Genomic DNA, 127,181 nt, shown 5'->3' on the forward strand with positions numbered 1-127,181 from the left:
ACTGTACACAGTACTCAAGCTGTGGCCTAACCAGTGTTTTATACAGTTCCAGCATAACCTCCCTGCTCTTATATTCTATGATATTATATTATATTCTATGCCTCAGCTAATAAAGGAAAGTATCCCGTATATATTAATGCTATGAAAATTAGTGTCAATATTCTGAAACATTGCTTCCAATAATCCTTCTCCTTTAAATGCCCACTCACATGCCCACAATACTAGCCAACGTGTGGGTGACGTATGGAGCCCAGCTCCAATGCGTTCTGAATGCGGCATGGTGTTCGCATTCCCTTGTGGGAGTTATAGTCATATCTTCGGTACATTGTGCGTGACGCAACGGCATCCATCCAACTCATACACTACAATTCCCAACATGCCCTTGTGCGGGCCAGACCGGAAACGACGCAGCGCCCTGTCGCTCTGCGATTAGCCTTCTCCCCATGCGCCATATTTGTTTGAGAAAAAAAATGACAGGACGAGCGGCTGGACTGGGATCGTCCTGAAGAGAAACAGAATGAGAATTTAGGAAGCTGTCTTTCCAGAATATGAAAGGGACAACGTAGAGTTTCTGATTCTAACAGTATTTAAAGTAGTGGTTGTGCGCTGTTTGTTTTCAAGGATATTTCTTCTCAATCTTCTCACCCCCTCCTTAACTTACGGTGGAAGCAAGTTTGTGCTCAGCCGTCGGGTCCGCCTGCAAATGAGACAATTAGCACATTTTTGAACTTAACGTCGATTATCCGCTTCTCCTAGCGGGCATCGCTCGCCTTTTCCTCACCCGGCTTTTCAGAGACTGTCGACGGGCAAAAAAAAAATTGACATTATCTTGCCTTATGCTGTGAGCTAAACCGAATCGAACTGCCAAAATTCAGGAGGGTTTGTGTTTGTTTGAAGACGGAACTCGTGTGGTTGGTTCTGAATTTCTATTTGTTTATTTTTCCTTCTTTTCTGGATTCAATTCCGCCCCGTTGTTTTGAAGGAGTTGGGAGACTGAGCTGAGCAATCTGCGGATAACATTGGGAGTAGTTTAATTGATAGACGGATACAATTAAAGATGTCAAGCTGTATACCGGCGGACATGGTAAGAAAACATTACACAGGTTATATATTCCTCTACAGTCAGCCTCACTGGTAGTGCATTAACCGAACTTTTAGATCCCACCCCCTCAATAGTGGAGGTAATACTAAACATAGACGCAGTTACTAAATGGTGGTCTTAAAGATGTCCAGTAAATGTCTTCGTTACAAAGTGGGAACATGGGAAAGGTTTAACTGAACTTTATAAAAAAGAAACTCTATTTGCAGCTTCAGGTACAATCATCGTTATTTTTCAACTGGTAATAGAGCTAATTTAATCAAAGTTCACTGTATATATTTATTTTAAAGAATTATGTTTATCTAGGGGCGTTCTTGTTTCAAAAGCTCCTGCGACCGATCGTACTTGAACTGGAGACTAAACTAACAGTAACCAGGGGGGTACGAGGTTACAGTTATTTGTTTGATGCAAAATGTTATTTGGTGTGTTTTTGACGGTGTCGAATAATAGTCAGTGGGGTTTTGATGAGATGTGTTGTCCCGAAATTTATTGAGCATTATGAATACATTAATAATAGATTTTAAGTATGTGTGGAATCGGGGTGGTTCCAGCTATGTATGTTTGGTTAAGCCAGTATTTAAGTAAAATGTAACAGAATCGGTTTATCCAAGCTTCTCACCTTTTGATCCATAAGTTCACAGTCTAATTTTTTCAACCATAAATAAATATGAACAGCATGTTTATATCTACTTGTAACATGTTAAAATTCCAGTTGTCCATACAATAATGATAACCCACTGGTTAAAAGATGAACATTATAAAATGTGGAGTTCCTTTTATGCTGAAGCAATATTTTGGTCACTGAGTGGTTGATCCCCTTCAATGTTTGGCACTGCTAGAGAGGAACAGATCATTGCTGAGAGTGTAATTTCTGAATAATATGATTATCTGTAACTGCAGACATGTTCTGAAGCAGTCTCAATTGGCTTCTTTTGATATTTGGTTTCAGGGAGTGAAATAAGAATATAGAACTATAAACCTCCAATATATTTTTTAAAACAGTAACCACAAGTACTATAGGTGATTGCAATAAATAACTGCAACATTTTTCATTCATTGTTATATTTATTCCATTCATTTTGTTAACTGGTGACTCCTTCCCCATGCCTCTTCCTTTGCTGTATAGTGTTCTTTATGGCTATCTAATCTAAACAAATCTATCAATGTGCTATTAATCCATAGCACTGCACTAACAGGAATGAATACCAAGTACAAAATCTCACTGACTCGTGTGACAGTGTTCATATTTACTGGAACACTTAGTTGCATTCACAATAGAAATAGCAACAGAATAGTAACCTTTCAAACTGACAAGTTACTTGAGTGATGCAGATAGAGAAAGATCTAGTGAGCAATGCACATATCTGAAAGAAGAAACTCAAGCAAAGTAATAGTTTGGCAAAGGGTTACTGTCTTCGTGAATAAATGCTTGGTACGACTTTGTCTGGAAAGAAGAATGAGAAACGTAGGCTAGCGCTTTTGTAACAATATTGCATGTAATTTGTGCTGAGCCGTGTTGTACTTGGGTGTGATTAACTCTGCACTGTAAGCTTACAATTTTTCACAAAGATTGCGCCTTTAAGTTACTGCAAACTCCGAACACAAAAGTGTGCTCTGTAGAACAACCGGGTACTTTCATTGACATATAAGTGAATAAGTTGCACATTACCTTAGTATGGAGGCATTTCATGGTTTAGTCATTCTCATTACAAATGATTTGACCTTTTCCTGCTGTCAGAAAATTAACAGTTTGTGGCATTCATAAGCAAAAGTGGCTGAAGATGGTAATGAATTAAAAGTGTTAAATTTTTGAAGGGATTGTGTACAATTTGTAAATAGATATAAGAAACAATCACGAATGCTGCATTTATATTTCCTGTAGAAAATAAAGAACTTGCATTTAAATAGCACCTTTCACTACCTCAGGATGTCCCAAAGTACTTTATAGCCAATGAAGTACTTTTTGAAGTGTAGTCATTGTTGTAATGTAGGAAATGCTGTAGCCAATTTGCATACAGCAAGGTCCCACAAACAACAATGAGATAATGACACGATAATTTGTTTTAGTGATGTTAGTTGAGGGATAAATATTGGTCAGGACAACGGGGAGAACCCCCTCTCCGCTCTTCGAAATAATACTATGGGATCTTTCAAGTCCACTTGAGAGGGCAGACAGGACCTCGGTTTAACATCTCATCCAAAAGTCGGCACCTCCCAGTGGTGGAGCACTCCCTCAGTATTGAACTGGAGTATGCGCCTGGATTATGCGCTAAAGTCTCTGGAGTGAGACTTGAACTCATGGCCTTCTGAATCAGGTTAGAGTGCTACACTGTCCCAAGACTGACACCTACTATTTCTACAATACTGTCTGTTGCTCTCATGGATGTAGAAACTGGCCTCTTTACATTGTAGGGTGGTTTCTATAGCAGCAAGGTGCACATTAAAGTCACTGCAGATTTTTCAAGCTCCTGTTTGTAACTATTTCCCAAGAGACCTGCCACAAAAGAACAATCAATCTGTTACAGTGGTAAAGAACTTTTAAACTAGGAATTGAACTGTAAAGGTAGTACAATCTAATATTTATGAAAATACAATTTGTGCTTGAGTTTTGGGACTTAAATATGGGGTTGGAACAAGCAATTATTTTCAATATGCAAATTTATCACTCAGTATTTCAAAACTTTTTGATTTACTCAGATATAATCTTTTATTATTTTTTGGGACGGTTGCGGGGGGGGGAAAAAGAAAAATTTGTCAACACCAAAACATATTTCAACAAGGCAGCAACAGAGAACTTGGTGTGAATTAGAACATTGTTCTTTTAACTTTAGGAACTGAGGTTGAATGCAGCGTGTACAAAAGGGATTAAAGTCTCTTTCTGTTGGCTGTAAAGATCCTATCTTAATTAAGACTAGAGAATCAGAGTCAAGTTTTGCTGTGTACTTAGCTAATACTAATATTTTGTCTCCAGGTCAGTCCTAATTATTGATCTTTGGGGCCCCCTTATAGCGCTGGTCATTGGAGGACTTGCTGTCTCTCGTATAAGGATAAGGCTAAGCTGACATTGCTTCAGTAGTAAATGGAAGAATTCAGTAGTAAATGGAAAATATTTATTTCAGTTTTTGTTATAAAGATGGGGGAGAGGAGAAAGAAGAAAGTGTTAAACTGAAAGATCTCTTTGTTTGATAGAACTCTTTGATCCAAAAAATAGTCTCTCTTCCTTAATGTTTTCCAGATACTCATTTTTGGATGCTGCCTCGTATCCCATTTGTCGAGTTTGAAAATCAGTAACAGGATTAATTTGAATAGGTGGGCTGCAGTTAGATTAGTAGTTTAATTCGTTATGGTTATGTACATGACTAGAAATCTACATTGTATCCTATGGAGCTGCTTATTGTCAGCTGAGTGGCTGCCTGCTGAGTTTGAGATCTGAAATGGCAGCCTTTTAAAAAGGGTTGGCAGTAAAGGTAAAATTTAAATTCATTTTATAAGGTATCCGGTCTTTTAAACAATTATTCACTTAATTAGGTGGGGAAGGGGGAAAAGTGTAAATATTTTCTCCCTCCCTACTTACCTTTGCAAATCAAGTGTTCTGAGTTGACTGTTATTCGGTATGAAACTGCTTTGGTGAACACAGTTCATCATCAATGATCATTTGAATAAATTAGTTTTTAGCATTTTTTAAGCAAATATATATCACTTGCCCAGCCAATTAGTAAAAATACATTCCAATGTTTGGTTCTCTATAGCAACTGTGACAACATTCTCATAGAACAGAGTTTAAATGAGGGAAGGGGAAGGGGAGGTGGAGGGGAGGGAGAGTTATGGGGATTGAATTTGTAACAACTGTACTAAGTGTGTGACTGCATAAGATGATTAGCTGATTGCTTTTAATCGTAAAGCAGTGTTAACCAGTTGTTAAAGATTGGAAATATTGTTACATAGGAACATAAGAAATAGGAACAGGACTAGGCCATTCGGCCTCTCAAGCCTGTTCCGCCATTCAATAAGATTATGGCTGATCTTCAGCCTCAACTCTACTTTTCCGCCCGATCCCCATATCCCTTGATTCCCTTGATGTCCAAAAAAATCTGTTGATCTCAGTCTTGAATATACTCAATGACTGAGCATCCACAGCCCTCTGGGGTAGAGAATTCCAAAGATTCACAGCCCTCTGAATGAAGAAAGTTTTCCTCATCTCGGTCTTAAATGGCCGACCCCTTATTTTGAGACTATGTTGTGCATCTCATCCTATTTGTGTTTCCTTTATTTTGTTACCAGTACTAACAGTGGATAAGAGATGTCTTCTATATAATTGATATTTAACAAATGGACTGGGAGTGTATTATAAATCCAGAACCTACCTGGGTGGCATAGTAGAACAACATATTAATGTCCCTAATCTTGCTCCTACCATTGGGGATTATGTGCCACTTTGTGCCCCGTACTAAGAGACTGAATTTATAATCTAAGCAATGTTCAAGTGCAGCACTGAGGGAGGGGGATATTGGTGGAATTGCCGACCTATAGGTGAGAGATTAAACCAAACCTCTCGCCCAGTTCAGGTGAATATTAAAGAAGTCATGGTGTTATTGCACAAGGAGTTTTCCTATTGTGCTGACCAACATTTCTCCCTCAGTCAAAACAACTAAAAGCAGATTATGGGATTGTCCTGTGCATAAAATTGCTGTGTTTCCCGACAGAAGTCACTGTACTTCAGAATGAATGCATTGTGAAGCCCTTTCAAATGTTTTAGGGAGATACAAACAAAGTTTTTTATGTTACAGCCTTGATTATATTTTGAAGTGTTTTTATGATGCAAACAGTTTTCTTCCCTTTCTTTCACTGTTTCTGGTTACTTGGCAAATTTTCCTTACTACTAACATTCAATCAAGATGTTTTTGTAATTTTTAAACTAGATTCTTCCACTGGGTTAGCAGGTTTCACTAGGAAATTAAATGGTTGGTTTTGTTACTTAACAGGAAAAGGTGTTTGAGGAAAACAGTGCACTATTTTTTACTGGGTTATGATGTGCCTGTGTACACATAATGTAGATGTTCAACTATTTGAACAAAGCAACACTGCATTTAATTTTTTAAGTGATTGGGGTTCATCACAGCTGACATGTGTAAGCGTTTGTTCTGTTGCAGCACCATGTTTTTAGTTTTAACTTTAATATCAGTACTGGACTAAATATATAACCTTGTGGTAGCCTTTCAATGTAGTTTTGGGTACTAAACATATGTTTACGGACATCCATACATCCATGCACTTCTTTCATATAATTGATTGAGACTCCAGTCAACTCCTACCTTGTCGCCCCAAAAAACACACAATATTGACAGTGTCTTGAAATATTTTACACTAGTGTGTATTTTTCCTTTCTCACTGCTTCCTCTTTCAGACAGGCAGTCTGCTTTGAGCCTTTTGCCAATTTCCTTGTTTGATTCATCCATAACAGCAATTTGCACTTGCATAGTTCACTTTAATGTAGCAAAACATCCCAAAGTACTTCGAATAAGGGGAGGTCAGGGCACTGAGTTAGGAGGTTTGCTCAGAGAGATGTTTTGAATGGGCCTTTAGGAAGAGAAGTTTAAAGTGCAGGGGTGTGATAGTTGAAGGCTGTGCCATCGATGGTAGAGCAGAAGGAGGTGGGATGCACAGTAGGCTAGAGTTGGAAGAGTATGAAATGGAACTTGGGGCTGGAGGAGGTTGCAAGGATGGGGTGGAACTTGGCAATGGAGGAATTTGTTTTGATGGCATAGCTTTGTGAGATTTAGAGCTGGTGGAGGCCAGTGTAGACAGGCGAATGAAATTTAGTCTTTAGCAAGAGAGGCCTAGGATGAATAACCCTGCAATTTTTCCTTATTACAAGAAGCATTTTGTCCCCACTCTGCTCCAGTTTCCAATATTTTGATTTAAGATCAGGAAGCCAATGTGGTTGCTCCATTATGTAGCATTTATAAGCCTTGTAATACATTCTCAGGCATCTGTCAGTATTTAAAGTAATTACTGAAACTGAAGCCAACTCCATTCCACTGTTAGTAGTTATGGCAAAATAACGCACAGCCAAAAGGAGTGATGTACATGATATTTTCTGTTGTTAAAGCTGCTTAATTGAATGTTTTGCTGAGTTTTAAAAAAGACTGTAGATTGTGAACTTCTGTCCATGTTACTTTGTGGTCCAATCAGTTTTTGCTTCTACTGGACTGCTGTGCCCACCTAGGGGTGTGATTAAGAACTGACTAAGCTAATCTAGCAAAAGTGTTTCTCTCCAAAAGCTGAATCAAATTTGCAGCCCTAGTGAGCTCAGGTGGATGTATAAGAAAAAGTAGTAGAGTATATCCAACTTTATTTTTACTCCTAGTTATCCCTGGAGAGGCGGAAGCTGAACTGCTTGCAGGCCTCTAATTATGCTAGCTTATAACAGGTCACTGGGACAATACACACAACTCTTCCTTCCATCTCCAGGGATCCAGCTGAAATTGGGATACTATGGGCCAGTTTGTATCCTGTCCCTTTGTGCCAAGACGTATTAGACTGTCAATAGGAGTGAAAAGCTTTGAGCTTTTGTTCCTAATTAATATGATTTGTGTTTTCAGAACAATTCAGTTAATTCAGTTTGGTAAATGAGTAAGAGAATAGAAATTGAACACAAACTATTTATTTTGTATATTACACAAATTAAACTCGAACAATTTTAGCTGCAACTTCTTGTTGTGGGCTTACATCTGTGCCTGGATTGCACACAATACCATATTTATAGATGAGTTGCTCACCATCACCATCTATATGATGTGCTGTATGAGCTTATTCTACCAAAACACAGTAATCTATCAGCAAAGAGTGTTATTATGAAATCATTTGTTTGAAAAAAAATCTCATTAGAATTGAGTATGGAAGATTTAGTGCAAAATATTTGTGAATTCTGTTGGTGAATAAAATATAGTAGATAGGTTATTTATTTAATGGGAACTGACTGTACTTTGCTGTTATGGTATAAAAGCAGTGAAATGATCTTGCAGCATGAAATGCCTTATAGGGTTGCTTTATCCAGTGAAGTTAGTGCAGATGTTAGTATTAAAATGTTTTAGTTTTGGAATCTTCACCTTACTGCAGGTCACTTCTGACTTAAAAATTGAAATGCACATTGTTTGGAGATCATTTAAAATGTGACTGGAGGACTTTTGTTTCTGAATCCTGTCGATCATTAGTATTTGTACAAAAACTAAGCAATGGCTTCGGTTAAAGGTGGCCTTGTTACAACTTCTTCGAGGATCATGTGAGCCTCCTGTGTCCCAACTAAGTGTTGGCGGGTTTACTGGAATTCTAGTGGCACAAACATCAGTTGGTAGGTCAGGAAGATGGGGAGCTCTGCAGAATCTTGCTTATTATTGTTTCATTTGTTAAGCTGTTCGGTAAGCTTGCCCAAGTTATGATTATTTTCTTGTTCATCTCATTTCTTTGTGGATGGGGGTAGAATTACAAAAACTTTCTAATTTCTAACAGTGGTAGTCGTCTTGAGCCACACAGCTGCAACTGTTGGAAGGTGGAAAACCTGCTCCCAGACTCCCAACTGCTGCTGCACAATTTTAGCAGTGATGTCACCTCCCTTTCACCTATGGCACAGATGCCAGCACAGAGAGATGGATAGTCGACCTTGAATTTGAGTTGCATAATGTTGATGTATGGCATGTTCAGCAGTGAGGTTCTTTGCTTAATAATGTACAAGTTAAAAATGTCATAGTGCAGCTGTTCTGATTGATAGCTGAAACTTTCCTGCCATTATTTTGAAAGTTTTCAATTTAGCCTTTGGTAGTTTCTGATTTGTTACTAGTTAGTTGTGGCTTGCTGAACTCGGTTTCTTTTAATTTATATTAGTGATGTATTTGTGATGTTGAACAAGAAATTGCCAAATCATTCTTTTATTGATAGAACATGGATTTAAAATATGTTTTACTACAACCACCTGCTGCATATTTTGAATAGTTTAATGTACAGGCACAACTTTATTGAAGCCTTCATTACTGTCATCTTCTCATTATCTGTAACCATGATGAATTTTTTTCTGACTGCAGTAGATATATGACACTTATTTTCAACTAAATCTGAGGTTTTTTTTAATTCTGAAGGTGGCTTATGCTTAGGTACAGTTCCATTGGTGCCAACACCTGCAGATAGTTATCCAAGTAACCGTTCTTCATACATGAGCTTAGGTAGTGTATGTTATCATAGGACCATAGAATGATTACAGTACGGAAGGAGGCCATTCGGCCCATTGAGCCCATGCTGGCTCTTTGTAAGAGCAATCCAGTTCGTCTCATTCCCCTGCTCTTCCCCATAGCCCTGTAGATTTTTTTTCTCTTCAAGTATTTATCCAATTCCTTTATGAAAGCCATGATTGAATCTGCTTCCACCACCCTTTCAGGCAATGGTTTCCAAATCATAACTACTGGCTTCATAAAGAAGTTTTTCCTCATGTTGCCTTTGGTTCTTTTGCCAATCACCTTAAATTTGTGTCCTCTGGTTCTCGACCCTTCTGCCAACGGGAACAATTTCTCTTTATTTACTTTATCTAAATCCTTCATGATTTAGAACACTTCTATCAAATCTCTTCTTAACCTGCTCTGCTCTAAGGAGAACAATCCCAGCTTCTCCAGTCCATCCACACTGAAGTCCCTTATCCCTGGAACCATTCTAGTAAATCTTTTCTGCAACCTTTCTAAGGCCATAACATCCTTCCTAAAGTGTGGTGCCTAGAATTGGACATAATATTCCAGCTGTGGCCAAACTAGTTTTTTTATATATAAAGGTTCAACGTAACTTCCTTGCTTTTGTACTCTATACCTCTATTTATAAAGCCCAGGATCCTGTATGCTTTTTTTAACCGCTTTCTCAACCTGTCCTGCCGCCTTCAAAGATTTGTGCACATATACTCCCAGATGTCTCTGTACCTGCACCCCCTTTAGAACTGTACCATTTAGTTTATATTGCCTCTCCTCATTCTTCCTGCCAAAATGTAGCACTTCACACTTCTCTGCATTAAATTTCATTGGCCATGTGTCTGCCCATTCCAGCAGCCTGTCTATGTCCTCTTGAAGTCTATTACTATCCTCCTCACTATTTGCGACACTTCCAAGTTTTGTGTCATCTTCAAATTCTGAAATTGTGCCCTGTACACCCAAGTCCAAGTCATTAATATATATCAAAAAAAGCAGTGGTCCTAGTATCGACCCCTGGTCTTCACTGTATACCTTCTTCCAGTCGGAAATCATCTTTCACCACTACTCTGTTTTCTGTCACTTAGCCAATTTCGTATCCATGCTGTTACTGCCCCTTTTATTCTGTGGGCTTCAATTTTGCTGACAAGCCTGTTATGTGGCACTTTATCAAACGCCTTTTGAAAGTCCATATACTCATCAACCCTCTCTGTTACCTCGTCAAAAAATTCAATCAAGTTAGTTAAACACGATTTGTCTTTAACAAATCCGTGCTGGCTTTCCTTTATTAATCCACACTTGTCCAAGTGACTATTAATTTTGTCCCTGATTATCGTTTCTAAAAGCTTGCCCACCACCGAGGTTAAACTGACTGGCCTGTAGTTGCTGGGTTTATCCTTGCACCCTTTTTTGAACAAGGGTGTAACATTTGCAATTCTCCAGACCTCTGGCACCACCCCCATATCTAAGGAGGATTGGAAGGTTATGGCCAGCACCTCTGCAATTTCCACCCATACTTCCCTCAGTAACCTATTAGTAGGCTACTTAACCAAGGGAGTCATCACAGCTGAACTGATCCTAGCCTCTCCCAATATCCAATTTTTAAGCTCTCACTCCTACCCAGATTTAAACCTTGACTTCCTCATCTGTACAGCTCAGTACTGTACCATGCAGTGTATTTACTACTGTATGGTAACTCCAGTTATATTTTTTGAAAATTTGTTTTGCAACCATTGCATTCTTGTTACCTGATTGGTCCATGGCCATCATGTGTGAAGCAATCTTCTGATCTGGTCTGAGAAGTATGTGACCAGCTAGCTGCTTTTCCAAAGCCATGTTGTGTTATTGAAACCTGATTGATCTGTGGGAGTTCCACAGGGATGAGAACATACTGAACTTTGTTGCACAATAATGATGGCTGCTCTTCTGGCTCACCTAAGTGCATTATAGTAGAGTTGTTATATTACTGGACTAGTAATCCAGAGGCCTGGACCAATAATCAAGAGTTCAAACCCCACCATGGCAGTTTGAGAATTTGAATTCAGTTTAAAAGATAACCTGGATATAAAAGCTTGTATTGGTTAAAAATGACCATGTAGCTGTCGGATTGTTGTAAAAACCCAACCAGTTCACTAATGTCCTTTAGGGAAGAAAACCTGCTGTCCTTACTCAATCTGGCCTATGTGACTCCAGTCCCACACCAACATGGTTGGCTCTCTGAGTGACTTGCTAGGCCATTTCAATCAGCAAAACTAGGGATGGGCAATAAATGCCAACCTTGCCAGCGATACCCACGTTGTGAAAATGAATTTTAAAAAAATACGCTCCCATCTAAACCTAACCAGCCAAAGGCCACAGGTATCGTCTCTCTTTTATTCATTCATGGGATGTGGGTGTCGCTGGCAAGGCCAGCATTTATTACCAATCCCTAATTGCCCTTGAGAAGGTGGTGGTGAGCTGCCTTCTTGAACCGCTGCAGTCCGTGTGATGAAGGTTCTCCCACAGTGCTGTTAGGTAGGGAGTTCCAGGATTTTGACCCAGCGACGATGAAGAAACAGCGATATATTTCCAAGTCGGGATGGTGTGTGACTTGGAGGGGAGCATGCAGGTGGCTCCATTTAAACTGACTATCACAACAACACTGCCTGGTGTCCAAAATGCTATGGCTCCTCTCCCTGCCCGTGTAACTCACCTGGCCCAAGTGCTGCATCTGAGTAGCACCCGTAGCATGGGATCACCTGCTCTCTAGCCTCAGTCCTACTAACACTTCCACAGAGCTCATCCAACTGCTCTCACCATCTCTTCGCTGTGCTACCCAGCACCGTACTATGTTCCTTGCCTAATGGCCCCAAACCTTTATCTACCTATCTTCCTGGCCTCTACCCCTCCCCACTCTGGTGACCATTTCAACAATACTGTGCTCCCCGATAAGTTGTGCTCTCTGCCCCTGCCTCTCTCCCTGGTCCCATGCTGCTTCAAACCTGGCTGCTCTGACAGTGCAAACTCTCAGCTGCTATTTGTGCAGCCCTTTGCTGACAGGTTTCATTCTATCCCAATCCCCTCCAAACGCCCTGCAGTGTCCCTAATCCTCTGCTTAATCTACATGTTAAATTTTATATTTTCAAAGATTGGTAAATCTAAACAGGTGCATGTTGTTTCACAAACTCTGTGTAAAGCAGAAGTAAGAAACTTATTTAATACAATAAACTGAAGTCATTGGCTGATGATGCTAATTCTACAGTAGTAGTGAAAACTAATTTTTCTAATGTGATATAATGTAATCTTCAGTGGACCAAAATGCTATGAACTCTTAACTGTATTTTAGTTCAAGGGTTTAAGTTTGGGAAAGGGAACCAGTAAGTCTCCAAATCTTTATATGTGGTGGTTTCTGGCCAAAAATTCAGATTCTGAATTTTGTGCATTTTCCTGAATCTGACCTTCACCCATCAACAGCGCCCCCACTCTGCAAATCCCTCCAAGTCACAAGCCCCCTTGCTGCTGCCACCTCCTTCCCAAACCCTGTTCTTTCCTGGCATAAGCCTACCCTATAATCTCCAAGGAGATCCTTTTTCTTCTATCCATAATATTCATCCCCTCATTTCCTCGCACACTCTTTCTAGCTCAAGCCCCACTTATTTTTTTCTCACTCATATACGTTGCAGCAGCTCCTGGACAGCTTCTTTTCTCCTGACCTCTCCCAGAAGCCACAGCCAACGTACCCATTATTTTGGTATATACTCTGGGGTTAGGGTTCAAAAAACGTATCAGTTACAAATTGAGTAAATCAGTTCCGGTGTGCAGAGAGAATGGAACATGTATGGAAATGAGGAGACAGAGCAAGACATGGTGATAAGAATTGGAGACACCTGAGGGAAAAAAGACAATTAAAGATTGAGAGCCATAGATAGAAGAAAAATAAAGCAAAAGAGTAGAAGAAAAATAGCTTCTTTTATGTTTAATGGCTGAACGCAAATGTGCAACAAGCAAGCATGTTAAAATAAACCGATTGGATTTTTTTAGCTTGGCATCCAGGAAAACACATTTTTTACTGCTTCTCTGCTGGCAGCAATGTTTATTGGTGGTGTTGTCATAGTGCAATGTAATGTGGGAGAGTGGCGAGTTAGGTCACTTGCTCTCCCAACATCCAGATTGCATTATAACAGCTAGAAAGATAGATGCTAAAACTTGACAGTGTGGACAGAAACAGTGACCTGAGTGATAGTTCACAAGAGAATTGCAAGAAATTCATCCTTTAATAATAAAACGGTTACTTTTTATCCACAAGCAATGCTGCAGGAGATTGTTTTTCACATCACACAGGTATGGCACTATTCTATCTCTAGTGACATCATGGTGTCACTACTCTGTACCTGCTCACTGGCCAAAATGTCATGGATGGCCTCTGCATGCATGAAATGGCTGTTCCATAGGATGCAGCTGGTTTATAGGAAGACTAGTTGAATGTTAGAAAGATGAATATGGGACAACTGTGCAGTTGGCTCACTTTCCCAAGAACTGGCTGCAATATAAAAGCGGATAGGGATCAATTTGTAGCCCAGCTACCTGCTAAACAATGAGCAGGGGCTTGAAGCAAGCCTGTAACCTAGAGAACCAGGTGCATCCTTGTCACTAGTGCTGGGGGACAGGGCCCAGCACTCTTTATTTAGTGGCACACTTTGGAGTGTGGCAATGCGTAGAAAGTTGATGGGCCAAAACACTGCATCTGTCAGACTTATGTTTTAAACTTCCTACCAAGGTCAAGCAAGTGAGACACACTGGAACTTGAGAGCATAGCCTTAAAAACAGTATTTTATTATATGTAAGGAGGACCCTTGATTATTTTAATAATCTGTTTCTCATGTACTTCATTTTGGAAGTTTGAAATGTTCTTACTATACAAATAAAACTCCCATCAAATTTTTGTATTCCAGTTTTCTTGCAGTGCAAGTGTAGTAGCCTGTAATCAGAAGTGAGTTAAATGAAACTGTGATCTCACCAGCTTCCTGCTGTACAAATATAGAAGAGGTTTTAAAACTAACTGTACTCAAACAAGTGGGTAAAATAGAAATCTAATTTGATGTTTTAAAACACATATTCCCTAATATCCAATTGTATTTCCAAATAGAGCTAGTTTACATTCATATTCTGTCTGTTAAGCATGGATACTAGAGAATCTTTTACATTTTTGCAAGAGTGTTGGACTCCTGAATTGGAGATTTGAGTTAAGTTGAAATGCCATTCTTGACATTCACACTAGATCTTTTCCAGGCAACTGTGCTTTGCCAGTCTTGGCCAGGAAATCCAATAAAGAGCTGGGCTACAAGTTTTGATCCCTATCTGCTTTTATGTTGCAGCCGGATCTTGGGAAAGTGAGCTAACAGCCCCGCAGTCCCACATTCACCGTTCTAACCTAGCTAATCTTGCTGTAAACCAGCTGCATCTTGTGGCACAGCCATTCCATGCATTCACAGACCGTCCATGAAATTTTGACTAATGAGCCGCTGCTGAGTAGTGACTCCATGATGTCACTACAGAGAGAATAGTACCATACCTGTGTGATGTGAAAAACAGATTATAAAAATAACTCTGGGAGATCTCCTGCAGCATTGCTTGTGGATAAAAAGTAAAAGTTTTATTATTAAGGGATGAATTTCCTGCAATTCTCTTGTGAACTATCCAGTGAAGGAGTCATTCCCATACTGCTCAAGGATAACTCCTGGTAAATCAACTAAGGAATAGCATTCGGAGCCCCACATCGATATCTTTAGGATGGTCTGTCATAACTTTTCAGCAGAGAATGTTACTTTATTGCCTTATTTCGTCTGTCTAGGCTCTCATTGTTAAAAGGTACTGCAATGCTCAACTTTTTTAAAGTGCCTTGGGTTATCTGCTGCAATTTTGAAGTGACTAGTAGTCCAGGTTTTATGAGTAACACAGAATTGAAAACTATATATATCTGTAAAAATATATATATAGATAGATACCTATAGAGATGGAGAGACCCATAGAGGGCAGGCGAGAGACCGAGAGAGGGACTTGCGTTTTATATAGCACCTTTTAGACAGGACGTCCCAAAGCGCTTTACAGTTAATGAAATGCTTATGAGGTGTAGTCACCGTTGTAATGTAGGTACCGCGGCAGCCAATTTGTTCTTTTGGATTTACCAAGATGTGCAGCATGTTGTAATTTTTTCCCATTTAATAACTCCTTTTGTAACAAAGTATATAATAATAACAATTAAACCATGTGAATTGCCCCTGTAATGTCACACTAGTACAGCTTAGTTAAATGACGCACATCTAGTGTTTTTTTTCTTCCAAACTCCAGACAGAATAGAATTTTTTTTAAAGTAGTTATATTTGGATATTTGATTTAAATTGGAAACCTTCTTAAGATTTCAATTCCAATGACTCCATATGGATGAAATCCTACAGAGAATGTGCTGTAGGGACTCATAATTACATTTCTAAGGATTTGTCAAGGAGAGGGGGGGTAGGAAGGGAAATAGAGAAGGAATAAATATCTGACTCATTAATTAGGAGTATATTCCAATCCCACGGGTTCTGACCTTCACTCCCTCACTATCTGGCGTGACGTTCTCCACTTGATTTATTTTCAAGACATTGGTGCTGTAATACGACTTTCTTCTTCTTTGACTTTTATGACATTTAATTAATTTGAGCAAATTTATTAAGTGATAATGTAATGAAATAAAGTGGTTGCTAAGCAGACTTGATGGAAAATTTAATTTACATTTGTAAGTAGATTTTAAACTGAAGTTATTCTGTTTTGTTAACTTGAAGTAAGAATTCCATGGTAATCAAGTTTCTAATATTATCACATTTGTAAATAAGTGATGCTTCAGCATGATTAACAATGAAATTATTATAACTAATTTCTCATAGCATGAGTTGTGTAACCAATGTGAGATAACTGATGCTCCAGGAAGCTGATTAGAACGTATATAAGATAAGCAGCCTGTAAACCACAATCAATTTGACATTTCTATTTTTAGTGATCTTCAGTTTTTATTTCTGAAAATAGGTTTTGAATTGAGCTTGTAGACAAATCTGCTTGAAGTGATTGGAACTAAACCAAGCATAAGAAAATAAAGACTTGCATTTATATAGCGCCTTTCACTACTTCAGGATGCCTTCAAGGGCTTTCCAGCTGTTGAATTACTTTTGAAATATAGTCCCTGTTGTAATGTAGGAAAAGCTGCAACCAATTTGTGCACAGCAATCTCCCACAAACAGCAATGAAATTAGGGACCAGATCATCTGCTTTAGGTGTTGGTTGAGGGATAGTATTGGCCAGGAGACAGGGAGAACTGCCCAACGTTTCTTCAAATAGTGCCCTGGGATCTTTTACGTCCACCTGAGCGGGCGGGAAGGCAGACCCTCTGTTTAACATCTCATCCGAAAGATGGCACCTCCGACAGTGCAATATTGAGGGAGTGTTGCACTGAAGTGTCAGCCCAGATTATGTGCTCAAGTCTCTGGAGTGAGACTTGAACCCACAACCTTCTGACTGAGGAGAGGTATAGAATTAGTGGCATAGGAATAGAATTTGTGGTGGGAGTCAAAGACAATGACTTTGGTCTTCCCAGTGTTATGCTGGAGGAAGCTGAGACACAGTCAAGATTGGATGTTGGACAAGCAGTCAAACTTAGAGACAGTCGGAACCAAGAGAAGTAGAAAGGTAGAACTGGGTGTTATCGGCTAACCCTGTGTCTGCAGATGATGTCTCTAAGAGGCAGCATGTAGATGAGAAATAAGAGGGAGTCAAGGACCCCTTGGACTCTGGGGGTGATGGTTTGGGCTTTGAAAGAGAAGAACGAGTATAAATAGCTGAGGAAACCTCAAAGTTCTACTTCTGTAATTTATAGTCTACCTTCCCTTCCCCCCCCCCCCCACCCCCACAAATAAAAAGTTCAGCCTTTACTGGGTCTAATGATGCTTTTATGCTGAAAGGGAAAGTTTCAAGATAGCAATACTCAGGCGATATATTGTGATGACTGGCTTGTTTTTTTTTTGTAGATGGAGTTTGTCCTCAGTCTGTGGTACTAGAACGTCTTCTTTGTGATAACTGTCACACTAGCTTCACAGCATTGGTTCTGGAAGGAACATAGACCCAAGGTGTCTGGCACATAAATTGGTGAAATCTCAAGCAATTTAATAAGCTCAGTCGAAAATCAAAGACCAAGCCTGCTGATCTTATTAACTTGCAGGAATAGGGAATGTTCTATTGATTGCACACAATTCAACTCTGTCAAAAATTAGCTCAGGTCATATTTTCCCTCTTAGCCAAGATCTGGACAGAGGAGACCACAATTATCTTAATTATCCCTTTCTAGCCAGGAAAATCTTGACTGTCACACTTTCCAAATCTGAGCATTAGTCAATCTATCTGGATGCTTCATAGACTGGAATTACTGACACAGATGGAGGGTTCCTGTTGTAGAAAAAACTCCCAGGCAGAGACGAGGTTGGATGGTACAAAAGCTTCTTTATTCAAGCATGCAGGGGAGAACCCTTGGCGTACCGATGGTCTCTCTCTGATTAGACAATTACATCAGACTTTATACGCAACTGGTCCGTTGGCCTTACGCATGTGACCGATTTGGTCCTGCCTACACCTTGTCCATAGCCATTGTAGTCTCTCGCGTGCTCAGGAGCAGATGTTTTCCTGTTATCTTAATTGATTTAGGTTCTTACTTCTGCTTTCCTATAGAATACATCCCCTCCCACCTCCCCCCGCCCTGCCCAACTTGTCTGGCCTCAGGTCTCCATTTATCCAATTATCATTACCTTAGTTCATTGTTTAATCAGAATGAAACTAGAACAATTACTATGGTTAGACTGCTGACACTATGCTTTAGTCTGTTTTTAGTCAAGCTTCCCATTATGCCTTGCGGTTCTAAAAGGATTATATAGCCTTACTCATTGAGCTACTCTACCCTATCCATGCACCATAAACCTCCCAGTTAGATCTGAAGCACCAGCCTAACCTGTAGTATCCGATGGTTTGGTGCTAGAAAAGAATTATTCAATTGTTTTTTTTCTCCTTCATTGATGGATTTCCTCAAATCCATAACATATTACTTCAGAATACTTCTAATACTAAATGGAAGAGAGCCATCTAGAGCAACAGTTCTAGTTAAATTGGTATTTCAGCCTTCACGTTCTCCTTACTGATGCTATGTCCTTGAATTACTTGGAGTTTGTTGTGCAGCCATTTCAACCTATTATTTGCCCCTCAAGGCAATAAATCTGAGCAAACCCAACACCAAATAGCAAACCAGTTCTAAATTATATCTTATCATGCTATGCCTGGCCTGGCCAGGAATTAGCAGGAGGAGCGAGAGTCCATTCTACCTAATGTATGGCAGTGTCTCATGCCAGTAGGTGGGAGTGTTATGCTCAACATTGTCTTGACGGCAACCACTTGGCACAGCTTTCACAGAGTGTTAGCCTTGGCTCAGTCGTAGCACTCTCGCCCCTGAGTCGGAAGGTTTTGGGTACAAGCCCCACTCCACTTCAGTACATAAACTAGGCTGGCATTTCAGTGTAGTACTGAAGGAGTGCTTCATTGTCAGAGGTGCCATCTTTTGGATAAGACATTAAATTGAGACCCCCATCTGCATTCTCAGACAGACGTAAAAGATTCCATGGCACTATTCGAAGAGCAGAGGAATTTTCCTGGTATCCTGGCCAATATTAATTCCTCAACCAACGCCACCAAAAAAAACTAGATTATCTGGTCATTGCTGTTTGTGGGACCTTGTGCAAATTGGCTGCCTTATTTCCCTACATTGCAACAGTCACTACACTTCAAAAGTACTTATTTGGCTGTGAAGCGCTTTGGAAAGTCCTGAGGTCGTGAAAGGCGCTATATAAATGCAAGTTCTTTCTTTTCTTTAAGTATTATTGCCTTGATCAGTCACCTCAGGAAGCTCAACTTCAAGTGGTGTGCTCCAAATTGCACTGCATGTTTTAGTTCCCAGGAGCCTGCTTCAAGACTGCAGTATATTTTTGCAATGTGAATATATCTGAGCCAGTGGAAATTACAACTGGGGTGTGGAATACAATCTGGGCCAAAGCACTGTATGTAATGTAGCACCAGTAACAAAACTACCATATTAAATTAAATGAACAGAGCGCCAAAGATTTCTTTCAAGGCCCAGGCCTAGATCATATTGTGAGATGCAACTATAATGACACAAGTTGATTTGTTAATTATAAAACCACTTAGTTAATATCCATGTATTAAAAGACAAGCATATTTACTAGTTATAAATCAAAATGTGCAAAACGGGAAACTTTACAGATTCAGAAAATTCACATCACAATACATGCTCTAATTATTGCTATGTCCCAATGAATAAAGGGGAAAATAATTTCTACAATTTTTTCACATCTAAAAAGTCGGGCATAGATATAATAAAACACTTGATGTGTCAAGATTCCAACGACTATCTTTGTACTTATTTAGGATGGTCAGCTTTTATTGCCTGTATGTTCAACCATAATACTTTTTTGTTGCCTAATTAAAAATGGTGTGTGTCTAATTCCCATGGCACCCAGACTGTTTTATTGCAGCTTTTTTACTGGAGCATTGTTTTCAAGCAGCTGTTTTTACTTCATTTGACAAAAGATTTCTGCTTAATCTCGTGCTGAGCTATAGTATGTTCATTAGGTGCAGAGTAGGAAACTTTTCAATCTTCGGTTGTACTAGCACTACATTGAGCATGGGTAGGGTGGGCGGTTAAAAATTAATCAGTTGGCTTCAAATGCTTCAGTAATTAAGTGATTTATAAATGCGATAGGTTCGAGGATTTCATTTCCACATTCACCTGAGGAAGGAGGAAGCCCCCGAAAGCTTGTGGATTTTAAAATAAAATTGTTGGACTATAACTTGGTGTTGTAAAATTGTTTACAATTGTCAACCCCAGTCCATCACCGGCATCTCCACATCAGTAATTAAGCACAGAGCATGACATTTCTGAGGTATTTGTGAGATTAAAGAGTTTAGAATCAAATCCAGGTACAATATTTTTTTTTATTCGTTCATGGGATGTGGGCGTCGCTGGCGAGGCCAGCATTTATTGCCCATCCCTAATTGCCCTTGAGAAGGTGGTGGTGAGCCGCCTTCTTGAACCGCTGCAGTCCGTGTGGTGAAGGTTCTCCCACAGTGCTGTTAGGAAGGGAGTTCCAGGATTTTGACCCAGCGACGATGAAGGAACAGTGATATATTTCCAAGTCGGGATGGTGTGTGACTTGGAGGGGAACGTGCAGGTGGTGTTGTTCCCATGTGCCTGCTGCTCTTGTCTTTCTAGGTGGTAGAAGTCGCGGGTTTGGGAGGTGCTGTCGAAGAAGCCTTGGCGAGTTGCTGCAGTGCATCCTGTGGATGGTACACACTGCAGCCACAGTGCGCCGGTGGTGAAGGGAGTGAATGTTAAGGGTGGTGGATGGGGTGCCAATCAAGCGGGCAGCTTTATCTTGGATGGTGTCGAGCTTCTTGAGTGTTGTTGGAGCTGCACTCATCCAAGCAAGTGGAGAGTATTCCATCACACTCCTAACTTGTGCCTTGTAGATGGTGGAAAGGCTTTGGGGAGTCAGGAGGTGAGTCACTCGCTGCAGAATACCCAGCCTCTGACCTGCTCTCGTAGCCACAGTATTTATATGGCTGGTCCAGTTAAGTTTCTGGTCAATGGTGACCCCCAGGATGTTGATGGTGGGGGATTCGGCGATGGTAATGCCGTTGAATGTCAAGGGGAGGTGGTTAGACTCTCTCTTGTTGGAGATGGTCATTGCCTGGCACTTATCTGGCGCGAATGTTACTTGCCACTTATCAGCCCAAGCCTGGATGTTGACCCGGTCTTGCTGCATGCAGGCTTGGACTGCTTCGTTATTTGAGGGGTTGCGAATGGAACTGAACACTGTGCAATTATCAGCGAACATCCCCATTTCTGACCTTATGATGGAGGGAAGGTCATTGATGAAGCAGCTGAAGATGGTTGGGCCTAGGACACTGCCTTGAGGAACTCCTGCAGCAATGTCCTGGAGCTGAGACGATTGGCCTCCAACAATCACTACCATCTTCCTTTGTGCTAGGTATGACTCCAGCCACTGGAGAGTTTTCCCCCTGATTCCCATTGACTTCAATTTTACTAGGGCTCCTTGGTGCCACACTCGGTCAAATGCTGCCTTGATGTCAAGGGCAGTCACTCTCACCTCACCTCTGGAATTCAGCTCTTTTGTCCATGTTTGGACCAAGGCTGTAATGAGGTCTGGAGCCGAGTGGTCCTGGCGGAACCCAAACTGAGCATCGGTGAGCAGGTTATTGGTGAGTAAGTGCTGCTTGATAGCACTGTCGACGACACCTTCCATCACTCTACTGATGATTGAGAGTAGACTGATGGGGCGGTAATTGGCCGGATTGGATTTGTCCTGCTTTTTGTGGACAGGACATACCTGGGCAATTTTCCACACTGTCTGGTAGATGCCAGTGTTGTAGCTGTACTGGAACAGCTTGGCTAGAGGCGCAGCTAGTTCTGGAGCACAAGTCTTCACCACTACAGCTGGGATGTTGTCGGGGCCCATAGCCTTTGCTGTATCCAGTGCACTCAGCCGTTTCTTGATATCACGTGGAGTGAATCGAATTGGCTGAAGACTGGCTTCTGTGATGGTGGGGATATCGGGAGGAGGCCGAGATGGATCATTCACTCGGCACTTCTGGCTGAAGATGGATAGAATCGAACAGATAACAGAAGTGCACTTTTAGTTCGGCAAATTCTAATGCTGCATTTCCTGCTCTCTTTAGTAGTTTCACAATGAACTCTATTCTGATGCATTTTTGTCATTATAGATCTGTTTAGACACTATAGAAGTGTTTGGTTCAGGATTCAAAATTCCCATTGTTTACAAGGACAAAGGCATGCAAATAATTTGAAAGGAACGCATACTTCCCAAGGGATGTGGTGATTTTCCCTCTTCTCTCCTCCCACCAAGCCACATGTTAACTTTTTAACTGGCTTCAGGTACTAAGTTGGAAATGGTTTGTGGGGGGGGGGGGGGGGGGCGGCGTGGCGAGTGGGGAATAAATAATTGAAATAGCTACTGTTACAGAATAACTTGCTTTTTGAGGCAGGCAGTGAGTCTGTGTGCAGGCACAAAAGCCATTGAAATGTGCAAGTTTAGGTTACCAACTAAACAACTTCCATTTGTTAATGTAGAAAAACATTCTCAGGCACTTCAGAGAAGCATAATCAGACAAAAGCCATATTTTTTACAACCCTGGTTTACACAAGACCCAAAGTGATCATCAATAAAGCATAAGCCTAATTTTGTAGCTTTGTTGCTGAGCTTATATTTTAAAAATCTGCAGGTTAGCAAAATATATGTAATTTGTATGCTGATGTGGTTTTTCCTAAAACGTTTAGATATTTAATCCATGGATTCCTTCTCTGTTCTGTTACTGGTTTGGTTTCTTTTATATGATTCTTAATGTTCTCCATTATTGCTGTGGTGAAATTACATTGACAGGAAGATAAAGATTAATTTGGTATGTCTTTAAAAACATCATTGCACTGTAATTGGATTGTTCATTTGCAGATGTAATGATCTGTGCACTGATTGGACTAGATTATGGAAAAGCAAGAGAGGTTCAAAGCTATGATCTGCTGAATATATCTTTGTTCTGATTTCAACTTGAACTGTACACATACATAAAATCAGTGCTGATTTTGGGTTAACGCTTGAGCTTGGGCGACTTAATTTATGATGTAAGTTCAAACATAGATTGTATTCCTGTTGCCATTGCTGGTAATGTCATTTGCATTTCGTCTTTTGAAATCCAAACTGGCAAATTAAGATTACATCCATATTTCAGTGGTTTTGTTTTGTTAACTTTTTGATGTATTTTTGGTTAAATAATGAGTGCTGATGACTCACTAATTGAGGAACATAAGAAATAGGTGCAGGAGCAGGCCGACGGCCCCTCGAGCCTGCTCCGCCATTCAGTCAGATCATGGCTGATCTTCAACCTCAACTCCACTTTCCTGCCTGATCCCCGTATCCCTTGATTCCCCTAGAGTCCAAAAATCTATCTATCTCAACCTTGAATATATTCAATGACTCAGCATCCACAGCCCTCTGGGGTAGAGCATTCCAAAGATTCACAACCCTCTGAGTGAAGAAATTCCTCCTCATCTCAGTCTTAAATGGCGGACCCCTTATCCTGCGACTATGCCCTCTAATTCTAGACTCTCCAGCCAACCTCTCAGCATCTACCCTGTCAAGCCCTGTCAGAATCTTATATGTTTCAATGCAATCACCTCTTATTCTTCTAAATTCCAGAGAATATAGGCCCATTCTACTCTATCTTTCCTCATAGGACAACCCTCTCATCCCAGGAATTAATCTAATGAACCCTCGTTGCGCCGCCTCTAAGACAAGTATATTCTTCCTTATTATCTAAGGAGACCAAAACTGTACCCAGTACTCCAGGTATGGTCTCACCAAAGCCCTGTACAATTGTAGCAAGACTTCCTTACTGTTGTACTCCAACCTCCTTGCAATAAAGACCAACATACCATTTGCCTTCCTGATTGCTTACTGTACCTGCATGTTAACTTTCTGTGTTTTGTGTACAAGGACACCCAAATCCCTCTGAACACCAACATTTAGTAGTTTCTCACCATTTAAAAAATATTCTGTTCTTCTATTCTTCCTACCAAAGTGAATAACCTCACATTTGGTGGGAGATGCTGAGTTCAGTGGCGCAAGGGTTTTGAATGAATATATAGTCATCACTCCAAGATGCTTTGGTAAACATGTCAGTTCAGTGGTGACACTCCATCATGCTGTCTGTTAAGAACTCTAAGCCAGTTCCTGAAATGACATTAACAACAGTATTTCTCACACATTTCCAGGTGAGATCTCACCAAAGCCCTGTACAATTGTAGTAAGACTTCCTTATTATACTCCAACACTCTTGCCATGTTGGGCCAATTGGCAGCCTCCTGTGATGCAAACGTCAGTGATTCATTACTGTTGCTACGATGTTACACAGAATGACTGTTGTGTTTGCCTACATAAGTCACTGCACCCCAAAAGCAATTCACATGTAGAGCACTGTGAGCTGTATAGCTGTGATGAGATGCTATCTATATAAGTGCTTATATGTTTCCACTTCACTTGGTTCCCATTCTGAGTCACCTTCCTATGGGGAAACACCAGGCAGTGTTTTAGAACCATAGAAAAGATACAGCACAGAAGAGGACCATTTGGCCCGTCGTGTCCGCGCCGGCTCAAAGTACAACCAGGTGCCCATTCTAAACCCACCTTCCAGCACCCGGTCCATAGCCCTGCAGCTTACAGTACTTTAGGTGCAGGCCCAGGTATTTTTTAAAAGAGTTGAGGGTCCCTGCCTCTACCACAAATTCAGGCAGTGAATTCCACACCCCCACCACCCTCTGGGTAAAAAAGTTTTTCCTCATGTCCCCTCTAATCCTTCTGCCAATCCGCTTAAATCTACGTCCTCTAGTTCTTGAACTCTTCACTAGGGGAAACAGGTACTTCCTGTCTACTCTATCTGGGCTCCTCATAATTTTGTACACCTCAATCAAGTGTCCCCTCAGCCTCCTCGTTCCAAGGCAAACAACCCCAGCCTATCCAATCTCTCCTCGTAGCTGCAATTTTCAAGCCCTGGCAACATTCTTGTAAATCTTCTCTGCGTTCTCTCCCAGAGCAATCATGTCCTTCCTGTAATGTGGTGACCAGAACTGCGCACAATACTCCAGCTGTGGCCTTACCAGCGTTTTATACAGTTCCATCATTACATTCCTGCTTTTGTATTCTATACCTCGGCATACGGAATGCTCTCCATATTTGCCTTCTTCACAACCTTATCTACCTGTACTACCACCTTCAGGGACCTGTGCACATGCACTCCAAGGTCTCTCATTTCCTCTACCCCTCTCAATATATTCCCGTTTACTGCGTATTCCCTTTTACTGTTTGCCCTCCCTAAGTGTGTTACCTCACACTTCTCTGGGTTGAACTCGATTTGCCACTTTTCCGCCCACTCCACCAACCCATTGATATCTTCTTGGAGTCTACAGCTATCCTCTTCACGATCAACTACACGGCCAATTTTTGTGTTGTCTGCAAATTTGCCAATCATGCCCCCTACATTAAAGTCCAAATCATTAATATATACCACAAACAGCAAGAGACCCAACACTGAGCCCTGTGGCACACCACTGGAAACGGATTTCCATTCGCAAAGACATCCATCGACTTTTACCCTCCGTTTCCTGTTACTGAACCAATTTTGGATCCAATTTGCCACATTTCCCTGTATCCCATGGGCTTTTACCTTTCTGACCAGTCTGCCATGTGGGACCTTATCAAATGCCTTACTAAAATCCATGTAGACAACATCCACTGCACTACCCTCATCAATTGTCCTTGTCACTTCCTCAACGAATTTAATCAAATTTGTAAGGTATGACCTTCCCTGAGCAAATCCATCCTGACTATCCCTGATTAAACCATGCCTTTCCAAGTGACAGTTTATCCTATCTCTCAGTATTGATTCTAATAGTTTGCCCACCACACAGGTAAGACTGACCAGCCTATAATTGTTCAGCCTTTCCCTCATACCCTTTTTAAACAATGGTACTACCATTTGTAGTCTTCCAGTCCTCCAGTACCTCCCCTGTATCTGGTGAGGATTGGAAAATGATCCTCGGAGCATCCGCTATTTCCTCCCTGGCTTCCTTCAATAGCCTAGGAAACAATCCATCCGGCCCCAGTATATTATCAACTTTCAAGGATTCCAGTCTCTCTGGTACTTCCCGTCTTGTAATATTTACCGTATCCAATATTTCACATCTCTCCTTTTATCCACTACGTCCTGATCATCCCTTTCCTTTGTGAATACGGAGACAAAATATTCATTTAAAACCCTACCCACATCCTCTGCTTCTACACACAAGTTACCCTTATCATCCCTGATAGGTCCCACCTTTTCCTTAGCTATCTTCTTGTTCTTAATGTACTGATAAAACATCTTTGGTTTTCTTTAATCTTACTAGCTAATATTTTTTCATGCCCTCTCTTTGCGTTCCTTATTTCCTTTTTTTACGTCATCCCTGTACTTTCTATACTTCTCTAAGCTTTCTGCAGTATTTAGTTTTCTGTGACAGTCATAAGCTTTCTTTTTTGGCTTTATCTTGCCCCGTATACTTCTAGACAATCAGGGGGCTCTAAATTTGACAGTGCCACCCTTTTTCTTTGAGGGGACGTGTCTGAATTGTACCCATAGAATTTCACTTTTTAGTACCTCCCACTGGCTTGCCACTGATTTCTCCTCAAGTAGTTGTGTCCAGTCCACTTCTGCCAAATCACCTCTTAGTTCTGTAAAATTTGCCTTCCCCCCCCCAATTTAAAACGTTTACTCCTGATTTAACTCTGTCCTTTTCCATAATAATGCTAAAACTAACTGAATTGTGGTCACTATCCCCAATATGATCACCCACTGTCACTTCACCCACTTGCCCATCTTCATTTCCCAGGACTAAATCTAGAATTGCATCCCCTCTCGTTGGGCTTGTCACGTACTGGCCAAAAAAGTTCTCCTGGATACTGATCAAGAATTTTGCGCCCTCTGTGCCCCTCACACTGTTTGAATCCCAGTTGAAGTCCCCTACCATGTGACTTTTGGTGGCTTCATGCCAGGCAGTGGTTTTAAGAGGGAGAGTTGGAGAGAAAAACTATGGACACTTCATGGTGGTTGGTCCTAGGTGGCACTGCGTTGCTCTTGGAGCAAACTGCCTGGCTCAGTCTCAAGTTGCAGGTAGTGAGTGCATTGTTTGCTGGGAGGACAAGAGAAGCAACACAGCCACTCTACGAAAAGCAAGGTACCAGTGTATTCTCCTGCAAATGCTACATAAACTGTATTGTGATTTTACAAAATACATGTGTAATGTTCCAAAAATTAAAACAAAATGATAAACTTTAAACTTTAACATTGCATTTTTCTAACTTTGGTCTATTTTGGTCACCTTGAAAACAGTGAATGCTGACACAGAATTGGAAGTAACATAGTTTTTAAGCTGTGCTGATGCATTCTCTGTTTGAAGGAGAAGTGTATTTTGCTGAATTGCATATTACTAGATATCATGAAAGTCTGTGCACTTATTGGTTGGTGGCCCTTGTTGTTTCTCACTTTACAGCTTCTGGTCAGCCTGAAGCAGACATTTTGTGTGCAGATATTTAATGTGACTTGAAGTTCCCTCCCAGTGGCACCATAGGCGGAGAGCACAGCCACCAGCATAATGGTCATTTGTGATGTCACATCAGGTGAGCTCTGCACAAAATATATTGCCAGCCTAATGAGCACTGCTAGCTGCATAAATGTCTTCTCTTTTAACATTTTTGCTTAATTAAGGAAAATAAAGATGTTAATTATAAAGTTACTACTTATATCAATTCCTTTTGGATCCTGTTAGTAACATTAGGAGCTTGCTAAGGATGGCCCAGGATTTTTAACCCTTTTCACAACCTTTTTATATGGAATTTGTGATAGTCAATGCTGACAGGTGTGGATTTTAGCGTCTTTCAGTTGACCCCTGCATCATAATCTTCTGAGATTGAATGTTACTCAGGTTTGTTGCCTACTACAGGCCCACAGATAGTGCTGTGTTGCAAATGTGGGTTCTGTTCCTCTTCCTCAGCTAATATTGATGGATTAGTCATTGATTTGTGCAGGTATTTCTGCCAGAGTCCCAGTAGCCTTTCTTCCATTGTTTGGAGTCTATTGATCTTGTGTATTTAGGTGGAACATACAGTGAGTGGGAGGCGATCTGCTGCCTAGTTGCTTAGTTCTGGATTGTTTCTAGCTTCTTAATCTGTGGCTGACATGCTGTGCACCAGAATGAATGGCCATATTCAAGGATTGGGTGGCCGTAGGCTTTATGCAGTCTGAGAAGATTTCTGGGGCTGACGAAATGCTACTTTCCACAGAGGATTTGCGCTTGGCCAAGCTTGGCTAATTCCCTGGCGGTGGTGGTGTTGATGTGTCGTGTCCAAATCGTATTCTTCTGGACTTGATCAGTTTTGACAGCAGCTCAATTCTCATGTCCTGTTTCTTGTGCTTGCTTCTTTTGGGGAACAGCATACGGACATTTCTGGAGTTCACCAGAATTCCATGTTTCATGCCCATTCCTCCAGATCATCCAGGCATCTCTAAACCTTTACTGATGCTAATTCTGAGTTCATAAGAGCACACACAAGTGGTGAAATCATCAGCAAACTGTGTGCAAGTTTGAATCCTTGGTTCTGGTGTTGGAATGCCATTGACATAGATGAGCAATGGGAATGGGTTGAGAATTGAGCTTTGGGGAACTCCTGCCATTGGGCAAATAAATCCTGGTGGAAATTGATACCAAGTGTGCACTCTTCAGGAAATTCGATATTCATAAAATCAGCTAACTGCAGATGTCGAGCTGGGAGATGGCTTATCATAGCCTATTTTGCCAAACCTTGCCAAAAGCCTTTTCTATGAATAAATCATACTCTCCAATGTGCACTCTTGTTAAAAGCACAGAGGATGTGCTGTGGTAGTTGTAGCAAGTTGTTGCTGGTGTTCTTCCTCTCCTGAACCTGGCTTGGCCTAAGTTGATGAAGTCATTGCTCTGTGATATTTTTAGTATCACTTTTAGTAAGGGTATGTTACCATCTAATTCGCTTTCTTTTCTCACTGGACCATGTGTTTTTTTATTCGTTCATGGGATGTGGGTGTCGCTGGCAAGGCCAGCATTTATTGCCCCATCCCTAATTGCCCTTGAGAAGGTGGTGGTGAGCCGCCGCCTTGAACCGCTGCAGTCCGTGTGGTGAAGGTTCTCCCACAGTGCTGTTAGGAAGAGAGTTCCAGGATTTTGACCAGCGTACTTGGGTACTTCCTATACCATAAAACATAGGGAGGAAGAGCAACTTGGATGCCAGCAATAGTTTTGATAACTCTCTTTATTACATTTAGTGCATCATTCTTCCATTTTGACCAGTGATGAACAGCCAACTGTGTGCTTGGGTGAGGTTAAGCCCTGGTGTACTAAAGCCTTCATTTGAGTTTATTTAAATGCGAGGGAATACATACTTGAAACTGTTTTGATTTCCTGTTTGTGACTGTGGTGATCTGCAACTTGTGGTTGGATCAGTGCCATGAATGGACGTACATCATATCTTGCAGCTCTTGTGTGTTCTATTTATGCCATGTGTTCAATAAGAGAAAATAATTTATATATAAAGTTACAAACTGTAATGATGAGAGGAGTGAAAAGTGATTCCTGCATCAATGAATCCTTTTCCTCTTGTATTTCTTTTGTTATAATCTCACCTTTTTTTTAAAAATGTGAAAAATGTTTAATTAGTGGTATCAGATAGTTTATATTCTAAACTGACCTGATGGGATGTGTATTCTTTTGTTTTCCTTAAATATTGATAGGCTGTTGCTATTGTTGAAATGTTATGGGGGCAGTGGCAAATGGCTGAGTAGTGGTGTACATTTTAGGAATCTTTGACATAAATAGAACTGTTTGGTTTGCAGTTCATGGTAAAATGATTACCTTTCACAATCATCAACACTTCAATTAACTAGTGCTGTGGAGAAGGGTTGAAACTAATTTGGCAGGGGGGTAGGCACCAGGATGAAACATTAGAGAGGAGAAACGAGGTGCACAGAGAACTGGGAGGGACAAGTAGTACTAGAGTAAAGAATAGTTCAGAAACAGGAGGGATCAGACGAGCCAAATGTGAGGCAATCTAAGATGGGTTTAGAGTGCATGTACGTAAATGCATGTAGCGTGGTAAATGAGGTTGGTGAGCTGTAGGCTCAAGTCACCACATGGGACTATGATATAGTGGCAATGACAGATTGCTGGCTCAAAGAAGGGGTGGATTGGGCACTTAATATTCCTGCCTGCAAGGTATTCAGGATACAAGGTATTCAGGAAAGATAGGAAAGAAAGTAGAGAGATTGGTATTATTGATCAAAGAAACTATTATAGCACTGGAAAGGATGATCTAGTTGAGGGGTCAAAGACAGAATCTATTTGGTTAGTACTAAGGAACATTACAGAAGCTATTACGCTACTGGGTGTATACTATGGGCCACCAAATAGTGGGCAGGAGATGGAACAAATTTGCAGGAAAATTACAGAAAGATGCAAGAACTATAGAGTAGAGATAATGGGGGACTTCAATTATCCCAATATAGACTGGGACAGTAACAGTGTTAAGGGCAAAGAAGGGGAGGAATTCCTGAAGTGTGTTCGAGAACTTTCTGGAACATTGTTTTTCCAGCCCAATCAGGAAAGAAACAGTGCTGGACCTAGTTCTGGGGAATGAAGTGGGGCAGGTGGAGCATGTTTCAGTGGGGGAGCATTTGGGGAATATATCATTAGCTTTAGAATAGTTATAGAAAAGGACAAGGAACAATCAAATGTGAAAATACTTAACTGGAGAAGGGCTATTTTAGTGAGTTTAAAAAGGGATCTTGCCCAGGTGGATTGGAATCAAAAATTGGTAGGCAAAACAGTAATTGAACAATGGGAGGCTTTCAAGGAGGAGTTGGTTCCGTTTTAGCGTTGACACATTCCTACTAGGGGGAAAGGAATGCATCCAAAGTTATAGCTTCCTGGATGATTAAAGATAGAGATTAAAATGGAACAGAAAAAGGAGGCTTCTGACAAATGTAAGGTTCATAATACAGAAGAGGACTAGGCTGAATACAGAAAGTACAGAGGAGATCTAAAAAAGGGAATACGAGGGGCAGAGAGTATGAGAATAGATTAGTGGCTAACATTAAAGGTAACCCAAAAGTCTTTTATAAACATATAAATAGTAAAAGGGTAGTCAAAGGTGAGGTGGGACCAATTAGGGACAAAAAAGATCATCATGTGGAGGCAGAGGGCATGGCTGAGGCACTAAATGAATAATTCGCATCGGTTTTCACTATAGAAGAGGATGCTAAGAACTTAAGAAATAGGTGTAGGCCATACGGCCCCTCAAGCCTGCTCCGCATTCAACAAAATCATGGCTGATCTTCAACCTCAAGCCCACTTTCCCACCCGATCCCCATATCCCTAGATTTCCCTAGAGTCCAAAAATCTAACTATCTCAGCCTTGAATATACTCAACGTATAAGCATCCACAGCCCTCTGGGGTAGAAAATTCCAAAGATTCACAATCCTCTGAGTGAAGAAATTCCTCCTCGTCTCAGTCTTAAATGGCTGACCTCTTACCCTACAAATATGCCCCCTAGTTCTAGCCAGGGGAAACAACCTCTCAGCATCTACCCTGTTAAGCCCCCTCAGAACCTTACATGTTTCAATGAGATCACCTCTCATTTTTCTAAACTTCAGAGAGTATAGGCCCATTCTACTCACTCTCTCCTCATAGGACAACCCTCTCATCCCAGGAATTAATCAAGTGATCCTTTGTTGCACTGCCTCTAAGGCAAGTATGTCCTTCCTTAGATAAGGAAACCAAAACTGCACACAGTACTCCAGGTGAGGTCTCACCAAAGCCCTGTACAATTGTAGTAAGACTTCCTTACTTTTGTACTCCAACCCTCCTTGCACTAAAGGCCAACATGCCACTCGCCTTCCTAATTGCTTGCAGTACCTGCATACTAAGCTTTTGTGTTTCTTGTACGAGGACACCCAAATCTCTCTGAGCACAAACATTTAATAGTTTCTCACCATTTAAAAAATATCCTGTTTTTCTATTCTTCCTACCAAAGTGAATAACCTCATTTTCCCACATTATACTCCATCTTCTTGCCCACTCACTTAAGTATATCCCTTTGTAGACTTTTTGTGACCTAGTTTTGTATGGTCAGCAAACTTGGATACTGGGTCACTCGATCCCTTCATCTAAGTCATTAATAAAGATTGTTAATAGCTGAGGCCCAAGGACCGACCCTGTGGCTCCCCACTAGTTACACTCTGCCAACCCGAAAATGACCCGTTTATCCCTACACTCTGTTTGCATGAATCTTCTATCCATGCTAATATATTACCCCTAACCCCATGAGCCCTCATCTTGTGTAACAACCTTTTATGTGGCACCTTATCGAATGCCTTTTGGAAATCCAAATACACTACATCCACTGGTTCCCCTCTATCTACCCTGCTAGTTACATCCTCAAAAACTCTAATTGATTTGTCAAACACAATTTCCCATTCATAAAACCATGCTGACTCTGCCTAATCATATTATGATTTTCTAAGTGCCATGTTTCCACTTCCTTATTAATGGATTCCAGCATTTTCCCGACGACTGATATCAGGCTAACTGGCCTGGAATTCCTTGTTTTCTCTCTCCCTTCTTTCTTTAATAGCAGGGTTACATTTGCTACCTTCCAATCCGCTGGGACCATTTTAGAATCTAGGGAATTTTGGAAGATCGCAACCAATGCATCCACTATCTCTGCAGCCACCTCTTTTAAAACCCTAGGATGTAGGCCATCAGATTCAGGGGATTTATTGACTTTTGTCCCATTAGTTTCTCCAGTACTTTTTCTCTACTGATATTAATTACTTTAAGTTCCTCACTCTCATTAGACCCTTGGTTCCTCACTATTTCCGTTCTGTTTTTTTTGTCATCTACTGTGAAGACAGATACAAAATATTTGTTTAACGTCTCTGCCTTTTCCTTATTCCCCATTATAATTTCTCCTGCCTCAGCCTCTAAAGGCTCAACATTTACTTTTGCTACTCTCTTCCTTTTTACATACTTGTAGAAGCTCTTACAATCTGTTTTTATATTTCTTGCTAATTTACTTTCATATTCTATTTTCTCCCTTTTTATCAATTTTTTGGTCATCCTTTGTTGGTTTCTAAAACACTTCCAATCCTCAAGCTTACAACTCTTCTTCGCCACATTATAGGCCTCTTTTAATCTAATACTATCCTTAGCCACAGAGGAATCACTTTCCCATGGAATTTTTATTTCTCAATAGAATGTATTTTCCTTGAGAATATTGAAATATTTCTTTAAATGTTTGCCATTGCTTTTCTACCATCATACCCTTAATCTAATTTCCCAATCAACCTTAGCCATCTCGCCTCTCATACCTATATAATTGGCTTTGTTTATGTTTAAGACTCTAGTTTCTGACTTAAGTACATCGTTCTCAGAATTTCACATTGAGTTATCATATTATGATCACTCTTCCCCAGAGAATCCTTTACTGTGAGCGTACTAATTAACCCTGTCTCATTACACAATACAAGATCTAAAATAGCCTATTCCCTGGTTGGTTCCATGACGTATTGTTCTAGGAAACTGTTTCGAATGCATTGCATGAACTCATCCTCGTCCTCCAAACTACCTTTGCCAATTTGGTTTGTCCAGTCAATATGAAGATTAAAGCCCGCCACGATTATTGTATTACCTTTGTTAGAAGCTCCTGTTATTTCTTGATTAATAATCCAACGGTATAGCTACTGTTAGGGGGCCTATAAACTACTCCCACCAGTGTTTTCTGTGCCTTGTTATTTGTTATTTCCACCCTTACTGATTCTACTTCCTGATCTTCCGAGCCAAGATCCTTTCTCACCACTGACCTTATGTGATCCTTTATTATCAGGGCTGCAGCCTTCCTTTTCCATTCTGCCTGCCTTTTTGAAACATCAAGTACACTGTAATATTTAGTTCCCAACTTGTTGCCATTGTAGCAATAAAGGAGGGGGTAGTAGTGATATTGGATAGGATGAAAACAGATAAAGAGGAGGTACTTAAAAGATCGGCAGTAGTCAAAGTAGAAAAGTCACCTGGTCCTAGGTTACTGAGGGAAGTAAGGGTGGAAATTGCAGAAGCTTTGGCCACAATCTTCCAATCCTCCTTAGATATGGGGACTGTGCCAGAGGACCAGAGGATTGGATCTCCTGACTCCCCAAAGCCTTTCCACCATCTGCAAGGAACAAGTCAGGAGTGTGATGAAATACTCCCCACTTGCCTGGATGAGTGTAGCTCCAACAACACTCAAGAAGCTTGACACCATCCAGGACAAAGCAGCCCGCTTGATTGGCACCCCATCCACCACCCTAAACATTCACTCCCTTCATCACCGGCGCACTGTGGCTGCAGTGTGTACCGTCCACAGGCTGCACTGCAGCAACTCACCAAGGCTTCTTCGACAGCACCTCCCAAACCCGCAACCTCTACCACCTAGAAGCACACGGGCAGCAGGCACATGGGAGCAACACCACCTGCACGTCACACACCATCCCGACTTGGAAATATATTGTCGTTCCTTCATCGTCACTGGGTCAAAATCCTGGAACTCCCTTCCTAACACAACTGTTAGGAAAACCTTCACCACACGGACTGCAGCGGTTCAAGAAGGCGGCTCACCACCACCTTCTCAAGAGCAATTAGGGATGGGAAATAAATGCTGGCCTTGCCAGCGACTCCCACATCCCATGAACGAATAAATAAAAAATGTCACACCCCTGTTCAAAGAAGGGGAGAGGGATAAACCCGGCAATCACAGGCCTGTCAGCCTAACGTTGCTGGTGGGGAAACTTTTAGAGACAATACTCGGGACAAAATTAATTGGCACTTGGAAAAGTATAGGCTAATAAATGAAAGTCAGCATGGACTTGTTAAAGGAAAATAATGTTTGACTAACTTGATTGAGTTCTTTGATGAAGTAACGGAGAGGTTAGATGTGCGTTTGGACTTTGAAAAGGCATTTGATATGGTACCACATAATAGTCTTGTTAGCAAAATTAAAGCCCATGGGATTAAAGAGACAGTGGCAGCTTGGTTACAAAATTAGCTAAGGGACAGAAAGCAGAGAGTAGTGGTGAATGATTGTTTTTCAGACTGGAGGGAAATGTACAGTGGTGTTCCCCAGGGGTCAGTAATAGGACCATTGTTCTTTTTGATATCTATTAATAACCTGGACTTGGGTGTAGAGGGTATAATTTCAAAGTTTGCAGATGACACGAAACTCAGAAATGTAGTAAATAACGTGGAGGATAGTAGAAGAATAACAACTTGTATTTATATAGCGCTTTTCATGAGCTCAGGACGTCCCAAAGCGCTTTTACAGCTAATGAAGTACTTTTTGAAGTGTAGTCACTGTTGTAATAAGAAATGTAAGAAATAGGAGCAGGAGTATGCCACACAGCCCCTCAAGCCTGATCCTGCGATTCAATAAAATCATGGCTGATCTTTGACCTCAACTCCGCTTTCCCGCACGATCCCCATATCCCTTGATTCCCTTGGAGTCCAAAAATCTATCAATCTCCGACTTGAGCATCCAAAGCCCTCTGGGGTAGAGAATTCCAATTATTCGTGACCCTCTGAGTGAAGAAGTTCCTCCTCATCTCAGTCCCAAATGTCTGACCCCTTATCCTGAGAATATGTCCCCTAGTTCTAGACACTCCAGCCAGAGGAAACATCCTCTCAGTATCTACCCTGTCAAACCCTCTTAGAATCTTATATGTTCCAATGAGATCACCTCTCATTCTTCTAAACTCTAATGTAGGAAACACGGCAGCCAATTTGCGCACAGCAGGGTCCCACAAACAGCAATGTGATAATGACCAGATCATCTGTTTCAGTGATGTTGGTTGAGGGATAAATCTTGGCCAGGACACTGGGGAGAACTCCCCTGCTCTTCTTCGAAATAGTGCCATGGGATCTTTTGCGTCCGCCTGAGAGGGCAGATGGGGCCTTGGCTTAACCCCTCATCCGAAAGACGGCACCAGTGCAGCACTCCCTCAGTACTGCATTGAAGTGTCAGCCGAGATTTTGTGCTCAAGTCCCTGACTTTAGGAGGACACAGACAGACTGGTGAAATGGGCAGACACATGGCAGATGAAATTTAACGCAGGGAAGTGTGAAGTGATACATTTTGATAGGAAGAATGAGGAAGCAACATAAACTAAATGGTACAATTTTAAAGGGGGTGCAGGAACAGGGAGAGCTGCGGGTGCACATACACAAATCTTTTGAAGGTGGCAGGACAAGTTGAGAAGGCTGTTTTAAATAAAGCATATGGGATCCTGGGCTTTATTAATAGAGGCATAGAGTACAAAAGCAAGGAGGTTATGCTAAACCTTTACAAAACCCGGGTTAGGCCTCAGTTGGAGTATTGTGTTCAATTCTGGGCTCCTCACCTTAAGAAGGATGTCAAGGTCCTAGAGAGGGTGCAGAAGAGATTTACTAGAATGGTACCAGGGATGAGGGACTTCAGTTATGTGGAGAGACTGGAGAAGCTAGGGTTGTTCTCAGAACAGAGAAGGTTAAGGGGAGATTTGATAGAGGTATTCAAAATCATGAATGGTTTTGACAGAATAAATGAGGAGAAACTGTTTCCAGTGGCAGAAGGGTCATTAACCAGAGGACACAGATTTAAGGTGATCGGCAAAAGAGCCAGAGGTGACATGAGGAAACATTTTTTTACGTGGCAAGTTGTAATGATCTGGAATGCACTGCCTGAATGGGTGGTGGAAGCAGATTCAATAGTAACTTTCAAAAGGGAATTGGATAAATACTTCGAGAAAAAATTCACAGAGCTCTGGGGAAAGAGCAGGGGGATGGGACTATTTGGATGGCTTTTTCAAAGTGCCGGCACAGGCACGATGGGCCGAATGGCCGTCTCCTGCACTGTACCTACTATGATACTTGGCGTTCTAATTTTTATGCTAATATTTTGAAAACATTCCCTAGCACCAGTGGCCATTCCTAGGCCCCGTATGCATGGAACACCTATGACCTTGTCTCCTTTCCGGATGGTTCTTGCCTTTTGTATTACACTGTAGTCCGTGCTCAGGAAGTTGCACTGATTTGAAATTTGATCACCAGATTTTGTGGCTATTACAGGCACAGCACCTTTCTCAGGAAACCAAAGCTAGAGAAAAAAAATAATTCAGCAGGTTCAAGGGTATCTCAAAAACCTAGTCCTGTCTCCATAGAGCTGTATGGGGTCTTTGCTTCCCCCTTTCTGGGTTGCTTGTACAGGAATTGTCTCATTTGTCTGATATAGACGGGCCAGAGATAGTTGGATTTTATCTACAAACCAGTTTAAATCTTTATTTTTCACATCATATACTGAGTTTGTATGGACACCATACAAACACAAAGTAGCGGGACATGGGTTCAAACCCATATGCTGTTCAGTTCCCTTCAACCTAATATCCTCTACTGTGTAGATAGAATTACATACTTGCATATTCTGATTCATCTGTGTCATATGAAGGATGTATGATTCACATTAAGGAGTCCAATTCAAGGTACCTCTGCATTGGCCTGGTAACAGCATCAAACATGGGCAGGATGGTCTCGTTCTCTAATTTTTCTAATCAGTTGGATATGCAGATCTGCAGAGTGGGAGCTGTTCAGTTCTCCCCCCCCCCCCCCCCCTTTAATTATCCCACTTAATTTGAACCTTATGAAGTGCGCAAAGATAGAAGGGGTCCTGGAGCACCCTAGCTCTATGCAGCAATCTTGTGAAAACTTTGGAATCTAGCACTCATTGGCTAAAGCTACTAAACTACAGGTTGTTTAAAAACTAGGTAATACTTGAACCCTGGAAATAATCATCAAAATAAATTACATAAGATTGGGCTGCTATGTGAGTTAAAATTGTCTGGTGTCATGCATATGTAATTATCTTGCTATGGGTGTATAGTTGGTATTACAAGTGCATCAAAACAGTATAGATTTGGCAGTCTGAAAATGGATGATTGAACATCGAGAATTCTGAGAGCATAAACCTGAGGTACTGAAAAGCTTGGTTCTGTTTTTATCAGTTCATTAATGTCTGACTTGTGTGCCATCAATGAGGAGTTGATCGTTCTCTAATACTTAAACTTGAAGATTGTCCAGCACCTGAATAAAATTTTTATTAGATTGTTGATATTCTGAAAAATTCTCAGTATCTTGTGTGTTTGCCATATTACGGAACATGTCTGAAGCTACTGCTGTAAACCTTTTAGTTCCTCCATGCCACTTGAAATAGGGGAGGGGCACTTGTTATGTATGAACAATAACATATCACTATGCATCATCAGATTTTAGCTAGATCTCATGTGTTTTTCCCTTGGCTGATTTGCTTTTGAAAATGAGCATGCTTAGAATTGTTCATGGATCTCTCAAATCATCTGTAAAGAGCAATGTATGACATCTAATTTGAAAATACTTCACTGTTCAAAAATTCGAAGAAAATTGTATCAAGTACAAATGAATGCTTCTTAGTGTCTTTTCAAAAAAAAACTTGACATTAGCATAAAACCCACAATTGAAAATGCTACACTAAAATACATTTGTAACTATGTAGTGCTACATCTTTGAACTTTGGTCTCTCTTACTTTGTAGTGCCATTGTCCTGTCTGCTTCATCCTTGTGACGTTAATGTTTTCTTGAATGATTTTCACAATCTCCTAATCAACAGATATAATGAACAGGGTTTTGTGAGCATTACTTACATTTACATTTTTATGAACTTTGAAATAAATCTTGGTTATGCGTTGAAAACTTCAGTATCCTTACAGACCCAAAAGTACAATTCTACATGATACGTTTATGTCACGTTTGAAGATAAAATGAGCTCTACTTATTTTTTAGTACTGTGAAAATTAAATGGCAGCTAATTTATTTTGCTTTATTGTGGGTCATCATTATTGATTAGAATACAAGAGAAATTTCTTTTGGGGGAAGTAAACTTTTTGGTGAAATCATTCTTTTTCATATATTTTATAATTGCCCTGGCCAGTGAGTACTCTGGTAATTTGGGCAATATTCATTGCTGTGATTGTATTTCTAAGAATTCACAACTACAACTTGCATTTATATAGCAGATCAAAGGTAGAAAACATTTCAAGGTGCTTTACAGAGGTTGGGGGGTGGGGGAGAGGATAGATTTAAGGAATGAATACTAAGCCAAGATGAGAGAGTTAGGGGAGTGATTGAAAACTTGGTTGAAAAGATAGGTTTTATAAACATTTTCAAAGGTAGAGAGGCAGAGGGATTTCCAGAGATTGAGGGCTACCTATGGTGAGGCTATAAGAGGGGAAATGCACAGGAATGAAAATGCACAGCAGGGCAGAATCAGAGGTACAGGAGGGGTATCACAGAATGAGGCCATGGACGGATTTGAAGACTATGATGAGGATTTGAAATTCAATGCCTCTAGGTCCATAAGGACAGGAGTTTTGCATAAGCACTGTGAATCTAGTGACATAACCATAGGCTTTTAGGTCCTTTAAATGTTGATTAAATGAACTGACCAGAGAAATAAGAAAGCAAGAAAAGATTGCAGTTAAATAGAGAAATGAGAAATAGTTTTACAAGCGGGAGTTTAGTTTTCCTCGCTGAGTTGCTTTAAGATTGATCTTTGGCTGGAGGTTCCTGTATCCCGGGTCCCTTGCAGCTGGCGGCCAGATGAAAGTAAAACTGCTTGTTTTGAATTTAGTTAGACTGGTGACCAGGAAAATCTTGGTCTTAGTGCCTGCCACTTATCTAACTCTGGCCTGTAAAAGTGCTGCACAGGCAGCAACTCAATTTTAATGGATTTGAAGCAAACACAGTCACCCCAACTCTAGCTGCCAGCATCATATCAGCATGTATGTGCCTCATTTGAGTTCATCGTGAAACACTTAGGGCTCGATTTTCGCGTCGTGTTTCCGGCGGGTTCCCAGCGGGGTGGCCCCGAAAATCCCGATATCCGGTCACGTGACCGGATCGCGACGAAATCCCGGCCACTTCCGGGTACCGCGCTGACATGCGGGGCTGCGCGCGCAAGCCCCGCTGGTGGAAATCCCGCAGGCAATTAAAGCCAGCGGGGTTCCACTTGAGTGTACTTACCTTGCTTGAGGTCATTTAATGAGCTGAAGCAGCTGTCAAAAGAGGACGTGTGGGATTTTAGGTTCAAGGCAGTGAGTTTCACACACTGGGGGAAACAGTCCCTCTCCAACCAGGCGTGTTGCAGCCAGCAGCCTGTGGCAGGTGCCAAGGTGCACTCCACGGGGGAGAGCCCTCACCCACGCAGGAGGCCACCGCGTCACATAGGGCAACCCCTGCCCTCCGCCACCCCCCGCCAAGCCAGAGGACAGACCGACACGAAACCGCAGCCCCAGTCCGAGGAACCACCCACCTACCCTGCACAACCCCTCAGACCAACACCTGCCAGATGGGTGGTGCGTTGACATCGTCGGAGGACGAACAGCATGACCAGCCCCAGCAGCCTCGCAGTCCACGCCGTCCGCCTCGGAGACGTGGAGCCCCCCCAACACGGTGCGGTAGCACACCCACCTGCACAGCAGGAGGGAGGGCAACCGCAGAGAGAGATGCGTCGCAGGAGGCACTACCCTCCGCACAGGGTGTACAGAGCGAGGCTCAGCTTCATGGACCTCTCCGAGGAGCAGTGCATACGTCGTCTGAGTCAATCGCCAGGTAGTCGCCGACATCTGCAGCCTCCTTAACGACGAGCTGCTCCCTGATGGACCAAGCAGCATCTTCTTACCTGTCGCCGTCAAAGTCACCACTGCCCTCAACTTCTTCGCATCCGGTTCCTTCCAGGGTGCCACCGGGGTCTGTCAGTCCTCTGCACACAAGTGCATAAGGCAGGTCACCGATGGGTTGTTCCGCAGGGCCTCGCACTACATCAACTTCGCCATGGACGAGCGCAGCCAGATGGAGAGGGCGGTTGGATTCCATGCCATGGCCGGCTTCCCACGGGTACAGGGTGTAATCGACTGCACCCACATCGCAATACGGGCACCTCCACATGAGCCAGGGCTGTTCATCAACAGGAAGGGGTATCACTCCATGAACGCCCAGCTCATCTGTGACCACCGCCAGAGATTCCTACACGTGTGCGCCAGATACCCCGGCAGCTGCCACGATGCCTTAGTCCTCAGGGAGTCCGCCGTCCCGCCCATCCTGCAGGCACCCAACGCCGGCAACGGCTGGCTGCTCGGCAACAAGGGGTATCCCCTACACACGTGGCTCATGACGCCTCTGAGGAACCCCATCACCGAGCCTGAGCGTCGGTACAATGACAGCCACACTGCTACCAGGTCTACAATTGAGCAGACCATAGGGCTGCTCAAGATGCGCTTCAGGTGCCTTGATCGTTCTGGGGGAGCGCTGCAATACACACCATTCAGAGTGGGACGAATCATAGTTGTCTGCTGTGCCCTGCACAACATGGCCCAACAGAGAGGTGTGCCGCTGGAGGAGGCCCCATCCACACCCGCCACCCACATTGAGGACGGCGAGGAGGAGGCGGAGGAGGAGGATGCGCCAGAGGATAGTGGACGACCCATGCGCCGAACCACGACTCACCGGGATGGTCGCCGGGCCAGGGAGGCACTCATACGTCAACGGTTCTCCTAGAGTCAGACAGTGCGAGGCGCTCGCATCTCCTCACCTGCACATGCGAGCGGCCATACCAGCCCCCTCCACTGAAGACTGTTGCCAGTACTCCTGCACCCACAGCAGTGTGCCCAATGGGCGGCAGCAGGTGTTCGCCGTCATGATGGCCTCCACGGAACGCACCTATTGCACAGGCCGCGGAAGAATGGACGAGAGGTGGCAGGAGTGGTGAGAATAGAGTATTTAATATGTCCAATGTGACATGATATAAAAAAAATGTACAAATTAATAGACACCCTGGTGTATTCCCTTTGTGATTATAACGCCTTTGGGTTTCTTTTCCGGGTACCCCTACGTGGTGCTACCCCTGTGGCTCCAGCAGAGGTAGTGGCAGGTTGCTCGTGTTCTCGCCTTGACCGGGTAGATGCTTTTGGCGGATGGCCCCTGGGTTTCGGTGCCCGTGAGGGCATCTCCACAGACTGCTCCTCCTGCACCGGGGCAGGGGCAGACTCGGCCACCTGGAGAGGAGGCACCATTGCGGGTACTGGTTGAGAGGTGGGCAACGGGTGGGACGTGGGGGCGCCTTGAGAAGCGTCCCCGCTTCCATGTCCCCGGTCACCATCATCCCTCTCGTGGCCTCGGCCCACATCACCCCTTCCACCCTGCTGGACGGCAGTTTGGATGGCATGTGTGAGACCTTGCAAGGCCACCCCTAGTGTATCCGTCAGCCTGTTGATGGCGGCGGAATGTTGCTCACCCTGAATCCGTACAGACGTTGTCAGGGCCTGCAAGGACTCGATCTGGAGCTGTGCATGACGCTCGAGGGAGGCCTGCCTGTCCTCCACCGCAGACAGTCCCGCACCTACCCGCGACACTGTGTCGCCGGTACCCTCCTGTGCCTGCGCCACCAATGCCCGCATGCAGGAGTTGGACTCCTCCATCGCCTGCGCAATTGTGGACAATGCGCGTGGCACCTCTCCCAGTACCTCAGCAATTAGCTGGTGCCCCTCAACGACTCTCCTTTTCACTGGTGGCCCCCTGGGTTCAGCATCTGGGTCCGGCTGAGCAGAGCCTGGAGATGAGTGCTCCCTCCGACGCGGACCCTCCGCGGCTGCCCCTGCCACCAGGGCCTGCTCATGCTCACTCGTGCGCGGTGACTCACCAAGTGCTACCCCAACTAGTTGGCGAGGGGGACCCACCGAGGTGCGTGTCTCTGCGCTGGTGGATGGTTGGCTCTGATGTGACGATGCACCCTCAGAGACCGCCATGTCCTCTGAGGAATCGCCCTCCTCGATCGCTTCACACGCAGACGGCCCTGCAAGAGAACAGAGGGCACTTTGAGGCATGTGGACCAACTTGACGGTGCGCCTGATGTCAGGTGATGATACAGTCACTCGCGATCATGGGTGTTGAGTGTCAGCTTTCCCTTACCGGCCGTTTCTGCAGCGACACACTCGCCATCAGCCACCGACAGGCAATGTCACATGCGGGCGAGGTCGAGCGCCTCCACCTCGGCGTTGGTGAGCTCCACCACTTGCGGCGGGCCACCTCCGGTGCGTGCCCTTTCACGATTGTTCTTGCTCCTCTTCTCCTGTCAAGGCAAAACACAGATGTGTGAGTGGGTGCGTATTGCATCGTGAGACGCATCGAGCATCGGTGTGGGTGGGTTGAGCGTGGCGCAGATGGATGGGAGGATGCGTGTGCCATTTGCCCATCCCATTGCATGGGGATTGGGGTGTGTGGTAGTGTTCGGGTGGGGTCAGGGACGGTGGGTACTTGCGGGCACGGCGAGGATGGTGAATGAGTGGCTGTGAGGTTTGCTGATGGAGCGCAGTGGTGGCTGTGCAGGAGGGGTTGTGATCTGTTTGGCATGATGGTAGGGACGGGCTGTGGGAAGGTGCGTTGGTGTACTCACCTTGCCAGACCTAGTCAGGTCATTGAAGCGCTTGCGGCACTGCTCCCAAGTCCTTGGGGTGTTGCCCCTGCTGCTCACCGCCGCCGCCACCTCTGCCCATGCCTTCCTGGTGGCGGCGGCAGGGAACTTGCGTCCATCCTCCGGGAAGAGCGTGTCCCTCCTCCTCCTCACGCCCTCCAGCATCAGCTGCAGCGCTAGGTCGGAAAAACGGGGCGCAGCCTTGCCCCTTGGCTGAGCCATCATCAACGACCTAATGATTGCAGCAGGAGTGGCTTTGGGAGACTGCCCCTTTAAGTGGAGCTCCTACATCGCGTCGACGGCACTGCGCATGCGCAGCCGGCCGGCACGCAGCTGGGGAGCGGAGAACCCGGAAGCAGGGCTTAATCTGTTCAATTATCCTGCGATCGCGTGGGGGACGCACGCAATTAGCCGTCCGCGTTTTCCACGCTCCCGGAGGACCACCCGCTGGGAACCCGCAGGCCTGCTAAATTCGACCCCTTAGTCTCCAGTTTACAGGCACAGTCCCACGCCTGTCCTGTAATACAAAAGGCCCTTTTGACTTGGAGAAAAATAAGCAGAGCAGGGTACAACTGTTAAACTTCGAAGTCTATTGTTGGAAGGCCGTTATTGGATTCGAGGAGTTAGTGCTGAAAAAGTTATTTTGTCTGTCACTTGATGTCTTCAGCAAGCTTTCTAAATAGGATACAGAACTTCCTGAATGATCTACCAGATGACATTGGCACATTAGAAGTGCATCAACCTTTAATATTGACAGGCTACATCCTGCACCCATTCTCAGTCACTACCTTCAGGAGATGAGGGGAAGAATATAATGTCCTATCATTCTCCACAGGCTACTCTCATAAATTTAACTTTTTTTAGAATTGCACTGAATTCTCAACCCTGAAGAGGTTGCCCACTCTACTTCATCTCTGGGTCAGGAGAATGATTGGCACTGTGGAGATACTGTGTCTTCTACAAGTGTTTCAACATGCTGCCTGGAAAACTGCATCAGATTGCAGGTGGGAGCAAGTGTGCAGCTGTAGTTCCCTCAACCCATCACATTTCACAGGGCATTGATGTCAAGGTAGCAAGAGTGCAGTTATATCAGTACCACAAATATTGGGCAGATAGCAATCACAAAATGAGTATGTTTGGGGATGCAGTACATGTATCTCAGACTGATATAAAAAAATGCATTACATCTTAGAAGTTACATAAGGTCAACTCAGGGTATCCTCTTGAATAACTGAACATTATTGAAGTGACTAAAATGTGAACATGCTGCTGTAAGAAGCATTCTCACGACATTAGCTGAAGTAATGACCAAATCTGCGTAGCCAGTCATACAAGCTGAATAATGAAATGTAACATTTAATGTGCCAGAGTAAATGTGCATATTCAAAAAGCACTGTTTGTAAATGGGCTCACAGCTGCTGAAATCGCAATTGTACCAATTTGGAATCAAACTTTGAACATCGGTCAGTAATGTTGCTTTTTGTGACAGTTGCTGCATTTTGTATTGCTTCAGTTTTTTTTAATATTTTAACATTTATTTCAGGAGTACATGCAATTTGGGGTTGTTGAGTTCACAGTTGAGAGCGGGCAATCATGCATTACTTACCAAACCAGTGTTTCCAAATCCCTGGTATGGTTTCCTAGTCAGGAGTAGGGGACATATTCAACTGGAGGAGAATTTGTGGTGATTAACCCACCAGATTCTGTCAAGAAATAGTCACAAAATAATTACAGATAAAGAAGGCCATCCGGCCTATCATAATTCACCCGTCCAGAGAGATCCCTTTTCAGTGTCTGCTTCTTAAGATTTCATGGTTTTGCCACCACTCCTCTATCTGGAACTCCTATTCCATACATTGATTATACTTTGAGTGAAGACAAATTTCCTGACATCAGTCCTGAATTTAACTCTTGCAGATATTTAGGCCTGAAACTTTGGAATTCCTTCTTAAACCGCTCCATCTCTCTCTCTTCCTTTAAGACCCTCCTTAAAACCTACCTCTTTGACCAGACTTTTAGTCACCCCTCCTAATATCTCCTCCTTTTGCTCGGTGTTAATTTTTGTATGATTATGCTTCTGTGAAGCGCCTTAGGACGCTTTCCTATATTAAAGGCGCTATATAAATGCAAATTGTTGTTACTAGCTTGAACCTGTGTCCCCTTGTCCTAATTGCAATTTAATTTGTAGTAATATTTTGGATTTACCTTTTCCATTTCCCTAAATGTTATAGTACCCCAATAAGATCCCTTCTTGGGTGTCTGATTTGCAGGCTGACTTCCTTGACAAAGGCGACTTGAATAAAGAAAGAGTTATCTTAAGAGTAAATCTTAGACTGTAACAAATTCAGTAATTGTTCGCTTCCTCATTGTTTTAATCTGTGTTGGCATGGTTTGGGCCTGTTCCTGTAGCATCGCGATGCACCAATGGACTGTGGAGCTCCTCATTGTTTCAGCAGGATCCTTATTCTAAATAATGGTATTTTCGGATGTAATACACACCAATTTACCATGACAAGGTATAAAAATAAAGAACAGATTATAGGTGAACTTTTTAGAGACAGGGAAAAGTGTATGTTACATGTGAAAAAATTATGGAAGAGCAGTGAGGCTTTTCTGACAATTTTGAAGTCATTACATCAAGTACTTTTTGGAGCTGGAAAAGGCTTCATTGTGGTGGATTAATGGTAATATAAGAGTACGCTTCATTAAACCCATCGAAATATAAGTGCAGATTTTTTTTTATAATTCTTGACAAAGCAAGGTTAGCTGAATAATTGTTTAATATTGTTTCAAAAGCTCGGAAGGCGGATGTTTCTTAATCTTTGGCATTTCATAAACTGGACATTTTAAAAATGCAACATTGTCGTTCCTGTGATTTATTGATTTATCTGTTAGTTTGACGCCCATGTTTAAAAGTTAATGGTGACTCAACTCATTGAAGTTATTTCTTCCTTGGTATTTGGCTCAATATTGTCTGTTGGTACTGTATATAACCCACTAGTATAGCAAACCATGCCATTCATGCAAGAGTTTTGTACAGCATTGGCTTTAATATTCTCTAACCCCTTTATAATAGTCAGATTAGTATTTTGTACTATAATTTTTAAAAAATTGAACAAACTAGTTTAGTCAACAAATTCTGAAATGCTTTTGATTCTGTACATTTCTGGTCCTACTTGATCAACGATAGAAATTTACAAAGCTGGGACACTATGCACCCTCTGTAAACTTGAGCTCATCCAAAACTCTGCTGTCAATATCCTAATTTTCACCAAGTCCCGTTCACCCACCCACCCTGTACTCGCTGACCTATATTGGCTCCTGGTCTGGCAGTGCCTCGATTTTAAAATTCTCATTTTTGTTTATGGCCTCGCCCCTCCCTATCTCTGTAACCTCCTCCAGCCCTACAAACCTCCAAGATCGTTGCGCTCCTCCAATTCTGGCCTCTTGCGCATCCCTGATTTTCATTGTTCCACCATTGGTGACCGTGCCTTCAACCGTCTAGGCCCTAAGCTCTGGAATTCCCTCCCTAAACCTAGCCACCATTCTGTGTGTGTCCTTCTTTAAGATACTCCTTAAAACCTACTTCTTTGACCAATCTTTTCGTCACCTTTTCTAATGTATCTTTCTTCGGCTCATTATCGTTCCTGTAAAGAGCCTTGGGATGTTTTACTATGTTAAAGGCACTATATAAATGTAAGTTGTTGTTGTAATATTTTAATTGTTTCATTTTTCTTACATGAATTGACATGATCTTTATTTTCAGCAAGGGCTTTGATATTAAAATAGGCATTTACCAGCCAGCGTTTAGTGATGATTAGAGTTAAGACCTATTATAAGTATATCATAACTATGTTGGGTCACTGTCAATCCTATTACACAAGATAACTAGGTGTAGAGTGTTTCTACAGAGAAAGCAAAATACATTGTTCAGAGCAACAGGCTGCACTTGAGAGGAAGAGCCTGCATATTTTTGAAAGTGAAGTCAAACAACTTTATTTAATTTCAGCTCTTCATGTAGATAGGCTCAATTTAGGTTTTAAAAAAAAGTTTATATCAAAGAATGTTCAGCATGAGGATCATTTGATTTTTTTAAAAATTGTATTTAATCAAATACCATGCCTCATTTTCCTTCTGAGGTAACGCACAGGTTTAAAGTTCACTGCAACTGGCTCTGGGAATGGTTAAAATATCTTGCTGTGATTTGGAGTTTAATCTTTTCCCTTGCCTGTGGAATAATACTGTCTTTGGTACCTACCTGTGACAACCAACGGACATCAGTTACTTGGTTTGGGGAAATCATGTGTGAACCCACGTTGAACCATCTTAAGTTGGAATGCCAATGTGGCATCCTTAGTCTAAACAAAACCAGCACATATAATAACAAGGGAAATAAAAGTGGAAAAATCAATTAAATTGGATTTAAATTACAATCCTAGTCCTGATTCTAGGCTATAGTTTTGTGTGTATGTAAAATATATTTACTGATGCATACAGTTTTCTACTTGCCAGCAAAATTATGTAATTTTGAGGAAATTATCTAAACGATGGAACTCTATTTAGTTTTAGTAATTAAAATTGCGGGTTGAGTCTTCCATCTATTTATTAATGGTAGCCAGTTCAGTATTTGGTGTAAGGTACAGTGCGTGTGAAGTGTTCTGATACTGTAGTTCTATAGAAGTACAAGCTGGCGCAGCATAGTCTGGTTAAGCAATCAGAATGAAGCACTGCAAAAGAATTGAAGGCTCTTGCTGTAGTTCTTTGGCTTGGTCTTTTATGCAGCAGGAAAATACCCAAGTTGGCTTGAAATGTCTTGGGAACTGAAGAGTGTATAAATGCAATGTGTGTGATGACATGGTGCTCTATGAAAGAAAAAGACTTGCATTTATATAGCGCCTTTCACGACCTCAGGATGTCCCAAAACACTTTACAGCTAATGAAGTACTTTTGAAGTGTAGTCACTGTTGTAATGTAGGAAACGTGGCAGCCAATTTGCACACAGCAAGGTCCCACAAACAGCAATGAAATAAATGACCAGATCATCTGTTTAGTGATGTTGGTTGAGGGATAAATGTTGGCCTGGACACTGGGAGAACTCCCCTGCTGCTCTTCTAATAGTGCAGTGGAATATTTTATGTCCAGCTTGGAGAGCAGATAGGGCCTTGGTTTAACATATCATTCAAAAGACGGCACCTCCAGCAATGCAGCACTCCCTCAGTACTGCACTGAAGTGTCAGTCTGGATTATGCGCTCAAGTCTCTGGAGTGGGGCTTCATCCCACAACCTTCTGACTCAGAAGTGAGAGCGCGATCACTGAGCCACAGCTGACCCAAAGAAATAGACACACAAAGGAAACTTATTTATTATATGTACTCTATAAAATTTTACTTTGAGAAAGTACTTGTGCTAGGCAGAGAAGAATTTAATCTGTGGAATCTGGTTTCTGTATGTGTAGTTTTTTTTAATGACTGTATTCTCACCTACCTTCTGAATTCTAAAACTTTTTATTTTACTGATGCTCAGAATGAAGGTGTATTACTTTTCTTATACGTATTTAGTCCTCTCTTAGCTTTTTAATGGAATTATTCTTGTTGGATGTGCAATTGCAAGCTTTGTGGAGAAATCTAAATGGATTATCATTGTGCGTTTTACTTTTGGAAAAAGGCATGTACTGTAATAGATAGCTATTTAGTTGACAATTGGGAGAATGTTAATATGCAGATGGTATCATTATATTCTGTTATGGCACCAGCAAGTGACAGAGTGAGCAGTCACGAGTTCCTTTCGTAATTCAAGAAAATGAGATGTTGCTTTTTTGTTTGTGGTGAATGTTGATATGGTAATTGTTTTAGTTATTCAATAATTGCTAATTTTGTCCAACAAGTCTCTGACTAAAAGCTAAATATTGACATTTCTACATGCAGATTTTTACACATTTGTAGCATACTATATTCATAGAAGAGTACCATTTTGACTGGAGATAAAAATCAACGGCTGGAAGTGCACAGCTGGTCCAACAGCATCTGGAAAAGAGGTTCATGTTTTGGTGGGATTCTCCATCAGAATTAAAGGTTTCCAACTGAAACTCTCATGCTGATTAGCTTGTGCATATCCAGCATTTTTTAAAGCAATTTCAAAGTTAAATAAAAATTCAATTTGAAAATTATTTTGAGTGAAAAATTTACTTATTACAATTTATGTAAGGGATTTTTTTTGTAAATATGTGTATCTCTCTCATTCTCTCTCCCTTCCCTCCTTTTTTTCCCTCTGTCCAGCTGGTCACACAGGCTATTTCTGTCCCTTCTAGCAACTTGCCTATAACTGAAGTCAAGCAAATGGGCCTACAATTTCCTGGTTTTGATTTGTTGCCCTTGTTAACTGTCAGACAGGGACAACGGCCATAATATACTTGGCACAAAGTCAGCCACCAGAAAATCCCAGGAACGAATTTTATTAATCAAAATGTGCTGCTGTGATTAATCACCACCAGCAAACCAACCCTATTGTGGGAAGGTTCATTAAAATACCTTCCAAAGGTAAGTAGTAAAAGCTGGAGTTCATTCCAATCAGAAGTGCATCTATTATGACGGCCACTTTGAAACTTGGAGGCAGACGTGCATGTACTGATGGTCAATCAAATTATTTCTTTCCTTTTTGTGGCAGTACACCAGTGGATGGTTGACGTTCCTATTCAACTCTGAAGGATTCAAGCTGTCTTGTCAATTGTGTAATATATTAAATGTCATACAAAGGCGAGCACTTCCTGTGCTACAATTTTTTTGTTACTTTTTTTAATCTCACACTGTGAACACTTGGAAACATCTAAAAGTGACATCTATTTACATTACTTTCAATGAGTCATACTGCCACATCTCCTTCATTATACTTGCGTTCAGTCCTCCTACACTAGGTGCTGCTACCTTTCTTTCATTGCCTCTGTTCTTGCCTTTAGCTTCCTTAGCCTGATGTCCTTTTGCCTGCGACCTACTTGCAGTGTATAAAGAATATCAAGGAAGGCACTTGGAGCTTTTACATTTTTTTTGGTACGTTCTTTGCTGCTCATAAGAACATCAGAAATAGGAGCAGGAGTAGGCCACACAGCCCCTTGAGCCTGCCTCACCATTCATTAAGATCATGGCTGATCGTCGACCTCAACTCCACTTTCCCGTCCGATCCCAATATCCCTTGATTCCCCTAGAGTCCAAAAATCTATCGATCTCAGCCTTGAATATACTCAACGACTTAGAGCATCCACAGCCCTCTGGGATAAAGAATTCCAAAGATTCACAACCCTCTGAGTGAAGAAATTTTTCCTCATCTCAGTCCTAAATGGCCGACCCCTTATCCTGAGACTATGCCCCCTAGCTCTAGACTCTCCAGCCAGGGGAAACAGCCTCTTAGTCTCTACCATGTCAAGCCCCCTCAGAATCTTGTTTCAATGAGATCACATCTCATTTTTCTAAACTCCAGAGATTTTAGGCCCATTCTACACAACCTCTCCTCATAGGACAACCCTCTCATCCCTTCATTGCATCGCCTCTAAAGCAAGTATATCCTTCCTTAGGTAGGAAGACCAAAACTGCACACAGTACTCCAGGTACAATTGCAGCAAGACTTCCTTACTCTCGTACTCCAACCCCCCCTTGCAATAAAGGCCAACATACCATTTGCCTTCCTAATTGCTTGCTGTACCTCATGTTAACCTTCTGTGTTTCATGTATAAGGACACCCTAATTCCACTGAACACCAACATTTAATAGTTTCTCACCACTTAACAAAATTCTGCTTTTCTATTCTTCCTACCAATGTGAATAACCTCACATTTCCCCAAATTATACTCCATCTGCCACCTTCTTGCCCACTCACTTAACCTGTTCATGTCCCTTTGCAGACTCTTTGTGACCTCCTCACAGCTTACTTTCCCACCTAGCTTTGTATCATCAGCAAACTTGGATACATTACACTCTGTCCCTTCATCTAAGTCTTATATATAGATTGTAAATAGTTGAGGCCCAAGCACTCATATGTTACAATTTTGTGTCTTAAGTGTGCTGTGGGACTTGTGTTTCTTTTGGCTCTGTAAGTAAATACATAATTAGCCTGATGGCATTCTGCCTCTTGGCTGCCTGCAGCAAATATTTTTTTAAAAAGTATATGTCAGGAAAGTTTTGCTTTACAGGAGCTTTTAATTCTGTTTCCTCTGCTCAGATTTACAGTTTGGTGCCTTAAATGTGCTCAGACTCTAGTTGAAGCTATTCCTGCCAGTTTCATCACATGACCGCCAACCTCCAACTGCCTCACCCAAACAAACAGCCTTTTTTCCCATCTTGATATTTTTATAACCAATAAACAAAAGTGTTCAAAGAAAATTAAAAAAACACTTTTTAATGCTCCTGTGATTTTTCTCCTGGGTTACTCACAGCAGTGTTCTGGAGATTAATTCTTGCAGACTCCAGGATAATCCTGGAGGGTTTGTAACCGTAATTCCCGTTTTTTCATGCTCCCAAAAATTAATTTGGGCAACACTATCGTGGCAAGCTGTAAACAAAAAAAGTCAGGAAAGCCTCACAGCAGCTTTTCAATTCTATTTCTTCTGCTCGGATTTGCATATTTATGCCTTCAATATACTTGGGGCTTCCCATTTTTTTCAGAGATCTCCCCGACATTAGCCAACAACACCAGACGTTTAAAAAGATCTCTTTCTAGATACCAAATATCACATATCAAATTTTTCTAGAAGTAGAACTTTACTGCAGCAATAGATTTCTCCACATTTGAATCCAGTTTTGGATTGAAGATTGTACATAGATGGTCAGAATGGATTGTTAGTTTCAGAATCTTATACTGAACAGTTGATCCTGTTAATATATCCTAAATTTCAAATTACGCAAAGGTAGTAAGGGAGAACCTGGGTAATATAATAAAGGTAACATCATCTCTGTGCTCTGGAAAGTGCTGCTGAAGAGCTAGTAAACATTGAAGCACGGTATTAATACGTACTGATTTGGGGCAAAAAAAAAAGGATGCTAAGTAAGCCTACATAAGAAAGGAAATGGAGGCTAATGTACAGGTTATGGGATATTATCGCTTTTATACATTGGGGTGAAAACTTACAAATGCATTACATTCAGTGGCTCCAAAATTTGCATAAATGTAGTGCACTGTAGTGATCCGTTTTATAGGTGGCTGAGTAACATTAGTTAAAATTTAGCAGCATTGCTACAAATTAATTTCGGCCTGCCCGATTTGTTTTAGAAGTTCTTGAGTAATTGCATAATTTGATGTTACTTGGCTAGAGTGCTGGTAGATGGGGTCAGAAGTTGAGATATTATCTCTAAGGATTTCTTTTATATAATATTTCCAGATGCTTAATTTTAAGTATTTGTGTTGAAATGATAATTAAACTGAAACTTCACTCTTTGTAGCATTGTGAAACCTAGTTACATGTTTCAGCTTGTGATGGTCAAAAGTAATCTTGAAAATGTTATCGCTCTGATCTAGAGGTCATGATCATTGTATAATGAGTTATTTTGTTCAATGCAGACATTCCAAGTGAACTGTCACTTACTAATTTTCATAGATAAAATATAACACAATTTGACTTCTCACTGAGAACAGAAGCAATGAAAATACCAAATGATGTCTGCTGTCATGAATCTGTTAAATGTGATTTATGTGTATGATCTTGCAACAAAAAATGATTTGTAACAACTTGACGAAGGCATTGAGGGTTTGAATTTTTGGTCTGAATCCACCTGCACAAGCCAGCACTAAAATCAATACAGCAATATAGATAATGGAATTTAACTGTAGAATTCAGCTACTTGTAAATGCAGCAGTTTCCTTTCATTGGTCAGTTGTGCTCAGTCACTCCTGTTTAGGAGTTAGATGTCGAAAAGAGGACAAAGAGATTAATTTGGCAATTTTAAAAATATATCCAACTAGAATTTTAAGAAATGTAAAGCAAACAGTGGCGCCATAAGAACGTAGGAAATAGGAGCAGGAGCAGGCCATACGGCCCCTTGAGGCTGCTCTGCCATTCAATACGATCATGGCTGATCTATCTCAACTCCACTTTCCTGCCCTATCCCCATACCCCTTGATTCCCTTAGTGTCCAAATATCCATCGATCTCAGTCTTGAATATGCTCAACAACGAGCATCCACAGCCCTCGAGTAGATAATTTCTAAGATTCACAACCCTCTGAGTGGAGAAATTTTTTCTCATCTCTGCCCTAGATGGCCGACCCCTTATCTTGAGACTATGACCTCTAGTTCTAGACTCTCCAGCCAGGGGAAACAGCCTCTCAGCATCTACCCTGTCAAGCCCTCTAAGAATGTTATATGTTTCAATGAGATCACCTCTCATTCTTCTAAACTCCAGAGAATATAGGCCCGTTCAACCCCCCCGGGAATCAATCTAGTGAAGCTTTGTTGCACCCCCTCTAAGGCAAGTATATCCTTCCTTAGGTAAGGAGGCCAAAACTATACATACTGCTCCAGGCAGGTCTCACCAGAGTCCAATATAATTGCAGCAAGACCTCCTTTCTCTTATACTCCAACCCCCTTGCAATAAAGGCTGATATACCATTTGCCTTCCTAATTGCTTGCTGTTATCTGCATGTTAACTTTCTGTGATTTCATGTACAAGGACACCCAAATCCCTCTGACTACCAACATTTCTTAGTGTCTCACCTTTTTTTAAAAAAAATTCTGCTTTTCTATTCTTCCTACCAAAGTGGATAATTTCACGTGCTGTAGAGCAAAATAAAATATTACCAACCAGATTTGAGGGAATTAGGTACTGCAACTATTTTTTTTCTTCACTCTGGGTTAGTACTTGATGTCCATTTGGCACTTGTTGGCATAGTGGAGATCTGAAAATCAGTGTAGAATAATTGTGGGTGTGGATGTATTAAATCCCATCATTCTGGCATAGCATGTGGGCGTACCAATTCGTGACTAACTTTAAAAAAAAATTACCTGAAATTTGGCAGGGGAAAGAGCAGAAAACTGATTTAGATCAGTATCAACTGCATAGATGAATATATTACATTTAAAACATGAGACCAAGTTTAATTTTGCTGAACTAGTAGTCCCTCTAATGTTTGGTCAAATTCTGCATAGCATGAGACAGTTATTGATTTCTTCATTACCTGTTTTTTTAAGTTTTTATATATATGAATGTTAAAATAGTAATAAACCAATCACCTCTAGGGCTTGTCTTTCTAAAACCAACTGAGTGCACACACTGGGATTTTACCCTGTCTGAATTCCCAGCAACTTTGGAGGTTGGGGGAGGGGAGGTCTGCAAATTCCAATTTTGTTCTCTAATTTTAATTGGGTTTTCAAACTCTGATTCTATTGTAATACTTAACAAACCTTATACCACATGGAATGACAAGTCAATTGTTGAGAACATAGTTCCTGCTGATGTGAGTTGTCTATTTGTCAGTGTAAAGTTTGAAGTGAAATTTGAAGGTGCTATAGGACCCTTGACTGCCTCACCAGTCAGATTATAATGTAGCACTTGAAATGATTGTCGAACAACAACTTGCATTTATATAGCGCCTTTAATCTAGTAAAACGTCCCAAGGCGCTTCACAGGAGCGTAATCAGACAAACCTCTAAACAACAAGAGGATCCATAAAGGGAACAAAATTAGTATGAGTGGCAATCGCTCATAACTCTGGCGCCAAGAAGAATTTGCCAAAAAGGCCACTTACAAAAGATTGCAAATCCTATTCTACAAAGACAGGAAAAAATTGGCATGTCAAATTATGGGCACACCATCCAAATTGAAGTGCCCTCTCAGGAAAGAGGTGCTAGAATCATGTTTCAGAACCAAACTCCACACCCAATAATGAATCAGATATAAAAACTTTTTGCACAATACATTGGTATTGTGAACCACGGAAGTCTGATGACAGCAACAAGTGACAGAAGTATTACAGAATCATGTGACTGTTTTATTCTCATCATCCAACTCCTTGAACTGCACAACAATCCAACCAGAGTATGATCTTAGTGTATCTATGATCGTTAAATGCCAATTGTTTGAAGCAACTTCAACAGAAGTGAGTTATTATTGATTGTGTAATTTACGTTCTTAGTATTATCCATTCATTTTTTTTTAAATGGGAATTTATTCCAAACGCCTGATTATAATTTCCTGGAGGAATGGATTATTTATAGAGCTGGACACTAGGCTCCTAATTTACATAGTAATGCTACAATCTGTAATGGAATTAAAGTCAACTAGGTTATCTGCCTGTGAAACAGGAGAAAATCTGAAGCACAAAAATTCAAAGTGGTTTTGTTTATTTTTTTAAAAATTGCTGCATTTTTTTTAAAAACAGTATCTTGAGTCGAAGTTCCTGTAATTAAATATGCAGCGTCACCCATTTTGTGATTGTCATCTGCCCAATATTTCTGGTACTGATAGGGCAGCACTCCTACTACCGTGACATCATGATAGTTCCCTGTGAAAGGGGCTGGGTTAAGAGAACTGCAGCTGGGTATTTGCTCCCATCTGCAACCTGATGCAGTTTTCCAGGCAGTACATTGACACACTTATAGAAGATAGAATATCTCTACTGTGTCAGTCATTCTCCTGACCCAGAGATGAAGTAGAGATGGGCAACCCTTTCAGGGGAAAAAATGTTAAACTAATGAGCCAGTGGAGAATGACAGTACATTATATCCTCCCTCTCATCTGAAGGTAGTGACTGAGAGTGGGGTATAGTTCTGAAATTAAAATTGAAGAGGGCCTATAAGAACTAGAAGATGAATAATCATGAAAAAACAAAAGGAGAATCAGATAAAAATATTAGTCAAGGAGCGGGCTCAGGAAAGCCATGGGGAAAATGAGGGGAAAAAATCTCAAAACATCAAAAGGAGCAGTAATGTGTTCTACAAGTAGATCAGTAAAACGAGAATTGTTAAAAGTGATGTGGGACCCCTGACAGGAGAGGATTTTCAATTTGTATATGATCAAAAAATGGAGGAGGCATTTAATAAGTACTTCGCCTCAGTCCTATATTAAAGAGAAAGATATCGGAGAGGAGCTGAATCCTGAAGTGTTAGAGAGGAAGAGGAGTGTGTGATTTTATGGATAAAAGGAAAATTTTAGATAAGTTAGTCAGGCTGAAGGAAGACAAACCACTAAGTTCCGGGCCACTTGTTCAATGTATATCAATGACTTGGATAGAGGCCTAGAGGGAGTGGTGTTGAAATTTGCAACGATACCAAAATAGTTAATTCTGCTGCCTGTATCCTAGCTCGCACCAAGTCTTGTTCACCCATAACCCCTGACCTACATTGGCTCCAATTCGATTTTAAAATTCTCATCCTTGTTTTCAAATCCCTCCATGCCCCGCCCCTCCTATCTCTGTAACCTCCTCCAGCCCTACAACCTTCCGAGATATCAGTGCTCCTCCAATTCTGGCCTCTTGCGCATCCCCAATTTTCTTCGCTCCACCATTGACGGCCGTGCCTTCAGCTGCCTAGGCCCAAAGCTCTGGAATTCCGTCCCTAAACCCCTCTCTCGCACGCTCTCCTCCTTTAAGACACTCCCTTAAACCTACCTCTTTGACCAAATTTTTGGTCATCTGTCCTAATATCTCCTTATGTGGCTCCGTGACACATTTTGTTGGATAATCGCTCCTGTGAAGCACCTTGGGACATTTTACTATGTTAAAGGCGTTATTTAAATGCAAGTTGCTCCCCTTTTATTCCCTCCCCCTCAGCAAAGACCTTAACTTCATCCCCTTACGCTCCCACCTCAATGAATTTCGAGCTCGACACGATGCTGAGCTGTTCTTCCTTCGCCTCCGCACCCACTTCTTTGGCCAGGAGTCTCCCCCCCTCCCCCCCCCCACCCCCCCCCACACAGCGGACCCATTCTCCAGTCTTCAGAATTCTCGTTCCACCTGGACCCCTCCCTCTGGCCTCTGACCCTCTCTTGATCTTTTCATTGCAAACTGCCGGCATGACATTGGCAGTCTCAATTTCTCTGCTCCCCTCATTCACTCTAACCTACCTCCCTCTGAACTTGCAGCACTCCGTTCTCTCGGGTCCAACCTCGACATTGTCATTAAACCTGCTGACAAGGCGGCTATTGTGTGGCAAACAGGCCTCTATCTTGCGGAGGCTGAACGCCAACTCTTGACACCTCCTCCTACCTCCCCCTGGACAATGACCCCCGCTGCCGGACATCAAGCCATAGTTTCCCAGACAGTCACTGACCTCATCTCCTCTAGAGATCTTCCCCGCCACAGACTCCAACCTCATAGTCCCACAACCACCGCACAGCCCGCTTCTGCCTCCTTCCCAAGATCCACAAACTGGTCGCCCAGGGCAATCCTATCATTTCAGCCTGTTCTTGCCCCACAGAACTTATTTCCTCCCATCTCGACTCTCTTTCTCCCCTTGTCCAGTCTCTTCGACCTACATACGCAACTCTTCTGACACCCTCTGCCACTTTAACAGTTTCCAGTTCCTGGCCCTAACTGTCTCCTTTTCACCATGGACGTCCTGTCCCTCTACACCTCCATCTGCTACCAGGACGGCCTGCGGGCCCTCCACTTCTCCCTTGAACGGAGGCCCAGCCAGTCCCCATCCACCACCATTCTCCACCACCTGGCTGAACTTGATCTTACATTGAACAACTTCTCCTTTGACTCCACTCACTTAATCCAAATAAAGTGTGTTGCTATGGGAACCCTTATGGGTCCCAGCTATGCCTGACTTTTTGTGGGACATTCCTTGTTCCAGACCTACTCAGGTCCCCTCCCTCATCTCTTTTTCCGGTACATTGATGACCGTGTCGGTGTTGCTTCCTGCTCTCGCCCTGAACTGGAAAATTCCATCAACTTTGCTTCCAATTTCCATCCTTCCCTCGCCTTCACATGGTCCACCTCTGACTCTTCCCTTCCCTGCCTCGACTTCTCTATCTCCATTTCTGGGGATAGGCTGTCAACTAATATCTATTGCAAGCCCACTGATTCTCACAGATACCTTGATTACACTTCCTCCCACCCCACTTCCTGTAAGGACTCTATTCCCTTCTCCCAGTTTCTCCGTCGCATCTGTTCTGACAATGCCACCTTCTACACCAGTGCTTCCGATATGTCTTCCTTTTTCCTCAACCGAGGATTCCCCTCCACTGTAGTTGACAGGTCCCTCGAATGTGTCCGTCCTATTTCCCGCACTTCTGCCCTCACCCCTTCCCTGAAAGCAATACACTTTCACTGGTGCAATATCCTGTGTGTTTTTGATGCTCAGTTTATTTGGTGCATTTATAGAACCTGATTTACTAAGCTTTCATTTTTCTGGCTCCGGGTTTAAAGAAAAACAAACCATTTTTGGAATTTAATAAAAATTACATTCTCTAATGTAATTTGCAGTGGTGGGGTGTACTTTATATGTTATGGGCCTATAAATTGCTCCGCGCAGCGAACGAATGGCGCTTGCCACTCCATAGATTTATACTAACCAACTAACTTGCTGCGGTCTTTACTGGGGGCACTTCCTCCGAAAGGGAGCTGAGAAGAGCCTAGCGTTAGCTCCAGCGAGAAGATTGATCTCTCCCCTTGACCAATCAGATTGCAGTATTCTTGAAAAGTTGCAGAGTCGAAACCTTGAAGTACAAGCTGCAACGTAAAAACCAGGAAGTGAAAGCGACAACAATAAAATAATTTGTAAAAACAGTTGTGGACAGCAAACAAAAAGGGTAAGAAATAATCGAATTAAATAAAAGACAGGAGGAAAAAGTTTTTTAAAAAAAAGCATTTTTAAATTTTCAAAAAAAACATTTTTTAATGACCAACGGTTATTAAAATAAGCAGGAATGAGACTCCACATTTTTAAAAGTTAATTTTTAGTTGTTTGGCACGCATTAAGACTTACCGTGCTGTTAAAACTTAGTTTCGACCCGATATATTTAAGTATTCCTATTGTGGTGATTAGTTAGTTTCCAGCTGGACAGAAGAGCAGATTGGGGCTGGTCCTTTGATTTGTGTTCTTTCATTTGGCCACTAACAATGGTGAGTGCTGTTGAGCTCCCCATTCTTTTTAAAGCAATTTTCGGCCCAATATTCTGAAACTGATAAAAGATGATGCGATCATTCGGCAGAGTATGTTTGCAAGATAATACATGCAGAGTTAACTCAAATTGTAGTTTTCTGATTTTAATAATATCTGAATATTGAAATAGTTTAGAATATTCCATTAAACCGACAAGCCCCAAAACAAAAATCGATATGAATCTGAGGTATCAAAGATGTAAAACTAAACTAGCCAACTCTGTGTGCGTTCTTTATCTGTACTGTTACACTAAACATAACATGGTCCCATGTAATTTAGGATAATCTATTTGCAAATGCACACATGGTAAATCATGGTTCACCTCTTGGTTAATCTCCTGTAAGAAGATTATAGAACCTTGGGTAATGTACCTTTTTTCTATTGGAAGCGCAAATGTGATTTGAGATGCTTTAATCCATTTAAATACCCTGACATGGAGAGGAATATGTTTTAGGATCAAGGATGTGATTAAAATGTATTTAAGTGAAACTTGGAGTGGTTGCAGGGCAAAATATCATCTGAATATTTTTAAACAAAACTTTTGCATATCTGTGTTTTGAACCTTGTTTTTCCAATTATTTTGAGTAAAAAGGCAGTGTTGGGTTATTAATCTTCACTATCTGTATACAACAGCATTGTTTTTAATGAATCCCATAACATTTTTAATATCCATATAGAAGGATCTGGCAATTACAGTACTGTTACTGTTTTTGCTTCTGAGAAACGACATCAGAATGGCATTAACTGCTGTGTTGCAAAGGCAGTTACTGGGAAGGTAGAGAGGATTACCATAGGCTGGCATTTTTCCCAATGCCAGGTTGCTTAAACTTGCCATTAGATATACCACAGAATATTTCATTCTCTTTGAGGAATCAGCACTTCTATTGAATATAGAATAAATCTATCAAAGCGTAGTGTTTTACGGGTAACCAACAATTGTCCCGTATGACGGAAAATGCCGGCATTTATCACTAGAATTTTCAGCGAAAAGTAAATAGCCAATAACTTGTCATGATGTAATAGAATAGTTGCTGATATTGAAATGCGTGGGGAAAATAACTAGGGTTCCACTGGTGCACTATTACTAGTTGCTGCAATTTTGTGTTGAATTTGAGGGTGTTGGTGCTTTAAATATGAATAAAATACAAAAAAGGTTTGGGGAAGAAATAGATATTCTAGATATCGAGTATAAAAGATCCACAAGAAAAAGGGGGGGAAAAAGCAAATGTTGGAAATCTGAATGACTGCTGAAAGTAGATTCAATTTTGTACATTCAATTCCAGATTTAAAATCTCTTCTGAACTTCTAAATACAGTCCTGTGAAAAATAAATCCCTCTGATACAGATATTCATGTTGTAGCCTTCACAAAACAAATCTATCAACGTTCCTGCCTCAGCAATGTGTAGGGTTCAGCCCAAGGCATTTGCATGAATTGTTTGTGTAGGCACAATTATGCTAAGCAGTGGAATTCCCTCGACTCTTCCAATCCCGGGTTATAATACCATGTGACATCATTGATGTCCCTGCATTAGTCTGCAAATGTTCAGGATACAGTATTCAGAGGTTTAAGATGATGCAGCAAATGGTCCTGTAAATTTTACATCTGATTTCATACTTTGAGAAAGGACATGGAAACATTACCTTAATTATGTAATTCAAGTCCAAATTGTGCATAATGGTTAAAAGGATTATCTGAATTATTAAATGCCGTATTCTGACCAGTTGATGTCAGAATTTATTTAGAAGTATTTTTAAATAGTCAGTCAGATAAATTTCAAACCCAAACAGAACTTTGTGACTGTGTGACATTGTGGATTTATGTAAAATCATGGAAACTGGAAGTATCTTCTGATTCAAGATAAACATTAATTTAGCTGATTCACATAAACAGGAACTGCATTAAGGATATTGACAGCTTTTACCTAACCCTGGACTTCACTGCTCTTGGTTGTTTGCTTTACTTCCACTGCTTCTCACTTCTCTGATATACAAGATCCACTGCTACACACTGCTAATGCTGGAGGCCACAATGCACCTCCACTGGCCCCCTGGATCAACCTCTGTGGGATCATGGCAATGTTACACTCCTCAGCCCTCTTATTCCACTGGACATCCTCCAACAGATATCCTGCCCCTTAAATAGCTCCTGGATCTACTATTGCCACGACTCTCTCTGAAATTGGACAATGGGTCGTGGATGCTCCAAGCTGACTCCATCCTGTCTACAAGTCAACTTCATCCCATCATGGAACCTTGGGCTTTAACTTTGGACTCTCTCATATCATCTCCCCACTATTATCTGATTACGATCGGGAAACTTCTCTCCTAATCTCTGTGATTCCTGTGTAACCTGAATTTGCCCTGAATCCATTGATGTGCACGTTTTGGCTGCTGCTTCGAACCCAAGCCCATTACTTCTATGTCGCTTTTTTTCTGTTGGGCCCTTGTCTTCTGTCTCTTCTTTCGGTCACCCAATCATGCCACTTTTCATTTTAACCCTTGCAGATTCTTTACACCCCTAATCCTCACCCCAAACCATCACTACTCTGCTACAGCCACCCAACACTTGAACCTTGAACAAGCCCACAGCTACCCCTGTGCCTCCTTGACATTCTCCAAAGGGCCCGTTGAGGTGCTTGTTGCTGCTTCCTTACAAGCAACCTCAACTGCCTCATCATCCCTTCTCTCCGACCTTCCCACCCACGCTCCTGTTGGGGGCTAACCTCACCAACCTCCTTCCTGTCCCGTTAACTCCACTCAGCATGGAAGTTAGTTAAAGGACAGAAAACTAAGTAGTGATTAATGGATCTTTTTAGCACTGGAGCGATGTAAACAATGGTAATCCCTAGGGGGCAGTGTAAGATTCATTTTTTTATATATATATAAAACAATCTGGACTTGGATATGGGAGCACAATATCAAAATTTGCAGAGAAAAAAAGGAGTGAGTTAACTCTGAAGATGATTGTAATTAATGTCAGGAGGACATGGACAAGTTAGTGGTCTGAGCAGATTGATGTCAGATGAAACTTAATGTGGAGAAGTGTGAGGTGATACATTTTAGGAGGAAGAATAAGGAAATGTATTTGCACTAAATGATAAAACTTTAAGAGGGGCACAGACTTGGAGTTTTAAAATTGGGAGGATAAGTTGATAAAGCTGTTTATCAAAAGCATATAGGACCCTAGATATGGATATAGAGTTCAAAAGTAAAGAAGAAATGCTGAACCCATACAAATCATTTGTTAGTCCATTATCATGTCTAATTTTGGGTACCTTACTTTAGGAAGGATATCAAGGCCATGGAGAGAGTGCTGAAGAGATTCACCAAGATGATGCCATGGACGAGAGACTTTAGTTATAAGGAGAAACTAGAGAAAGTGTGACTTTTTTCATTCAAACCAAGAACATTAAGAGGGGATCAAATAGAGGTGTTTGAAGTTGAGAGGCTTTGATAAAGTAAATCAGGAAAACCTATTTTCATTGATCAGTAACCAGGCATATATTTAAGATAATCAGAAGAACCATGGGAAAGGTGAAATGTTTTACATAGAGGGTTGTTGGGACATGGAATGCCCTACCAGAATCCATAATAGCTTTTAAATGGGATGTGGATAAATATTTGAAGAAAGATTTAAAAGGGTATAAACAGCAAGAAATGAGTAATTAGCTCTTTGACAGCCTGCACAAGCACAATGTGCCGATTGGCCTCCTTCTGTTTCTATGATGAGCTTGCTTAAAAAAACACTTTGTCTTGGAAACGCAAGTAGACAGGGCTTCCCTGTACTTGTCCTAATGGTAATGAGAACATTTAAAAGGATTTTTTTGAGGATGGTTCTAGCAATACATTTCTTAGCCTTCTAAGGAGTAACAAACCTGATTCAAATACTAGAGTTGCTCATAGTATGTTGGATGATCTGTTCTATATGGAATATTATAGTACAGTACAGCTACAACACTGGCATTTACCCGACAATGTGGAAAATTGCCCAAGTATGTTCTGTCCACAAAAAGCAGGACAAATCCAATCCGGACAATTACCGCCTCATCAGTTGACTCTCAGTCGTCGACAAAGTGATGGAAGGTGTCGTCGACAGTGCTATCAAACAGCACTTACTCACCAATGCTCAGTTTGGGTTCCGCCAGGACCACTCGGCTCCAGACCTCATTACAGCCTTGGTCCAAGCATGGACAAAAGAGCTGAATTCCAGAGGTGAGGTGAGTGTGACTGCCCTTGACATCAAGGCAGCATTTGACCGAGTGTCAAGTCACATAGGCCAGACTGGATAAAGACGGCAGATTTCCCTAAAGGACATTAGTGAACCAGATGGGTTTTTACGACAATCCGGTAGTTTCATGGCTGATACTAGTTTTTTTTTACTGATACTAGTTTTTTTTATTCCAGATTTTATTTAATTTAAATTCCCCTGCTGCTGTGGCAGGATTTGAACTCATCACTCCGGATTATTAGTCCAGGCCTCTGGATTACTAGTCCAGTAACATAACCACTATGCTACTGTACCCAGTTAGGTTAGAGCTGTAGCTTTCTAGTTTTCGTCCCCTCAGCTGAGGTGTCAGTTTTAGCTCAGTGGTAGCACTCTAACCTCCTAAGTCAGAAGGTCATGTATTCAAGCCCCAGGCTGACACTTCAGTGCAGTACTGAGAGAATTCTGCACTGTCAAAAGTGCTGTCTTTTGAATGAGACGTTAAACCGAGGCCCCGCCCGGTCCCTCGGGTGGACGTTAAAAAATCCCATCGCACTATCCAAAGAAGAGCAGAGGAGTTCTCCCCGATGGCCTGGCCAATATTTATTCCCTCAACCAGGATCACTAAAAACAGATTATCTGCTCAGTATATTATTACTGTTTGTGGAGCCTTGCTATGCCCAAATTGGCTGCTGCTTTTCCAACATTACAACAGTGACTATACTTCAAAAGTACTTAATTAGCTATGAAGTGCATTGAGACGTGCTCAGGTCGTTAAAGGTGCTATATAAATGCAAGTTATTTTTCCTTCCTTCCTTCCTCCCTCCCACATTCCTTCCCTCCCCTTTTAGAAGTGGAAGTATTATGGCCTATTAATTGATTGTATTCCAGTGGCCAGACAAGCTGACGGTATTTTGCAGTCATGTGCTAGAAGCATCTTGTCTACTGAAGTATGTTTTTGTTTTAGTATTTTTTTGTTAATTTGGCATAATCAGTATGTTCCTTTCTCTGGTAGTGTGGACCAGTGACTTACCAACTGCTGTTCCTGCTATCTAATGATTCAGTAGCATTAATTTTGAGTACTAATTGACAAATGTATATTCAAACTACTTCTCTGTACTATATTGAAGGTTTGCCTTTTCCTTTTTAAACAGATTAACTTGCGACTAATCTTGGTGAGTGGAAAAACAAAAGAATTTCTGTTTTCACCCAATGATTCAGCAGCAGACATTGCCAAACATGTGTATGAAAACTGGCCAATGGGTGAGTAGTCGTTTTTTGACTTAGAACATTTACCTGTTTTACAGCCACTGAATCAAAACTGGTCCCATTTTATAGATGTACTACTCCATCCCCCATAGAATGTCCCAAGCTTTTCTGTAAACACTTTTATCTTCACGCTTCAACTGGATCCAGTTTCAGGAGAGCAATATCCATGCATCTCCCCTCCAATTATATATTTGGGAGGTAAACCGGTATTTCTCTGTAGGTATTTTGGGCTCTGCTTTTATATGGAAGCTGCAGACAGTAAACTCATGGGATTGGCATTCTTATCCTAACAGCAGTATTGTAGACCCAAATCTACAGTGCATGGAGTAGAAGTGAGGGATGGAAACCCGGTTTCCCTCCAATTATGTTCATTTAGTGACAAATACCATGCATTTATTTAATCCCAGTGTATATCTTCTTTATTGTATTAAAACTCAGGGCAAATTTTAAAATCTGAAAATTAAGGTATCAAATCTATTTTTAAGGCTACAGACATATTTGTGTTATGAAAAAGACTCCCTTTTGGTTCTGTATATATCTCTAATTCTATGGGTGATGCTGGAAATGTATAGGTTATTTATAACATGCAGATGTTTTTTAATAATGGAATAGGCAGATTAAGAGTCGTGAAAAGGCCACCAGGTATTTCTGAAGGTTCAGTTTTACAGTACATTTCAAATGTAATAAAATAGGGAAAAGCAAATTAATGTGGAAGTGTCAAAAGAATGTTGACCACAGATGTAGAACTATAAAAATGTATCAAATCCTCAGCAGGTAGCATCAAGAGCTTTCACTTTTTTTTCCTGTTGGTCAGAGCTAATCTCCAACTGGAGCCCTTCAATATGATTTTTGATTTGTATTTTATGTACATCACACAGGAATATTTGAACACATTTCAACACCTTTTGTTTTATTGAGTTTCATTACTGACACCATATTGTACGTGGAAAAATTGCTCCTGCAGGACATCTTCAGCAAAAGTAATTTTAGGTCGCTATATCTATACTTCAGATAATGTACTAGAATCTTTTTCTCATCAATGATATGTTATGAAAGTCAGTAACCTGGTCCTCACCACTTTACAACCACAGACTTGCAGGTAGATCTGAACAGACTGCGTGCGAGATGGCGATAGACTATTTTTATAGGCAATTTATTAGCAAATTCACAGATCTGGGATGTGATCAGTTAGGTACAATTATTTTTTTTCATTTTGTTAATCTCTAAGTAAAAAGTTTGTTGTAGATTATAGAAATTTCACAACAGTGAGAATTTCAAACTATTCTGCGGATCTGGCCAGTGAAAGGGTCAAAGGATATTTTCAGGTTACAGACCATAACAACTGCAACAAATAAGCACTATATTGTTGGTACGAACAATTTACTTTTTGAATTTTCCACATTGGCTGTGTGGTTCAGAACTGATGTGCCCTAATCACAGAAACACCTAACACTAATTCCAGGAAAGCCCAGCAATACAGTGGCATCATATTCTAGGTCAGGGAAAAAATGTAGATTCACAATTGTAAAGAGAATCTGTGACCAGCAAGTAAATTTGCAATAAATTTGTCTTAGCTAAATTCTCTCAGTAAAGACAGGATGCCCACAGTTATAGAAACCATGTCATCAGTGAAGTCAAATATCTATAGGTTTCAAACTAAAGGGATTGCGATTTCCTTCTTAATGAAATGGTTGAAATGGAAAATAATGTCAGTACTGTCACAGCAGTTATAAGAAAACACATCTGGTCTCGATTGAGGAGCTGTAAGAAAGCTGATATTGGGATTGACTGTGGAGCCAGTAGAAAAATTGTGAAATCTCTACGTTTTATTTATCACTAAGTCTTTTTCTGTGGCTCCAAATCTGTCGCATCATATTTTAACTGCTTTAGCCAGAGCCAATATTTTTTTCTTGCAGAGCTGACAAAATCTGTTCTTTTCTGTCAGGCCTACAATTTAAGTATGTCTCACACTTACTTGCACATGACATGTTTATTCTGCCAGTATATCTGAGTTTGGAGAGAACTGGAATTTGACACGATCAGGTAATGTGCTGTCTTTTTAAAAATGAGCTGAACAGCAAAATAAAGTCATAACAGTATACACTCTTATGGTATTAGATGTTGTCAAATGAGAATAATAGTGATAACATATTTTCCATCTTCACTGTATATCCTGAATAAATAAAGGAATGGTAATCTTATTTTGCTGCAGAAGCCATAAGGAACTGAAAGAGTTTTTTTTTTCCCCGTTACATATCACATTTTTAAGTTACTCGTGACAACTCTGTATTCATAACTGATACTATAATATAAACCTGCACTTCAGCAGTACACCATATATATTTTATGGTATTATCTGTTGTGAATGGAGAGTTGTCACATGAGTAACTTATAAATGTATCATCTGTGACTTCCCTCTTCAGACACTGGATTTCTTTCACAAATAGATACATTGGGCAGTATAATCAATCACAAGTGTGTAACATTGATGAATACTATACTATTATGGTGGTGCAGAGTTTTTAAGATTTGTAAACCTGTTATGTTTTCCAGATAAGCCCACATTGTACTTCAATAGCCTAAGAAGAAAACAATAGTAACTGATATCAAAATGCTGGTGGACAGTCATGATCTAGTTCAGTTTCAGACATTAATGCCAAAGTTATTTTCCTTAAGTGCCTTTCGGTATGGGAGGTGCTTTTTTTTGTAGCAGTGTTGCCTCTTTGGTACAAAACTAGTAAGCCTACTTTGCTGCTATCTCAGCCAGATGAGATTTATAGAGCTTCCCCAGAAGCCAGTAAAATTTTCAGTAGGGTTTTAAAATCCAATCACCTGGGATAGTGAATATCAACTTGCCTCTCTCTTTCAGATGCCAACAGAGCTTCTGTCTAGCATTTTCTGTTTTTATTTTTTACTGACTACAATAATTGTTTTGGAATGTAGAATGAGTTACATTATGGCTGTTGCATTCTTTCACATTGATGGAATAAACTAGTCTTCTAGTAATTCCACGGATATAATTGTATAGTTATCTAATAACAGTTTCAGGCAGGAGAAAACCTTCGGTCCATCTAACCCCCACCTATGGACAGTATTCCCGTGGTGCATTTCTAATAACTCTAAATTTCATTTGTTGACAAGAACCTGTCTAGTTCCTTCTCGAAACCCATTTAGGCTTCTTGTTCCATCATGCATGCCGGTAATCTGTTCCACATATTTGCTATCTCTTTGGTTTAAAAGAAGGTTATTCATGCCGTTCCAATTTGTTTTGTTATTGCCCTGAATTTAAAAATACCACTTTGTCTTTCAGATTGGGAAGATGAATTGGTCAGCAGTCCAAGCATTCTTAGGCTCATCTACCAAGGGAGATTTCTACATGGAAACGTGACTCTAGGAGGTAAGAAAAGTAATCTAAACTGTATAGCATTTGGGAAGGTTAAATATTAACGAAGGTCACTTGGAATTGATGAAAATTCTTCAGTACTATAAATACTGGCCAATCAGCATCAAGTTGCCCAGTCTTGTTGAAAGACAAATCCAATAAAATTGTGTTCATTTTAAATAATTATTTAAATTTCATACTCTCATTATTCATTAACTTTTCCTTTTTAAGATATACTCATGACTGTGACCACAATGCATTATTTCTCCTTATCCTCCCTGCAGCCTTTAATATCATTTGTTCCGCCTTTCTCCTCCACAGTTCCGCCTTTCTCCTCCACAGCTTCTCTTCTGTAGTCCAGTTCCATGGCACTACCATTTAAGGCTTTCCAGCACATCTGCAATGGCTTCTTCTCTGGCATACCATCTTGGCTCCCACCTATATATTGTACACATGCAGCCTCACAGAAACCTCACCTTCATCAATGGGATTAGCTTTCATATGTGTTATGACGCTTAGTTTTGCCCACTACTTTCAACTCAACAACTGTTGCTTTGCTATTTGAATGCCTGTCTGACATCAAGTTGTGAATCAGCCAGAACTTCCTCCTACTAGACATTGAGTAAGATTATAGCCATCATGTTCAGTTCTCACCAAAACTCTCCAACCTAGCCTTCCTTCCATACCCCGCCCTAACTGTTCACCCAAGCTAAGCCTTAACCTGCCCAACCTCTGCGTGTTGTTCATCCCTGAGCTCTGCTTCAAACCCTACATCCAGTCTAACACCAAGACCATTTATTTCCATATCCACAGTATAGCTTATCTCTTTGTCTCTCTGTTACCTTTGTTACCCAATACTTGAATTCTTTGACACACTCCTCACAGCCCACCTGAGCACCATCCTATATAATCTATAAGTAAAATTGAGGGATAGCAAAGGATATATTAATGACCTGGACTTGGGTATACAGGGCATAATTTCAAAATTTGTAGATGACACTAAACTCGGAAATATAGTAAACAGTGAGGAGGATAGTAGCAGACTTCAGGAACACATAGACAGATTGGTGAAATGGACAGACACATGGCGGATGATATTTAATGCAGAGAAGTGTGAAGTGATGCATTTTGGAAGGAAGAATGAGGAGAGGCAATATAAGCTAAATAGTTCAATTTTAAAGGAGGTGCAGGAACAGAGACCTGGGGTTTACATTCACAAATCTTTGAAGGTGGCAGGACAAGTTGAGAAGGCTGTTACAAAAGCAGATGGGATCCTTGGCTTTATAAATAGAGGCATAAAGTACAAATGCAAGGAAGTTCTGCTAAACCTTTATAAACCACTGCTTAGGTCTCAGCTGGAGTATTGTGTCCAATTCTGGGCAACATTCTTTAGGAAGGGTGTCAAGGCCTAGGCGAGGATGCAGAGGAGATTTACTAGAATGGTCCCAGGGATGAGGGACTTCAGTTATGTGGAGAGAGTAGAGAAGCTTGGATTGTTCTCTTTAGAACAGAGAAGGTTAAGGGGAGATTTATTAGAGGTATTCAAAAATTTGAGGCAATTTGGTAGCGTACATCAGGACAAACTGTTTCCACTGGCAGGAGGGTCAGTAACCAGAGGACACAGATATAAGGTAATTGGCAAAAGAACCAGAGGGGAGATGAGAATTTTTTTTACGCAGCGAGTTATGATGATCTGGAATGCACTGTCTGAATGAATAGTGGAAGCAGATTCAATGGTAACTTTCAAAAGGGCTTTGGTTGAAAAGGAAAAATTTGCATGAGTATGGGGGAAGAGCAAGGGAGTGGGACTAGTTGGATAGCTCTTTTGAAGAGCAGGCACGATGGGCCGAATGGCCTCCTGTGCTGTATGATTCTAGGAGTTGTGTATGAGACTGAGGCCAATGCAAGAGGTTTTGCAGGCAGGTCGGACCTGGGGTTTTGAGGGATACCAAGCTCAGCAGGCCTCAGCACTGAGTGGGGATAATGGAGCCAAGTCCCAGCTGTTCCATCGCTCAGGCTGCATTACACAGGCAGAATGTAAACTCATGGAGTGAAGGGCTCTGGATTAAAAACTGACCCGCAGGAAGCATAGGAGTATGAGAGAGAAAAGAAAATGTGGGAAGCACCAATTAGAAATGAAATCTTATTTATAGTGTACTGGTAGGAAATTCTTTCAGTGTTGTAAGAGCAAGAGGGTTATCAAATAAGATCTCTGAAGAGTTGAAGCTAAGGATGAACTAAAAATAGTTGAGGTATTAAATGATTGCTTGCTGGAGGTATTTATTAGAAAATACACTAATAGAATGCCAGCCAGAATATGAGATAGCAACAGAAAATGCTGGAAGCACTCAACAGGTCAGGCAGCATCTGTGTAGAGAGGAAGGTAGGGTTAATATTTCAGGTCTTGTGACCCTTCGTCAGAAACGGAAGATGTTACAGATGAACAGCATGTAAGGAGGAACGGAACCAGGGAAGAGGGGCTGAGGAAAACAAAAAGAATGTTCTGTGATTCGATGGAGGATAGGAGATAATTAAATAACAGAAGTGATAATGGTGTAAAACAAAAGGAGGCAATAATGAGTGAATTAGAGAAATAAAAGCTATATCCGAGACCCAGAGGATGTGTGAATGGTTTGAGCAGAAAATAGAACAGGCAGAGGGAAGCACGGAAAATCAGGAAAAAGCTCCAGTGGCCCGAGAGTGTGGTTGAAGAAAAAAGCAGGTTCAGACCACCCCACCGTACCACTGGGTTATCCCCATCCCAAACACCAGCCTACAACCTCTCCCATTACCAGCAGCTGCTGTTCGAGGGGAAAAGGGAGCTGTGGTTAAGATCCAAAGTTGTTAACTTCCTTCCACCCAGCTTCCTGCAAGGACTCCATTCCCTTCTCCCAGTTTCTCCATCTGTATAACATCTTCTTTGACAATGCCACGTTCCACACCAGAGCTTCCAAAATATCCTCAGCCAAGGATTCCCCTCCACCTTGTAGCCAGAAATCTTGACCGTGTGCGTCCCATTTTCCACATCTCCACCCTCCCCTCTTCTCCATCCCAGAACGATGATAGGGTCTCCCTTGTCCTCACCTTCCACCCCACCAGCCTCCGCATCAGATGGATCATCCTTTGCCATTTTCGTCACCTCCAACACCATCTCATCACCAAACACATCTTCCCCTCCCCTTTCAGCATTCTGAAGGTGCCATTCTGAATGCTTCAGCTGTGGCTCAATGGTAGCGCTCTCGCCTGAAGGTAGTGGGTTCAAATCCCACTCCAGTGACATGAGTAGATAATCTAGGCTGACACTTGAGTGCAGTACTGAGGGAGTTCTGCATCGTCGGAGGTCTTTTGGATGAGATGTTAAACCAAGGCCTCTCTCAGGTGGACATAAAAGATCTCATGGCACTATTTCGAAGAAGAGCACGGGAGTTCTTCCCAATATCCTGGCCAATATTTATCCCTCTACCAACAGGTTATCATGTCATTACCTCATTGCTGTCTGTGGGAACTTGTGTGCAAATTGGCTGTCGCTTTTCCTACATTACAACATTGACTACACTTCAAAAGTACTTCATTGATTGTAAAGCGCTTTGGGACTTCCTGAGATCATGAAAGGTGCTATATAAATGCAAGTTTGTTTTTTCTTTCTATTCCCTTTGTGACACCATGGTCCACTCCTCCATCACCCCTAACACATGCTTGCTTTCCGCAAGTGCAGGAGACACACCACCTGACATTTCACCTCATCCCATACCACTGTCCAGGGTCCCAAAATCGTCTTCCGATCGAGACAACGATTTACTTGTACTTATATACTGTATTCACTCCTAATGAATCTTATTGTACTCCTAATATACTGTATTTACTACTCATGATGTGGTCTCCTCTACGTCAGGGAGACCTAATGCAAAGTGACCAGTAGCTCAGGGTCGCGCTTGCGTGCGGAACAGATGTTCAGCAAAGTGATCACTCAATCTGTGCTTGGTCTTCCTAGGATATGAGGTTCTACAACTCAATTACTAAAGATCAATAAATGCTAGGGTTGAACAGTATGTACCTGAGGGTGCGAAGAAAGATTAGGGGCAAAATGTACAAAATATTAATATAGAGTCTAAAGAACAGTGGAACCTTGTTGATCAGCGGGTTATGATTAACGAAATAATTTTGCTTTTAACCATACTTGGATTTAACAGGAAGCTATACCAGTCCTAAATTCAAAGCAGTTGCAAACTTGCTTGTCAGAAATGTTTATTTTTTCAGACTTCACCTGCCTTGTAAACTACACTTTAACTGTGCTGTATAAAAATTCTGTGTAGGTTTTTAAAAAAACACAATTATCAAATGGCTCCCATTGGTGGCTCACTTGCATGGTTTTGTCCAGACAGGAATGTATGACTGCATTTGGAGATAGATCAAAAGCAGTCCTGCCAGTAAAGGTACAACAAACCGTATGTGGCTGAGTTACTATGACACAGTATTGATTTTAGTGACTAATGAGCTTGTATTGGTACAGGCTCAATCCATACATGGTAAATATATATTTGTATCTGTTTCCATGAGTGGTTTGTGCTGTGGAGGAAGGTTTCTGATGGGATTTTGAGAAGTATGCTGTCCTTGTTTTAAAATGCCTAATTTTTTTTGGCTTTGTTTTCTGGAAATTGCTTTCTGAAAATGTATTTACTGTTACATGGAGTTATTGATTTTGTCCTTTCTGTGCAGTTAGTCCTGTATTTGTCTCATGGCATTATTCAGGAAATCTATTCCCAGTCTTGCCCCTCCCCCCAACTTTTGTAAGTGATTCAATCTTGTGCTTTGTATGTTCCCTACAGTGCATTTTATTGCAGAACCATTGCCACGCTTTAAAAATGACTAATGTCTTCATTGGGATTTCAGCTTTCCTCTGCGCATAACTTGCATAGAATTTCATTCATGTTAGGGGGCACTTTCCAGTGTCAATCAAAGGACAGCATCAACTGCAAACTTGTAGAAGACACTCTCACTGCCAATAAGTGGGCAAGATGTAAGGGGGAAGAGAATGCAAAAGAATTGACCCACACTGTACGAGCCAATGGAATTTCTTTAATTCTTTTTAATTTTCCTCCCTCTCTGTCTCGCTCACACGCTCTCACTTACTCTCACTCCTTTAAATTTTACCAGGGTGCCACAGTGTGTTGGTGCTGCCAACCTAATGTATGATGGATTGGCAGGCATGGCTTAACATCTGTACTTTCCCACATGAAGTGCCTGATCTCAAATGTGCCTTTAGGAATGCAACAATCGGATTTTGAAGCTTCCGTTTAGGAAAAAAAAAATCATATTTATGCTTTGCTCATCTTTTTACCATACTTTTAGTAGGATGTTATTCTGGTAATATACTGGCAAGAGGGTCCTCAAAAAGAATTGAAATTGAAGTCCCTTAGGATGCAAGCGGGGTTGAAACAGAAGATGAATTAAAAGTAGTTAACGTAAATAATTACTTACTGGAAGAATTCACTAGAAAAGATACTAATAGCATGCCAAATCAGTGAAGTGTAAATGTGAAGCAGTCATGCTGAAGTTGTATAGTCCTTTGTCAGGCCAAACTTTTAGTATGTTCAGTTCTGGATGATGAAGCAAAAGAGAAACAACCAGTTCTGAAAAGGCAAAAAGATAACCCACATGCCCTGGTGTCAGAGGACTTGAGTTATGAAGAAAAGTTTGGAAAAATTGTTTCTTGAATGCTGTTGTAGCTGCACCCATCCAGGTAAGTGGTGAATATTCCATCATTTCCTGACTTGAGCCTTGCAGATGGTGAAGAAGTTATGAGGAGTCGGGAGGTGAGCCACTTGTTGCAGATACCGCTGGTACAGTTCAGCTTCTGGTCAATGATAACACCCAGAATGTTGATGGTGGGGAACTCCGTGATGGTGGTACCATTGAAGGTCAAGGGGAGGTGGCTCTTGTTTGAGATGGTCATTAACGTGGCACAAATGTTACCTGCCACTTGTCAGCCGAAGTCTGGATATTATTCAGATCCTATTGTAGGCTGGCATGGACTGCTTCATTATCAAAGCATGAATTAGAGTCTCGGTGCGGGGGATGGGGCGAGTCGAACAATGTTATGGAGGTGGAAGATGGCAATCTCGATAAGTAATTTTTAAAAATCCTGGAAATTCTTGCATTTGTATTGTTTGAAAACTTTGATTCTCTTTTGTCAATCTTTTTTTTAAACCAGTTGTAAGTTTGAAGGAGATGAGGTAGCTGAGTGATTTGAGGCTGTTTGAGTCTGATATGTGATGTTTTCCTTGCAGCATTAAAGCTTCCTCTTGGTAAAACTACTGTGATGCATTTGGTTGCAAGAGAGACGTTGCCAGAGCCAAACTCCCAGGGTAAGTAGCTATTAAGCTGCGCCTTCCTTTTCAGTTTTTTTTTAAGGGAACATTCATATTTTTAAATATATTTCAGTAAATTAAAATGTTTTTTATTTTTATATATATTTATAAAAGCACTCTCAGGTAGACGTAAAAGATCCATGGCACTTTTTGAAGAGGAGCAGGAGTTATCCTGGCTAACATTTATCCCTCAAGCAACATCACAAAAACAGATTATCTGGTCATTTAACTCATTGCTCTTTTTGTGACTTTGCTACCTTATTGTGTGCAAACTGGCTGCCATTTCCCTACTGACACTTGAGAAAAGTATAGTTTTTTTTTGCTGTTAGTGCCTACTACAATCCCCCCCCCCCCAACTCAAAATTCTATATATAAAATAAGACTTGTCATAGTTGATATTTCATAGTAACTGTAATGTCGCTGACAGGGAGCATCCCTGTATACCCTGGAGCGGCTCCACAGTAAACATTGGGGGCAGAATTCCAGAGAATCAGGTTATTGACTAGGGATGTGGCATGCACCACCCTTTCCTTCCTTCCCAATTCAGAATTTAATTACATTGTCTTTAACATTGTAGCTGATCACATAAAATCCACAGTCAGTGGATTCCTTCTAGTAATGGTGTGTGTCTGGTGGTGGGGTGGGGGGAAATAGTGGTGTTTATTACCTGAACGTGACATGCACGTGCTGTCTACATGTTGAAGTTCTGCTATCTGCGTTGCAGAGCAAAAAGGTATGGATTCAACCCATGATTTTCCAGATAGTTTTATCTCAACTGTGGTATGGTAGGAAGTGGAAGCCAGGCACTTCAAGATGGTGAGGAGTGGTGGGCAGTTGAAGAAAGGGAAATTTATGAGTCAGCCACTCAAAGCTGTTCTCTAGCCTGTTCTCAAAAAAAAAAGTCCAAGGATTGTTTATCTGTTCTTCACCCAGCGGGGACTGTGTAGAAGTAAAAGCATTTCAGGCGAAAAAGGAAGTTGGGGGGGAGGGGTTGGTGGGTGGAGAAGGAGGCATTTTCTTGATTTTGCTTCTCACCAAAGCTTTTGTTTAATGTCTGTAGGTCAAAGGAACCGTGAAAAGACTGGAGAGAGCAATTGTTGTGTGATTCTGTAAATACTTCCACTTCTTTCTGCTAACCGTGATGTAATATAGTCCTTGTCTTTCATGCTGCTGGTATAGAAGAGAAGTAACGTTGCTTCAAGGACCCTTTTTAAAAACAAATCTGATTGTCCATGAAAACAATATTAAAAACTGGAGCATTACTATTTGATTTGTTTTAAAGCTGTTCTCTGTTGTAGTGTTCACTTTTGTTTTTTTCCATTATTTTCTATGGTATGTATGCCTTCTACAGTTTCTGTATTTATTTCCATATACAGATAGGCAAAATTAAAGTGAAGTATTTTTACAGCACGGAACCCATTCTGTTATCACCGGGCTTTATAGAGTTGAAAAGTGTATATCAATGCTTTTTTAAAAATTAGAATTTTTTTTAAACCCAAACACTTCCTGGAGGAAATTTGCACTGCTGATGGCAGTGTCAATGTTGTCTTTTTAACCAGATGATGAAACCAGATTTACTAAAAGATTAAATTACATTGAAGACTTGGCAGATAATTGTGAGATGATTTTTGTTCCTCAAACCCTCAACAATCTCTTGCAAGTTCCATTGTCATTAAAGTACGAGTATGTCTACTGTTAAGAATAAGATAAAAATGTGGATGTGCCTATATTTTGATGGTTTGTAGGTGTTTAATTTCAAAGATTCTCTCTTTATGCACTGTGATAATGTGGCATTACCTACATCAGCTTATTTTGTTGCATCAAGTAAATCTTGCAGCATACACCAGTGCATTGAGTGCATTTTGTAGCCTTAATGTGAGAGGGGGAAGCTTTGCTGAAGCTTCTCGCTTTCTTACTGCTGTGTACCATTTACTGTATTTGTGGTAGAAAGCCCCATTAATCATCTCGCCTGTATTAATAATGTTCTTATCGCATAACCTTACTATTGACGGTCGGGCTTATTTCTAACCTATTACAAATTTAAAATCTAATGAGAGGAAGTCACTCATTAAGCATAGCACATTATTTTGTTCTTTTTCTGTACCATGATTAACTGTTTTAGTACTTGTAATAATTTGCATTTCTGTATTTAGTGCTTGCAATTGTACAAAAGATGGGGAAACTGAATTATCAGAAAGACCTAATTTGTTGTGTAAGTTGGCCTTCCCTTTCCTTTTGTATAAATTACAAATGATATGCTAATTAAAACCTAGAGAATTTTGCACAGCACTGAAGCATGAGCTACTTTCATCTGAACCTGTAAAAAAAAATAAAGTTTTTATATTTTTCAGTGGGGGGTGTTTCTTCCCAACTGAATTACAGATATGTGTAGAATATATTTAATAAGAATCTTATACAGTACCTGAGTATAGAACTTATTAACAAGTATAGATTTGCTTGTAGTATAATAGAATATTCCATGTAAGTAACATTAGCAACTTTAAAAAGTCACAGGTTGACATTGTGTTCTGTATCTAATAAAAGCATCTGCCCAGATTGAACTCAATGGTATGTGTCATAGTTTTTCAAATGGTAGACATGATATAATCTTAATTGTTTTTTCTTTTACCTGTGTTTATTGCTTTTAAAATGCTTTACATGCTATAGTTCTTACAAAATATTGTTCATATTGATCAGGATCAAATTTGTATAGAGCTGAGTTTTGCAATGATTGTAAATATCACTGAACATTTTTCTTTCTGCAACCTGTACTGATAGATTACTTCTGTAAACTAAATAAAAGAATATTGCAGTTCATGCAGTGGATCCTACTGGGTATTATTTCTGTGGTTACACTACCAGATGTACTTTGAATATTTTTAATGCCGTTTATCCAAAGAGGAGTCTAACCTGTTTTCTTGCCAGCTTGTTGGCTAGTTTACATTTTATTTTGTCTTTTTGAGAATTCTTATGCTCAACAAGGTGTCGCCATTGAGCAATAAAATATTTTTGCGCCAAGTCATATCAACTACAGACAGATAGACAGTAAAGGCCCACACTCCACCCCTGCTCTGCTACTGTAATATGCCCTCAACTTCTGAATGACCCCATTCCACCAGTGTGTCATTTTCACTTCCTACATCAGCAATCCTTGAGGAATCAGTTGCATCAGTGCATTGCCAAAGCATATAGGTTATTCAGATTTATTTCACATTCTTCCTTGAGGGTTGTAGGGCTGGAGGAGGTTAGAGAAATGGGGAGGAGCGAGGCCATGAAGGGAGTTGAACACGCGGATGAGAATTTTAAAATAGAGGCATTGGTTGACCAGGAGCCAATGTAGGTCAGTGAGCACAGGGGTGATGGGTGAACGGGACTTGGTGCGAGTTAGGAAAAGAGCAGCAGAGTTTTGGATGAGTTCAGGTTCATGGAGGGTGGAAGATGGGAAGTCGGCCAGGAGAGCGTGGGAAGAGTCGAGTCTAGAGGCAACAAAAGCATGGATGAGGGTTTCAGCAACAGAGGGATGAAGCAGGGACGGAGACGGGCGATATTAGAGGTGGATGTAGGCCGATTTTGTGATGGAAAGGATATGGGGTCAGAAGCACAGCTTTTCAAATAGGACGCCAAGGTTGTAAACAGTCTGGTTCATCCTGAGAGAATGGCCAGAGAGGGGGATGGAATTAGTGGTAAGGGAACGGAGTTTGTGGCGGGGGCCGAAGGCACTGGCTTTGGTCTTCCCAATATTTAATTGGAAGAAATTTCGGCTCAAACAGGATTGGATGTCGGATAAACAGTCTGACAGTAGAGGTAGTGGAATGGGGTCGAGAGAGGTGGTGATGACGAAGTGGAGCTGGGTGTCGTCAGCATACACATGGAACCTGACGTTATGTCTTCGGATAATGACCACGGTGCACTAGGACTCCTCATCCTCCCCAACCTCTAGCCGTTAACACGATCGACCACGCCATGCTCCTCCAACACCTCTCTGTAGCCCAGCTCACTGCCTTTGCTTAGTTCCACTCTTACCTATCCAATCGTAGCCAGAGTATCTCCAGTAATGGCTTCTCTTTTCATCCCTACATCATTATCTCTGGAGGCTCCCAAGGATCTATCCTTGGTCCTGGTCTCTTCCTCATATATGTGCTGCTGCTTGGTAACATCATCCAGGTCAGCTTCCATGTGTACACTGATAACACCCAGCCCTACCTTTTCTTCCACTGTCTGTTATCCAGTCTTAGACGATCCACAATATCCTTGACACTAATTCCATCCCCTTCCCAGCCACTGTCTCAGGTTGAACCAGATTGTTCGCAACCTCCGTATCCTATTTGTCCTCAAGCTGAGCTTCTGACCTCCACATCCTCTCCATCATAAAGACTACCTTCTTCTACCTCTATAACAGTACCTGCCTGCACCCTTGATTCAGCCCATCTGCTGCTGAAACCCTCATTGCATGCCCTTGTTACCTCAAATGGAATATTCCAATGCTTTCCTGGCCAGCTTTCCATCATCCATAAACTTCAGCTGATCCAAAACTCTGCTGACTGTATAATTTACCGCACTAAGTCTCACTTGCCAAACACTTCTATCCTTGCTGACCTACGTTGGCCCCAGTCCCCCTATGCCTCCAATTTAAAATTCTTATCCTTGTGTTTAAGTCCCTTCGTGGCCTTAACCCTCCCTATCTCTGTAACTTCCTTTTCCTACAATCCACCCCCCAATCTCTCCATTCCTCTGACTCTGGCCTCTTGTGCACCCTTCACCAATGCCTTCAGTCTAGGCCCCATGGTCAGGAATTCCCTCCATAAACCCCTCTTCCTTTAAAGACCCTCCTTAAAACCCACCTCTTTGACCATCCTTCCTAATATCTCCTTTGACTTGGTGTCAATTTGTGTCTGATTATGCTTCTGTGAAGCGCTTTGGGACATTTTTCTATGTTAAAGGCACTAAATAAAAACAGGTTGCTGTTGCTTAGTAAGATTGAAGTTTTAAAATCATGGAGAACACTGTTGGAGTGGATGTTAAATCCTTTTATGGAGAAACAGGAAATACATAAACTAAGACCCAGCTATAGTTGAAAATTAACTAAAACTGCTAACAAGATGGAACGTATGCAGTCATTTAAAGCATTCAAAAATAAACAGAGACTATTTCAGCAGCAATTGCAGGAATATCACCTTTCTGCCAAGACTGGAGGGAAATAATCATACTGGATCCTAGACATGGACCAAAATAACAGGGTCAGATGGATGGGCTGAATAGATCCTTTCTTGTGTTTGTAGCACAGTGCTATGTTGTGCAGTATGAGAGACTGCCATACCAGGGTTTTAAACTTTATTATTCACACAGTTAAACTTTGTGTAATTCTGAGCTTTAGATATATAAATAAAGCCAATTAGAAGTTCAACAAAAATTGTCACGTATGCTTTGCAAACTTTTACTTTCTATTAATGTATTCATTTTTCCTTTTGATCTACTAGACCACAAATTCTCAGTCAACCTGAATTCTTCCTGTTCTCTGGGTGAAATGTAAATGATTACAAAGATAGATTTTGTGGACTTCGTACACTTTGCAAACTTCTTGTAAAAACATCCCTGTAGGTTTGAAAGACTGGTTCTGTATTTCACATACTATAGTGTTTAACAGGAATGAGTTGAATTTCAAATGATTTTGTTTTTATCAAGTGTTCTTAATTTTTTTTTAAATTGCAGCCAACACACATTGAAAGAAGGTTTTCTAGTGGGGCTGTCAAGCCTTAAATATTGTGTAAGTTATTTGAAATAGAATGCACGTTGGTACCAAAATGTTACAAACTTTCCCGCTACCCCCACACTCAGCTCCACAGCCTGTTCATATTATCTGAGGACAGTCAGTGTTTAGATTTGTGTGTCCATTTTGTCTATGCTTGCTGTCAAAGCTTTCTATCGTGAGGGTTTCCTCGCCTCATGTCTGAGTCTGTTGTAGACTAATTGATAGAGATTAGTCAACAACTCCATTATCGTTGTATCATGCGACTACCAGGATGGTAGAAGGCGAACTAGATGGACCTTGGTCATTTTTTGTCTAACAATTCCCATGCCCACCGGCCACTGCATTTTTCATAACTACAACTTGCATTTATATAGAGCCTTTACCATTGTAAAACGTTCCAAGATGCTTTACAGAAGCATTATCAAACAAAATTTGACCACAAGCCACATAAGGAGATATTAGGATAGGAAAAAAAGGATAGAGAGGGGGAGAGGTTTAGAGAGGGAATTCCAGAGCTTAGGGCCTAAAAGTGCAAGGAGCTCATGGACTTCTTTATCACTAAGATTGAGACCATCCGTTCAGCTGCCTCTGCCGCTTCCCTCCCTTCCCCTAGCCCACCAACTCCATGTTTGAATCCCTCTATCAGGTTTCTGCCCCTGCCACAGTACTGAAACGGTCCTGATCAAAGTCACATGATTTCCTGTGTGACATGGAATTGCAGGACACATGGGCACAGATTTGGGAAGTGGCAACACGTTCAACGACTTCGGAGAGGAAAGGGAGGTTGGAGATGGGACAGTAGTTTGCAAGAACAGAAGGGTCAAGGGTGGGTGTTTTGAGGAGAGGTGTGATGACTGCAGATTTGAAGGGAAGGGGGTCAGTACCCGAGGAGAGTTAACAATATCAGATGACATGACGATAGTAAACTATCCCCTCTCATCTTTATCATAGAAGTTACAACATGGAAACAGGCCCTTCGGCCCAACATGTCCATGTCGCCCAGTTTATACCACTAAGCTAGTCCCAATTTCCTGCACTTGGCCCATATCCCTCTATACCCATCTTACCCATGTAACTGTCCAAATGCTTTTTAAAAGACAAAATTGTACCCGCCTCTACTACTGCCTCTGGCAGCTCGTTCCAGACACTCACCACCCTTTGAGTGAAAAAATTGCCCCTCTGGACCCTTTTGTATCTCTCCCCTCTCACCTTAAATCTATGCCCCTCACCTTAAATCTATGCCCCTCACCTTAAATCTTGACCTGTCTGCAGTCTTTGACACTGTTCACCACACCATGCTCCTCCAACACCTCTCCTCCATCACCAATACCGCCCACTTCCACCTCCTCTGGGTGGGACTACGCTCACCTGGTTCCATTCTTATCAATCCAGTCGTAGCCAGAGAATCACCTGCAATGTCTTGTCTTCCCGCTTCTGCACTGTTACCTCTGGAGCCCCCGAAGTGCTATCCTTGGCCCCCTCCTTTTTCGTACCTACGTGCTGCCCCTCAGTGACATCAACCGAAAACACGACGTCAGATTCCACATGTATGCTGATGACACCCAGCTCGACCTCACAAACACCTCCCTCAACTTCTCCACTGTCTCTTACATGTCACATTACTTGTCTGACATCCAGTACTGGATGAACAAAAATATCCTCCATCTAAATATTGGGAAGACCAAAGCCATTGTCTTTGGTCCCCACTGCAAACTTTGTACCCTAGCCACCGACTCCATCCCTCTCCCTGGTCACTGTCTGAGGCTGAACCAGACCGTTAGCAACCTTGCCGTCCTGTTTGACCCTGAGATGAACTTCCGACCACATATCCACTCCATCACCAATACCGCCCATTTCCACCTCCGTTATATCGCCTGTCTTTGCCCCTGCCTCAGCTCATCTGCTGCTGAAACCCTTATCCATGCCTTTGTTACCTCCAGACTGGACTTTTCCAACGGTCTCCTGGCCGGCCTCCCATCTTCCACCCTCCATAAACTTAAGCTCATCCAAAACTCTGCTGCCCATATCCTAACATGCACCAAGTCCCTTTCTCCCATCACCCCTGTGCTTACTGACATATATTGGCTCCCGGTCTGGGAACGCCTTGATTTTAAAATTCTCATCGTTGTTTTCAAATCCCTCCCTAGCCTTGCCCCTCCCTATCTCTGTGACCTCCACCAGCCCTACAATCCTCCGCGATCTCTGCGCTCCTCCAATTCTTGCCTCTTGCGCACCCCCAATTTTAATCGCTCCACCACTGGTGGCCATATCTTCAGCTGTCTAGGCCCTAAGCTCTGGAATTCCCTCCCTAAACCTCTCCGCCTCTCTTCCCCTCTCTCCTCCTTTAAGACGCTCCTTAAAATCTACCTCAGTGACCAAGCTTCCTGTCTTAATACCACCTTATGTGGCTCGGTGTCAAATTTTGTTTGATAATGCTCCTGTGAAGTGCCTTGGGAATGTTTTACTAAGTTAAAGGTGCTATATAAATGCAAGTTGTTATTGTTTTAGGCAGAAGGCGGCATGATTTGGGAAGGTGACAACACGTTGAAGGGACGTTTGAGATGGGGTGGTAGTTTACAAGGATAGAAGGGTCAAGGGTGTTTTTTTTTGAGGAGGCGGGGTGATGACGGCAGATTTGAAGGGGAGGGGGACAGTACCTGAGGAGAGGGAACCTTTAACACTCAGTTAATATTGGGTCCAGGAGGGAAGTTGGGGTCAGCAGTTTGGTTCCTAATGCATAAGCATTGCCTGGTTACTTGGCTCCTGCAGCCAGTAGGTAAAGAACAGCAGGTGTGAGAAACGTAGTGGAGCAGCGGCACTAAGTGAAATACATGTGAAAATTGAAGTTTCTCAGTCAGGTCTTCTGCTCATCTTAAATACTGCAGAATTTTGAAACATAGGAACGCTGCTGAGATTACCTTCAATTTGCGCTGAAAGGGTTTTGATTCTTTTTCAAGCAAAGCAGTAAATGGATTTTATGAGATTCCTGAATGATAACTTTGATATGGAGGGCTGGATGAATAGAGCTTTGAAGGACGTGTCTTGAAAAGTAGTGATGCCACATGCCACTGATGAAATTGCAGCTGTTCATTCAGGACGTCAACAGTGCAAAGGTCTGTGTCACCTTTACCTGTTGCTGCTTCTGAATGATCTGCCTGATTGATAAATAATAAGGGTGGCATAGAATACCGCAAATTATTTTTTTAAAAGAACACCTGACTGCTATCCCTGCAATAACGGGCAACGTTCTGATGTTGCCATTTACATCTCCTCCAGACCCATCTTTTGTTTTTTTACTTGTCCCATTACCACCCTCCTTGCCTTACACCATCATCCCTTTTGTCATTTAATCACTTTTGCCCTCCACCCTATCAGAGACCTTCCCTTTTGTTCTTTCTTCCTCCCCCCCCACTTTCCCTAGCTCTGTACTTGCTTAAAAACTGTTTAATCTTGAACTTCTTCCAGTTCTGACGAAAGATCATAAACCCAAAACATTAACTCTTTTTCTTTCTCCATAGATGCTGCCTGACTTGCAGAATATTTCCAGCATTTTCTGTTTTTATTTCAGATTTCAAGCATCCGAAGTATTTTTCTTTTGATTTTGGGCAATATCATATCTGAGCTGCACCTCAATTTCAGCATGCATACATTATTAATTTTTTTTATATAAGGATTGCATTTCAGCTTACTCCTGTGATCAGCGATGCCAATCATTGGGCTGTGTGTGTAAGTTACAGCACTCAGCTGCATTCTGTAAGTTTGAAAGCTGTTTGAAAGCTGTTTTCAATTTGTTTATGGACTTGTGGTGGAAGTCCATTTGTTGGTATGCAGTGACCAGGGAGAGAGCCTACACCATCCAAATCAGACACAGGGAATATGAGGACCATTTTTAATGATTAGTAAGAGTGGAATAGATTTCAAATCCCAGACTGGGGACTGCTGGTCAGATCCATCCGAGAGCACAAAAACGCAGCTTCCCATGCCCGTTCCTGCAAATTGCACTTTAGTATCCTATAGTTTTTAAATATTTGGAGTTTACAATGGTTTTTGTTTCTAATACAAAAAATATCCTTATAGGACAGGATCACAAGAGCAGTGTGTTCTATGGGTTTTAAAAACAGAAACTATTTGAAATGTACAACAGCTTAAGCGGCATCTAAAAGAGACCCTTTGTCAAATTTGAAGGTTGGGAGTTGATTTAATTGACTTCCCTTATCCTTCCTGTAGATATTTAAAATAAAAAAACTTCAATTTAGAATGTTTAAATCAGCATACCCTTAAATCAGTTCATACCCTTTAATCAGTTAGCCCTACTCCCCACTTGCCAGAGCTGCTAATGGGGTACATTACAGGGAGAATTGCAGTAGTGAGCTAGTTTTGTCTGGTTAATGTGGAATGCACTGCCAGGGTTTTATTGTTGGCACATGTTGTAAAAGTGTTTCCCTGCACTAACCAACATGGTGTATCTGGAGTTAAATTCCCAGTGGAAGGAACTGGATCCTGTATTCAAGTCTGTACAACTATTTTCATAAAAATATTTAACTGTAGCAGGATAAATTACTTCTGGCTTCAAAGGCAGGGATACAGTAGACTGAAATATTGGAAAATTACAACAAATAGAACATCGGAAATCAACATTTTCTTGGGGGGGGGGGGGGGTGGTGCCCCCTCCCGGAAATAAATCTCATGCCTTTACCATTTGCATCTCTTTCAATAAATCCTAAAGTTTGTTACTGCTGCAAACTGAACTTTTGTGTACTTTCTTTTTTTCCCTCCAACAAAATATTATCAAATGTTGCATTTAAGTTATAAGCCCACGTCACACTGCTTTTTCAAAGTAACTACTTGTTTCCACATGGTATAAGCCTATAGTCAGAGCTGTGGTTAAATTGTCAGCTTTTTGTGGGCGGTCAGCTTTTGTTAGTTTTCTAAATTGGAATGTATGCAGCTTGTTTCGAAAACAAGTCAGAATAGAACTGTAGCCTGGTGAAATAGGCAATAAATGTTAGTCATAAAATTTGCTACTTTATCACTGACAACTGAAATGCAAACCAATAAAGGAGGGAAAGGGCAACATGCCTGCAGTTAATGGTGATCATCCCATCACACTTCAGGAATTCCCCACACAAAGACAGGAGCCAAAGTTCCCAGTGAATCTTCTGGAGGGATCCAAATCTGTGTCTATGCAAGCTTTGCTCCCATCTTCTCTCAGATGCTATGAAATAAATCTAATTTCTTTCAGCACTGGTGCACCATTTGCTGCAAATCAGCATGATCCCTTAAAGCATAGCTGCATGAAAGTAGTTGTTTGGATTTTCCCAGTATTAGGCACTTCATTACTGGTTTTATTACTAAGATTCATGCAGCAGATGGATAGTTAAAGGGGCAGATCAGGCAGCAGGCCTAGTAAGCACATCTTTGTCTAAAGGATGCGCTGCTGCTTGTGCAATGAGGCCCATGACCTCAAACGAGAACGCTACGGTAGGCAATGCCATAGGATATAGAGTTATGTGCCCCATTAGCTATTACATCTCCAACACCCGTAATGTGCTAAATGGGCCCATCTTTGAAAACTGAGAAGTTAAGTATGCTCTGTATAGGATTGTAAGCTAGAGTGGTCTCTTCTCACTACTAGAGGATGCCGTATATTGAGATTTTTGATTTGTCAATTAAAGGTCAAGAGAAATCCTAGATTCCTTTTTCAGTATTGCTGCGCCAGGGCTACAGAACCATTGTCCACATTGTTCATGATGTTCTAAATGTACAAATCACAACGAGGCTTATGAATTTGATGAATAAAATTAAGTTGATGTGCTCTGTGGCAGCAAACCCCCCAAGAACAAATTCAGAATTGAGGTCTGTAATCGTAGATTTGTAAAGAAGTGGTTTTGTGCACTGTTTTAGTACACTGTTCTCCTGTGGAAGGATGTTTTTTCTCAGTGATTCCCTAGTACATGTTAAGTTCTTGATTTCAGCTAGGCTAACGATTTGTGGAGCTTTTCCAGAGGAATAGCCTGCTTATGTACATACCCTGGTATTTGGTTCAAGAGTGCTGAAGACTGGCTGTTTTGTGCTGTTTGTCAGATAATGTGGAAGGAATATTTGAAAGCAATCCACAATTTATAAAAACATAACTAAAGTACTAAAAATGCAGAATATCTTTTGTGGCGGCCCTGAAAACAGATGTGTAGTTCAGTCCAGTCTTACTGCATCTAATCTCACCTCTTCCAACGTCTCATTTGTTTAGATGCCAAATTTACACCATTCCAAAAATGCCCTCACGAGTGTTAAAACATCAAACACAATGTCCAAGAATAAAAGCTCAAAATTTTGAAAACTGGGCCTTTTTGCAGATCAGGCTGTGCAGATTATTATTTTTTGAATGACCTTCACTGCTTTTTCTGCCAACATCATTCACAGAAGCAGTTTTGATGATTGTTACATTAAAAGAGAAGCCAAGTCCTGTGTGACGACTGTCAATACAAAGTACTTAACCCAACGCCACAAAGCTATCGAAAAGTAAAAGTACATAATAGCAGATATTCGTATTTTTCTTTTCCTTTACTGTCCTACCACTAACATTCAATATCAGACAATTAGGGCTGTAGGCGGGCTGGTAATGAATTTTACTTGTGTGGGTGCCTTTTGATATGCATCCAACTCTGATCAAATGATCCGCAGGTTTTGCAGTAAATCTGCTGGTGATAGTGTACTGGCTCCAAGTTGCGTATAGAGATCTGAAATGGAAGGTCTCCAAACGGGAGGAAAAAGTACAAATTTGCAATTTTTTCTACATTAACTGGCAGGGGGAGTATTTTGTATTTAATTACTTCTTCCCCGCCCCCCCACGCTGTTTTTCTCTCTCACTTATATATCTTCTCCTTTAAGGGAATCAGGAATCGGACAAATTTAAATTACCTTTCTCGTAAAACATTCTGTTTTGAATTTAATTCGTATCCTATTTACATGAAAGTATCCAGACCCTGGACCAACCACTGTCACGATCCAGTAGGACAGTACACATAGGAAGAATTATCAATAAAAACTTATTTTTAAAATATTTCTCACACTAATTTTCTCTCCTCAAGACATGGACTTCTTGCCTGGGTAAGGTTCCACAGGTGTCAGGGTATCACCCTCCCTCCAGTATCTCACCCAAGTGGCCATGATTCATGGTTGAATGTTGATGGCTGGTTTTGGCAGTGGATTTTGCCACAGGCGGTGGGGTGGGCGTCTAATCCAGTACTCACTCAAAGCTCATAGATGCACATTTCCAACAGGGGTCCAATAGAACCCTGGTCGATTACTCTTTCCTAACCCATGTCGGTTGTAGTATTTCTATTGCTACTGCAGCATTAAAAACTAACACTAACACAGTGCAGATCAAGAATGAAAATTGGACCTTCCCGTCTGTACGGCTTAGCTACTCATTGAGAGCTAAAGGGGATAACAATGATTGCTACATCTGTGTCCTCCTGAATTACCAAAAGTTTCTGAATAGACATGTAGTCCCGTGATTCTTCTTGATGAAAAGGAGTGTCTTTGTAACGATGCACCAATCAGTAGAATGTGATTTGAATATGCAATTTATAAGAATGCAGATTACTGATTATGGGGTTAAGTATTCTATTGTTATGCTTTTAGGAATTTCATATCTGTGCAATATTTTTTTCTTGTAATTGAGCCAAATCTTTGAATTCGGCTATACATACAAACAGATTGTGAACTGAATGTCGGCAAACCCGAAACCATGTTCTTTAACTCCCACAAACATCTACACACCTCTCATCGTGATTCATCTATTTCCCCAGCTGTCACTCAGACTAACGAGAGGTGCGAAAACTTGGCACTACGCTGAATCCTGAACTTAACTTCTTCCCCACATCCAATCTGTCATCAAGACCACTTTCTTTCACCGCCAAAATATTGTTACCTCTCCTCTCTGGCATCAAAACTCTAATCCATATCTTGCTCACTTTGAGCCTGGACTTTTATAACTCTCTCCTTGTTCCTCCCCCCAATCCGTAAACTATAAATCAGCCAGAATGCAGCACCTGGTTGCACGCACTAAGCAGGTATCCCCATCACCCCTCTCCTTGCAAAAGCCCCATTAGCTCCCCTTAACCAAGAAAATCTTTAAAACGCTTATCCATATCTTCAAATCCCTCTGTTGTCTCGCCTCTCCCTGCTTCTTGCTCTATATGCTTTCATGTACCTCCGACAAGGGCCCTACTCATTCCCCGTTTCATCATCACCAACTGCTCCGTCAGCTGCTATGTCTCCACAATCTGGAACTCCTTCCCACATCATCTCTGTTTTGACATCTCCCTCCCGACCTTCAAAAATCTCCTAAAGACCCTTCTCTTTAACCTTACTTTCATCCTATTTTAGCCCCTCTCTTCTCGATGTCCAGTGATTGTCCAGCACCCTGTAAATGCTCTGAGAAGTCAATATATGAGGAGCATTTTAGAAGTGTAAGTTGTTGCGTTGCCCGCAACCCAGTACTTCTGAGGAGACAGCGCTACCATGTGGCCAAAGGCGAGGTAACTTTTTGCATTGTTTTTTAATATGGCACAAACTTTACTGCTAGAAAACTGCAACATTAATCGTAAATTCATACTTATTCTGTAAAATTTAGTTTAAGCAATATCTTCTCTTCCCTTGTTGTTTTGTGTTGTGCACCATCTGTTGCCAAGAGGGCATGAGACCCACCTCCTGCTCCCTTGACCCCATTCCCACTAAACTGCTGACCACCCAACTTCCTTTTTTGCTGTTTATCATGTATGTAGTCCTGTGTTCTGGCTTCACCAGGTTGGAACCTCATTTTCAGGTAGGACTGGTTAGTCTGAGTGACAGCTGGGGAAATAGATGAGTCACGATGAGAGGTGTGTAGATGTTTGTGGGAGTTAAAGAACATGGTTTCGGTTTTGTCGACATTCAGTTCACAATCTGTGTGTATAGCCGAATTCAAAGTACTCAGGCTACCACAATCCCACTCCAGGAGACCATTCTGGGAGCAGCACCAGTCCTACCTGAAAATGAGGATCCAACCTGGTGAAGCCAGAACACAGGACTACATACATGTTAAACAGCAAAAAGGAAGTTGGGTGGTCAGCAGTTTAGTGGGAATGGGGTCAAGGGAGCAGGAGGTGGGTCTCATGGACAATATGAGCTTGGAGAGGGGATGAGGGAAGATGGGAGAGAAACTAAAGAGAGATAGGTGATTTCAGGACTAGAGAAGGGGGAATCTGAGGGGGGGGGTGAGAGGTGGAAGGTCAGACTGGTGGGCAAGAGGAAGGGTGAAGCAGCAGATGCAGCTGAATGGGGTCAGAGGGTGCAGGTGGCAAGGGACTGGGGTTTAAGGAGATGGTTGGTCGTGCAGAAGAGAAGCTAGGGGTTATCTTTGCTCTAGGATGATCCTGGAGTTGTTAGCAGTTTTTGGCAGAGGAGAGTAAGACCCGATAGCGCTTGATGTGGTCCAGACTGTTCAGGTGATGGATGGCTAAACCAGCTGTGCACTCGATAAGCTCAAGTCTACGCCATTTGACTTGAGGGAATGGAAATGGGAGCCATACAAGGTGGAATGGCCAGAATGGGAGGGTGTAAGGAATTTGCTGGGGACGAGAGGATCAAAGGCGTAGGGAGGGAATGGATGAGCAAATTGAAGGCTGCAGAAGTATCATGGCAAATGGAGTTTGAAAGCATAGTTGTAAGTGATTTCTGAGAGAGTTTTTTGCAGGGACGGCCATAGATGAAGTGGGGTTATAATTAAGTGTGTAGGAGGATGTTGGTGGTGAGTGATATAAGGAAGTGGTTGGAGATTGTCTTGTTTGTGATCAAGACCATGGGAGTAGAGAAGCCATGGGAGATGGAAAGTTCCAGGGGGTGCCTGTGAATATGGGTAGGAGAGTTTATAATGGAGGGCGAGGTTTAGGGAGGACAGGAGGGCAATGAATTTATAACAGATTTTTAATTTGAGGCACTGGGGGATGGGAAGCCAATGTAGGTCACTGCGGACAGCGGTGATAGGTGAGACTTGGGTGATGACTAAGATACAAGCAGCAGAGTTTTGGGCAAGGTGGATTTGTGGAGGATATTGGATAGGAAGCAGGCAAGGAGAGCATTGGAGTAATTGAGTTTGAAGGTATGTCTGAAGATTTCAATGGTAGAAAGGGCAGGTTAGGCAGTTTTATAAATGGTAATGCTGGGGATCAGAACGCTTCATATTTCTGGTACCAGGTGTCAGCATCAAACACTCGCAGATCAGATCAGGTATCAGATTGCTGATCAGTACTGAAGTAGGGACAGTTGTGTTCTGTAGGAAAATGCCCATCAAAAATTGAATTGTGACTGCTTAAACTCATGATGAGACTTCCATCCCATCAGTTTTTTTTTTCAAAAAATATACTTTATTCATAAAATTTGCAGCAGTACATACAATACAGTTGTCATATCACTTTCCAAACGTACACAATACAGATTATACAATTTGCAGGTTACATCAAGTACGGTACAATGAAAACATTGGACATAATTACAGTTCATGACACTCTAGGGTGTCTCATTGCATCATACTCAACACAGATTATTGCTTACAGATTCATTTCAGATTCATTACAGGTACATTTCAGCAATTTGAATTTTACATTCTGCCCGAGGGGGTTTTTCCCTGATTGCAGCCCCTCGGTTTACAATGGCGGGAAGGCTCTAAACGGTTGCCTTTCCCCACAGAGCCTTTGCGGCGGCCGCACCCATCCTCAGTGCGTCCCTCAGCACGTAGTCCTGGACCTTGGAATGTGCCAGTCTGCAACACTTGGTCGAGGACAGCTCCTTGTGCTGGAAGACCAGCAAGTTTCGGGCAGACCAAAGGGCGTCTTTCACCGAGTTGATGGTCTTCCAGCAGCAGCTGATGTCCGTCTCAGTGTGCGTCCCCGGGAACAGCCCGTAGAGCACAGAATCCTGTGTTACGGAACTGCTTGGGACGAACCTGGACAGATACCACTGCATCTCTCTCCAGACCTTCTTTGCAAAGGCACATTCCATAAGGAGATGGGTGACGGTCTCGTCTCCACCGCAGCCTCCTCTGGGACAGCGTGCGGTGGCGCTGAGAGCCCGGGAGTGCATGAAGGATCTGACGGGAAGGGCCCTTCTCACCACCAGCCAAGCTAGGTCTTGGTGCTTGTTTGAAAGCTCTGGCGATGAGGCGTTCTGCCAAATGACATTGACAGTCTGCTCGAGGAACCAACCGACAGGATCCACCATCTCCTTTTCCCGCAGGGTCTCGAGGACGTTACGTGCGGACCACTTGCTGATCGCCTTGTGGTCAAAGGTGTTTTCCTGCACAAACCTTTCCACGAAGGACAGGTGGGGCGGAACGGTCCAACTGGACGGAGCGTTCTGTGGCAGCGTGGCCAGGCCCATCCTTCTCAACACCGGGGACAGGTAGAACCTCAGCATGTAGTTACACTTTGTGTTTGCGTACTGAGGGTCTATGCACAGCTTGATGCAGCCGCACACAAAGGTGGCCATCAGGATGAGGGCCACGTTGGGCACGCCTTTCCCCCCTTTCTCTGGAGATTTGTACATCGTAACCCTGCGGACACGGTCCATTTTTGATCTCCAGACAAAGTGGAAGATGGCTCGGGTGACTGTCGCGGCGCAGGAGCGAGGTATGGGCCAGACCTGCGCCACGTACAGCAACACCGAGAGCACCTCGCACCTGATGACCAGGTTCTTGCCCACGATCGAGAGGGATCGTTGATCCCACAGTCCCAGTTTCTGCTTAACCTTGGAGATACGCTCCTCCCAGTTTTTGGTGCACGCCCCGGCCCCCCCGAACCAGATCCCCAGCACCTTCAGGTAATCCGACCTGACGGTGAAGGGGACAAAGGATCGGTCGGTCCAGTTCCCAAAGAACATGGCCTCGCTCTTGCTACGATTTACCCTGGCCCCCGAGGCCAGTTCGAACTGGTCGCAGATGCTCATCAATCTGTGGACCGACAGCTGATCCGAGCAAAAGACGGCGACGTCATCCATGTACAGGGAGGCCTTGACCTGAGTGCCTCCGCTGCCTGGGATCGTCACCCCTCTTATGCTCGCATCCCTCCTGATGGACTCGGCAAAGGGTTCGATGCAACACACGAACAAGATGGAGGAGAGAGGACAACCCTGCCTGACTCCAGATTTGATCGGAAAGCTTTCTGATTCCCACCCGTTGATTGAAACTGCGCTACTGATGTTTGTGTAGAGCAGTTGGATCCAATTGCGGATTCCCTCCCCAAACGCCATTTTGGAGAGCACGTCCATCATGTACGTGTGGGATATTCTGTCAAAGGCCTTCTCCTGGTCCAGGCTGATCAGGCAGGTGTTCACCCCCCTGTCCTGTACGTAGGCAATCGTATCCCTGAGTAGCGCCAGGCTATCAGAGATCTTCCTGCCGGGTACGGCGCAGGTCTGATCGGGGTGGATCACCACCTCCAGGGCTGACTTGACCCGATTGGCAATGACCTTGGACAGAATTTTGTAGTCCACGTTAAGTAGTGAGATGGGGCGCCAATTTTTGATTTCTTCCCTCTCCCCCTTCTGCTTGTAGATGAGGGTGATGATGCCTTTCCTCATGGAGTCTGACATGCTGCCTGCCAGGAGCATACCCAAGGTCCCAGAGGTAAAAAGGCAGTGTCCTACCCACTGCACCAGCCAGTACTTTTAGGTAAGCACTTTAAGGCATGATAATTTCAACAAAAATGTTAGTGGATTAGGAAATGGCAGGTATGTTAGATTCTTCACAGAAGTCTTCAGAACCAGTAATTCTTTCTCTCCTGTAGCATTCAGTAATGCCTGTCATGGAGAAATATGAGTAATTAAAAGCTAGAAATTACTGTTTTTTTAAAAAAAGAACAGGTTAAATTAAGGGTTCTGCTCATCTTGCCTCTATACGACTCATTTAAAAACAAAATTGAAAGAAAGAGCTTGCATTTATGTAGCACCTTTCATGATCTCAGGACATTCCAAAGTACTTCACAACCAATTAATTACTTTTGAAGTGTAGCATCATAGAATCATAGAATGATACAGCATAGAAGGCGGCCATTCAGCCCATCGCGCCTGTGCCGGCTCTTTGAAAGAACTATCCAATTAGTCCCAATCGCCTGCTCTTTCCTCATAGCCATGCAATTTTTTCCCCTTCAAGTATTTATCCAATTCCCTTTTGAAAGTTGCTATTGAATCTGCTGCCACCATCCTTTCAGGCAGTGCATTCCAGATCATAACAACTCACTGCATAATTTCTTTTTATCCTCATGTCGCCTCTGGTTCTTTTGCCAATTACCTTAAATCTGTGTCCTCTGTTTACCGACCCTTCTGTCACTGGAAACAGTTTCTCCTTATTTACTACAGGGTAATCACTGTAGTAATGTACAAAAATGCAGCAGCCTATTTGTGCACAGCGAAGTCCCACAAACAGCAGTGAGATAAATGACCAATTAAATTATTTTTTTTAGTGGTGTTGGTTGAAAGATAAATGTTGGCCAGGACACCCAGAGAACTCTCATGCTCTTCTTGGAATAGTGCCATGGGATCTTTTACATCCAATTGGAAGGAAGGCGGGGCCTCAGTTTAACACCTTATATGAAAGATGACACCTCTGCCAATGCAACAACAACAAATTGCATTTATATAGCAACTTTAACATAGTAAAATGTCCCACAGGAGTGATTATCAAACAAAATTTGACTGCACTGAAGAGTCAGCTGAGATTATATACTCAACTCTGGATTGAACCCACGACCTTCTGACTCAGAAGTGACAGTGCTATCATGGAGCCAAGGCTGACACCTTTGCAGATAATTGAGAGTCCCTAATTTAAGGCTCACATATGTTATGTGGGTGTTGGAATGAAGCAAGGTACAACACAAATAACATGAATTTAATCTTTAGATTGTGAGATTGATTTACTTAAAACAGGGGAGAGATAGGTGTTTGCAGACTATGCAATGCAGCACTGTTTGTACAAGGATTTGTCTTATGAAAATTCTGGCAAATAATCAGAAGGAAGTGTAGGGAATACCAACTTTTCCAGTGGTACATGAACCAGTGACAATAGTCAAAGAAAGTCACACTTACGTGATAGTTGCATTAATCAAAGTGATTATTTAATGATTTTAAAAAACATGAAGTAAATCAAGCAATTCATACAATCTTACTCTACCCGTTATACACTTATTCAAACAATTCACACAAGCAGCAAGCAAATCAAGCAATACATAAAACCTTAAAAAAACAAGGATTTCAGCATCAAAGCAGGTAGTGATTAGCTCTTTCTTAGCTCTTGATGTTTCTTTTTCTTCTTGTTGGACATCCTTCCTGTAGGCAAAGCTTCTTAAAGTTCCTCCGACTGTAGTAAAGAAGCTGCCACGATGTCCCATCTTTATATGATTTTTGCCCATTGGGATGGGAGTGACAGTTAAGAGATGTCCCATTTTGGACACTCACCCACTCACATTAATGATGGATGGTTGGTTGGACCACTCAAAACCATGTGAACCCAGGTGCAGTCTTTTAACCGTGTGAAACCTTCTCTAGCTTTTTTTCCGTGTGTACCCAGGTGCAAGAATTGTAATTATTTCCCAAAGAATTCACTGTCCCAGCACTGTTTTTCCAAGTCGGTTGTTTTTGAGAACCAAAGTTTTTTTTTCCAAACCCAAGTTGTTTTGAGAACCAAAGGCCTGTCTGAAGCTTCTGCACATTGTTGCTGTCATTCTTATCAGTTGTTATTGAAAACCAAAACTTCTCAAAGTCTCTGCACATTGCTACCTTTTGCAGATTAAACTTAAAACTTCCAAATGTAATGTCCAAAGGGGCACAGTTAACCCTTTCCTTCAAATGTAATGTCCAACGGTCCAAATGTAATTTCCAAAGGGTTTTGAATTCACACTGTTCCCTCCTCAACTGAGTCTGTCTGATCTTCTGACTGATTTACTTCATATACCTTGAGCATTGTCCTTGGTTGTTAGGGTTTTTTTAAATCATTGGTTCACATTCCCGTTTAAGACCGGTTTGTCATTTCATACATAAAAAGAATATTTCCCTGCCATGTTTTCAGATTAAATGTCGCATTACATATCAGCAAATTATCGTAACAAACACTAGTATACATTGCATACATATTGAAACCATACTAATCATTCTAATCTATGGGTTTTGTCCCACATTATATACTGTTTCGAACCACTCATGTCTCCTAGCTTTTGTACCTTTTGTTCTGAGTGCATTGGCTTGTTTCATTTTAACCAGGTGGTGAAGTGAGATTAACCTGAATCTAACATTATACTTGACCTGTTCCATCGGTGCCAAGGGAGGTGGTATGTGACTCATTGGATCTCATAGCCATTAATGCCAAGGATAACAATTGGTCCCATATTTTGTGGGATTGCCCAATCAACTTCTTTAGCATTGTCTTTAATGTTCGGTTCATTCTCTCTGTTATGCCTGATGAGGTGGGATTATGTGAAATATGGAGTCTTGTTTTGATTTATAGCAGCTGCATAGCGGTTTGCATTACCCTCCCAGTAAAAAGACTTCCCTCTTTGGGAGTCCCCATCGGTGAATGTGTAGTTCACTAGTCTCTTAGCAGTGGCCTGTACTGTCGCGTTGGGGTCGGAAATGCTTCTACCCACTTTGAGAATGTGTCTAGTACCACCAATACATACTGATTTCCTCAAGAGGACTGGGGAAAGGGCCCAATATAATCTATCTGTAGATCGGTCCAAGAGCCAGCTGTCAGCCAAGTGTGGCGCAACAGCGCCTTTTTGGTATTCACATCTGGTTTGTGTTGTACACCAATTAAGCAGTTTTGACAGTAAAGCTCTACCTGATCTTTCATCCTTGGCCACCAGTAAAGAAAAGCATTTCCACTCATTCTGTGGTAGCACCCACTCTTGATCATATTGCAGGACCCCCATCTTTCATCTCTAATTTGGGCTTATTAGCATATTCTCCCCTTGGGCTGTCAGTGGTTACACATGTGTACGCATGTAAGTCATACTGTAATGGGCACAAATATTTAGGAGAGGCCTGTCCCGATCATTGAGGACCGGGGGGAGGCAACATGAGCTCCATAACCCCTTGTTCGATTGCACATGTAGGAAAGGCAGTGGGTAGTGCCACCCCTTTTAATGCAGCCTTGATACAGTTCTCCACGTCTGCCAAACTGGGATAAAGCTTGGTTGGATCTTCCCTTTTAAAATACAAACAGAAAATCCACTGTGGCTCTTCTTGAGAGCCCAAGGGAGTAATCTGTCAATCCATGATTTCCTTCTGTCACCATGGGGAAATATCCACTTAAATTAAGAAACTTAAAAATTTTTATGCGCTTGGCAGAAGCACTGCGACAATAGTCCTAAATGATCTATTTTAAAGAATAATCCCTTTAACTGAAACAAACCCAGAAAAACATGGGAGAGACTGCCTAGCTTCTCTGCCCTATCTCCCAAGATTTTTCTCTCTCTCTTTTGGAACTCATTGTCTTTATTAAGGGATACTGAAACTATTTATACTGTGACTGCTCTTTCCACACAGAAAGCTGTGACTCAGCAGATTGAAATGCTCGAAGCTCAAAATACAATTAGTGGAGAAGTAAGGGTTAATTACTTCTTGCTTGTCAAAACCTTAGGGGTGGGGGAGGAGTCGATCATAATAGCAGGTCTCAGACTTGCAAAACAAATTAAGAAAACAGTGCTTTGTAAATGTTCAAATTGACAAGACTACGTGTCATTAATCTAAACTGTATAAAGCAATAGTAGTTTTCAGCTGGAATCCAATTAAAACAAAGTGCTTTGAAGAAGTTCAAATTGATCTTTTCTTTTCAAAAAGTTTTTGTGCTGTTAAAACAGTGATAATTTGCACAAAAATCCTAATACAATTAAATTCTGGATAATAAAATCTGTTAAAACAAGCTAAAATAATTAACATCACTATTAATTTTAAACAATTCTTAACAGGAAGACAGCATTTCAGTTCGTTCGTCTCAGTTTAAAAACAATAGGTTGTGTCTGGCATTTTTAAAAAAATCTACAAATGTTTCAGATAGAACTCCAATTGTTGTTAAAGCCTTTGGCATTTATTTAAGCGGTATCCAAAATGTTATTGATTCTTAGATAGTTAGTTCACAAGATCAAAGGGTGCTGATATCAGTTTGTTAACAGCCATCACATTCCAATACAACCAAGATGATTAAACAAAATAGAATCACCTCAAATGTCCCAAAATTCTAACACATCCATTCATGCTCTCAGATTCTCAACACAACTTCAAATACATCAATTACCCGACATTCACTCTTTTTATCAAATCATTAAGCTTTTAAGAAATTCAAAATGCCAATTTTCATATGTGATAATCTCATGTCTGAAATTAGAGACTCTCACATAATTTACAATAACCAGAATATCACATGGCCATGAAAAAAGTCTGGTTTTCACAATTTAATAGGTTAGTTAACCTCAATAACTCCTATTTAATTCACCAATCTCAAAACTAAACACAAGGCAGAACAGATAAAATAATCAAAATAGCACATGCTTGCAAAAACCCAGTAAATTATATTATCTTTCATTTAGATCTTTCTTCAGGCGCATTTCCAAAAGACTGTAAAAATACTGAATATAACTGAAGAAAAAGTTAGCCTTCACAGATAAACAAAATCTTTGTAACCTTACACAAAAGGGAAAAACCCATAACAAGCATTGAAAAGGGGCATAGCCAGACAGTGTTGCCTCTGCGGTCTACAGGAATCCAAATGTTCTGGAAATAATCTATTTAGAGAGAATAATGTGTACAGTCCATCATGGCCTTTTAAAGTTCCTCAAAGAAACTTCCCTTTGAACGCGGACAAAATGTGAATGTCCCATTCCCCCTAAGGGAATTCATGGGAGAATAGATCGGGGCTAGAATTATGGGAAGCTGTGTTTTCACCTGCACAATTGGATTTTCATGCAGCTGAGACCTTATATTGAGTTCCAGTCTATCCATCAGTTCAGATGGACATTAAAGATCTCACAACATTATTTGAAGGACAACAAGGAATTCTCCTGGTGTCATTGCCCCTTCCTTATAAAGTTCACTCTTGACCCCTCCATCCTCTCCAATTACCACTTCAGTTCTAACTTTCCCTGCCCCTCCAAGATCTTTGAACACATCTCCAACCCAATGTCCACTATCCCACCACTCCCAATTTGAATCCCTTCAGCCTGGTTTTCATCCAGCTCATAGTACCAAAACTGCCTTAGTCAAATCACCAGTTATATCTGTGTGGTTGTGACCATAGCATCCTATCCTTGACTTTGCCACAGCCTTTGATGCACTCCTTCCTCTTCCATTACTTATTGTCTGTAGTCCATCTTCATGGCTCCGCCCTTTCATGGTCCCATTCCTCTCTGACCCAGCATAGGCAGCACATCTCTTGTAATGGCTTCTCCTTGCACACCTGCATGGTCACCTCCAGCATATGGCAAGATTCCATCCTTAGCCCCTAGTCCTCATATACATGTTGCACCACCGCAACATTATCCATGAACATGGGTTCAACTTCTCTATGTATGACAGTAACACCCAGATTTACATCTCCAACATGAGGGTGTCAACTCCATGACTGTTGCTATACTGTCTGACTTGTTTGTCTGATATTAAGTCATTGATAAACTAGAACCTCCTTCAACTAAACAGCAACAAGAATAATGCCATTCAGTTCTCCCTAGAAACTCTGTATGCTAGCCCCCAATTCCATCTTCATCCCCAGCTGCTCACTCAGGCTGAACAATGTACACCTTTGGTGTTTGCTTGAAACAAGACCACTTTGCACTGAAGCTTCAGTTAAAGTGTAAATGCAGACGAAAGAAACATAGTCGAAACCCAATTTTCTCAGAAAACATTTGTGGTTTATTTCCATGTCATTGTTACAATCTGTCATTTCATAGTAATACAATACTGATCATACACTCAGGCTCCATGTAACTAAAGTACAAAAATCCTATTGACAGTTCTGGAATGTTTATTTCTCTGTATTTTTTAGTAGCTATCAAAGTGCAGAAATTATATGAAATTAGATTACCTACCATGTCTATTTTGTGTTTCAGATTTTACTGCAGGCCATGCGATATTTAAATGTGATTAGAATAGGAATTCTGAGACTGCAGATATTCTGTCTGGATCACATTCCATGATGAGGAGGCTTGGATTGAAGTGTGATGTAGTTCTATTTGGCTACAACATTAAAACAACAGTTAAAGTGATAATTTAAGGCACAGTTCCATTCCATATCATCTAATTTCTGCATCTCTTTGCCCATGGTTACATATCTGTGGAGCTTTCCCTATTCTTGTTTAAGCTGAAATTAAATATGGATAACAAAAGTCTAGGCCTCTTATAAATTCCTACATAGCTTGTTTCACAGGTACATGTTCCACAAAGTTTTCCAATCAGTCCCATTGCTCGAGACTGAGCTATCCCACCATGAAGGGATTTTATATGGAACACATGAGAGCGTCGTTGAAGTTCCTCTTTTGACGAAAAAAACAGGAGAATTTCCATTTTTCTCTAATTAATGACCTGCTAATAAAATTTCTTTTTCAGAAATTGTATGTTTCAAAGCCATATGTTAATTATGTAGAAAAATCTTCATTTTCCTATTCTTCATTTTCAATTTCACCCCACATATAGAATCATACTGTACACCTCCCTCCAATCCAAAAAACAACTGCTCACCACTACTCTCTGTTTCCTGTCATTTAGCCAATTCTGTATCCATTGTTGCTACTGCTCCCTTTATTCCATGGGCCGCAATCTTAATAGCAAGCCTACCATGTGGCACTTTATCAAATGCTTTTTGAAAGTCCATATACACCACATCAACTGCATTGCCCTCATCTACCCTCTCTGTTACCTAATCAAAAAACTCTATCAAGTTGGTTAAACACGATTTGCCTTTAACAAATCTGTGCTGGCTTTCCCTAATCAATCCACACTCGTCCAAGTGATTGTTAATTCTGACTCGGATTATCATTTCCAAAAGTTTCCCCACCATCGAGGTTAAACTGACTGGCCTATAGTTGCTGGGTTTATCTTTACACCCTTTTTTGAACAGGGGTGTAACATTTGCAATTCTCCAGTCCTCTGGCACCACCCCCCATCTAAGGATGTCTGGAAGATTATGGCCAGTACCTCCGCAATTTCCCCCTTCCCTCAGCATCCTAGGGTGCATCCCATCCAGACCAGGTGACGTATCTATTTTAAGTACAGCTAGCCTTTCTAGTACCTCTTCTTTCTCAATTTTTAGCCCATCCAGTATCTTAAATATATCTTCCTTTACCGAGACTCTGGCAGCATCTTCTTCCTTGGTAAAGACAGATGCAAAGTACTCATTTAGTACCTTGGCCATGCTCTCTGCCTCCATGAGCAGATCTCCTTTATGGTCCATAGTCGGCCCCACCCCTCCTTTTACTACCCATTTACTGTTAACATGTCTGTAGAAGACTTTTGGATTCCCTTTTATGTTGGTCGCTAGTCTATTCTCATACTCTCTCTTTGCCCCTCTTATTTCCTTTTTCACTTCCTCTCTGAACTTTCTATATTCAGCCTGGTTCTCACTTGTGTTATCAACACGACATCTGTCATATGCCCCTTTTTTCTGCTTCATCTTTTTCTCTATCTCCTTTGTCATCCAGGGAGCGCTGGCTTCACTTGCCCTACCTTTCTCCCTCATTGGAATGTACCCTTGTCTGTACCTGAATCATCTCCTCTTTAAAGGCCACCCATTGTTCAATTACAGTTTTGCCTGCCAATCTTTGATTCCAATTTACCTGGGCCAGATCTGTTCTCATCCCACTGAAATTGGCTCTCCTCCAATTGAGTATTTTTACTTTAGAGTGGACAGAGTCCTTTTCCATCGCTATTCTAAACCTTATGATACTATGATCACTGCTTCCTAAATGCTCTCCCACTGACACTTGCTCCACTTGGCCCGTCTCATTCCCTAGAACCAAGTCCAGCAGTGCCTCCTTCCTCGTTGGGCTGGAAACGTACTGGTCGAGAACGTTAATCCTGAACACATTTCAAAAATTCCTCCCCCTCTTTGCCCCTTATATTACTACTATCCCAGTCTATATTAGGATAGTTGAAATCTCCCGTTATCACTGTTCTATGGCTTTTGCACCTCTCTGTAATTTCCCTGCAAATTTGCTCCTCTATATCCTTCCCACCAGTTAGTGGCCTATAGAATACTCCCAATAGTGTAATGGCGCCTCTATTGTTCCTTAACTCTAACCAAACAGATTCTGTCCTTGAACCCTCCAGGACATCCTCTCTCTCCAGCACTGCAATATTCTCCTTAATCAATACTGCACCCCCCCCCCCCCCCCATCATCTTTCCTTCCCTATCTTTCCTGAATGCCTTGTACCCAGGAATATTTAGTACCCAATTCGGCATTTTTTGAGTCAGGTCTCCGTTATCGCCATGACATCATATTCCCATGTGGCTATTTGCGTCTGCAACTCACCAACCTTGTTTACCACTCTTCGTGCATTCACACACATACACCACAAACTCATCTTAGACTTTCTTGTACTCTCTCTTGGTCTTACCCCATCTAATACCTTACTATTTTTTACTCTAGGGTTATCCTTCTCTCCTGATCCTTTGTGCCCTTTGTTTCCCCTTTCCAATGCTATACCCTCATGCCCATCCCCCTTGTCAAATTAGTTTAACCCCCCCCCACCCCCACCAACAGTACTTGCGAGCCTCCCCGCGAGGACATTGGTCCCAGCTCCGTTGAGGTGCAACCCATCCGGCCTGTACAGGTCCCACCTCCCCCAAAACTGGTCCCAATGCCCCAGGAATCTAAAGTCCTCCCTCCTGCACCATCTCACCAACCACGCATTCATCTGCTCTATCCTCCTATTTCTATAATGACCAACACGTGGCACGGGAGTAATCAGGAGATTACTACCTTTTGAGGTCCTGCTTCTTAATCTCTTTCCTAACTCCTTAAACTCTGCCTGCAGGACCTCATCCCTCTTCCTACCTATGTCGTTGGTACCAACATGGACCACGACCTCTGGCTGTTCACCCTCCCCATCCAGAATGTTCTGCAGCTGCTCAGTGATATGCTTGACCCTAGCTCCAGAGAGGCAACATACCATCCTGGAATCATGTCTGCGGCCCCAGAAATGCCTGTCTGCTCCCCTAACTATGGAATCCCCTATCACTATTGCTCTCCTGACCCTTTTCTCCGCCCCCCCCCCCCCTCCCCGGTACAGCTGAGCCACCCATGGTGCTCTGGTCTTGGCTCTGGCTGCACTCTACAGAGGAACCCTCTCCCCCACCAGTATTCAGAACTGAATACTGGTTAGAGAGCGAGATGCCCTCAGGGGACTCCTGCACTACCTGCCTGGTCGTCCTTGTTTGTCTGGTGGTCACCCAGTCCCTCTCTGCCTGCACTCTCTTAAGCTGCGGGGTGACCACCTCCTGAAACATGCTCTCCACGAAGCTCTCAATCTCGCGGATGCACTGCAGTGACGCCAGCTGTTGCTCAAACTCCGAAACCCAGAGCTCAAGCTCCTCCAGCTGGCGACGCTTCCTGCACCTGTGGTTGTCCAGGACACGGGAAGCGTCCTGGAGTTCCCACCTGGCAGAGGATGCGCATTCCACGGGTGTGAGCTGCCCTGCCATGCCTCGATTTATTAGATTAACTAAACTTAACTGGAAATAAAGTAAAGACTTAAAAAAAAACACTCACCAGAAAAAGAAAACCTCACCAGCTAGCAGCCAATCAGTTCCTTATGTTGTGCTGACGTCACTTTTGATTTTCTTACCCTGCCCCCTGAAGCCCCGGACTCTTTACGCTCCAATGCTCTGCCCCCGGCTCTGAACAGGTCCGCTCCTTACCTCTGGCACTCCGATTGAGGCCTACTCCCCAGGCCTCGCTCTTTATCTAGTCTGACACTCTGACACTTTGTCTCCGACTCCGAACAGGTCTGCCCCTTACCCTCAGGCACTCCGAGACATAGACATGTATCATTGTAACTCACTTTTCAGTGAGAACAATTTTTGATATAGCTATGATTAAGCTTCCATTGTGCCCAGTGGTGAAATCAAATATATATTCTGTTAATTGCTCTAATGGATGGAGCATACAGGTATGTGTGAAGATTTCTGGGAAAAAAATCTTCATTTTGCTTTTCTAGAGTTCATAGCAAACCAATTCATAGGGGGTGATTTTAAACCCCAAGAACGGGTGGGTTGGGGGCTGTGGGAGTTGAAAATAGTTGTTTTTTGGGTCATGACCGCAACCCGGCTTTATTTCAGAGTTTAACGTCAGCACGTAAAAGTACAGGCTTCCCACTGGGAATGCAAAGTCCCGAAAATTTTGCGGTTGCGACCCAAAAAAACAAATATTTTCAACTCCCACCTGCCCGTTCTTGGAGGTTAAAATCACCCCCATTGAGTTTCAATTCATTTCAGTGCCTATCACCCATTTATTTTATTCCACCATTAGAGTGCACTGTTGCACTTGGACTCAGTCAGCTTTAGTCCAGAATAAGATATCTATAGAAATCAGAACTTTTGTATGCATTTTGATCAATTGTACAATGAGATAAAAGTACCAAAACTGTACACTAATGAACTGCTACAAAATATCCAACTTTCAAAGCTTCAGAATCAATGTTTGCTATATATTGTGGTGCATAGTGAAACAGGATTTAAAGCACTATAATAAACAGGATGTGTGTTAAACATTGAACAACAAATTGAGGAATTCTAATGATGTATTAAAAAAATTGACAGTTTTGTAACACCTGTTGACATTGATGTGGGAAACCAAAAAAAACAGTAAGCTTTACCAATAACATAATAATAAATAAATAATAACCTTTTTAATTTGGCAAAATATATACACACAGAACTAAAGTGATTATAGAATTTTACTAGAGAGTTTCATTTATATTTTCTTCATGCTCTTTATTTCTATCAAATTTCTCCCTTGCCCTGAAGCTTTGACTTCTTGCTGTGGTATTAATCCACAGGCACCCCCCACCAATCCTTCTCCAGTACTGGTAACAAAGTGGCCATTATTCATGTGCAAGACTTGACAGTGGGTGTCAGAAGATTATTCAACTATGGGGGCATCATAGCTGAGGCTGATCCAATATATATACACACACTTCCAGCAGGGATTGCTTGATAGCAATCACAAACAGGAACCCTGACTGATTTTCCCCTTCCTAATCCAGGGATGCTGAAGCCAATTGTACCACTCTTACCGCCTCTCCAGTTGCGATTAGTTAACTCAACACAGACAAGGGACCGAACTTGGGATTGTCCTGACCTGCATGGCTGAGCTACTCACTAATTATAGCTCATTTATCACGTTACAGCTTTGGCACAATTTCTGATAAGCAAACTGCTTTTCACTAGATCCAGCACGTTTGTAGTAATGAGGTCATACTGGAAAATAGCATTAAAAGAAACGGCTTCAGTTAGCCAAGAATTGTTTAACACCCCTCCCACCCCTATACACAGTTTAATTCAGTCTCAACCTACATAAATAACTTTGACCTTGAAAATATTAAATCTGTACACAATAGATCTACAGTTAGTTAGGTATACAGTGCCCCACAAGGATTACATTACTAAGCTGATCAGTAAAATTGTGTTGTGTAAGTGCACCAGACCTTGATTTACACTGAAAGCAGCAATTAATGAATGTATTGCACCAACAAGCTGTTTCACAAAGCGTCAACTGGCAATCCACTGTATTTTCCATGCCAGTTTGAGGTTTTCTATACTATACTGTGAAAAGGTTTCCTAAGTAATCAGGTTTTCTTTTTCCAGTCCTTTTCTTTCTCTAAGTACGTGATGCCTCTCTGTTCCCAACTTTTCTTCCTCTTAAGTGACAATCCCACTCTCTTCCCAGCGTGTCCCACTCTCTCTCTTCAGTTCTTCCTCTGTCTTTCACAATGGTTATGATGTCGCTCTGCTGATCTCTCAATTTGTAATGAGTCTCTGACATCGAGAACTTCCTCCCACAGTGGGGACGTGCTGATGTGTACATAAATTTCCTAAAAAAAATCTTTATTTTTAGCTTAGAAATGTACCACACTGGGAAATACAGTAGAAAATCAGCTAAACGGATGAAGGACTGCTGGCAGGATAAGTGAAGCAGCTATGGATGGGTAGAAACAGTCAAGCCATTTCTCCCTCTCTGGTTTGCAAAAGTTCTACGTTTCTAAACAGGGTAGTAAAATGGTAAGTTTCAACATTGAACCCAAGTCATGGGTCTGGACCTCAGCCTAAACCCTAGAGGGTAAATTCACTGATCCTACATTCTCAGTTTAAAGGGAGCGCAGCTCGGAGATAAGACTCCAATACTATAGTGCTGGTTCTCTTGACTTTTTTCCCCTTTGGGTGCAGCTCCCCACTGAGGGTGTGAATCGGTGAATCTACCCTTCCATGTATAACTCTTTTATAAAGACAGGCAACTCCCCAAAGTGCATATTTTAGATTACCCATGGTATGTGGAATATAACCAAATAAAGAATGTGGAGTTGCCTGTTCAGTATGCCATTTAGTTTTTTTTATTCATTCATGGGATGTGGGCGTCACTGGCGAGGCCAACATTTATTGCCCAAACCGAATTGCCCTTGAGAAGGTGGTGGTGAGCCGCCTTCTTGAACCAGTTGATGCTGACTTGAATACAAAACTATATTGTGAAAAGGTTTCCTATGTAATCAGGATTTCTTTTGCATTGTCTCCAGTTCATGTGTATTTCATGTAATGGTTATCCAATAATAACTGCAAGAAGTATCTGTGTATGAAATCAATGGGTTTAATTCTCTTTGTTAACACATTCATTACATTCCGGTTGGTGTTATTTTAATACAGACATTAACCCATTTGTACTAGTCTGTAGGTGAAATGCGTCAGTTTATAAAGATAAAGGGGGTAATTTTAACCTAATTTTTCAGGTGGAAATCCCATGGGATCGAGTGGAACACCGGTTTTACAGCCCACCCAATATTATTCTCCATTGACTTCAACGGTGAGTAAAATCAGGTGGGGTGCAAAATCAGCATTGCACCCGATGCCGCCAGTTTCCCACTGGGCAAGTTGGGTTAAAATTGCCTCCAAAGTGCCTAGAATTTCCACAGGGGTTCCCCACTCTCCCACCGTAAACTTCAGCAGAACATCAGCAGAAACTCTGGACAAAAAGCAGAATCAGCCGTTTACGGCATTTCTCTAGGATTTCTGCCAATCCTCTGCTGAAGTTATGGTGGGAATTCAGGAAACCCCCCGTGGAAATTACTGGAGACACAAAATAAGTAGTTCGATAATGCTTATTAGACCAACAAAGTTGATAGAAGTACACAGATATTTTTCCCTTTGTAGCAACTCACAAATGGTGTTTAGTAGCCCAATATGTGTCAGTGATATTAGCAGGGAATTGGGATTTTCAAATTCTATTGAGTGAGTGAGGTAAAACAAAGTCTATCTAATGCAATATGCCATTGCCCAAAAGCAATATGTGAAAGCACTCAAAGTGGCAATGCTGACTGCCACCCTGGAGCAGTGGGAGAGTTAGGAGGGGTGACCGAAAGCTTAGTCATAAAATTGACCTTAAGAAGATTTTAAAGATGTACAGTTTTCATACTTCCAAAAAGGAAAATATTTCTCATTGGATCCAGCAACTTTGTGGCAATGAGGTCAAAGTTGAAAATGGCATTAAAAGGATTTTAAAAAATGCTCTGAGTGGCCGTGAATTGTAACAACCTCACATCCCTGATCAACTCAAAGTTTAATTCAGCGGCAGCCAATATAAATCATTTTAACCTTGAAAATATTAACTCACTGCCCTTCACGGATCACATTACTGAGCAGCAGAAATATATTTTTGTACATGCAGCAGATCCTGTCTTACATCGAAAACAGCAAATATGTACGCAATAAATTGGGAGTCAGCACTGTTAAATTCCCTACCTTGCTCATGCTCTTTCTTTTCCCTATCTCTTACCTGTGCTCGTAATGATTCATTGTTCCCATCTTCTTTTTTCTGTTTATGACCACGCTTCGTTCCTATTTATCTTTCTCTGTGTACTACACCTCTGCTCTCATTTTGTCTCCCTTTACCTATTTTCAACATTGTTAAAGCAGCCATTAACTATGACTCCCCGAACAGCAATAGTGTCATCCAGCAACATTCTGCAAAAAGCATTTATACTATGTGGCATGAAGTAGAGGTTCTGAGACTTGCCGCTCCTGCTGGGATCTTAGTTTTAGTCACATTGCTATGGGGAAAATGCCAAGCTGGTATCAGGTACCTCCCTACAGGAAAGCAGAGAAAATCAGAGGATCAACTTCTCCAGACTGCTTTCACACCTCCTGGTGGACTGTGAGTTGCTGCAAGAGATCACAGTAGAGAGAAATTTAGAAACTAATACCCTTCTATGAAAGAAAACGATTCTGCTTCACTTTGATTGTGAATGTAGTCTGTAGACATTATTCAAATAGCTGCCACAAAGCAAATATCATTATATTCAGAGAAGAAAAGGAAAAACTACCAATATTGGATATCCACAAGATAAACTCATCAGAGAGACTTTCAATAATGTCTGATCGTGTTATAACTATAACCAGGATGCTGCACATAATTTAAATCTACAAACCTTCAGAACACTCCATTTATCATTGGGGTAGAACTTGCTCATTCTGGATGCCGTTCCTCAATGGCATCCTCTTCAACCGCCGTCAAATCCATCGGAGCAAGTTCGTGAATGCGCACATGTGCAGTAAAACCCTGAAATCACGAACTTGCACCGAATGGTTCACCGGTGTTTTGACAGTTCTGAATTAAAGGGCATCTACGCTATAATCAATACAATCATCAAACAATCATAAACTTACCCATCTGCCCAGCTGGAACGAAGATACTTATGCCACAAGAAGATACGCTTGAAAATACCAGCCCTACACTACTTTTTAAAAGCACGGAGACTTATAAAGACCGCAAAACAACAAAAAATTATATTTAAAAAATGTGGAATGTCTAATTATTCCTATTTTAATATTTTTTGATCATTAAACAAATTTAAAAATAAAAAATAATGTTTCAGTACATTATAAATCATTTCCTTGCCTTTTTACAATAAGGTATGTTATTATGTTAAATTTTTATTTCGACTAGCATAGGGAATGTCACTTTAAATGAATGAGTATTACTCGCCTGCTTGTGGGCGGGACTTCCATTCTCACAGTCTTTGCACACGCACATGGCCTGTGCTGATCTCGGGGTGCACTACTGGAGAAGAATTCACAATTAACCAAATGGACGCCGTGGTCTACGCAGTGAGCATATTCGTATTTTTTATCCGCAGGATGTGTGGAGAGCCTTGCCACGCCAGTCGGAGCAAGTTCCAGCCCAATAAAAATAAAAGTCCCATGAGAATTCCAAATCCACAAACATCTTTTTCAGTCATAATTTAACTTTAGGTTTTCAGCAAAAAAAAATCATGATTAACATAACAATATTTCTGACAACAAAATGCATACAAGTTTTCTGGAACTTTATAACTGAGACATCAATTAGACTCACCACTGTACACTCCCCCTATGACTTTATGATTTTCACCGGTCCTATTCTAACATTTCTTCTAAGTGCAACCTGAAGGTTTGGGGTCCGAGATGAGGACGGCTACTCCATATGAGCCTTTTGGGATAGAGATGGCCCTTGTCTCAGGGCCATTGAGTCCTGGAATTGACTCACGACAGACTATCTGCACCACCGCGAATGAATCTATCTGGGCTGGTGATTGCAAGTGATGGGGTGAATGATAAATGGGTGAATTTCTGCTGGCAGTCCCCAGTATTGAAGGTCCTGGCATTGCTTTTCTTCTTTTCTCTCTCTCTCTCTCTCTCTCTCTCTCTCTCTCTTCCCTATCTCACCCCCGTTTCCCTGCAACATCTTCCTTGTTTCTTAGCTCTGTGGAGATAAGAAAAAAAGCAATGAGTCTTCTGGTGTTTACTTTGTCCTTCCTGTTAGGCTCATGTAAGGATCTCCTCAGTGTATAAGCCTCAGAAAAGAGAAAATATTGTTGATTTTGACCATTAGCATTTGGTCAGCACAAACCATCTGTGGGTGCAGGTCCTCCCACGTCTCCATCCCCGACAGCATTGGCCGAGTGAGTTTCCAGGATTTCTATTGCCTCCTTCTCCTGCGATGTTGATATGGATTTCGACAGTCCCTCCTTCTGCACTCTGACTTTGTTGGGAATCATATGCTATCTATTCCGGCATGAGAAAACAATTCTTGTTGCTGTCGGTCACAGACTGTTTTATTTGATAATTCTCCTCACTTCTCTTATAGAATTCTGACAGAAATAGAGAGGCTTCATTGTGCATTGCGTGCAGTATGGGGTTCTATATCCATTTAAGTCTTCCATGTACAGCTGTCACGACAGTACATTTAGTGCTCAGAATGAAACTCCTAGGTTTGTAAATGGATAGTTCAGGTAAATATTAATCTGTTGTCTGAAATATCAGCTTGCAGCCATAGCACTTACCTATGCTGAACTTGTGAGGTCATTGAACCTTTTCCTACATTGGAGATGCCACTCTGCCTGTGCAAACTTCCTTCCACGTGGTTCTTGCTGCTGTATTTGCTGGTCTTTTGCCATCCACAGTCACAATGCTATCACTCCTCTGCCAAATCTCAGTTAATAGATGTTAAACATTGCTATCGTTAAAGGTTGCAGCTCTTTTGGTTCCTTTATTTGGTATAATCTTCTCTTCCTCTTGCCTGCAGTGTCCCCATTAAGGGCTGTCAGCTTTGAATGCTGAAGCTGCACTCTAGCCAATGCCCTCCTCCATTCGCCCTACCCCCCTCGAGTAGTCTGGATCTCCCAGGCATAACTCACCAATTGCTGGCAGAACCCAGAAACATTAAAATGAGCTGATCCCAGGATTTCTGATGGAGTTAGTGTTGGGGCTAGAGGGTGGGTGGTTGTCCTGTTCTGTCGCAATTGCAGCAGTGGATCTTGGCACTCAGAATTTCAAGGCCCATGTGATTTGGCATTCTCACAGCTGATCCACATATCAAAGCAATCATGGCCATTCCCCAGTTCCCACATTTATTTTCAGAGCATAGTTAAACAATGACATAGAAGTGTCTAATGCTAAATTCAGAATCATCTGATTTCAGCTCTGAGCCTCATTAAAAATAAATTCAGGATTGTATTGCATTTCCACTAGGCAGTATATTTAGACTTTTCAGCCTGATTTTCCAATCAGGGCAGGTCTCCAGCCAAATTTCCAGTCCCGAGGTCATTTGCATGGTACAGGTGGGCCATCATGCCTGTGCCGGCTCTTTGAAAGAGCTATCCAATTAGTCTCATTCCCCTGCTCTACCCCCATAGCCCTGTAAATGTTTTCCCTTCAAGTACTTATCCAGTCAGGAGGGAGTGGCCCTGGGAGTCCTCAGCATTGACTCTGGACCCCATGAAATCTCATGGCATCAGGTCAAATATGGGCAAGGAAACCTCCTGCTGATTACCACCTACCGTCCTCCCTCAGCTGATGAATCAGTACTCCTCCATGTTGAGCACCACTTGGAGGAAGCACTGAGGGTAGCAAGGGCACAAAATGTACTCTGGGTGGGGGACTTCAATGTCCATCACCAACAGTGGCTCGGTAGCACCACGACTGACCGAGCTGGCCGAGTCCTGAAGGACATAGCTGCCAGACTGGGCCTGCGGCAGGTGGTGAGCGAACCAACACGAGGGAAAAACTTACTTGACCTCGTCCTCACCAATCTACCTGTCGCAAATGCATCTGTCCATGACAGTATTGGTAGGAGTGACCACCGCACAGTCCTCGTGGAGATGAAGTCCCGTCTTCGCACTGAGGACACCATCCAACATGTTGTGTGGCACTACCACTGTGCTAAATGGGATAGATTCAGAACAGATCCAGCAGCTCAAAACTGGGCATCCATGAGGCGCTGTGGGCCATCAGCAGCAGCTGAATTGTATTCCAGCACAATCTGTAACCTCATGGCCCGGCATATTCCTCACTCTTCCTGGTTCAATGAGGAGTGTAGAAGAGCATGCCAGGAGCAGCACCAGGCGTACCTAAAAATGAGGTGCCAACCTGGTGAAGCTACAACTCAGGACTACATGCATGCTAAACAGCGGAAGCAACATGCTATAGACAGAGCTAAGAGATTCCACAACCAACGGATCAGATCAAAGCTCTGCAGTCCTGCCACATCCAGTCGTGAATGGTGGTGGACAACTAACGGGAGGAGGAGGCTCTGCAAACATCCTCATCCTCAATGATGGCGGAGTCCAGCACATGAGTGCAAAAGACAAGGCTGAAGTGTTTGCAACCATCTTCAGCCAGAAGTGCCGAGTGGATGATCCATCTCGGCCTCCTCCCGATACTCCCACCATCACAGAAGCCAGTCTTCAGCCAATTCGATTCACTCCACGTGATATCAAGAAAAGGCTGAGTGCACTGAATACAGCAAAGGCTATGGGCCCCGACAACATCCCAGCTGTAGTACTGAAGACTTGTGCTCCACAACTAGCTGCGCCTCTAGCCAAGCTGTTCCAGTACAGCTACAACACTGGCATCTACCCGACAATGTGGAAAATTGCCCAGGTATGTCCTGTCCACAAAAAGCAGGACAAATCCAATCCGGCCAACTACCGCCCCATCAGTCTGCTCTCAATAATCAGCAAAGTGATGGAAGGTGTCGTCAACAGTGCTATCAAGCGGCACTTACTCACCAATCACCTGCTCACCGATGCTCAGTTTGGGTTCCGCCAGGACCACTCGGCTCCAGACCTAATTACAGTCTTGGTCCAAACATGGACAAAAGAGTTGAATTCCAGAGGTGAGGTGAGAGTGACTGCCCTTGACATCAAGGCAGCATTTGACCGAGTGTGGCACCAAGGAGCCCTAGTAAAATTGAAGTCAATGGGAATCAGGGGGAAAACTCTCCAGTGGCTGGAGTCATACCTAGCACAAAGGAAGATGGTAGTGGTTGTTGGAGGCCAATCATCTCAGCCCCAGGACATTGCTGCAGGAGATCCTCAGGGCAGTGGCTTAGGCCCAACCATCTTCAGCTGCTTCATCAATGACCTTCCCTCCATCATAAGGTCAGAAATGGGGATGTTCGCTGATGATTGCACAGTGTTCAGTTCCATTCGCAACCCCTCAGATAATGAAGCAGTCCAAGCCTGCATGCAGCAAGACCTGGACAACATCCAGGCTTGGGCTCATAAGTGGCAAGTAACATTCGCGCCAGATAAGTGCTAGGCAATGACCATCTCCAACAAGAGAGAGTCTAACCACCTCCCCTTGACATTCAACGGCATTACCATCGCCAAATCCCCCACCATCAACATTCTGGGGGTCACCATTGACCAGAAACTTAACTGGACCAGCCATATAAATACTGTAGCTACAAGAGCAGGTCAGAGGCTGGGTATTGTGCGGCGAGTGACTCACCTCCTGACTCCCCAAAGCCTTTCCACCATCTACAAGGCACAAGTCAGGAGAGTGTTGGAATACTCTCCACTTGCTTGGATGAGTGCAGCTCCAACAACACTCAAGAAGCTCAACACCATCCAAGATAAAGCAGCCCGCTTAATTGGCACCCCATCCACCACCCATAACATTCACTCCCTTCACCACCGGCACACTGTGGCTGCAGTGTGTACCATCCACAGGATGCACTGCAGCAACTCGCCAAGGCTTCTTCGACAGCACCTCCCAAACCCGCGACCTCTACCACCTAGAAGGACAAGAGCAGCAGGCACATGGGAACAACACCACCTGCACGTTCCCCTCCAAGTCACACACCATCCCAACTTGGAAATATATCGCTGTTCCTTCATCGTCGCTGGGTCAAAATCCTGGAATTCCCTTCCTAACAGCACTGTGGGAGAACCTTCACCACACGGACTGCAGAGGTTCAAGAAGGCGGCTCACCACCACCTTCTCAAGGTCAATTAGGGATGGGCAATAAATGCCGGCCTCCGCCAGCGACGCCCACATCCCATGAACGAATAAAAAAAAATTTCCTTTTGAAAGTTACTAATGAAACTGCTTCCTTCGCCCTTTGAGACAGTGCATTCCAGATCATCACAACTCACTGCATAAAAAAATATTTAGTCATATCTCCTCTGGCTCTTTGGCCAATCACCTGTGATCACAGTGATGTTATCAACTGATAACCTGTTTGGCAGAAACTGCTGCTGTTTTATGTTTTTGGTTTTAAACTGATTTGGAGTAATTGACAGTGAGTATTTGATTAAATTGGCAAGTTATGAAATTGGCTTTCTATGGGTTGGCACTACAGACAGCTACTAATGCAAATTATATGAATGGTCCCTAAGTGCACAATTTGGGATTATCATTAAAAATTTGGCATTTTCAGAGTTCATAACCCATTACAGGATTCGATATTTTTAAGGTGCATGGAAGCATGAATATGGTTGTTGAGTATTTTCATTTCAATCTAAGAGATCAGAGAGTTAAATGCGTGGCTCAAAGAGTGGTGTAGGAGACAGGGGTTTCGCTTCATGGGGCACTGGCACCAGTACTGGGGAAAGAGGGAGCTGTTCCATTGGGACGGGCTGCACTTAAAACGAGCTGGGACCAGCGTTCTGGTGAATCGGATAATTAGGGCTGCAGATAGGGCTTTAAACTAAAAAGGGGGGGGGGGAAGAAGGGATCAGATAAGGGGAAATTTAGAAATCTAATGAGAAACTTCAAGGCAACAGAGCTGTGTTGTGATTTGGGTAAAGATAAGCAGAGTGTGGCAGGAAGGGACAGAGAGCTTACTGGCATCAGGTAATAAGGTCAAAGCAGGAAAAAATGGTAGAAAGTCAAAATTAAAGTCTCTTTATCTGAATGCACGGAGCATTCATAACAAGATAGATTAATTCGTTGCACAAATAGAGATAAATGAGTTTGATCTAATAGCCATTATAGAGACATAGTTGCAAAGTGACCAAGATTGGGAACTAAATTCCAGGCTAGATGACATTTAGAAAAGTCAGGCAGAATGGAAAAGGAGGAGGGTAGCCCTAATAATAAAGGATGACATAAGGACAGTGGTGAGAAAGGATCTTGGCTCCGAAGATCAGGAAGTAGAATCAGTATGGGTGGAAATAAGAAATAACAAGGGGCAAAAAACACTGGTGGGAGTAGTTTATAGCCCCATAATAGTAGCTATACCACTGGACAGAGCATTAATCATGCAATAATAGGAGCTTGTAACGAAGGTAATGCAGTAATCATGGGGGACATTAATCTACATATAGACTGGGCAAATCAAATTGGCAACGGTAGTTTGGAGGACGAGTCCATGGAATGCATTCGAGACAGTTTCCTAGAGTAATATGTCATGGAACCAACCAGGGAACAGGCTATTTTAGACCTTGTATTGTGTAATCTCACAGTAAAGGATCCTCTGGGGAACAGTGATCATAATATGATAGAATTTCACACTGAGTTTGAGACTGACGTACTTAAGTCCAAAACTAAGTTTTAAAAAATAAAGCCAATTACATAGGTATGAGGGGTGAGTTGGCTAAGGTAGATTGGGAAAGAAAATTAAAGGATATGACTGTTGAAAAGCAATGGCAAATATTGAAAGAAATATTTCAATATTCTCAACAAATATACATTCCATTGAGAAATAAAAACTCCACGGGAAAAGTGATCCACCCGTGGCTAACTAAAGAAGTTAAGGATAGTACTAGATTAAAAGAAGAGGCCTATAATGCTGCCAAGAAGAGTAGTAAGCCTGAGGATTGGGAGAGTTTTAGAAACCAGCAAAGGACGGCCAAAAAATTGATAAAAAGGGAGAAAATAAAATATGAAAGTAAACTAGCAAGAAATATAAAAATGGATTGTACAAGTATGTAAAAAGAGAGTAGCAAAAGTAAACGTTGGTACCTTAGAGGCTGAGACAAGAGAAATTATAATGGGGAAATCAGGAAACTGCAGATGCGTTAAACAAATATTATGTATCTGTCTTCACAGTAGAAGACACAAAAAGCATACCAGAAATAGTGGGGAACCAAGAGTGAGGAACTTAAAGTAATTATCAGTGGAGAAAAAGTACTTGAGAAACTGATGGGACTAAAAGCCGCTAAACCCCTGGAGCTGATGGCCTACATCCTAGGGTTCTAAAAGAGGTGGCTGCAGACATAATGGATGCATTGGTTATGATCTTTCAAAATTCCCTAAATTCTAGAACAATCTCAGCAGATTGGAAGGAAGCAAATGTAACCCCACTATTCAAGAAAGGAGGGAGAGAGAAAACAGAGGACAACAGGCCAGTTAGCCTGACATCAGTCATTGGGAAAATGCTGGAATCCATTATCAAGGAAGTGGTAACTGGGCGCTCAGAACATCATAATATGATTAGGCAGAGTTAGTATGGTTTTATGCAAGGGAAATCATGTTTAACAAATTTATTAGAGTTCTTTGAGGATGTAACTAGTGGGGTAGATAAAGGGGAACCAGTGGATGTTTTTTTTTTATTCATTCATGGGATGTAGGCATCGCTGGCAAGACCAGCATTTATTGCCCATCCCTAATTGCCCTTGAGAAGGTGGTGGTGAGCCGCCTTCTTGAACTGCTACAGTCCATGTGGTGAAGGTTCTTCCACAGTGCTGTTAGGAAGGGAATTCCAAGATTTTGACCCAGCGACGATGAAGGAACGGCGATATATTTCCAAGCGGGGATGGTGTTGTGACTTGGAGGGGAACGTGCAGGTGGTGTTGTTCCCATGTGCCTGCTGCCTTTGTCCTTCTAGGTGGTAGAGGTCGCGGATTGGGGAGGTGCTGTCGAAGAAGCCTTGGCGAGTTGCTGCAGTGCATCTTGTGGTTGGTACATACTGCAACCACAGTGTGCCGGTGGTGGGTGTGAATGTTTAGGGTGGTGGACGGGGTGCCAATCAAGCGGGCTGCTTTGTCCTGGATGGCGTCAAGCTTCTTGAGTGTTGTTGGAGCTGCACTAATCCAGGCAAGTGGAAAGTATTCCATCACACTCCTGACTTGTGCCTTGTAGATGGTGGAAAGGCTTTGGGGAGTCAGGAGGTGAGTCACTAGCCGCAGAATACCCAGCCTCTGACCTGCTCTTGTAGCCACAGTATTTATATGGCTGGTCCAGTTAAGTTTCTGGTCAATGGTGACCCCAGGATGTTGATGGTGGGGGATTCGGCGATGGTAATGCCGTTGAATGTCAAGGGGAGGTGGTTCGACTCTCTCTTGTTGGAGATGGTCATTGCCTGGCACTTGTTTGGCACGAATGTTACTTGCCACTTATGAGCCCAAGCCTGGATGTTGTCCAGGTCTTGCTGCATGCAGGCACGGATTGCTTCATTATTTGGATTTCCAAAAGGCATTCGATAAGGTGCCACATAGAAAGTTGCTACGCAAGGTAAGGGCTCATAGGATTGGGGTAATATATTAGCATGGATAGAGGCTTGGTTAACGGACAGAAAACAGAAGGTAGGGATAAACGGGTCATTTTCTGGTTGGCAGGCTGTAACTAGTGGGGTGCTGCAAGGATCAGTGCTTGGGCCTCAGCTATTTAAAAGCTATATTAATGACTTGGATGAAGGGACCGAGTGTAATGTATCCAAGTTTGCTGACGATACAAAGCTCGGTGGGATGGTAAGCAGTGAGGAGGATACAAAGAGTCTGCAAAGGGATATAGACCGGTTAAGTGAGTGCGCAAGCAAGTGGCAGATGGAGTATAATGTGTGGAAATGTGAGGTTATTCACTTTGATAGGTAGAATAGAAAAATAGAATATTTTCTAAATGGTGAGAAACTATTAAATGTTGGTGTCCAGACAGATTTGGGTGTCCTGGTACAAGAAACACAAAAAGTTAGCATGCAGATACAGCAGGCAATTAGGAAAACAAATGGCATGTTGGCCTTTATTGCAAGGGGGTTGGAGTACAAGAGTAAGGAAGTCTTACTACATTTGTACAGGGCTTTGGTGAGGCCACACCTGGAGTACTGCGTACAGTTTTGGTCTCCTTATCTAAGGAAGGATATACTTGCCTTAGAGCCGGTGCAACGGAGGTTCACTAGATTGATTCCTGGGATGAGAGGGTTGTCCTATGAAGAGAGGTAGAGTAGAATGGGCCTAAACTCTCTGGAGCTTAGAAGATGGAGAGGTGATCTCATTGAAACATATAAGATACTGTAGGGCTTGACAGGGTAGATGCTGAGAGGTTGTTTCCCCTGGCTGGAGAGTCTAGTACTAGAAGTCATAGTCACAGGATAATGGGTTGGCCAATTAAGACTGAGATGAGGAGGAATTTCTTCACTCAGAGGGTTGTGAATCTTTGGAATTCTCTACCCCAGAGGGCTGTGGATGCTGAGTCATTGAGTATATTCAAGGCTGAGGTAGATAGATTTTTGGACTCTAGGGGAATCAAGGGATATGGGGATCGGATGGGAAAGTGGACTTGCGGTTGAAGATCAGCCATGATCTGATTGAATGACGGAGCAGGCTCGAGGGACCGTATGGCCTACTCCTGCTCCTAGTTCTTATGTTCTTATTGTGCCCCCAGAATATAGGAGAGTTAGGGTAGCGATTTTAGGAAAAAAGTGTTTGAAAATTGGCTTTATACATTTTAAATTAAAAAACTCATGGTGTGGATTTACTTCAACTGAAATACCACTGTTAAATACAAAGTTTTTTTTAATAAAAGAAGCAGCTTTGGAGAATCAAGTCTGGAAACTGTTATTGTATGATTCACACCCCCTGCAGTTTTCACAAGTAAGAAGTAATTAACCCTTACTTCTGGTTGCCAAATTGCATTTTTAAAAATTCGTTCATGGGATGTGGGCGTCTCTGGCGAGGCCGGCATTTATTGCTTATCCCTAATTGCCCTTGAGAAGGTGGTGGTGAGCCGCCTTCTTGAACCGCTGCAGTCCATGTGCTGAAGGTTCTGTTAGGAAGGGAGTTCCAGGATTTTGACCCAGCAACGATGAAGGAATGGCAATATATTTCCAATTGTAAACAATTTTACAACACCAAGTTATAGTCCAACAATTTTATTTGAAATTCAAGTCAGGAGTACCTCAGGATGTCAGGAGTACCTCAGGAGTACCTCAATATTTCCAAGTCAGGATGGTGTGCGACTTGGAGGGGAACGTGCAGGTGGTGTTGTTCCCATGTGCCTGCTGCCCTTGTCCTTCTAGGTGGTAGAGGTCGCAGGTTTAGGAGGTGCTGTCGAAGAAACCTTGGCGAGTTGCTGCAGTGCATCCTGTGGATGGTACACACTGCAGCCACCGTGCGCCGGTGGTGAAGGGAGTGATTGTTTAGGGTGGTGGATGGGGTGCCAATCAATTGTGCTGCTTTGTCCTGGATGGTGTCGAGCTTCTTGAGTGTTGTTGGATCTGCACTAATCCAGGCAAGTGGAGAGTATTCCATCACACTCCTGACTTGTGCCTTGTAGATGGTGGAAAGGCTTTGGGGAGCCAGGAGGTGAGTCACTCGCCGCAGAATACCCAGCCTCTGACCTGCTCTTGTAGCCACAGTATTTATGTGGCTGGTCCAGTTAAGTTTCTGGTCAATGGTGACCCCCAAGATGTTGATGGTGGGGGATTCGGCGATGGTAATGCCGTTGAATGTCAAGGGGAGGTGGTTAGACTCTCTCTTGTTGGAGATGGTCATTGCCTGGCACTTGTCTGGCGCAAAGGTTACTTGCCACTCATCAGCCCAAGCCTGGATATTGTCCAGATCTTGCTGCATGCGGGCTTGGACTGCTTCATTATCTGAGGGGTTGCGAATGGAACTGAACACTGTGCAATCATCAGCGAACATTCCCATTTCTGACCTTATGATGGAGGGAAGGTCATTGATGAAGCAGCTGAAGATGGTTGGGCCCAGGACACTGCCCTGAGGTACTCCTGCAGTAATGTCCTGGGGCTGAGATGATTGGCCTCCAACAACCACTACCATCTTCCTTTGTGCTAGGTATGACTCCAGCCACTGGAGAGTTTTCCCCCTGATTCCCATTGACTTCAATTTTATTAGGGCTCCTTGGTGCCACACTCGGTCAAATGCTGCCTTGATGTCAAGGGCAGTCACTCTTATCTCACCTCTGGAATTCAGCTCTTTTGTCCATGTTTGAACCAAGGCTGTAATGCGGTCTGGAGCTGAGTGTTCCTGGCGGAACCCAAACTGAGCTTCGGTGAGCAGGTTATTGGTGATTAAGTGCCGCTTGATAGCACTGTCGACAACACCTTCCATCACTTTGCTGATGATTGAGAGTAGACTGTTGGGGCAGTAATTGGCCGGATTGGATTTGTCCTGCTTTTTGTGGACAGGACATCCCTGGGCAATTTTCCACATTGTCGGGTAGATGCCAGTGTTGTAGCTGTGCTGGAACAGCTTGGCTGGAGGCGCGGCTAGTTCTGGTGCACAAGTCTTCAGCACTACAGCCAAGATGTTGTCAGGGCCCATAGCCTTTGCTGTACCCAGTGCACTCAGCCGTTTCCTGATATTACGTGGAGTGAATCGAATTGGCTGAAGATTGGCTTTTGTGATGTTAGGGATATCGGGAGGAGGCCGAGATGGATCATCCACTCGGCCCTTCTGGCTGAAGATGGTTGCAAACACTTCAGCCTTGTCTTTTGCACTCACGTGCTGGACTCTGCCACCATTGAGGATGGGGATGTTCTTGGAGCCTTCTCCTTCCATTAGTTGTTTAATTGTCCACCAACATTCACGACTGGATGTGGAAGGACTGCAGAGCTTTGATCTGATCCGTTGGTTGTGGAATCGCTTAGCTCTGTCTATAGCATGTTGCTTCCACTGTTTAGCATCCATGTAGTCCTGAGTTGTAGCTTCACCAGGTTGGCACCTGCTGAAGTTAATTACCGGCTGTACCAGCTTTTTTAAGAAGTTGTTCTCAAACCTTTTGATCTTCTAGCACTTCAGTCTGCTGAGTCACAGATATCTGATTGGAAAGAGCAGTCACTGTACAAACAGTTCCACTGTCCTTTAATAAAATCTACGACAGTCACGATGGCCCTCTGATTTTTGTAGTTCCTACAGTCCTGCACCACAAACTCATTCGGACAGTCGATATTATTATTGGACAATGGCAAGTGGGGCACTAATAATTATCCCTTCGTGATTCAAAGCATTTAAAGGGACTCTTGACGAAATTGATTGGGGGTTTCTAGAACTGCCGATGATATTGTTCTGTTTTCATAGGTGTGATATTTCTAAATCAAAAGCAAAATACTGCAGATGCTGGAAATCCGAAATAAAAACAGAAAATGCTGGAGAAGCTCAGCAAATCAGGCAGCATCTGTGGAGAAAGAAATAGAGTTAACGTTTCAGGTCGAAGACCTTTTGTCAGAACTGGAAGATGTTAAAAGAATTAAAGTTTTTGAACAAGTACAGAGCCAGGGAAAAGGAGGGGGAGGAGAAGAGAGGACAGAACAAAAGGGAAGGTCTGTGATAGGGTGGAGGGCAGGAGTGATTAAGTGACAAAAGGGATGATGGTGCAAGGCAAGGAAGGTGGTAATGTACGTTTTACAACCTTCCGGATTCAACATTGATTTCAATAACTTCAGATCATAACCACTGCTCCCATTTTTTTCGGTCAGCTAGTGCTGGTAATGGGCCTGCTGCTGCCATTTACTTCTTTTGTTTCTTAATCTGTCCCATTACCACCTTCCTTGCCTCGCACCATCATCCCTTTTTGTCATTTAATCACTCGTGTCCTCTACCTTATCACAGACTTTCCCTTCTGTTCTTTCCTCCCCTCCCGTCCCTCCTTTCCCTGGCTCTGTACTTGCTCAAAAACTTTAACTCTTTTAACATCTTCCAGTTCTGACGAAAGGTCTTCGACCTGAAATGTTAACTCTGTTTCTTTCTCCACAGGTGCTGCCTGACTTGCTGAGCTTCTCCAGCATTTTCCGTGATATTTCTAAGCCTAGCAGTGGGGAAACGCATCAAGATTGAGGAGGTCCGGAGTATCGTTTACAATGTAACGAGTGGAGACCTGTTAGTTCTTGTGTCATTTCTAGTCAAAATCTGCAGGCAGTAGGAAAACAGTAGAAAACAGTGCTACTGACACCTTAGATGGTAAAACATTGAGTTCAGAGTGGGGATTCCGTATGAGGATTCGCTTAAGGAACAATGGAGTGTAAGAACGTTTGAACTTTCTGTTTTTCTGCACAGACATGAGGGTACGATGGACATTTCCCTACACGCCTGCCTGAGTGCAGACGGTGTGGATTTGATCTAAAAACTGACACTAATGCAATTAATACTTTAAACTGGGAGGCAAGAGGCAAACCGTGTTTATGAAGGACCCGTGAACAAACTTAGTGATGTGAACACATGAAGCTTTTTATAACAATTTACGATTAGAAATTATACCTGCGTTGTTAAATATTTCCTTCTGTATCTTTCGTCGTCTGAATTATGTAATTGAATGTAAGTAGAGTTTTATCAAACAGTACTGAGATAGATAGTACACTTTTACTAAGCACAATTCAGGAAGCTATTTAGGTGAACTCACATAGGGACAATGTGGGAATATTCTAAAACAATGCACAAACAATTCGAGAGATTACTTAAAGGAATGAATACGCAGACTATGGTGGCAGTAACACATTCTGGTATTGCCACTGACAATACTCACCCAATCCTTTGTCTCGAATGTGTAATTTGATCCAGTCTGCTGTCGAGTAATTCAAGTTCTCTGGAATGTGTAATTTGATCCAGTCATTGTCAGGCAGCCTACAGAGTTCAGACAAAGCACAGTGCTAACACTACTGATTTCAGAGAACATACAGTGCTAACTACAGTGCTAACACCATCAAATCCAAAGAACGCACAGCTGAGAAACTACCGAGTTCAGAGAACGCACAGTGCTGAAGCTACCAGGTTTAGAGAAGGCACAGCGCTAACACTACCAAGTTCAGAGAATGCACAGCGCTAACACTACCGAGTTCAGAGAATGCACAGCGCTAACACTACCGAGTTCAGAGAATGCACAGCGCTAACACTACCGGGTTCAGAGAAGGCACAGCGCTAACACTACCGAGTTCAGAGAATGCACAGCGCTAACACTACCGGGTTCAGAGAAGGCACAGCGCTAACACTACCGGGTTCAGAGAAGGCACAGCGCTAACACTACCGGGTTCAGAGAATGCACAGCGCTAACACTACCGGGTTCAGAGAAGGCACAGTGCTGAAACTACCGGGTTCAGAGAAGGCACAGTGCTGAAACTACCGGGTTCAGAGAAGGCACAGTGCTGAAACTACCGGGTTCAGAGAAGGCACAGTGCTGAAACTACCGGGTTCAGAGAAGGCACAGTGCTGAAACTACCGGGTTCAGAGAAGGCACAGCGCTAACACTACCGGGTTCAGAGAAGGCACAGCGCTAACACTACCGGGTTCAGAGAATTGTAAACAATTTTACAACACCAAGTTATAGTCCAGCAATTTTATTTTAAATTCACAAGCTTTCGGAGGCTTCCTCCTTCCTCAGGTAAATGTTCAGGAGCTCCTCGAAGCCTACGCATTTATACATATAGAACAATACATGGTGTTTACAGAATGCCCCTGCAACTGCCCGTTGCCAAGGCAATCACCGTGTTCAGACAGAGAGGTGTCACCTGCAGAACCCCCGAATACACATTCAACAAAAAAACAAACAGGAAAAGAAACAGAGAGAGGCAGAAACATCCGGAAGGCAGAGAAAGCCAGCAAATGACCCATTATATTAAAAACAGATAACATTTGTTCGCTGGTGGGGTTACGTGTAGCGTGACATGAACCCAAGATCCCGGTTGAGGCCGTCCTCATGGGTGCGGAACTTGGCTATCAATTTCTGCTCGACGATTTTGCGTTGTCGTGTGTCTCGAAGGCCGCCTTGGAGTACGCTTACCCGAAGGTCGGTGGATGAATGTCCATGACTGCTGAAGTGTTCCCCGACTGGGAGGGAACCCTCCTGTTTGGCGATTGTTGCGCGGTGTCCGTTCATCCGTTGTCGCAGCGTCTGCATGGTCTCGCCAATGTACCATGCTCTGGGGCATCCTTTCCTGCAACGTATGAGGTAGACAACGTTGGCCGAGTCACAGGAGTATGAACCATGCACCTGGTGGGTGGTGTCCTCTCGTGTGATGGTGGTATCTGTGTCGATGATCTGGCATGTCTTGCAGAGGTTACCGTGGCAGGGTTGTGTGGTGTCGTGGACGCTGTTCTCTTGAAAGCTAGGTAATTTGCTGCGAACGATGGTCTGTTTGAGGTTGGGTGGCTGTTTAAAGGCGAGTAGTGGAGGTGTGGGGATGGCCATAGCGAGGTGTTTGTCCTCATTGATGACATGTTGAAGGCTGCGGAGAACATGGCGTAGTTTCTCCGCTCCGGGGAAGTACTGGACGACAAAGGGTACTCTGTTCAGAGAAGGCACAGTGCTGAAACTACCGGGTTCAGAGAAGGCACAGTGCTGAAACTACCGGGTTCAGAGAAGGCACAGTGCTGAAACTACCGGGTTCAGAGAAGGCACAGTGCTGAAACTACCGGGTTCAGAGAAGGCACAGTGCTGAAACTACCGGGTTCAGAGAAGGCACAGTGCTGAAACTACCGGGTTCAGAGAAGGCACAGCGCTAACACTACCGGGTTTAGAGAATGCACAGTGCTGAAACTACCGGGTTCAGACAACGTACAGCGCTGAAACTACCGATTTCAGAGAATGCACAGCGCTGACACTACCGAGTTCAGACAATTGTAAACAATTTTACAACACCAAGTTATAGTCCAACAATTTTATTTGAAAATCACAAGCTTTCGGAGGCTTCCTCCTTCCTCAGGTGAATGTCAAGAAATCGTCGAACCTTTCTCATTTATAAATCACAGAACAATACCTGGTGATTACAGATAGTCTTTCCAACTGCCCGTTGCCAAGGCAATCAAAGTGTTCAGACAGAGAGGTGTTACCTACAGGGCCACCGAATATACAAACAACCAAAAAAAAACAGAGAGAGAGGCAGAAACATAGAAACATCCGGAAGGAAGAGAAAGACAGCAAATGACCCGTTATATTAAAAACAGATAACTTTTGTTCGCTGGTGGGGTTACATGTAGCGTGACATGAACCCAAGATCCCGGTTGAGGCCGTCCTCATGGGTGCGGAACTTGGCTATCAATTTCTGCTCGACGATTTTGCGTTGTCGTGTGTCTCGAAGGCCGCCTTGGAGCACGCTTACCCGAAGGTCGGTGGCTGAATGTCCTTGACTGCTGAAGTGTTCCCCGACTGGGAGGGAACCCTCCTGTCTGGCGATTGTTGCGCGGTGTCCGTTCATCCGTTGTCGCAGCGTCTGCATGGTCAGACAAAGCACTGCACTAACACTATCGGGTTCAGAGAACGCACAGCGCTGAAACTACCGGGTTCAGAGAACGCGCCGCGCAGAAACTACTGGGTTCAGAGAACACGCAGCGCTGACACTACTGAGTTCAGACAAGGCACAGCGCTAACACTACCAAGTTCAGAGAAGGCGCAGCGCTGAAACTACCGGGTTCAGAGAACGCGCCGCGCAGAAACTACCGCGTTCAGAGAACGCGCCGCGCAGAAACTACCGGGTTCAGAGAACGCGCCGCGCAGAAACTACCGGGTTCAGAGAACGCGCCGCGCAGAAACTACCGGGTTCAGAGAAGGCGCAGCGCTGAAACTACCGGGTTCAGAAAATGTGCAGCGCTGAAACTACCGGGTTCAGAGAACGTGCAGCGCTGAAACTACCGGGTTCAGAGAACGTGCAGCGCTGAAACTACCGGGTTCAGAGAAGGCGCAGCGCTGAAACTACCGCGTTCAGAGAAGGCGCAGCGCTGAAACTACCGCGTTCAGAGAAGGCGCAGCGCTGAAACTACCGCGTTCAGAGAACGCGCAGCGCTGAAACTACCGGGTTCAGAGAACGCACAGTGCTGAAACTACCGGGTTCAGAGAACGCGCAGCGCTGAAACTACCGGGTTCAGAGAACGCGCAGCGCTGAAACTACCAAGTTCAGAGAGGAAAGTGTGAGGCCATGGAGGGATTTCAACATGAGGATGAGAATTTTAAAATCAAGGCGTTGCTGGACCCGAAGTCAACGTAGGTCAGCGAGCACAGGGGCGGTGGGTGAACAAGACTTGCTGTGAGATAGGATACTGGATGTCGGACAAGCTCTGTGACAAATCAGAGACAGCGGAGGGGTCGAGGGAGGTGGTGGTGAGATAGAGCTGGGTGTTGTCAGTGTACATGTAGAACCTGATGTGTTTTTGGATGATGTCACCGACGGGCAGCGTGTAGATGAGAAATCGGAGGGGGCCAAGGATCCTTGGGGGACTCCAGAGGTAACAGTACAGCAGCGGGAAGAGAAGCCATTGCAGGCAATTCTCCGGCTACAACTGGATAGATAAGAAAGGAACCAGGCGAGGGCAGTACCACCCAGCTGCACAACTGAGGAGAGGCATTGGAGGAGGATTGTGTGGTCGACCGTGTCAAAGGCTGCAGACAGGTTGAGAAGGATGAGGAGGGATAGTTTACCATGGTTACAGTCACATATGATATCATTTGTGACTTTGATAAGGGCCGTTACAGTACTGTGGCAGGGGCGGAAAACTAATTGGAGGGATTCAAACATGGAGTTGCGGGAAAGATGGGCACGGATTTAGGAGGCGACAACACGTTCAAGGACTTTGGAGAGGAGAGGGAGGTTGGAGATGGGGCGGTAGTTTGCAAGAACCGGTGGGGAGGGGGGTCAAGGGTGGGTTTTTTGAGGAAGGGGATGATGACAGTACCTGAGGAGAGGAAACCGTTAACAATATCAACTAACATGGGGGCCAGGAAGGGAAGTTGGGTGGTCAGCAGTTTGGTAGGAATAGGGTCAAGGGAGCAGGAGTTGGGTCTCATGGTCAAGATAAGCTCGGAGAGGGCATGAGGGGAGAGAGGAGAGAAACTAGAGAAAGATGAGAGTTCAGGGCTAGGGTAGGGGGGAACCGTAGGGGAAGTTTGGCTTGGTGGGCTAGTGGAAGGGAGGAAAGCAGCAGAGGCAGCTGAACGGATGGTCTCAATCTTAGTGACAAAGAACATAGGAACAGGAGGAAGCCATTCAGCCCCTCGTGCCTGCTCTGCCATTTGATAAGATCATGGCTGATCTGTGATCTAACTCCACATAACTGCATTTGGCCCTTTTTTTTATTCGTTCATGGGATGTAGGCATCGCTGGCGAGGCCGGCATTTATTGCCCATCCCTAATTGCCCTTGAGAAGGTGGTGATGAGCCACCTTCTTGAACTGCTGCAGTCCGTGTGGTGAAGGTTCTCCCACAGTGCTGTTAGGGAGTTCCAGGATTTTGACCCAGCGACGAAGAAGGAACGGCGATAT

General features: G+C 42.4%; 1 protein-coding gene across 1 annotated transcript; it reads left to right on the top strand.

The window, feature by feature from the left end:
* Positions 1-436: 436 nt before the first annotated feature.
* ubl3a (ubiquitin-like 3a) lies at positions 437-77,782 on the top strand. Its single transcript, XM_067985991.1, has 5 exons — positions 437-1,084; positions 65,101-65,209; positions 68,526-68,612; positions 74,885-74,962; positions 76,026-77,782. Exons 1-5 carry the CDS (start codon positions 1,058-1,060, stop codon positions 76,076-76,078), a joined length of 354 nt encoding a protein of 117 aa, XP_067842092.1. The 5' UTR covers positions 437-1,057; the 3' UTR covers positions 76,079-77,782.
* The last annotated feature ends 49,399 nt before the right edge of the window (positions 77,783-127,181 follow it).

Source organism: Heptranchias perlo, chromosome 6 (assembly GCF_035084215.1).
Source record: "Heptranchias perlo isolate sHepPer1 chromosome 6, sHepPer1.hap1, whole genome shotgun sequence".
NCBI classification, from domain to species: Eukaryota; Metazoa; Chordata; class Chondrichthyes; order Hexanchiformes; family Hexanchidae; genus Heptranchias; species Heptranchias perlo.

Bases quoted from the DNA above. Each gene is read 5' to 3' on its own strand.
- ubl3a (XM_067985991.1), top strand. From the start codon at position 1,058: ATGTCAAGCTGTATACCGGCGGACATG. The intron at 65,210-68,525 runs GTGAGTAGTCGT...TTTGTCTTTCAG, and splicing joins GTATGAAAACTGGCCAATGG to ATTGGGAAGATGAATTGGTC. The intron at 74,963-76,025 runs GTAAGTAGCTAT...TAATGTCTGTAG, and splicing joins GCCAGAGCCAAACTCCCAGG to GTCAAAGGAACCGTGAAAAG.